At 42.2% G+C, this 144179-nt stretch overlaps 4 protein-coding genes and 3 non-coding genes across 10 annotated transcripts; 5 read left to right on the top strand and 2 right to left on the bottom strand.

The window, feature by feature from the left end:
- The first annotated feature begins 1280 nt into the window (after nucleotides 1–1280).
- Nucleotides 1281–45191, top strand: smad10a (SMAD family member 10a). Of its 4 annotated transcripts, XM_078267304.1 has the most exons (14): nucleotides 1281–1559; nucleotides 5842–6170; nucleotides 17566–17641; nucleotides 25118–25358; nucleotides 28430–28604; nucleotides 28814–28837; nucleotides 30701–30913; nucleotides 31769–32026; nucleotides 35498–35599; nucleotides 36089–36142; nucleotides 36542–36725; nucleotides 38515–38683; nucleotides 38939–39077; nucleotides 39317–45191. In XM_078267304.1, exons 4-14 carry the CDS (start codon nucleotides 25122–25124, stop codon nucleotides 39526–39528), a joined length of 1767 nt encoding a protein of 588 aa, XP_078123430.1. In that variant the 5' UTR covers nucleotides 1281–1559; nucleotides 5842–6170; nucleotides 17566–17641; nucleotides 25118–25121; the 3' UTR covers nucleotides 39529–45191. The 4 variants fall into 4 exon arrangements, with proteins under 4 accessions (XP_078123430.1, XP_078123426.1, XP_078123429.1 ...); XM_078267300.1 differs by lacking the exon at nucleotides 5842–6170 and having other exon boundaries at nucleotides 25115–25358; XM_078267303.1 differs by lacking the exon at nucleotides 5842–6170 and having other exon boundaries at nucleotides 25115–25358; nucleotides 35501–35599.
- Nucleotides 45192–46332: 1141 nt separating this feature from the next.
- pex11b (peroxisomal biogenesis factor 11 beta) lies at nucleotides 46333–59397 on the top strand. Its single transcript, XM_078268557.1, has 4 exons — nucleotides 46333–46603; nucleotides 53900–54015; nucleotides 54091–54292; nucleotides 56274–59397. The coding sequence occupies exons 1-4, from the start codon at nucleotides 46548–46550 to the stop codon at nucleotides 56653–56655; spliced, it is 756 nt and encodes a 251-aa protein (XP_078124683.1). The 5' UTR covers nucleotides 46333–46547; the 3' UTR covers nucleotides 56656–59397.
- An 89-nt stretch (nucleotides 59398–59486) lies between these two features.
- On the bottom strand, nucleotides 59487–69856 carry ilf2 (interleukin enhancer binding factor 2). The gene is made up of 15 exons (XM_078268556.1): nucleotides 69744–69856; nucleotides 69129–69188; nucleotides 68676–68718; nucleotides 67807–67911; nucleotides 67601–67678; nucleotides 67059–67161; nucleotides 66189–66254; nucleotides 65716–65832; nucleotides 64908–64986; nucleotides 64700–64787; nucleotides 64443–64504; nucleotides 64235–64349; nucleotides 63951–64041; nucleotides 63035–63188; nucleotides 59487–59699 (listed from the first exon to the last, which is right to left on the bottom strand). The coding sequence occupies exons 1-14, from the start codon at nucleotides 69746–69748 to the stop codon at nucleotides 63037–63039; spliced, it is 1164 nt and encodes a 387-aa protein (XP_078124682.1). The 5' UTR covers nucleotides 69749–69856; the 3' UTR covers nucleotides 59487–59699; nucleotides 63035–63036.
- A 57765-nt stretch (nucleotides 69857–127621) lies between these two features.
- trnaw-cca (transfer RNA tryptophan (anticodon CCA)) lies at nucleotides 127622–127693 on the top strand. The gene has a single exon. It is a non-coding gene; the product is annotated as a tRNA-Trp (tRNA).
- A 1829-nt stretch (nucleotides 127694–129522) lies between these two features.
- trnaw-cca (transfer RNA tryptophan (anticodon CCA)) lies at nucleotides 129523–129594 on the top strand. The gene has a single exon. It is a non-coding gene; the product is annotated as a tRNA-Trp (tRNA).
- Nucleotides 129595–131405: 1811 nt separating this feature from the next.
- Nucleotides 131406–131477, top strand: trnaw-cca (transfer RNA tryptophan (anticodon CCA)). The gene has a single exon. It is a non-coding gene; the product is annotated as a tRNA-Trp (tRNA).
- Nucleotides 131478–136296: 4819 nt separating this feature from the next.
- LOC144529379 (tumor necrosis factor-like) lies at nucleotides 136297–138755 on the bottom strand. The gene is made up of 4 exons (XM_078268441.1): nucleotides 138412–138755; nucleotides 138246–138273; nucleotides 137955–138011; nucleotides 136297–137349 (listed from the first exon to the last, which is right to left on the bottom strand). The coding sequence occupies exons 1-4, from the start codon at nucleotides 138574–138576 to the stop codon at nucleotides 136874–136876; spliced, it is 726 nt and encodes a 241-aa protein (XP_078124567.1). The 5' UTR covers nucleotides 138577–138755; the 3' UTR covers nucleotides 136297–136873.
- Between the last annotated feature and the right edge of the window lie 5424 nt (nucleotides 138756–144179).

Raw genomic sequence — 144179 nt, forward strand, 5'->3', positions numbered from 1 at the left:
GCTGTTATATTTATTGCACCCCCAACATGAAGGTGTTGGACAGAATTTAAAACCTACTGATGATTTAATTGTTCAGCACCTTAGAATCAATGCTTTCCAGATGGTAGCACTAGAGGAAAGGCCATAGGACCATTCAAATAGAAAGTGAGCATGAGCAATCTGGCCAGTAACGCTTCATTTTATGGTTGCAGACCATACCTATACTTATGAATTTAAGTAATTTTGGGCTTATTTTATGGTAAAACAGATACAATTATTCAACAGTTATTTTAAGTCTGGTCAGTTGTGTTGAGTTTATCACTTGTTAAATGTTCAAAGTTTACTTAAAGTGCTCATATTTTGCTTTTTGGCTTTTTCCTGTCCTTATGTAGCTACTGAGCATGTGCGACTCCCAACTAAGATGGAACAGAAGTGTGATGTCTCACTCTGTAGCTAAAACAGAGAGCTCAACACACAGGGTGAAAAGAGGAGCTGCAGCAATGTGCAGTACAACAAAAATATGTTTTTTATTTTTATTAAACTATGTAATCTTATTCTGATATAACCTCTAAATACAATTATGAACCTGAAAATGAGCATAATATAAAAACTTTAAATGAATGGCTTTATTCAAACCCAAATAAATACTTAATTACCTTTTTTTTAATTCATTTTTGTAAAGTAAATTCTCTGTACATATTGAATTGTAGGCTCTCCCTGTAGACAAGTTCAGATGGCCTGCTGTGAACTGACTAAAAGATTTTAGGTAACTAGCTTAGCATTCATTTGAAGTATATCAAATAATGGAAACATAAAAAAAATTCTTGAACATAAAATAGTAAAATGATGATGAAGTTATGCACTGAACTAATGCATTTCTTTCCTTAACACTTGGATTGAGGATGAGGGGTCACAGCCAAGAAAGGGTTGAGAAACTGTGTACTAGTGGGGAAAACACTGAAGAAGGCATAGTTTTCGCATGTTAACTCTGACCATTGAAGAGTGGAGTGTTGCTCAAATAACAGTTGCAGTCCGCGTGTGTGTGTGTGTGTGTGTGTGTGTGTGTGTGTGTGTGTGTGTTGGGGGGGGTAATCTCAGCGGCGCCACCTTAAAAAAACAGTCTCGCGGACCTGTCAATCTGACGAACCAGACAGACCCTGGCTCGCGGCCCTGCTGTGAGAACTGCTACGTGATTGGCCGAAAGCAGTAGTCCCTGTGAGACCTGTCCGCCTATTGGCTGCAGCATGTCGAGACACTGACGCGCACGACGTCTCCCCTCTATTGTTATTGTGGCGTGCGCGAGGGGAACAGACAGGATGCACGAGGAGACAGTAGGCTGATAAAAGGATAAAACAACCGAGAAACATCAAGCTATCGCTGTACAACGTATGAGAAATAAACACTAGCTCGTTACAATACCGGCATTTATGAAACATTCGCACTGTAAACGCAGAGCAATACATAGGTAATACAAAGGAGTATTAACACAGATAGCAGCTCTAGTCATCACATACAATACGGCTATCCGAGTACAACAGCGATCTTTCTGTCCAACTTCTTCTCTTCACTCTGGCTGATGTGTAAGTACAAACTATTTATCTCCATCTTTGCTTTCTCCTGCTCTCGCCAACCAGGATAACCGAAATGTGAGGGGGAAGTCAGTCACATTAGCTTGCTAAATTGTTGCTTACTGTAACCTGCTTCAAATGCTGTTCTGCTGTCTCAGTCTTTCAATGATAACGTTGCCGCTTATATTGGCCGACATTGTACTGTATAGCCTATTCTGCTTTTTCTATAGCCTACCTTATTTCATTGTATTCGTTAAACTTTAGGGAGTCAGATAAATTAGTCCTATAAATAGAAGTTATGTCTTATATGTATTTATTTATTAAATTAGCTGGGTCTTGAACATGTTGAGATCAAGGGTTAGGGATGTGCGATAAGCATGTTAACCAGTCTGGGATGTCAGTGAACTGCAGTGAATGGCCTGGGCACTGTTCAGGGTGTATTACGCACATAGGCTCGGTTCTTCCGACGGATCACATTGTTGGAAGTTTTCATTTGAATTGTGGGGCCCTCTAGGTAGGCTATCAAATTGGTTTTAGACGTTCGGCCAGTATTATAAACAGTAGCCTATGTTTAGTAAGATACATGGACGGGAGGTGTGTGTGTGTGTGTGTGTGTGTGTGTGTGTGTGTTTGTGAGAGTGTGTGAATGCAGCAACAGTTACCTGTGACTGTCAGCATATAGGCTTCTTATATGATGTATGAGATATAAAGCTTTAATAAATAGCCATGTTGCAGGACACCCTACTTACCATTAATTGAGCTCCCTGTGCAGTATATTTGGTTGTAAATGATAATACAGTATCAGTATTAAAACAACTTACAGAGAGCTGCAATGTTCAAATGAGATGCATGTATGTTACATGTATGTTAGGCTGTAATCTCCAGAGGTTATTAAGTACATGTAGTCACATACTGTACTCTACCGTTTTAAAGCACTCAACTATTTTCATTTTACGCTGCATTATACTTATACTACATTTTACATGTAATATTGCACTTTTTACTTTCATCTTTAGCTAGGCTAAACGTCCCTATTTAAGGTACAATATGTAACATTTCTGCATTAAAATGTTTAAAAACGACCTATGTTATATATTTTGTTGAGTTGTGTTCTTACACTATCCTAAATGTTTCCAACAAGGTTCAAACCCAGAGAAAGCTGTTATTTTATTTTAATGACACGGTCCGTTTTATTTAGTCGCCTGTCAGTGGCGTCATATAACCTTTGACCCCTCTGGTTCCTCTAATTCCCGTCAAAACATACGTTCGAGAGTAATCGTAAATCATACAATGTCACAGAAAGAATAACACTTAGTAACTGTTATACAGCTTGCTTTCTGCTACACAGCATCCTTTTGTCACTGATTACATGCCACTTACAACACAGTAATACAGCAGAGATCTTATTTATTGATACATTTCAATATTGATTGATCCAGCTTAACGTAATGTGCTACGTTGACAAGTAACGTTAGCGTTAGCTCATGCTAATGCTCGGTGGGGAACGTTAACGTTATAAAGTTAAAGCATGTTCAACATGTTATTTTAAGTATAATTGTTTTGATCAAGGTAAAGTTACCGTTAAACAGCACTGGGCTAACCCACGATTAAGTTCGCCAGCTAGCGTTAACGTTAGTTGTATAGATAGAAGACAAATCTAATGCTAACAAGCTATCCCACCCTGTTTTTTCTGCCTCACCCCCCACCACTAAGGGACTAGTTCAGTCGGCTTGCAAGGTTTTTTGTTTCTAAAAAATCTGACATAATTTAGCCACTGTTGTTGCCCGTCGCCCTAACAGTACTCGGCCCTGCTAACGTTACCGTGCTAACGTTACAGTGCTAACGTTAAAGACATGTCACTTCAAGCATGCAGCAGAGCAACATTATGAATGCAATCCAACTACGGCCCCGCTACAGACCGTTGAGAAAGACGGGTTCAGAGCAATGATTAAAACTCTGGATTTAAGATGCGTCTTGCCTCGCTGAAATACGTCTGCCAACCTACAAACATTATTCAAACAGCGAAGGAGGCTGACAGCGGAGCTACGCTCAGTCGCCCACTACAACCACACTACAACCTAACTGACCTGTGGCCAAGCTAGTGTTTATACAACTATTCTGTTTTGAAAGGGAAACCATGTTAAAGTTGTTTGTATGTGTATTCATTCGTTTTGAGTTTATTTTACTACTTTTACTAGAAAAAAAACTAGTTTAGAGTCTCTAACTGTTTGATGGATTCTCCTTCATATAACATTATTATATAATGTTGATGAGCCACGCAAACCCTTTAGTAACCAAAGCTTTTAGTAAACATGATGACATTAAAATATTTTTGTGATATTCTATGTACTCATGACAGTAGAATAATACATTATAAACCTATATCAAAGCCATTATTGTTATTTATTTAAATTTATTTTAAGAAGTTTGATTACATTATATTTTTGATTTGAATGCACAATTGTTTTTTAAATAACACTTCATAACGTTTTGTATTCATAACAATTCAATTCAATTTCAATTCAATTGTATTGATAGTTTCAATAAGGCCCCTTACTGCATTATATTCTATTCTATTTTATATTTTTAACTGTTACCTGCCACCAGAAATTTTCTTTTCCTCGACCTAAATAGTTGTTTATAAATAAAGTATAAAGTTGTTTAAAAGGTTTTCATATAAATTGGTGCCTAAAAATTTATCAGAATGCAGGAAATGAAGTCTTTGATGCCAGGAAAAACCCTGGGTTCCTCACACTTTCTGTTGTGCTCAGGGCCTAAATATTGTGGAAATTACTCTTGAGTACTTCATCTTCAATAGTATGTGTTTATTTTGTGTGCGTTTCTATCCTATGGTGTAGTGGCTTGGTGTGTCAGGGCCTTAACACTTACAAGTAGGTCACGATACCAAAAATCTAGTAGTTGGTACTGATACCACCAAAAGTACACTATACTCGATACCAAAGTCAATACCACGGTGTGTAAAAAAAGAACAATAATACTTAACCATTAATTTCTTCAAAAAAAAAACAATAATAGTGGAAAAAAGTTTTTTTTCCAACTTTCTGTCACTGTTTTGATGGGGCATGGAGGGGTTTAAGTGGAGGGGGGAAGGAGAGCATGATTTACATGTAGTCTTCTGGACCCACAGCCTGCTGCTCTGGAGCCTAGCATCACCACACAGCCAGTGTTTGGTGGTTGGTGCATACATAAACATAAAGACATTAAGCATTAATATGAAATTAACAACATATACAGAGACAAATATATACAAAATAGCTGTTTCACATTAAGAAAAAATAGGCTGAATGGTTAGTACAGAATGTGTAAAAATGTTTAGGGATGTGCAAAAAGTTTGGGATATATAATGTGTGCAATGGGCAGGTATATTGTCCAGGATGTAGGTTAAAGGAGAATTCCGTCCTATAATCTTGATCGCTATAGCTACATGAGTACTTTCGATAGAAAAAACCCGACCTGGATCAGTGCAGGCTACACGGAGAAGCTGCAGCTACGTACTACAAGCGTCCCCCTGAGCTAAAACGGCAGTGGTCGGGGCAAGTTTTAGAGTGCCTATGTGCCTCTTAACAGACACAAAATGCAATTAATATGTCTGTGCCACATGAACAGGGCCCTTACATGACAACAAGATGCGTTTTCAACTCAGACATTGTTTAAATTCACCTACCCTGGTCCTTGTCTTGATCCTGCCGGTAGCTGGCTTGCCCTGCTAGCTGATAGCTGTTAGCCGTTAGCTGCTAGCTGCCGTCCGGTGAGTGTATTCAGACAGGCTTCTGTGATAATCATCCCAATAACAATCCACGGAGCGGCGGTGGTGTGGCTTTGTCCTCCAGTTACTGAAGGCTAGCTTTAGCTTGCACTTGGAGCAGCTGCTTCATCTGCCTGTTGCCCCTCTGTCTGTCTCGTTCTTTCCAACTCTTGTGAGGCTAGTTCTTTGTCTGTGTACTCGGGTTCGAGCATCAAACTCAAAAGGCTCTTCTGTGTGTTGTATATCTGCTATATTCTCCATAGTTACGTTACTCTAAGCTTCTTCCCTTGTGAACAACTCCGCTCTTCACTCTTCACACACTACGCTCCAATCTGCACACTACTGTTTACCTTTTCCTGCTACAACTGAATTCCCAGGAGATGCTACAGCTAAGCTTCAGTAACACTGTTACTGTGCAAGCCACAGACATCGTTTATCCCGTTTCCATAGTCACTGATATGGTCAACCACTACAGTGCTCAATTACCTATTTTTGAGGGGGAAATAATCAAAAAATTTCGCCGCGAAGGCATGATCTGTCCTATGCAGGACATCCACCAGACCACCGGGCGCTCTGGGGATTTTTGTCAGCTGCGGGAGGGGGACGAAGGCTGCTTGCCTGGCTAAGGGAACTAGATACCACACAGATCGACACTGACAAGCCTCCTACTCACCAACACCAGATGGATCACACACAAAATGGATGAGCTACAAATACACACGGAACTGCTGCGTGATGATTTTTTACAAAAGCCTGGCTGAACACACTCATCATGGTCGGCAGATAGCAGCTAGCAGCTAACAGCTAGCAGTTAGCAGCTAACAGGCCAAGCTACCCACCGGCAGGATCAAGACAGGGTAGGTGAATTTAAACAATGTCTGAGTTGAAAACGCATCTTGTTGTCATGTAAGGGCCCTGTTCATGTGGCACAGACATATTAGTTGCATTTTGTGTCTGTTAAGAGGCACAAAGGCACTCTAAAACTTGCCCCGACCACTACCGTTTTAGCTCAGGGGACGCTTGTAGTACGTAGCTGCAGCTTCTCCGTGTAGCCTGCACTGATCCAGGTCAGGTTTTTTCTATCGAAAGTACTCGCTTAGCTATAGCGATCAAGATTAACGTAAAAATTGGCCGGAATTATACAGTATATAATAATATTGACCAATGACGATATGATCTGTATAAAAGAAGTTTCTATCACATTTTGTCCTTACTTAAAATAACATAATCCCATAAATCATTAATTTACCACGTTGTTTTCTCTCAACAAGTTACAGGGCCCCCATAAAAAACAAAAGTGTTAGTTCAGTCAGGACCACTTTGACAAAAAAAATTCATTCATCTGCAGTTTGTATTTGGCGGAATGGCTCTGTTCTGGGGCCTTCCCCGTGCATACGTGGAAAGCATGAGGCACACCTCCCTGCCCTTCCATGTGCATACATAAAAAGCCTTAAGCTGGGAGAGCAGCAGGGTAGGATCCCTATAGGGTACAGAACAGAGCAGCATCAATGACAGAGACACGACATTGATTAAGTCAGACAACATAAATTTAAAAGGAGGAGCTGGAGTGGAGGTGGGTTGCAAGCGCTAGCAGAGATGCAGCAAGGTAGGCTGGAAAAAATAAATAAATAGACTATTTGGAAACAAAAGAGGGAATCAGCTGAGCCATCAGCTGGTGTGCTGGCTTAGGAACTGTCAGCTATGAACTGAGATAATAGTGAAGGTTGACTCCGTGACCTGCCAGAACATACGCTATGCTTCATTTTCATGGTTCTTTTAGAACATGTAGCAAGTGTATAACTTAATGAATGTCCAGTTTAACTCACATCTGTGAAAAAGTTTGGTTCATAAACAAAAACTAAGGATCATAAAACAAAACATCCTGTTTAGGTTTTATGACTAATCAGGGTTTTCCCTAGCCTGACAAGCCAGACCCACATCAAGATGTTGGGTCTGGGAACTCACTATTGGCTGGGCTCAATCTGAGGGGCGGGATAAACGGTTGTCTTTCAAATTCCCTCTGCACTCATAGCCAACCAGAGCAATGCTAGTTGATAGATTCAACTTTTGCCGTATCCGGTCGGCAGTGCCGTTCTTTGTTCTTTTCTCAAAGAAAAGCTTAGAGCTTGGAGTCTTCCAGAAGACCACTGTTCCCAGCAGCAGCCATAAGCCCCGCCCACCGACTCTATACACGATGTGATTGGCCTGATCAGAGTTTGGTTTTTCCAGCTCGCAAGCCAACGGAGAGTGCCTAGACCCCCCCTGGTTGTAAAGTACATTTGCTGCCGCTAGGCTGCGTCTAGATTCCTAGGCTAGGTTTTCCCTGGGTTGGCGAGGAATAAAATAGAGCATCTCTGCCACCGCCATCTTGGGACCAAAAAGACAGACTTTTGTGCTGCTTTTGGATGTTCATGCGAAAGAAATGCCAAAATTAGGCAAAATGGAATATCATTTTACAGAAGAAAAGTGTTTTACAGTATTTTATTACGAACTTTTGTTTTGTTGAACTATTGTTGATTTTAAAGAGCCCCTATTAACATACCATTTCAGCGTCATATTTGTACTCTTGGGATCTACTACAATAGGCTTACATGCTTAGTAGTTCTCATACTACTCATTGCTGCAGTGCCTCAACTTGAACTGCTCTGTCTGAGCTCTTGGCCCGTCTTTCCAAAAAGTCCAGTCCGCTCTGACTGGTCAGCTGGCCCACTCTGTTGTGATTGGTCAACCAAATTCAAAAAAAGCTGCTGGGCGGGCTGTGATTACTCAGGCAGCACCTATGGGCAGCACATAAAAAAACTGGGTTGGCATTCTCAATCAGTGACATCACTAATTGAAGAATTTCAAACATGTTGGCGAGGCGTTTCAAGCAGTTGAGAAAAAGTGCCGTCTGTGGGAGAGAAAGCTCCATTTGGAGTGAAATGTGTTTTTTGTACTTTATACATCTATTACATACACAAGAAACTATACAACACACCAAAAGATGGGACAAATCTAAAAAAGCATAACAGGGGCTCTTTAATATTACAAGAGGTATAACGTTAATCCTTTTAAGCTAACATAAAGTTAAGTAACTGTCCTGATACTAGATTAAGCTAATGCTAGCGTGTGTGGTATTATTGCATGTATTGTAGTACATCACATAATGACACATGTATTCAGATGTAGTCAGTTATATCAATCGGGAGCTTGATGTAATAGGACGTTTTTTAACACATACAAGGAATTTGTTTTGGTGTTGTTGGTGCACGTCACATTCTTTAGATTGAATATTAAACAATATAAGTATAGGTACAAACAATATAAGTATATTTACACAGTATGTATTAAGTTAAAAATAAAGAATAAACTAGAACTGCAAGCAGTTATGACGGGGCCCAAGCCACCCACGCCAGTCGCCTCCGACGCCCCAGGGGAGCGCGCGAAAGCGGAACTCGAAGCCGGGCGGCTGGGAGGCAAACGTCGGTAAATATCGAGAGGTGCGAGCCACGAGCCGCGACGTCTGCGGTACGTCGCCGTTGCAAACGTAGCGGTCAACAGTTCACCTCCATGCATATACAGACTACCTTTAACAATGATATACGGATAGGATTGGAGATGAAAAGTTCAACGGACACGTTACCGCGATCAGCTTCGTGGGAAATTAAGAATCAATGCCACCGACATAACCAATCACACTATAACAGACTCTCCACTTAGCACCAACTACAATGTTTAACTGTAAATGATTGTAGCCTACTGGCAGTCTGGCACACGGGGGTGCTCAGTATTTTCATCGGTGCCTATGAATGGTGTTGATTTTGGATTGAAAAAGTGAGAGAAAAGACTTGCATTCGTCCACTGTGAAGGTTGTAGAAACTTTGTCAGGTGGCTTAAGAAGTTTGTTTATTGTAAAAAACCAAAGGAGCACGCAAAAGTGAACGGTAGGAGGCAAACATCAGTAAATATTGAGAAGTGTGAGCTGCAAGGTCTGTGGTACATTCCCATTGCAAATATGGCATTAACATAGAGTAAAAGAGCCAAAACTCGTCTACGTTGATTATAGTGCCCCCTAATGGCCAAATTTGGTACAGAGCCTCAGAGCGGCATGCCGAACGAACATCACAAGTTTCATGTTGGTTGCATTTACTGTGGCAGAGATATTGCAATTGCAAATTTCCCATTTAAATGCATTGAGTTATTGGCCAAAAAATAAATAAACGTTGCTTATAGCGCCCCCTAAAGGCTGATCTTTGCCAAATGTGGTACAGAGCATCGTAGTGGGATGGTGAACAATGATCTCAAGTTCCTTGCTGATAACATTTAATTTGGCCGAGATATGATATGATACGTGTGTGGTAGCTAGCTAGGAAAATTAGTTTGGTCGTCAAATGCGCATACTTTAACGTAGCAAAATTCCTTGAGTAACTTTTGGTCATGTCCATCTGGAGATGCTACGTACTAGGTTTTGTGCTGATCCGTCGCACGGCCTAGGACGAGTTCGAAAAAGTTGGTTTTGCGCATTGCGCAATATTGCGGAAAGAAATTTAAGCGGAAATGGGCGTGGCCTATATCATGTGATTCAGCTTGATTCAAGGAACACGTGGATGTAAGGATTTTTAATGTGCAATGTTTAATGTGGGCAAAAAAACATTATAGCGCCACCTAGTGGTCCACATGTGTAAATTTTCAGACAGTCGCAGAGTCTTTTGCTGAGAACTGGCGTTGGAGCTTCTCAGAGTACCGTCCTTTAGCCTCCTTCACTGCCTTGCTAAACTTGTACTTCGACTCTTTAAATCTGTCTTTGTCCCCACTCCTGAACGCCTCTTTCGTAGCCAGCCTTAACCTTCTGAGTTTGGCTGTGAACCAGGGTTTGTCATTGTTGAAACTCACCCTGGTGCTTGATGGAACACAGCAGTCCTCACAGAAGCTGATGTATGACGTCACAGCCTCTGTGTACTCATCCAGACTGTTGGTAGCAGTCCTGAACACATCCCAGTCAGTAGAATCCAAACACGACTGGAGATCCTCCACAGCCTCACTGGTCCACTTCCTTGATGTCCTCACTACAGGTTTGCAGAGCTTTAATTTCTGCCTGTAGGCGGGGATCAGGTGGACCATGACGTGGTCAGAGAAACCCAGTGCAGCACGGGGGACGGCGTGATAAGCATCCCTGACTGTGGTGTAACAGTGATCCAGAATGTTCTCCTCTCTGGTTGGGCATTTAATATGCTGTCTGTATTTAGGTAGTACATGAGTGAGGTTCCCTTTATTAAAGTCACCAAGGACAATAACTAGGGAGTCCGGGTTGGTCCGCTCCACACACAGTATCTGGTCGGCGAGCATGCGCTGTGTGTCCTGCACGTTGGCCTGCGGCGGGATGTAAACACCGACCAGAATGAATGAGTGGAACTCACGGGGTGAATAAAAAGGCTTACAGTTTATGATGAAAGATTCCAGGTCAGGAGAACAATGCTGCTGGGTCACTGTCACGTCGTTGCACCAGCCGCTGTTGATGTAGAAACAGATTCCTCCACCTTTAGTTTTGCCGGATAGGTCCGTGTCTCTTTCCAATCTGAAAAGCTGGAAGCCTGCCAGCTGCAGCGCAGAGTCCGGTATTAATCCACAGAGCCACGTCTCCGTGAAGCACAAAACAGCAGATGAAGAAAAGTCCCGGTTTCTCACCAACAGCAGTTGTAATTCCTCTAGTTTGTTGGGCAGTGAACGCACGATAGAGAGGAATATTCCCGGGAACGGTGTGCGTAATCCTCGCTGGCGGAGATGCACAAGCGCACCGGCCCGTTTCCCTCTCCTCTGGCGCCTTGCTGCGTGAGCAAAGGTGAGCCCACCTTTGACCAGAATGTCCAAAATGTCCAGTGAAGGGAGAAGAAAAGTGGGAAATAAGTCCGATGGTGTTGTTCCCCTGAAGTTCACGAGCTCTTCACTGGTGAATGAGATACGGGTACCATCGCAAGAAACAAAGTTAAAACACAAAACAAAACGGAGCGCACCAACACACCGTGTCACCATTCTGCGGCGCCATCTTGCGCTAGTGGTAGTTAGTTAACAGTTGACTCAAGCTTTTTATCGTATGAATAATGGGACATGGTGTCAGAAGTGCTGTTATACTAAACCGAAAACGGAAGAAGGTCTACTGGGAAGGAAAGAGGAAAGGAGAGATCGGGGAGCAAGACAAGTGAAAGTGGAGGTGAGCAGAGTGGGAACGGAGCTAGCATAATGGCTAAACCACCCAGTGCTTCGTTTAGCATCCAGCCATCAGAGCCCTTTGATGTTTCCAAACCAAAAGAGTGGACAAAGTGGACACGCATATTTGAGAGATTCTGTCAAGCAAGCAATTTAGCAGCAAGCTCCAAAGACAATTAGGTGAATACCTTGATATATTTTATGGGAGGTGAAGCTCACGATGTGTTGAGAAGCTTGAAGCTAAGTGATGCAGACCTGCACCTGTACTCAAAAGTGTGGGATGGCTTTCAGTTGTTGTTCGAAGTGAGAAAAAACGTTTATGAATGTGCACGATGCGCAAGCAAGCAGCAAATCAGACTGTAGATTAGGGTTGGGCGATGTCCCCTAAATTGGCAGTTGACGATGTTTTACTGTTTTACTGTAAAACATTTATTTTACTATATCTCTTTACATAAATATTTTTTTTACTACTATATTAACATAGAAACGGTCAGACATACATCTAAATGCCCTCTGTAAATAGACAGTATTACATGGCTATGCTGCCGCCTGCTGGGCAGTAAATTACAACTTGACCCACTTTCACTTAACTACGGCGGCGTAAAGTCTACACTCAATCAGTTCTCCGTGATCTGCGACGACACACGACGTACAGTGGAACGTTTACCTTTAACAGAGCAACAGTAATAACCAATATTAGCTCACACATAAAATAGCACCCTCGTTAATTAGCCTACTGTTGCTAACGTACATTCATAAATCATGCATAACCATACCATAACATATACCCACAGGACATCAGACTTACTTATTGATGCACGCACACAGTAGTGTTCCACGTTAACGCTTTTTCTCTCTCGCTCGAGACCGCTGTGTCCAAGCCGATGCTCCAAGCATGCTGATACGTTACTAGTCCAGGCAGAGCGAGCTAATGTTGACAGGGAGAGAGAGTAAGACTGTATCACTACAGCCAATCCAGTCTGCTCAAAGCAATGGTCTTTTTCACAAATAGGTTGCACGTAAGGGCGAAAAAGTAGCTTCCACATAAGGGCCCTTATCTTGCACCCTGCGCAGCACAGCACAAAGCCCCACACAAGTGTCTTTGCTAGTTTAAGAGCGATGCAGTTGTCAATTTCCCGTCCAGCCCCCACGACTAGGATTAGTGTGTGTCTGACAGGGTGGGGGGCGTGGCATCACGATGGTGGCTCTCCATCGTGATGCAGCCCAAAACGCTCTCAGTGCTACAAATGTGGAGGCACTACACACCCCAGGAGTGTCCTGCTAACAAGTGCCGTTCCTGTGGAACAATAGGTCACTACCAGCGTGTGTGCCTTGCAGGTAAGGCTGTCCATAGTGTTGAAGAAAAGGAAGAAAAAGAGAGAGAAGGCTTCTTTCTCGGCTCTGTGCCATCTGATACTGATCCATGGACGGTTGATAATGGACAGGATTATCACATTCAAACTTGACTCTGGAGCTGATGTCACTGTTGTTTTACAGATTGTTTTTAGTGACGCACAACAGCCTGTTGTCCAGAAAGCAGAGAAACCTCTGTATGGTCCAGGACGGAATCCACTGGATGTGACAGGGTTCACTAAACTGCAGCTAAGGAGAGGAGCCAAGCAGACTATGGAGAAAGTCTATGTGGTCAAAAACCAGCCATTGCCTTTGGCTTAATGATCCGTGTGGACAGCATAGAGATGGAGACCATCAAGGCATGCTACCTTAAACCTTGCAGCGGTCTGGGTGCGATACAGCAACCGTATGTAATCAAGCTTGTTGTACCTGCTGCGATGCGGAACAACGTGCTAGCAAAACAACACGAAAGGACACCAGGGTGCGGAGAAGTGCAGAAGCTCGTCAGTCTGTGTGGTGGCCTGGACTCAGTCAGCAAGTGAATGAAATGGTACTCAACTGCAGAGCATGCACACAAGAGCAGAGAAATCACAAATAGCCACAGAACGGCCAGAAAGACCATGGCAAAAGTTGGGAGCGAACTTGTTTCTCCTGGAGCGCAAAACTTACCTGCTTGTCATCGATTATTTCTCCAGGTACATTGAGATTGCAGTTATCTCACACCAGGTCCGCTAATGTTATTGTTCATCTGACATGGCATTCCTGAGATTCTGATGTCAGATAACAGGGCACAGTTTTCTGGACAAGTCTTTGCTTCCTTTGTAGCCTCGTATGGGTTCAGACATGTGACCAGTAGCCCGAAGTTTCTGCAGAGTAATGGTGAGGCAGAGCGGGCAGTCCAAACTGTTAAAAACCTTCTGAAAAAAGCAGCTGACCCCTACCTGGCTCTACTTGCCTATAGAGCCACATCTCTCCAGAGTGGATACAGCTGGCGTCATCGTGTCAAAGCTCTCAGTGCCCTGTCGCCTGGAGAACGAGAAAGGTAACTGACACAAAGACTTCAGGAAGTGTGCTTTAGAAGCACTCAACTCCAAGGTCCAACACTAGATCTACCTCAGGGGGTGGTGAGAAACAACCGCCATCACCTGATACCTCTACATACACGTACATGCAACAGTGGTCCTCCAACACAGCAAATGTCAGAGCCATCTCCTGAGCAGGTTCCCTTGACACCTGCTGTGACACCTCGACTTTCACCTGCAGAGACTCCTACACTCAGAACTATTGCCGTTTTTCCATTACATGGTACCTGCTTGACTCGACTCACACACCAGCGCACACGTATAAACATCAGGCCACTTGAGCTTGTTTTCCAGTTCTGTGGAGGCTCCACGCAGAGCTTTAGCCGTAGCCTATGTAGTGACCTGATGTTTATACTTGTGCGCTTGTGCGTGCGTCGAGCCGGCCATGTGTGTGTGTACCTAGGCTACGGCGAAAGCTCTGCCTGGAGCCGCCGCAGAACTGTAAAACAAGCGGCGCCGCAGTAAACTGCCGTGACCTAACGCGACACACACACAGAACGTGGAAGGAGTGTTGTTGCCACAGCCAGAAGACACATTTAGTTTCAAATGAAGCTGGAGGCAGCAAAAGAAAACAGGTTCAGGACACCCCCGTCTGATGCTTTCACGTCACCTTTTGGTATCGCCTCAGCTCGCTTGGAACCTCGACTGAGGTGGTACTAAAAAAAGTACCTGTTAGCACGTACCAGGTACTTTTCTTCGTAATGGAAAACCAAAAAAGGCGAGTAGAGTCGAGCAGGTACCATGTAATGGAAAAGCACCATAGATGTGGTAGAGCCATAGTTCCACCTGTGAACTGAAAAAAGCAAAAAATAAAGAGTGTTAAATTAAGTTGTTGTTAATGGGAATCAGTTTTGAGCACTTAGGAGTAATACAGAATTTCACAGTATTTTGTTTTAAGTATTACTCTAGTGCCTGAGATTACACTGTATGGACTCACAAGATTTAAATAGGGACAGACCTTTCAACAAAAGAGGCAGAATAATCCTCCAAGGTCTGACAAGACAAAGGCAGTCTACCATTTGTTCTCTAAAAAGGGGAGATGTGGTATTATTGCATGTAATATTGTAGTACATCACATAATGACACATGTTCAGATGTAGTCAGTATCAGTAAGATGGTGAAAATGTTATTCAAGTGGCAGCTCTGTTTCTGAACTGCAGTTCCTTGAGTGGCCACCTTAGGCAAGTCTTCCCCATGTTAAAAAATCCCAACTTTACAGCAGAAATGTGGAGCCTGGGCTGTCTACAGAGACCACGTTTTTTTACAGTGTGTTCAGGGGACAGGCAGCTAGCAGATAGTGAGATGTTTTTTACAGTGTGTTCAGGGGACAGGCAGCTAGCAGATAGTGAGATGTTTTTTACAGTGTGTTCAGGGGACAGGCAGCTAGCAGATAGTGAGATGTTTTTTACAGTGTGTTCAGGGGACAGGGCGATTTTTCACATAAGCAATGAAATTGGTGGTGTTGAAGGATTTGACACGGCATCCTCGTCTCATTATTTCGACCTTGTGAGTATTGCATACTGCAATTCGTGTGTCTTTTTTTTCCACAATGGAAAACGCCCAGACCGTGGACATTGCTTCGTCTTCAGCATATAAATCCTGTGCCTTGTCAATGTGTCTCAAACTCTGTGTGACCAAAAACACACACACACACACACACACACACACACACACACACACACACACACACACACACCAGCGTCGCCCTGACACACAACGGCAGCTAGACGGAAATATTCATCAGTGTTTGAAATCGGGCCAGTTTTGCTCATCGGACCGAAGCCAATGCATAAAAAAATGACTAACATCTGCTAGATTCTATGTATATGATTGCCAATAAATTGTGGATCCCTAATTCTTAGTGTCTCCTCTTCCATTTGATTTAGCTCCTCAACTGTGTCCTTGGTTTCATCAAAGTGAAATTATTTGCTCTCGTCCTCAGTCCATGGGATTATACGCCATTGTACTATGTGAAGCTTTTTGACTTTCTCAGAAGTCAGTACAACTGCAGTAAAATAATAAACAAACTGGTCATGGATGAGTCTGCACGGTGATTAGATCAGGAGTCTATTTCACAAAAGCAGAATATATAAATCCAGGATAACCGAAAAAGCGAGACTTGACCTAGTCTAATCTGTGCATCCTGGCTGTGTGCATTTCACGATGGCCAAGCCAGGCTGAGGAGGAGCGACTAGGTCAAGCCAGGATTAAGTATTTTGGATTGAAGCACATTTACAGCTTTCTTTAACAGACCACGAGGTGGATCACATATTTACTGATGCTGAAATGAAGAAGACACGTTGTGCATATTTAACACAGAGTGAGCAGCAGCTCCTTATGGAAGTATGATGAAGTGAAACACTTTATTTGTAAAAGCCGCTGAAAGAATACAGTGAGAGAAACTGGGAAGAGTAACATACATAATCCTTGATTGTTAAAGAATATATAAAAAAGAAATCAACTAAAATAATTAACGACGTATTGGTCTCTGACCAGTCTACCATTGCTGCCAATTTTAGAAACACACGTGTATATAGAACTTAACATATTGCCCTTATCACTGACTTCATCAGCTATTTCTAATCATTTTAACATCTGCCATAACATATTCATCAAACTTCGAACAGCAATATGAACAGCAGTCTTCATAAACGCAATATAATAGTAACAATGACTGTCCATGAATAATTGTAAAAATAATGGTCACAATGTTAAAATAATAACAGTACTTAACTGAACAGCAATATGTATCTGGACAGAAAAGCACCAGGATTAACCAAGCCTGGCTGCTAGCCTGGTCTGGACCAGGCTAGCTGCACAGAATAAATCTCCATGGTAACTTAGGTGCCACTGAGAGTCGAGGCTAAATGAAGCCAGGATAACTGGAAAAATACTGGCTTAATCTGCTAGCTAGGTTTTTTAAAAAAGCCCTCTGATGTACATAACCATGCAGTTAATGACTGGTTAAGGGCCATAGCAAGTACCATTACTTTTGATGACTTAGGTAGTTTGAGATAATACAAATGTACATTTAAAGGGACAACCCACCAATTTTACACATAATGTTGGGGAGTACAACAAAAAAATATTGCATATAACATAACAGTGTATATATACATATATATATATATATATATATATATATATATATATATATATTTAATAAATAACGAAACGCAATATGTGGCGGCCGTTGTTGATTGTGTGGCGCACCGCCACAAATTAGTCTATGTCCGGGAAACACTGGATATAGTACCAGTCAAAAGTTTGGACACACTTTCCCATTTACTTATGAGAAAGTGTGTCCAAACGTTTGACTGGTACTATATATAACCAAATATATTTATCACTTTGCAATATGGGAAATTGTAATAGTCAGTGTTTTTGGTGCTTTACCTGTATCAGGGACTAAAAGTCTGCTGCTTAATCTTTTTTCAATGTGTCGATCACAAAATAGAGACATATTATTATTATTATTATTATTATTATTATTATTATTATTATTATTACTGTGATATTACAACTTTGACTTTAGTAAAGGACCTAATACTTCTTTTACCACTGATAAGCTCTAATAACTGTTTTCACACTGAACTTCCTCCACTAATTCCTGGTCTCCCCGCTCTACTAACAGGGACTGATTCAGAGCTGGGACATCATGATGCCAGTGAACTTTCTGGTCATTCATTGGCTGACCAACTTAATACCAGGTAAGCAAGACAGCAAACATGTATGACAGCAATACCTGGGAGCTATTTTACAAAAGTATAATTCATGAATCCAGGACAACCGATAAAGCTAGGCTTGACCTAGTGTAGTCAGTGCATCCTAGCAATCTGCGTTTCACGACGGCCAAGCCAGGAGGAAGTAATTTGGATAGATGCGTGTTCGTGGATTTCTTCAACAGACTGCGATGTCAATCACAGATTTACTGATGCTAAAATGGAAAATATGCATTGTGCATTCTTTACACAGAGTGAGCAGCAGCTCCTTATGGAAGTATGCGTGGCAGACATTCGCTGGCCAACTGAATGCGTTAGTAGCCTAAACATATACATGTACTGACCACTGCTCTGAACTGAAACCGTCATATTTATACCATTCAAGGAGTTAGGATAATTATTTGCACAAATTAACATTATTTTGCCTTAAAGGTGAGCAGAAGATAATGTTACTCAGGAAATGTACCATGAAGATCCACTAATGTACAATGCTATAATACAATGCCCAAATAATTCTCTCTCTCTCTCTCTCTCTGTCTCTGTTTCTCTCTCTTTTTCTCTCTCTCTCTCTCTCTCTCTCTCTGTGTCTCTCTCTCTCTCTCTTTTTCTCTCTCTCTCTCTCTCTTTCTCTCCCTCTCTCTCTCTCTCTCTCTGTCTCTCTTTCTCTCTCTCTCTCTCTCTCTCTCTCTCTCTCTCTCTCTCCGTGTCTCTCTCTCTCTCTGTCTCTCTCTCTCTCTCTCTCTCTCTCTCTCTCTCTCTCTCTCTCTCTCTCTCTCTCTCTCTCTCTCTCTCTCTCTCTCTCTCTCTCTCTCTCTCTGTGTCTCTCTCTTTTTCTCTCTCTCTCTCTCTCTCTCTCTCTCTCTCTCTCTCTCTCTCTCTCTCTCTCTCTCTCTCTCTCTCTCTCTCTCTCTCTCTCTCTCTCTCTCTCTCTCTCTCTCTGTGTCTCTCTCTCTTTCTCTCTCTCTCGCTCTCTCCCTCTCTCTCTCTCTCTCTCTCTCTCTCTCTCTCTCTCCCTCTCTCTCTCTCTCTCTCTCTCTCTCTCTCTCTCTCCCTCTGTCTCTCTCGCTCTCTCTCTCTCTCTCTCATGGGCTAAAATATTATAAATTTCATAAGTAACATATCAACTTCCACTGCTCGTTTTTAAGGCAAAGTGTACAACAGTTAGTTGGTGTAAATGACTACTTACTCCTCAAATGGTTTCAGTTTCGCTGTTTTGTAACAGGGGCCGTGTTTCCTTCTTTACATATAGTCTATGCTTTGCTTCCTCGTATATTCAATTCAATTTTATTTTTAGTATCAAATCATAACAAGAGTTAGCTCAAGACACTTTACAGATAGAGTAGGTGTAAAGGTCCAGGGTTTGAATCCGAAATGTGATGATTTCCTGCATGTCTTCCCCCTCTCTCTCCCCTTTCTCACCTAGCCGTCCTGTCAAAATAAAGGCGGAAAAGCCCAGAAAATAATCTTTAAAAAAATATTAACTATAACAGCATAACTATGAGCTGGTCCAAGTCAAACCTGGGCCAGTTCTATAAGGGTTGGTAGATGAATCGGACATATTTCTACGTATATGTGGACATAGAAAAGAAATACGCTGAAAAAACTGGACTCTGAAATCTAGAAACTATAAAGTAGGGATGTAACGATACACTCAACTCACGAATCGATACGATTCACGATTTTCAGTTCACGATACGATTTTGTCACGATTTCTTTTAACAGAATTAAATGACTGAAAAATATTCCTTTATTTATATAAACTGTGAGAAACAGCAGATGTGTCCTCTTATCAAAAGTGCAACTGAAATAATATTTGATATAGTTGTCTCAGATCACTGGAGAAAACACAAACTAAGAATGTGCTAAGAATGCCAAATAAAATGCACATCATGGTAGAGTAATATACATGATTTTGTTATTGTTAAAGAATAAAAAAAGAAGTAAGTGAATTAAAATAATGAAAGATGTATTGGTCTGTGACCAGTCTCCCGCTGTTAGAACCACTATAGAAACACACGTGTATAGGCCTTGATTTATTGCCCTTCCATTTCTAACTTTATCAGCCTTTTCTAATCATATCAGCTGTAATAATATATTCATCAAACTTCATCAAACTTCTAACAACAATATGAACCGCAGTTTTCATAAACGCAATATAATACAGGTGCTGGTCATATAATTAGAATATCATGAAAAAGTTGATTTATTTCAGTAATTCCATTCAAAAAGTGAAACTTGTATAATGTATACATTCATTCCACACAGACTGATATTTTTTTTTTCAATTTCTTTTAATTTTGATGATTATAACTGACAACTAATGAAAACCCCAAATTATAGTATCTCAGAAAATTAGAATATTGTGACAAGGTTCAATATTGAAGACACCTGGTGCCACTCTAATCAGCTGATTAACTCAAAACACCTGCAAAGGCCTTTAAATGGTCCCTCAGTCTAGTTCTGTAGGCTACATAATCATGGGGAAGACTGCTGACTGGACAGCTGTCCAAAAGACGACCATTGACACCTTGGACAAGGAGGGCGAGACACAAAAGGTCATTGCTAAAGAGGCTGGCTGTTCACAGAGCTCTGTGTCCAAGCACATTAATAGAGAGGTGAAGGGAAGGAAAAGATGTGGTAGAAAAAAGTGTACAAGCAATAGGAATAACCGCACCCTGGAGAGGATTGTGAAACAAAACCCATTCAAAAATGTGGGGAGATTCACAAAGAGTGGACTGCAGCTGGAGTCAGAGCTTCAAGAACCACCACGCACAGACGGATGCAAGACCTGGGTTTCAGCTGTGGCATTCCTTGTGTCAAGACACTCCTGAACAAGACACAGCGTCAGAAGCATCTCGCCTGGGCTAAAGACAAGAAGGACTGGACTGCTGCTGAGTGGTCCAAAGTTATGTTCTCTGATGAAAGTACATTTTGCATTTCCTTTGGAAATCAAGGTCCCAGAGTCTGGAGGAAGAGAGGAGAGGCACAGAATCCACGTTGCTTGAAGTCCAGTGTAAAGTTTCCACAGTCAGTGATGGTTTGGGGTGCCATGTCATCTGCTGGTGTTGGTCCACTGTGTTTTCTGAGGTCCAGGGTCAACGCAGCCGTCTACCAGGAAGTTTTAGAGCACTTCATGCTTCCTGCTGCTGACCAACTTTATGGAGATGCAGATTTCATTTTCCAACAGGACTTGGCACCTGCACACAGTGCCAAAGCTACCACTACCTGGTTTAAGGACCATGGTATCCCCGTTAATTGGCCAGCAAACTCGCCTGACCTTAACCCCATAGAAAATCTATGGGGTAATGTGAAGAGGATGATGCGACGCTCCAGACCCAACAAAGCAGAAGAGCTGAAGGCCACTATCAGAGCAACCTGGGCCACGCTGCATTGCTGCAGTCATTCAGGCAAAAGGAGCCCCAACTAAGTATTGAGTGCTGTACATGCTCATACTTTTCATGTTCATACTTTTCAGTTGGCCAACATTTCTAAAAATCCTTTTTTGTATTGGTCTTAAGTAATATTCTAATTTTCTGAGATACTGGATTTGGGGTTTTCATTAGTTGTCAGTTATAATCATCAAAATTAAAAGAAATAAACACTTGAAATATATCAGTCTGTGTGGAATGAATGTGTACATTGTACAAGTTTCACTTTTTGAATGGAATTACTGAAATAAATCAACTTTTTTATGATATTCTAATTATATGACCAGCACCTGTAGTAACAATGACTGTCCTATGAATAATTATTAAAAGAATGGTCACAATGTTAAAATAATAACAGTACTTAACTGAACAGCAATATGTTCATGTTGTTTTTAATGCAGGCTAATAATATGGTAAAAAGCCACTGCTGAGTGAAGAGAAAAGGCTCCAGAATGAATAAATCCTGGCTGTTTAAATGAGGCAATACGCTTACCGCTACATCATATCTCATTACATCTAATCACATCACAACGTATTGTCTTAAACAGATAAATAGATAACTGATTAATATAATTATCACATTTAGAGTTAGCTAACAATAAAATACAACCTGAATAGTTCTAATGAAGTTGTTTTCTGTAATATGGTGGCAGAGTGTTACATAGTGTGTGGCTGAATGTATAAATTGTGGTTTCATCAGTTCATCACGTTATCTCTGCTGCTGTAACCTGGTCTAGGAAGGTCATTCTGAGTATAGATATTGTTAATATGTTTTTTTTTTAAAGCTGATAAGGTATTGTGCTAAAGAGATAAAAGACAACATCAATAAAGGATAATATTCTAATTTGGTGATGAATTTGGTTTAATTTTGCCTATATTCAATGTATCTGGATTTGTTTCCTTGTTTTGGAGGGCTGATGGAGTTCTTGGTTTTTTGAGTTGGGAGGTTTCTTTCATGATTCTCAGAGCTTCTTTCTATTGGAAGATGCTGTTGCTTATAAAGGCTGTGTGATGATAGGATTCTGGATCAGTTGGAACTGGATCGCTCTTTTAATCATGTGGAGAGGCAGACGGAAATTCCCCCAGTTTTGCTCTACTTGTGTGGTTTAGGCTGTTTCTGTGAACCTTGAGGATGTCCTTGCAGAAATGTAGGTGACATTTTTCAGTGGGGGTTGTGTCCCAAGATGTCTGCCACTGGTTCATTAGAGGGCACCACACATCCATACATGAGGATGGGTTGAATAGTGTTACTGAGTAATTTTAGCCATTTTATTTGAGAGATTTCCTCATGCTATAGCAGGCCCTGCGTGCCGTATCTGTGAGAGAATGTATTGCTTTGCCAAACCTCCCAGATTCACTGAGGATTATGTCCAAGTAGTTGTATTCCATTGTATGTTAAAGTGTTTGGATTTCTGTGATCTGGCTTTTTTGTGCAATATCAGAATCTTTTTTCAGTTTTGTGGAGGTTGATGTCTAGTTCCAGGTTTTGACAGAAGATTTCTAGCAGTGAGAGATTCTGCTGTGGCTAGTGGTTTTCTAGTTACTACTAGCAGTTACTAGCCACGCAGCATTTTCAGTAGCCACATTATTGTGGGAAATTACGTGTTATTTAGAGTTGACTGTAGTGTGCTACAATTTACTTGAACTAGATGTACCACCTTTTTAAATGTAAATGACAAATGTAAACACACACAACATTTCAACTGGATTTAAAACTTTTTGCTCTAAGTTGTTTTGTCCACACCAGGGGTATCATAGAGAAAACAGTGCGTAGGATCCATACTAAAAGTGTATGTGTGCACAAAATCCAAAAATGAAAAAAAATATCTAATTTATAAAACCATGCTCACACACCCCTTTATAAATCATAGTCCACCTGAAAATGTGCGCATGTGGATCAGCCTCATATCCCGCCCTTTACACACGCCTACATTCAACCATAAATGGTCAATGCAAAGCACCTCATGAATATTCATGCAAGCTGCTTGTTGGTGAGGTGGAGGTCAGAAAGGACATAATGTTTAGGGGCCACAGCAGTGAGTTCAACATGTTGCTGCTGTGGTTAGTGCAGTGACAGACAGGACAGTAGCCTTACATAGATCTGAAGGTGGAGGCATACAATTAATAATAATTGCATCCCACTGTAATAGCATGTCTGCTTCTGGTGTGGAAAAGGGCACTCCTGAACTGTCACCACTAGAAACCTGAATGCCTATAATCAGGGAAACAAGTGTGTGTGTGTGTGTGGCAGCCACCGCAGTGCCTCCATGTTCTCTGGGCGCCTGACATCACAGCCTCACTGCAGCGATTTACACACAAAAACTATATAACAACTAAAACCGTACTTTGCGATGTATGCACAGTATTAGAAGATATTATTCAAAAGTACTGCAATTATTTAATGTTATTTGACGTTGATGACGCTGATGAAATATTGTAGGCCAGGGTGCATCTCATCTGATCAATCCAATACCCATAGGGCTATCAAAATTGGCCATAACTGACATTTGAATATTCTTTATTGTCTTTTAAAAGATCTACATATCTACACGTTACAAAATAAACTAATAGCATAATGTCATATACCGTAAAACTTAGGGGCCAGCCACACGGAGACGGTTTTTGATGCAAACGCACGTTTAGTATCATTTGGGCCGCCCGTCCAAACGAATTCTGTAAATGTATTGCCTGAAAACGCACTTTTTTTAAACCTGGTCTCAGGGTGAAAAAATTCGAAAATTCCCTTTTGGCTTCGTTTGGACGGCGAATATGAATACGTCCGTATTGATGATGTCATCGCGACACCCCTCGACCTCTTACCCGCACTAGTGCACGGCCACACACGACTGCTAAGCGAGCATATCCCATCTCCATGGTCAAACCAGCTCTGTCTGCTTATCAACTCCTTGAATGGATTATAGTAACTTTTAGCATGGCTTATTATAGAAAGGCTACCGCAAGAAAAACTTGTAGATTATCAAAAAGACATTGGTTCATTGATGTTTGTTTGACTGCCAATGTTAGCTAGCAGAGCGTACGTTAGCACGCTAACGTTAGCTCGGTGCTAGCACGCTGCAATCATGTCCGATGGCAGACAAAATTGCAAAATAAAAAGCAATCCAACAGCACATTATACAATGTAAACAAAGACTTGTGTTCTTGCGGAGGCCTTTATAAAATGAGCAGTGGTGAAAGTTATTATAGTCCATGGATGTATTAAGAGAACGTTATAGTCTAGTCATGTTATGATGGGAAGTGGAAGTAACTATGCTCTTCTTCTCCGTTTTTTCCCCCTCCACTCCGCCAAATTTGTAAAGTTGAGTCAACCTAAATTTCTGTCATACAGTAATGTAGTCAGTTTTGATTTGCTAACAGTATTTGTATATATAAGGCTAGATAACTGGATTCATTCCTTCCTTCCTTCCTTCCTTACTTTCCACTCTACTGTAGTCAGTCACCTCACCTGTGTTGCAAATGCCTGGGACACCCGGTGATCCTGATCCACAAATGCATATAGTGGAAATTTTCTTTTATATATTTTCCATCACCAGCAAATTAGATATAGATTTAGAGAAGGCTGTTTAGAATCTATCCCTGATACCAGAGTCTCTATCAAGGGCCAGTACGAGTTGGCCAGAGCAGATAATATGTGTTCATTAAAGGTGCAATACGTAATACTGACAGCTAGTGTTTAAAATAGTTACTGCAGTACAAATTCTAGCCAGACACGACTCCACGTTAGATGTACTAACCCTACAGCTGTAGCGCGCTGGGTTTATGTGTTTACAGGTATATCTGGCTGTCAAACTGGGCAGTTGATACCAACACACAGGCCAAACCTCAAACAGACATTATGGACATTTCAAAAGGAGAAAATACTGGCATTAGCATTGTTGTCAGAAAAGATAGTATTTCAACTTAGCATGTTTCCTTAATATCTGATGACATATTGGGGTCATTTTTTTTATTACAGGAAATATATTACATATTGGACCTTTAAGCATAACAAGCCTCTTCTTGTGTCTTGTGGCAGCAGCATCATGTCAGTGAACCCTCCGAGCAGCAATGACGCCTGCCTCAGCATTGTCCACAGCTTAATGTGCCACCGGCAGGGCGGAGAGAATGAGGGCTTTGCCAAGCGGGCCATCGAGAGCCTGGTGAAAAAGCTGAAGGAGAAGAAGGACGAGCTGGACTCGCTCATCACTGCCATCACCACCAATGGTGTCCATCCCAGCAAGTGTGTCACCATCCAGAGGACGCTGGACGGACGGCTGCAGGTCAGTGCACCTCCGACATGCAGGTGTCTAACCTTGTAAGCTGGTGCAGAGATCATTCATCCTTCAGCTTAACATGACAAATATCTAAAAAGATGATCAAAGAGTTCAGGAGAGTACAGGGGTCATCAACTACATTTTTCCAAGGGCCAGAATTTTTGTATTATAAATGTATTTATACCTAATACACCTATTCTTGTTTGATATTTTCACTTTCTTACTGAATTAATGCTATATTTTTTTACATGTATTAGTGTAAGCAAACTCCTAAAAAACATGGAAAATCCATAATGATAACTAGATAGGCTACTTAACTAGAAAAAGATCTCAGACTAGGAGGCAGGTCACTGAGGAGTGATGGTTAAAGTCTGTGATTAATAGGGCTGGTACGGTTCACAAAACCCACGGTTAGGTCTGTATCACGGTTTTAGGGTCACGGTTTTCGGTTCTGTACGGTTCTTGTTATTTTTTCTTTTAATCTTTAACACTCCAGAAATATACTTCAGCATATGATATATAGCTAAAATTAGCATATTGAATGCATGTTGCACAATACATGCACACAGTGGCAGTTCTATCTATTGTTTGATTTCTGCTGTCATCATAGGTAACATGAAATCCAAAATGTTTCCACACACCAGACTATATACGACGCTGGAGCATCTTCCAACTCCAGGCAGCCTTTCTCATCTCTCCCACCTGACATGACGTGACGTGACCTGCAGCACTCCACACTCCCGAGGAGCGGTCGGCTCGGCGCCTCTCAAAATATGACGAAAATCTTTTAACCTGACCTTTGTCGATCAAAAAAACAGACAGATTCAGCAACTGTATGGCCTATTTCTCGCTTAAAATGTTGTCAGAAACACGTTTCGGTGAACTATTTTCGTAAAATACGAGATCATATTCAGAACGAAACCACGTGACGCATTCGTCCAATCAGCTGCCACGTGTTGCGTTCGTCACGCTCATCCCCCTCGTCGTTTCCAGTAAGTGTTTTAACATAGGTGTATAAAGTGGGCACTACGGCAGGAAGAGGTTAGTGACATTAACAGTGGACTGACGAACCGTGAGACGCACACACGCTCCAAACCGAGCGGTTCGGATGTTTTTTCATGAACCGTACCCCCCCTAGTGATTACTGAAACGTTGTTGTAGTATGCAGTGTCCTGATTGGTGGAAAATGCTTGCAGAAAGACAAGCCTGTTGTCAGGTAAAAATGTCACAGTCAAAATAATACAACCAGCATCATCATCAAGAATGAAGAACGCAAACATAACGATCGCGTCATTCACGTGCATATTAAGTAGCCACATGCATCTGTTTTGGTCTTATAACGCGCCCATAGATTTACCGCTCCAGCGGAGAGGATGGTGTGTTTAGCCAGCAGTTAAGTTCATAAGAATTTGTCCAAATTTCAAGATTCCCGGCAAACTAAGGAACAGTTAGACTACAAGCAGACAGCTTTTGTTTTAGCTTGTTTGTAAAAATTTGCTATTTACAGAGTAGAGCTGTGTTTCAGTAAAACAGCGCAGTGGACAAGAGTGGACTGCCCAGACAGAGCAGATTGAAATATTGCTTCCTACATATTTATGCCTGTCTACACAGGTGAGTGGGTATTATTAAGTAGCCTATTGACTTTTTACTCACAAAGGTTTTATTGTAGCCTACTTACAGTAACGAGCCTAGCGTTAGTTCATCTGTGCCAGCGGCCGAGAGGTAATCCTCTCTGTATCGTTCCCAGTAACGTACTGCGTTATGTGTACGCACACCTCTGGGCTCAGCTGTGTGTGTGGAGTGCGGGCATCGCTTACAGAATCCTGTGAGAAGCATGTGAATAGAGATGCAAATACAGGGGGCTGGGTTTGTGCTCTACCTGTGTAAAGTTACCTGCTGTAAGTGCTGAATACCAGAACGCATTTTTTTCTCTTCACATTTTCTGAATTCATGATTATTCTGAGCCCCGGACTGAAAGCAGTTTATGATGGCTGTTGTAGAATGTGTGCTAAGTAAGGGATAATGTAGAGCGAGTCAGTCATTTTTGCAACTGACAACCCCTTCGCGTCAAGGGTCCTGCATCACCCTGTCAGGATTTTAATTTGCAATAGTGATGAGCTCGTTCTACATCATGCTGCTTATTACACGGCTACTTACTATATTCATTTGATTATAACACATGGAAATAAATAGAGAAAATCAAAGTCCCTTGAGTGCTGCTTCCTATGATTGTCTCCCTCAGGACACAGTATCAATCTGAATCTCCTCTCCACGCCTGCCACGTTGGCTAAATCAGATCAACCAAATGTGACATGTCAGCATTTACCCTATCAGCTCACTACTCCAAAAGACCTGGCGTAACACTAATGCTATCAATATAATGTGATCAATCACTCCAAAAAAATGTGACTCACCATCTAAACACCGCCGCTAGGTTTCTGTCTGCGTCTTCCCAGTCCATAAAGCCGTGTCCCCACGTAGTGGAAAAATCAAGTTACACCACTGGTTCCTAATGCCCATGAACAATTTGTTTATCTGACCCGAAATGTAGATCAGCTCCAAAATGTAATGGGTTTTCCTTGGTTCACGCTACACCCTTCCACCAAGTTTCATGTCAGGCCAGTAGTTTTTCCTTAATCCTGCTGACAGACAGACAAACAAACCAACAACTAGTAATAAAAACATGACCTGCTAAAGTAGAAAATCCAGTGGCCATTTTCAGTATATATTTATTCCTGGCAGTTCTAGCGTAGAGGCTTAGTGTGGCAGTCGGTGTAAATGTTGTAATTAAATATTGCTTTGGCCCTGGAAAAACATGCTGCCCTTCAGACAGCAGGCAGACAATAGATATCTGTAATATCACATAAAAAGATACATTCCACTGCTGGATAAGAGGTTAAAAAAACAACGTTTGGATTTTGCCCACTAAGGTTGGCGTAGGGAACACTGTGTGACCGAATCCCAATATAACATATAGAGTACTGAGGACACGATAGAGCTAGGATGTAGCAGCTTTAAAAAGAATAAGATTCAGTGAGCATGACAGAGGGTATAATGATGCTGTGCTCTCTCCCCAGGTGGCAGGAAGGAAAGGTTTTCCTCACGTCATTTATGCACGGCTGTGGCGCTGGCCTGACCTCCACAAAAATGAACTCAAGCATGTCAAGTTCTGCCAATACGCCTTTGACCTGAAGTACGACAATGTATGTGTCAACCCATACCATTATGAGAGGGTGGTGTCACCCGGCATCGGTAGGTCAGCCTTATTCTTCACACCTTTCACAGTCTCTTTGTAAAACGTGTCTCAGTTTATCACTGACGAATAATTGTAAGCATAGTTCAACAAACTTTATAAATCTCACTCTCTCACTGTTGTAGTGAGTTTCTGACTGATGCTTTATTTTCTGTATGATGTAGTTAGTCAAGTTTTCCTCTCATGTTCTCTTTGTCTTCTCTGACAGTTGGTCTCAGTCTTCAAAATACAGGTGAGTTCCATTCTCCAGCACTACATCATGATTTAAAAGATATTGAAAATTAGCATTTAATTACATCGTTACATAAACATAAATTCCTTATGTTGGAATAAGCATGTGAGTCAAGGCTGCCATAACATAAAGAGAGTAGCACAAGGTTAAATAGTATTAGCCTTTAGGAAAATAACATGTACAATTAAGTTAATACATTTTTTTCTCACAATAACCTCCAATACTTTGTGTGTACTGAGAAGTTGGGAGTTGAAAACAAGACAAGATACTGAGACAACTTTGAGAGCAGAGCGGCCTGTGAGAGCGTGTAGGCCCTCCAGCGCTCCCCAACAAGATGCTCTCTTGTGTCTGGTGGCTGCTCTGTGCTCTTTTTCATTCTTTGCCTCTCCCCATGTTTTTGTTTCTCACTCACAGCTGACTGTACAACTCTCGGTTGTTGAATTGGTGCGCAAGGACTTAATGTGCGAGTGGCTATTAATATCTCCGCGTGTGAAATAATATAATTTACTCATGAGCATGTTTTATCGTGCTAACAACATATCACATCAATCTGATGCTATTTTAGTGTCAAAATGTTTGTGATATATGTGGCTTGTGAAAAATGGGTCCAGTATTTACTTTGGTAAATATGGGGAGAAAGTATTAGTCATAATCTGTGTTTACGTTCATTTCTTCCATTAGAATCAATCCACTCAGGACCTGCCACTAGTCTTCCAAAGAGGCCTGGCAGTGGTGATGGGTATTATGGATGCGTTACTGGTTATCAATACCGATACTTATAGATACTCTTAGCGATACTACATACATATATATATATATATATAAATATATGGAGTTAAATATGCCATCATCTACCTGCTGCAGCGTGGTCACTCATATCTGGACAGAGCAGGAAGCACTGTGAGGATCGTGTTTTTATGCCTCTGTCGTGGACGGTTGTCTGTATGGACGTCTACGTATATCTCAGGACCCCCTGGAGGAACTGTCTTCACATTTAGATGAACTGATTAGATTTTGGAGGATAAAGGTCACTGTGACTTCATAAAACGCTGTGTGGCCATAACTCAAGAATTCCTACGCTAATTATGACAGGATATAATAATGAAGTGGTGGCATTTTATACCCAAAAGGTCAAAGGTCAACTTCACTGTGACATCATAATGTTCTATAAAGAAATACAATATAAGTTTTAATTCAAATAGTTTTGACATTCATTGTGCTAACCATCAGAAATACATGCATGTGGTACTCTCTGAGAATGAGTCTATCTGTCCATCAGTAAACCCACTGAGCATGTTGAGAAACCACACTCTTTAGAGACAACCAGTTCAAGGCTTTCACACAACATCGAATGTATGTCTGTACACCATAACATGTTCTTTTGAAAGACATTTTTTAAACTGAATTATTAATATTGTCAGTGATTTACAGACAAAATGATTTGGGATAAAATCACCTCACATGTAAATATATATATAGATATTATAGGGGTTATTTCTTATATATTTTTGCTATAATTGTGTGTATTCATGTGTACTTTTTTGAACCATGAACTGAGTTTGTGCAAAAAAAGGACAGTTTAAAAGGTGCTAAAAATGAATGCACACAAAATCAGCAGTTCAGAACCAAAATGACCTGAGACCCTTAAGGGCTCGTATTTATGACTTGAATATCAATAACCAGTAATGCTTTTCCATTAGGTTGTTTGAATGTTTATTGCCTGAGCACCAATGATAGTTTATGAATGTCCACCAATGATATTCCGAGGCTGTTTGTATTCAAATCTTCAGATTTATAAGCTCTATGTCCCACACTAAAATCACTGCAGTACAGCATAGTTATTGTTCCTCTTGCCTCTTGCAGCAGCACCAGGCGGCCTGATCAAAGAGGAATACATTCATGACTGTATACAGATGGAACTCCCACCTGGCATGCCTCTGTCTGACCACCAAGCGGCCCTGAAGCTTCCTCCTCCAGACCACTATGGCCAGCCCTTGCCTCCCCCACAGCTGTCCTCTGAGCCCCATGGACCCCCACCTGTCACCAGATACACTAACCTGCCTGTCTCACCCAAAGGTCAGCTCCTAATTATCTCTATTGTCGTTCCGACCTGGTTTTAACATCCTTCCTGAGTGATCTGATCACAAGTGGACAGCTCTAGGTACAGGTGAAAACACTCTCAGGACGCATTCAGCACAAGATCAGATCTCAAAAAACACATTTGGAGGTGGTTTGAGCCACATGTGTCCACATTCTAATAACATCCTGATGATTCCTAGCAAACATGAAAGGTAAAATAAAGCAGTTATAATATAAACTTAACTTCAAACCACAGAGATTCAGGTAGGAGCTACAAATACACTAAGACCTGAACACAGAGACTTTAAGAACGTCTTTTTTCTCCTGCACAGGTCCCGCTGCCCGTCAGTAGACCTCCTTACGTCAGCACCCTTTTATATAGCCTACAGTCTACAGTCTAGATGGACTGTGGCCTGCGCTTTGTTGATTTTTCACTTCATTTATGTGAGAGGAACAACTAAGATTTATAAACACACACAACCAGCCTATGCAGACAGAAATGATGTACGTGTTTATCTGGATATAGAGCGGGTAAGTGAGATCCGATCACATTTGGAGACACATTCTACTGACAGGTGAAAACACACGTACCTAGGGCTGTCCACTTGTGATCGGATCACTCAAGACAGATGTTAAAACCAGGTCGGAACAGGGCCCAACTCATAATCAGACTTGCTTATTATGGTTGAGTTATGTACATTATTTTGGGTAGGTGGCAGATAAATAATATGTATGAGCTGGGAGGAGCTGAACACTGCTGACAGCTGCAGCTACTTTGTTTGAATGTAGGCTCTCAAACACAGGTGAGAGAGTTGATGTCAGGCCTGATGTGTTCCTCTGTTCTCCTTACAGTGTCTGGCTCCAGCTCTATGCTACCCCTGCAGGGCGGTCACAGTGACGGCCGTCTCCAAACTGCATCTCCACAAGCTCAAATTATGACCCCAGCACCACGGCCTCCGACCCCAACCCAACCCCCTCCTCAGCAACAGGCTGCCCAGCAATCCTCACAACCCCCCCACCCACAACAACCCTCCCTACCTCCTTCTCACTCGCATGGACAGAACGGATACAGCAGCAATAAACACTCTCAGAGCCAGGCTGCCTTCCACAGTGAGTTCACACAAACACACATACATTCAATTTGATTTTATTAATAGTGTCAAATCATAACAGAAGTTATCTCAGGACACTTTACAGATAGAGTAGGTCTAGACCACACTCACATCATTCACAGAAACACAACAATTCCCCCCTAGGGTAAGCATTTGGTGCGACAGTGGTGTGGAAAAACAGTCTTGGGTAGGGGTGGGGGTGGGACACACACACACACACACACACACACACACACACAGATACAAATATACAGAAATATGATTTATAATAATTATAGCAGTGGGCATGATGAAAAGTGTCAATTATAGTAAAAATAAAGATAATAGAACTATGACTAGTAATGATAATAGTAGTAGCAGTGCAGGGCATCAAGCAGGGCATCGAGCAGGACCACAGCAACAGCTGTAAACTTGATCCAGGTGCCTCCACAATCCAAGGAAATCTGTGAGGCGAAAAAAGCACAAGGACTCCGGGGAGTAAGCTAAGTTAGTAACACGCATTAATGGGACATGAATGCACACAGAGGTAGAGAGAGAGAAGGAGAGAGGAGCTCCCTGTGTCATAGGAAGTCCGCCAGCAGTCTAAACCTATAGCAGCATAACTAAGAGCTGGTCATATCTTTAGATAATGAGCTTTGGAGGTGTCTGGGGCTAAGTACAATAACTTCAAGTTTTAAGTTTTTTCTGAGTTAAGCATCAGGAAATTGTAGGTCATCCAGGAGTTTATGTCCTCAATGCATGCTTGAAGTTTAACTAAGTGATTGGTTTCATCTGACTTGATCAATAGATATAATTTGGTATCATCTGCTTAACAGTACAAGTTAATAAAGTGTTTCCTAATAATATTGCCTAGAGGCAGCATATACAAGGTAAATAGAATAGGTCTAAGCACCAAGCCCTGTGGAACACCATGGCTTTAGCGTGCATGGAGGATTAATCGTTAACATGAACAAACTGAGATTGATCCTATAAAAAGGACTTAATACAAGCTTAGTGCAGTTCCTTTAATGCCCACTAAATGTTTCAGTCTCTGTAATAGACTAAAGTGTGATTTATGCTTCTGCGTTAAATCTACGCCGTGGCTACGTACGTAGGTATGTGAAGATACCGACCCTACACCGAACCTTACATCATAGCCTGTTGTCACCTCTCAAAAAATTTAACTACACGTCGTTGCGATGTACGTCACTCAGCCATGGAATGGTAGCGTTGCATTTCCCCCCCGACTCATCTCCTGGTTCTCCTTCTCCATAAACAAGATGACATCAAGGAGAGGGTTAACTTCTCCTGCTCCAGATTTCCCACCGTGGTCAGAAAGAACCGGGGAGACACTTTGGTTCTCTCACTAGGATTCTAGATTTGGTACTCACTCCAATGCTATTCGCCGTCACTCTCTCTCTCTCTCGCTCTACCACACTCTCCCCCCACACACACACGTGCCGGCCATGCTATTCTCTTAGAGAGATCCACGCACATACCAACGCACAAGTAAAAACTTCAGGCCACATACATATGTTACGGCGAAAGCTCTGTGTGAAGCCACCGCACAACCATAAATCGGATCTAGTAAGACAAGTACGGAGACAAGTCCTTTGTCTGAAGCAGTTAGAAGGTAATTTGTAATTTTCACCAGTGTCGTCTCTGTGCTATGATGCTCTCTAAATCTTGACTGAAAGTCCTCAAATAAACTATTATGTACTGTAGAAAGTCACATAACTGATTAACGACTACCTTCTCAAGGATCTTGGAGAGAAAGGGAAGGTTAGATGTAGGTCTATAGTTGGCTAAGACCTCGGGATCGAGGGTGGGTTTTTTCAGAAGAGGTTTTATCACAGCTACTTTAAATGACTGTGGTACATAACCTGTTAATATAGACATATTGATGATATCTAGTAATGAAGTGTTAAGCAATGGTAAAGCTTATTTAAGTAGCCTTGTTGGGATTAGGTCTAAGAGACAGGTAGATGGCTTAGCTGAAGAGACCTTTAGCATTAATTGGTGAAGGTCGATAGAAGAAAAGCTGCCTATGTATGTCTGAATATGTAAGGTCTTACAGCTGTTTCTAGCGTTTCTGCGTTTAAAGATAAACTGGAACCGTTTGAGGGCAAGATGTGATGAATTTTATCTCTAATAGTTAGAATTTTATTATTAAAGAAGCTCTAGAAGGGGTGCCTGGGTAGCTTACCTGGTTGAGCATATGCCCCATGTACAGAGGCTCAGTCCTTGCCTCTGCAGCCGCAGGTTCAATTCTAACCTGCATCCCTTTGCTGCATGTCATTCCAGCTCTCTCTTCCCTTTCATGTCTTCAGCTGTTCTATTACATAAAGGCCTTCAATGCCAAAAAAGAAGAGGAAGAAGCGTTAGAGGAATAGATGGCTCAGTAGAGCCTGGCTACAGTGCTGAAAAGAAACCTGGGGTTGTTCTTCTTTTCCTCTATTAGTGATGAGTAACAGGATGCTTTGACAATTCTGAGGCCCTTCCTATAAGCTCTCAGATTTTGTTTCGTTTTCCAGGGGATGGAAAACTTCAGCAATTGCCAAGTAATGGATAATAATTCATAATGAAAATGATAGATATTAACACAAATAAATATTTTATTTTTAAATACAAATATGTAACTGTTCTTGATTAGGTACTGCGTGTTAACTTAAAACATGCATACTAAGTTTTTACACTTAAAATAATACTGTGAAATAATGTCAACAAAAACTAAAAATGAAGATGATTCTTCATGAAAGCAGCATTAATTACAGAGCTGTAGCATTGGATTGTACAGGTATTGTAGTGTATTTTTTCTTTTTCTTGTACTTTCTCATGCACAGGAAAAATGAAGTTAGCAACATCAACCTATTCAGTAACTGAATACTGTAAATGTGCCAAGTTGTAGGAGAGACATAAACAAGGTGATTTGGAGTCCAGAGGATATTCCTTTTCTTCCACCAGCAACGTGCAAGAGCTCACAGGTTCATTAGTTTTAACTGGAAGCATCTGCAGATTATAGCCAGTGTTAGAGTATGCGTAAAGCTAAATCAGTGATTTCTGTCTAAACACATTATACATGTTAGAAAATACTTAAAATTATGAGAAAAGCATGTAAACTGTGTAGTACTGAATTGTGGAGTTAGACCATTTCCGTCACCATTTTTGGGTCAAGTAGGTAAGCTGTGCTAAAGACTGTGTGTGTTACTTTTTTATGTGCCAGCGAAGAGTCTGTCGATGTGCAGCAGTCAATGGCAGCGGCTTGGTTTTCAGCTCAGTGTCTTCAGCAGACAGAGCATTTTGAAATCATTCAGATCTGGCTGGGTGGTTAATAACACATTAAGCAGATGTAGTAGGGTTTCTTTCCATGTAGTTAGAGAGAATGATCAACAATATACTGAGGAATTAAGGAACATTAAGTTGTTGCGCTGCACGCTGATGGACACTGCACATGGTCACACTGGTCATTCTTTACTTCCCTGTAATTCAGCAGTTTGGACAGGCAGCAGCACAGCCTCCTACACTCCCATTGGACCCCAGCAGAATGGCCGTGGTCACCAACAACCTCCCCTCCATCATCCAAACCACCACTGTAAGATATGCTTCAAACCAAAATGATGTTCACTTTTATTCTGTAACATTCCCAGAATCACACTGCTCCTAGTTAAGTGTTTTTTGTATTGTAAATGTGATGTTATTCTGATGTTATCTTTTGTGCTGTCGGGTTGAAGGTGTGTAGGAAGCGTCCACGTTTTGCTAAACAATACACTTAATACCTTTAATTGAATTCAAACAACTTCAATACAAACTGCATCTTGGCTGGTTGGCTGAGGCATGCAAACGCAAGGCAGTAATTATAGTTTGATATTACCACGAGGAGTCGCCAAAGTATGAATTTTTCATAATTTATTTCAAAGCTACACTATCAAGTGGCATCAAGATACTAATGCAAATATAGTGCCTGTATAAATCTGAAAGCCTATGGTATGCCTTAAAAACATGCAAGTTGGCTCTCCCACCACCCACAAATGTCCACATCAGGTTCAGCTTCAGGCTAATGTACTTATACCTCTGCTTTCAGGGTCTCAGCATCATGGCTCAACTTCTTTCCCTCCTTCTGTGTCCAACCATCCAGGTAAGAGAGTATTACACACCACAATGGATGTACTGTGAACATGTTGCCCCTGATTTCATACAGTATTTTTAAACTGGCATACAACTATTGCTTACTACTGTTATTAGAAGTATTGCTGCACTGGGCTCAGTAAGTAGGAACTCTTGTGTATCATATATGTTATCACTGTTTACATCGTGGTTTGTCTACATTGACAGTTAATATAGAAAGACTGTACAAATGGGAAAGGTAGAGCTTGTGCACTGTAGGTTTTAGGTTTATGATGAATGTGTATTTAAGAATGACCTATTAGACATGTATCCACAGTATCTGGGGTGATGAATACACTGCACGTGTTTGGGGTGGAATGCGTCACATTCACAGTTTTGTCACACACTGTTTGCTCTGTTTTCATTGCAGGACCAGAGTTTTGGTGCTCTATCTCTTACTTTGAAATGGACGTTCAGGTGGGTGAGATGTTCAAGGTGCCCTCCAGCTGCCCTGTAGTAACCGTGGATGGCTATGTTGACCCGTCAGGTGGCGATCGCTTTTGCCTGGGCCAGCTGAGTAACGTCCACCGCACAGATGCAAGTGAGAGAGCCAGGTGTGTCTCTTAAATAGATTTAAAATAGCCGTTTCGTCGAAAGCTTGAAAGCTTTAGAAAAGTCATGGAATTTGGTTATGTTTAATGAAATGAATTGTAACTGTAATCTTTTGTGTGGTACCCTTCCATGTAATGTAACATAACGGCAAACTATTTCTGCAGCTGTTGAGGTAACATAGCTCTAATTTGTGTCGATGTGTGACAATGTTTTGTTGTCAGGACGCTTTACAGATAGAGTACGTCTAGACCACTCTATAACTTACAGAGACCCAAACAATTCTCCCCAAGAGCATGCATTTGTTATGTTTCTTAATTTCTTCCCCACGTACTGCCTCTCCCTCCATGTACAGTATGCCAGCTAGCTAAAATTATGTTTGAATAGAGTTTGAATCAGATTATGTTTGAATAATGCCTAGTAAGCGTTCATTTAATATTTAATGGCTCTCCTAATGACCAATTCTATATCGGTCATTAGAGAGCTGTAAAATAGTATGTAGTATGCCGCATTGTTTTTTCAGATTTGAATCCTGAAATGAGTTTATAATCAAATGCGTTAAGAATACACTGATACAACAATCTGTTCCGTTTCCCTTTAATGCTTGAAAGCCAGTGCCAGACTGATATTAGTGCTTGTAAAGCAATTTAAAAAAAATAAAGGCAAGGCAAGGCAGCTTTATTTGTAGAGCACATTTCAGCAACAGGGCAATTCAAAGTGCTTTACATGAAAACAGATTCAAAAAAGAAAATTAAAAACAGATAAAATATGAGAATAAAAGTTACAGTGCAGTATAAGAAAGTAAACATTGAAGAGCAGTTAAAACAGTTAAACATATAAAAGCAGATAAAATACGAGATTACTTTTACTCTCTTACATTCCACTATTGGTCATTCGTCATCATCAGCGTAAAGGCAGACTGGATGTAGGTGGAGAGAGAGGGGTATGACATGTCACATGTGCTGTAGCCATTGGGCTAACGAGGCGCTCTGGCATTGTCTGTTTGAAAAGAAATGAGATGTGGTGGAAGATGACTGCTGTCCTGACACTGTGGGACCACAACAGAAAAGATCTCTGAGATGAGCACATGGTTTTTCAAATGTAGGGTGACACATGAAAGCATCCAGTCCATCCAGTCAAATGAATCTTATGTAATGTACCTTTGCACAATGTATTGCATAAAGGACAATGTATTGACTGTGCCTGTAGTTTGAAGTATTTGAAGTGAATATGAACATGGCCAACTATTAGAGAGAGTAAAAACTGTATTTTTCATGGACATTTTGTCCTTGAAAATGTGTAGTAACCCTGAGAGAGCTGCAATCCCAGTTAATGGCTCCTTTTTGAATGCTAATAAAGTTATTTTTCCTTCTGTAAAATAGATCGTAGAAGAAAATACTACTACTACTACTTTTTCCGCTTTGGAGTAAAGTCACTATGCACTATGCAATACATTGTGCAAAGGTACATTACATAAGATTAATTTGACTGGATGGACTGGATGCTTTCATGTGTCACCCCACATTTGAAAATTTGCAGAGTCATCTTCCACCACATCTCATTTCTTTTCAAACAGACAATGCCAGAGCGCCTTGTTAGCCCAATGGCTACAGCACATGTGACTGCAACCTTTGTTGCATGTCATACCCCTCTCTCTCCACCTACATCCAGTCTGCCTTTACGCTGTCATCTGTCAAATAAAGGGCGGAAATGCTACATATCCTTTTATTTTTACAATAAATGATAGGAAGTTCCACGTCTGTTTGTCCTGATGTTTTTTTCCTGTGTGTCCAGGTTGCACATAGGTAAGGGTGTGCAGCTGGAGTGTCGTGGCGAGGGCGATGTGTGGATGCGTTGTATGAGCGACCACGCTGTGTTTGTACAGAGCTACTACCTCGACAGGGAGGCAGGCCGAGCACCAGGTGATGCTGTGCACAAGATCTATCCTGGAGCCTACATCAAGGTCAGCTCACACGCAAGAAGTCACATTTTGTGACATGCACACACACACATATTCTCTATTTTGTTAGGGTTAGGGTTAACTATTTTGTTCACACACCAGTGAGCAGCAATGAAATAGGTGGCATGACAACTAATTTAAAACGAGCCATTGTTAGCTGCAAATAGGGAACTGAATAAACTTTTGTAAAGTGTTATTAAAGAATGAATGGTGCCATGCTTCTTCAGATGTAATCTAAGCTGCTTGCATATCACTCAGGTGTTTGACCTGCGGCAGTGCCACAGACAGATGCAGCAGCAGGCAGCGACCGCTCAGGCTGCAGCTGCTGCACAGGCAGCTGCTGTGGCAGGAAATATTCCAGGTCCAGGCAGCGTCGGAGGCATTGCACCTGCAGTTAGTAAGTGTTGTTGACACTTTCACGTTCATTTGACATTAACAATACACGGTAGATTTGATGCAAATGCAAAATATAGACTAGACTATTTGATGAATCTGAGTCTGAATCTGTTGCACTTAATTCCAGGTTTTTTTCTGTTCTCTCTGACTTCATTGTGAATGTCACTGGGATGGAGCAGTGCCCTGATAGTGAGCACCATCAGATATCATTTCTGATTTCCCTCTCTTGTTCACTGACAGGTCTGTCTGCAGCGGCTGGGATTGGTGTGGATGACCTGAGGCGTCTGTGCATCCTGCGGCTCAGCTTCGTGAAGGGCTGGGGGCCCGACTACCCCCGGCAGAGCATCAAACACACCCCCTGCTGGGTGGAGGTCCACTTGCACCGCGCTCTGCAGCTTCTGGATGAGGTGCTGCACACTATGCCATTGGCAGACCCAGGGCCTGCTAACTAAGGACCAAGACCATGTTCAAATTCCAATCTGGATTCTATGAATGTGTGCACACAGACAGACATGTTGCCAAATATGCTATATAATTAATACACAAAGCAAGTCAATGAAAAATACACAGGAAACAACACATTATGCTTGTAACAATCAATGCACACATCACTCATGTTGTCTCACAGACAAACACACACATGCACACACACACACACACACACACACACACACACACACACTGCAACCAAAATGTCTGTAGCCAAACAGACATCAAAGTGCTGATGTTTTTTCTAATGCTTTAATCTAAAGTCCAAGACAAGGGAGTTGGAGCTCTGAAGGTAAATATTCTGATCAACTTGTCTCTGACCGAAAGACATTTGTATGCACTACAGAAATCCAGGGATGTGTTTCAGAAATCCAGTTCCCCTATATGCAATGTGGATTTCTAATTGTAGGAGCACATTCATTCACACACACAGACATGTAAAAAGTTATACAGGAGTGAAAAATCCTCCAGAAAAACAACTGCAACTGGAAAATGCTGTTAGTAAATACAAACAGCATTACAGTTCTCTTTATGTCTTATCAAAAACAGAACTGATGTAGAAGTGTGAATTAAGGAAAGCAGTGTTATGTCATCTCTGTGCTTGTACTGTGCTCTTCACTGTACGTTGATTGAAACTCAAACTGTTAGCATTGATATCTGGTTAGCCCTCCTATTACGCTCAGCTCAAGTTATTTTATTTTTGTACCAAAAGACTAAAAAGCCAAAAATATTGAGCTTTAAAGTAGTGTTGTTGTTATTTGTAATGAAACAGTGCTACCCTGTATGTAACCAAATGGTTGGTGTTAATCACCAAAGCCAAAATACCTCATAACTACAGTGCAAAGTCACAATTTAGTTTTCTGTCTAAAGCGCACACACTTTGTTCATCACTGACAGGCTGAAGTCAATCAATGAAGCCCTCTGAAATCATCCTGACTACAACTCTCCCTAAGCTTTGTATTTATTTAGGTTTATAATGCACTGTGCTGTGATGTGCAGTAGCAGTACTAGATCATTTAACTGATATGTGTTACTGTGGAACATTAGTTTTACTCTACAGTTTTACAGCAGAAAGAAGCTTATTGTAACGTGTTATGCTTAATGGAAAACAACCATCAGCAGCTCCAGAGACAGAAACCTGAGTGCCTTTCTGTTCTCTAGTCTGAATGCTGAGGATGGCCCAATCTCGATGTTTACTCTCAGACTCACAGACTTTGAAGTGCGTTCCTGCTAAATCTGTGAGGGCTTGGGGCTGTCCCGCTGTCAAATCGTCAAGTGCACGATGGCTTTCTTGCAGACATTTTGAACCCTTTATGCACCTTTTCCGTAAGTCCGCATCTCTGCAGACTTCGCCTAAAGGGGAATTACCCCCAATTGATAGCGTTGTGATGTTAAAAAAAGTTACCGTGGAAGCCCAAAAGTATTAAAAAACGTAAACAAGGAAAACAAGGTTTTCGAATATTAGTTATATATAAGTTATTTACACATTAACGGAAATATTTTTCAGGAAATGAGTCGGGGGAAATGCAACGTTACCAAACCATGGCTGAAGGACATGCGTCCAGGGTCCGGCGTAGGGTCCGGTGTAGGGTCCGGCGTCGGGTCCGGCGTAGGGTTCGGGGTAGGGTCCGGCGTCGGGTCCGGCGTAGGGTTCGGGGTAGGGTCCGGCGTAGGGTCCGGCGTAGGGTTTGGGGTAGGGTCCGGCGTACGGTCCGGCGTAGGGTTTGGGGTAGGGTCCGGCGTAGGGTCCGGCGTAGGGTTTGGGGTAGGGTCCGGCGTCGGGTTCGGCGTAGTGTTTGGGGTAGGGTCCGGCGTAGGGTCCGGCGTAGGGTCCGGCGTAGGGTCGGTGTCCCCACGTACCTACTACTTAGACACGGCGTGGATTTAACACAGAAGCATAGATCATGCTTTAGGGTGGATATTGGGATTGGGCCCCTCTCTTACAGTGTGTTCACTCCTGTACCTGTCAGTTTATTTAAACTCTGGGTTGTCATCTCCAGTACCTCCACAGCTCCTATTCAGACGATCAGGCTGTTATAAGGCTAAATGAACCTTGTTTATTCATATCCAACTTATTTGCTTCTTTGGAAGCAGTTTGAGGATTGATTTGTTAAAGTTGTATTTGATAACAGTACGCTCCTATTTTGAAATAAAGGCAAAATAAGTAGAAAGTTGAAACCATGATTAGCATTTATATGATTGGCTGAGTGCTGATCATGTGATGACAGTTACAGGTACTGTAGGTGTTTTAGGAACCCTCCCAGCATGCACTGGGGATATCAGGTCTCATTTTATTTTTACGAGTGTTGTTTCCTCTGTTAAACATGAGCATGAAAGACATACACATTGAAAGAGATGAGAGCTGCCGTAAGCATCCCTCCAGCCCATACCGGCCATGTAATGATGCTTTTGTAGAGTGATGTAGGGCTTGTTCTGTGTAAAAATGCAGTGCAAGCTAATATGAGGCTTCAGCAGTCTGAGTTTGTCAAATCAAAAGTGGAACTCTTCCACAGTTGGTCTTTGGGTTTCCAAAGACAGTGTTTGTAGGACGTAATGCTGTGCCAAAGGGATACGTTCTTGTAGTTAAAGGTAGGTTTGTAGCCAATTTTTTGTAGCATTAAAACCTACATGGATTTATCTTAGTCAGACTGTAAAAAACACATATTATCTTCAGCTGCACTTGAATGTGACTTTACACAGAAGAATGTCTGTGTAAAGGACAGAAGAGGAGTGATTACAGCGACCCATTACTCCTTCAACATACAGAACATATGGCATACATGCGTATTTTATAAAGATAGACTTGAAAAAATGAGAACCTATCCTTTAAAGCCAAACCCCAGCACAGACTGCACATCTCAGACACATGTATCAGTAAAGTGTATGTGTACAAGCCTTTAGTTGGCCAGTGATTCACACTGAAGGAGGATACACACCAGAGTTCAAGTAAACTGCTTTAAACACGCTTGTTGTGAACTGGGTCTTAGATAGCATGTAGGCTGAGTGTACTGTGTAGAAAAGAGATCTGCTGTCCTGTGGCATACACCAGACTTTACCCAATAAAAGGGTACATTGTAATCAATGTCAAAAGGTACAATCTTTGGATGAATCTGATCATCTGATCATCTGATGATGATCTGTGCTGTACAGGGAATATTGTTTGTTGATATAGATCCAAATGTGAATAAATGTACCAACCAGTTTAAGTGTGGGAGGTGTGAGGAAACATGTCATCTGATTCAGCTGCTTTACAAAGATCAGCCATATGCATATTTGTGATTTGTGCCTTTTGTTATCAACCATAGATGCACCAACACTGGATTGTAAGACAGACACACGTTTGTCTTTCTACACATGAAGAATTGTGTTGCACATTGTGATTTGGTTTTCAGCTGATGGTATTCTGTGGTTCCCTCAGGTATCTGTGTAGTTCATTGAAGATATCACAATGTGTCAAACTGCTTTATGGTGATAGAAAAACTATTAACAAAGCACTCATCATACCTGAGTAGTATTATTTATTGCCTTAGTGTTTTGTGAGTGTAAAATATGAATGAGTACGCTTTGCACTATTTTAATCTTAGCATGGACAACACAAATAGATGTTATATTTATCTGTTCTCTTCTGCCCATATTCAGAGAGGTACACCTTTTCAAGTAGGCTTTTTCAGATAATGGCAAACTCATCATCATCTCACCATCATCAGAGGATTATCCCCATCTCTCCACAATCACACCACATCACCTCCATGATGTGTCCAGAAATGCTTTGCATTTAGCACCTGTCTGTGTGTGCATCTCTATTGATGTAAAAATGTCTAGACAACTAAAGCCAAGCTTCAACTTCATTCTATCACTGCTGCTTTTGAACTTCAGTTTGAAGTGATAAAGTTGGTAACATCCAGTGTGTTAGTAGGACAGCTTGACAGTTGTTTTAATCTTCCTGCTGTCTGAGGGCCTTCTCACATTTGGGCCACCTTTACAGATTTAGTTGGTAACACTTCATTTAATCGGTCTGTGTTTTCCTAATCATTTCCAAAGAAGTTTCCTAGAAAGTACCGTGTTTTGGTACTAATTAAAGGGAAAATAGTCACATGTTTGCATGTTTATCTAAACTGCTATGCACTGACTAACAAAATGACTTGATTAAACCAGCTATTAACTGGAATTAATAATCAAAATTGTACCAACTGAAAGTTTTCCCGGTTTTTCCCCATGATTACAACCAAATGACAGTTCTCTCCAGGAAACGCCTGAGAAATGACGTCTGCGTGAATAAAGCATCCAGGTTTTACCAGACCTGAGGCTGCTTTCCTTAAGAGTTAGAACTTGGATACAAAGAAAGAATTTTCAAGTCCACCTCAAATCTGTGGTCTGAAGTTTATTCTATCGAGTCATCACAAAATGTAAAAGCCAACTGCTCCCTACAGTGGTTGATGAATATGATTGATTGTCACATTGTGGTTTGATAGTATGAATACAGTAGAATATGTATCAGTATAAAAACGCATTGTAATAAAAACACTTGGAAATTTAAAAAAAATACTTGACTGATCAATAATTTAGGTCTGGGGGTGCCGATGTTTGGCCTGCAGACACATTGTTCTCAGACAGGTGCTGCTGCATTATGACAGATCATCTTTTGGCATGGACCAAAGCATATGCATAGTGTCTTCTGTGTGAGCATAGGAGACACTTGTCATTAGTTAAGTGTCTTTCGTGTTTACAGCAATAGCAGCCTTCATGTATGTGATGTGAGTGGTGTACAAATCATTACAGACACTGCCTGGTCCAGACAGAAACGTTACTCAAGGTCCACTGACTAGCTTAAAGCTAGCTTAGTCTTTCAGCCACATCTCATGGTCTCATCAGTTTATGACATAAATATTAATAATTAGAAATAAGAGTGAGCAAACTCTATCTGCTGATGAAGACTGTGAGAGGTGGTCGAAAGCTTGGAAAGAAATCTAGTAAATTGACCTTCTGTGGAGTTGAGATTATTATTGTCATACTACCTCCCATTGAACTTCCTTGGCCAAGTTCTAAAAGACCAATATGATTTTCTGATTGTAGCCACTGCTTTTTCACCCTTGAACCGAATCAAAGTAATAATGATTATGACAATACCACATCTAGTTTCATCATAATGGCATTCATTTGAATGGAGTTAAAGCTGCATGCAGCGGGCCCGGGTTCAACTCCGACCTCGGCCCTTTGCTGCATGTCATCCCCCCTCCCCTTTCATGTCTTCAGCTGTCCTGTCAAATAAAGGCCTTAAAATTCCCAAAAAATTATCTTAAAAAATATATATCTCACAATATACATTTGCAGACATTTCTGGATCAAATCTGATTTCATCCCATACCAAAACCACTGATGGTCCATTATCATGAATTTTTTTAATGTTCAGTGTCCAATTGGTGACACAAACTGAAAAAGTAATGTATACATCATTCTATTCATAAATCATCAAACTAAATATTTATTCTGACACTTAAACAATATATGTACTAAATAATTGAATTTGGCTACGTTAGAATATTGTTCTTTTGATTTTATTATTATTTTATTGTAAAAATGTGCTGCTCTTGTAATGTTGACTGTATATTAAAATAAGATAAACAAATGGTCTTGTCATATTAATACAAACTTTGTTGATGAAGTATTGCTAAATGAACCCTGTCAAACAGCCTTGACATGCATACCATTTCTTTTTGTCCCCTGGGTTTGGCCATGTGTCATTTAGCATTTACATATCAGTGATTCAAGATTCAAAATCCTTTATTAATCCCACAACAGTAACATTATACAGTATATCAGTTCAATCAATTTTATTTATAGTCTCAAATCATAACCAGAGTTATCTCAGGACACTTTACAGATAGAGTAGGTCTAGACCACACTCTATAATTTATAAAGACCCAACAATTCCCCCAAGAGCATTTGGTGCGACAGTGGCGAGGAACAACTCCCTTTTACCAGGCAGAAACCTCAGGCAGACCCAGACCCAGACCCTTGACTGATCATATATAATATTCACATAGTTTGGGTGGTATTGTAGTACAACTCTGGCTGCATTGTGTTTTCCCACCTCTGAAAAAAACCTCACACTTATCACTTATTACCTATTAACCTAGGAATATTGAACTATACAAGTAGATACAGAACATAAGTATAAAGAACAGGTATGTTGCTGTTAATGCTGTCGTTTGCTGCTGGTCGATCTTATGGCAGCCTATTGCTTTAAAACACTTTCTATAAGTCATCATCAATAAAAGCTTGTCCCATAAACTGAAGTTGACAAGTTGATGAGCGTGTAATGGTCGAGTTCCAGTGGACAGTAACAGATCATATGAAGACAGGAGTCAGCACTCCACAGTCACCAAGCTACATCTGCTCTCCTCCAGACACTCCACACGTCTGGACTGGTGTATGACATCATCATGACATCACATGGGACGGCTGTATGGTACACTTCTGTAAACCGCAGTTGCACCTCTTGGTGGTCTACTCTAGACCTACTCTATATGTGCAGTGTCCTGAGATAAGGGACGGTTATGATTTGACACTATAAATACAATTGGATTGAAACAGTAAGGGCCATAAACAAGAGACCGAATGAACCTCCATGGAATGAACACACAGCTGGTCCGGTCCGGGTCATTCCGGGTCAGTCCGGGTTAGTCCGGGAGGTGGCGGTAATGCACCTAAAAGCTGTCTCACATGTTCAACTGCCAGTAAATACCAAGAAGAAGAAGAAGTTGAACGGATTCGGAAGCGAGTCATATCTGCGACTTGTAAACAGTTGATCCTTCTGGGCTGTCTCTATATCTTATACATCATGAGCTGTCCTCACAGGAGGACGCAGTACACATAGCTGCTAGCTAGCTAGCAGCGCAACAGGTGTTGGCATAAACAGGTAGCAGGTGGAAAGCTAACTGGTTCAACAGCAGCTGTTCCAGGCCCAGATCAAGCAGCCAGTATGGACTCTTGGGTTCGGTTTAACGCCCAGAGCCAAGCCAAGGAGAGAGTCATTAGGTAATGTTACGATTTTTATCAACAATGGGGATAACGTTTAAGTTAGCTACACATGTTAAAGCACTCGAAGTTCGCTAGCTAGTTAGCTAACGTTACTTATCTCCTAGCCACTTGGCTAGCTAGTTTGTTATCGTGAAGTTCCTTTACAGAGATAACGTTAGGTTGACACTTCCATCTGAGGTATTCTGACTCGGTTTATTTTTTTGATTTGAAAGATGAATGCTGTGTTTTAGTCAACAGTAGCTAACAGTGTGGTCTGACATTCAGCTAGGGGACTGAGTGTGACGTTAGAGAGAAAACATGCATGCTCTATATGTTAAAATATGAGTGCATTTGATCATATTTCCCCCTTACTTTAACTTTGGTACCACTAAAACCCTCGGAGGGGACAGTTACCGTGGAAACCTAGCTATCCCTCCAGACTAGCCTGGTCCATGAAGCGAGATTCCCAGTTCTCATCGATCTGGTCTTGATCCTCCAGCTTTAGGGCTGCCTGACATGAGGGAAGTATCTAATAGCGATTATTTTGACTGATATTGCAATATGATTCACGATATTGAAGGGAATGATCATGTTTGTGTCATTATTCTCATTTTCATTGACTAATATTAAATCTTAAAAAAATTAAAGTGATTATAGTGTGATCGGTATAATGGTTTGACACATATTTTGCCTTTAACAAATATTGCACTAGTCCATATTGTGATTTTAATAAAACTGCGATTAATTGTGCAGCCCTAGTCGTAACCCGGACATGGATCACAGGTCACAGGTTTTTAAAGCGGTGGGGAACTCTCCTCACCCTGGAAAGCAGCCTCTCATTAAAATAAATCATTAAAAACTCATACATCAATACAATGCATCATTTAAAAAGCAACGTTTTTATTCATTTCATTCATTTGAAAAGCAACTTTTACAACTTTTTTATGGTAAAAGGGGGAGTGGAATGTTTTTGTTTCTAAAACAAAGAAAATAATCAGGTGGATGATTGAAGACGTACTCGCAGAAGAGAGGATCAGTGCATCACTTCTAAAGTGTGTAAATACCACTCAGTCATATATAGTATAGGGGACGGGGGGGGGGGGCTCTCTGTTTTAACAATGGGAATAGAGGCTGACATGTAACCACAGTGTTCTGTCCGGAGATGCAGCAGTAGCTTGGAGTAATGTTAAGCTGTTTTGGTCTCTATAGCTAAGTTTACCACAATTAATAAAGGGCGTTCCCCTTTGAGTGACAGGTGGTGGCTGCCTGCCGTTACAGGAGGAGAGCAGATAGAGCTCAACAGTCAGCGCCCACTTTTTGAACAGCTCTGGTTCTGGAAGTGATTTTCCCCATTCAGTATCTCCTTTGACATTTCATTAAATGCTTATATAACGAGTTTTAGGCTGGAACCAAGCCAACCAGCTACGAGATGAATGGTGACCATAACACATTTGATTCAGCGCAAAAGAACAACATGAAAACTGAAAAAGGTAACAAGACTGTAAAGAAACTATCAGAGATTTCTATGGTAGAAGCTCGCTCTAGCTGTTCGGGTACGGTAAACATTTCCATGGTAACTGCAAGTTCCACCAATCAGAGACGTCGCTGTTACGCTTAGGATTGTAGTGTAGTATTTCTCCATAAGATCGTGAATGAAACATGATTTTATTAAAACCAGGTTGATTTCATACAGACTTCTGTCTTCTACAGGAGCAGAAACTATAGTTTAACAACTCGGAGCTCGGGGTCAGTCTACCTCGGATGGTTTAGACTTTATGGATGATAATCTAAATCCTTATGGAGAAAATCTATGGGATTTTTTATTTTTATTTAAAGACACGGGTGAAAGATTCGAGTGAGTCATGACTCAAACAGGTTTATTACCAAGTCGGAGATTTCATTGTGGGGTTAGCTCTAGCCAGGTTAGCCATTGTTAGCAATACCAGTTGATAACAACGCATTACGCCGTTTTGTGTGCATACAAACAGCTTAACAACATGACCACAGATAGAAGTTGGACAGGACTATGTGTACGACTGATTTAGTGAGACGCAAATAAGACAGAAGTGATAATAAACTGTATGTTACTACAGATTTCACTACTGTTGATGCACGGGGCAGCCGTGTTGGATTTTTAGTACAGGGTACTGTGAGGTTGTCCGACCTCCTAACAAGGAAATTCGAGTTCAAGGGGTGTGTTTCCCACTTTGACCTCTGAAATTCAGACTTCTGAGTACAAATGGGACGTACTAATAGACTGTAGGCTTCATTCAGCCCGCCTCCACCTCTTTGCCCATATTTTGATTAGCTGACGTCAGGCACTACCAAGATGGCTACCGGGAGCTGCCCACTTTGAACTTCTTTTTGTTTCTTCAGAAACCTATGGGTGACACAAGGAGACTATGTCCATATTTCATAGTCTATGGTTGGAACTGGGAAAATGGGCTAGGCCTCAAGTTGTTTTCAGGATATTCTGTTTCACATTGGAGGTTCAAATCAGTCTCTTTCCAGAGTAATGTATGCGGAGCGAGTGGGTTAGCAAGGTATGTTGAGCCCATAGAAATAGAATGAAAGTAGAACAGACAGTGAACTGTTTGCCGTGGCCATTGAACAGTTCAAGAGAAAATGGTGATTGGTTTTATGTTATTGTGTAAGGCTTAGATTTTTAGTACGTGGGCCGTTTATAACTGATGTTCTCAACTACAATTCCGAGTTGTTTGAACTCCAGAAATCTGTTTAGAGTTATCTTAATGAATAATGCAACAAGGACGAAGCGTGTAAACTGCTGATAGTTTATTCAGAATGGAACGGATCGTAAATGGATCCGAATGAAGAAATGTAACGACCCGTCGCTCTCTCAGCTGAATAGTGAGGGGACCAGATCAAGACAGCAACGTAATCAAAGACCTGGAACCATATAGGAGACTTTCTGGTCTCCATCACCTCATTAATACTGTCCTTCATCACGGTCTCCATCACCTCATTAATACTGTCCTTCATCACGGTCTCCATCACCTCATTAATACTGTCCTTCATCACGGTCTCCATCACCTGATTAATACTGTCCTTCATCATGGTCTCCATCACCTGATTAATACTGTCCTTCATCACGGTCTCCATCACCTAATTAATACTGTCCTTCATCACGGTCTCCATCACCTAATTAATACTGTCCTTCATCACGGTCTCATCACCTAATTAATACTGTCCTTCACCATGGTCTCCATCACCTAATTAATACTGTCCTTCACCATGGTCTGCATGCTGACGCACTGGCCGACAACGCGCCGGATATAGGAGAGATCTATCTGCTGCTAAAGGACTCGTGAGATATCTGAAACTATCTGGCCTGGTTGTGCAATTATGTAAGACAGTGGTACAGACGGGGGAGACACGATTTAGCACAGTTTACCCCACTCCCACTCAAGTCAGGTCAGGACATCCACCCAGAGCTACGGGAGAAGCTGGAGAGGCATAGCTTTCTCCCAGCCAATTAGGGTAATAAAGGGCCCAGCCTGGCCAGGTCCCTGGGATAGTGGCGGGAAATATCGGCTCAAGTTTGGGCTCAGGCAGGCTCTATTATTGTGACAACACACGTAAGTGTGTCACTCCATTTGGGCCTACTGTCCACACTAAGCCAGCGTGTTAATTTGATAATTTCTCATAGACTTACATGGTAAAAGACACGTCTGTAAGTCAGTGGATACATTTTTTTGAGCGCCACAAGCAATAACTGTACATAAAGATGGAAGAAGCGTCTCCACTTCCTTCCATTGCACAAAAGTAAAGCCAAAATATCCCGAATACAGGCGCTGCCATCTTGTAATTTTGGAGCGTAGTGATTGGGTGGTGGAGACACGGTATCGAAGTCCCACCCATACATCCGACAGGTGTGATTTGCTCGTGACGAGTCAATCATGACGTATCACGCTGTTTTCATAGCATGAAATAACTAATAAAAACCAAACTTATTAGAGAAATGAACACTTTCACAAACATCAGCATAATAAGAACTACCTAAAATTATAGAAACCATCTTTGGAAATAAATTATTTGACTTGTACTTATTTTTTTGTTTGGTCTATGTCCCATTGGCTTACATGGAGGGGGCGGGATTTATTACCTATACTGCAGCCAGCCACCAGGCGGCAATCCAGATGTTTTGGCTCCACTTATACAGTCTTTGCATCAACCCCTGGTCCAACCCCACCAAATGCCTCCTTTCACTATCAGAATTTGATCCATTCGGTCCGATAACATTTGAAAGAGCAAACTCTAGAAGAGCTGCACAGCATGATTAAATACTTGTATCATCATGTAAGTTAGTGGAGTGCTAAACAGAAAGTCTCTAGTGCTCCTGCTTGTGCCCTGGCAAGTAGGGCTAACTAATCTACTAATGACCCAGTAATTGTTGGTTAAATCACTGAAGCTAAAAAAAGTATTGCGGATGTGTAAAGAAGTGTGTTAACTGGTGTCCAGATTTCTTCAGCTAGAAGAAAAGTAAGGAAAGGATTTCTTATTCAGGACAAGGAGGAACACACACCATTAAGTGGTTATTAATGGTGACTGTATTGAAAGTACAGTTGGCCACATGGGTGGCGGTGAAGGTCAGGGGCCTCGACGGACCAGACCCAGGCGGCAGAGGCTGGCTCTGGGGACGTGGAATGTCACCTCTCTGTGGGGGAAGGAGCCGGAACTTGTGCGGGAGGTGGAGCGCTACCAGTTGGATCTGGTGGGGCTTACCTCAACGCACAGTCTCGGTTCTGGAACCATACTCCTGGATAGGGGTTGGACTCTTTTCTTCTCCGGAGTTGCCCAGGGTGTGAGGCGCCGGGCGGGTGTGGGGATACTCACAAGCCCCCGGCTGAGCGCCGCTACGTTGGAGTTTACCCCGGTGGACGAGAGGGTCGCCTCCCTACGCCTGCGGGTTGTGGGGGGGGGAAACTCTGACTGTTGTTTGTGCATATGCACCAAACAAGGGTTCGGAGTATTAGGCCTTCTTGGAGACCTTGAATGGAGTCCTGTATGGGGCTCCAGGGGGGGACTCCATAGTTCTGCTGGCGGACTTCAACGTGCACGTGGGCAATGATGGAGACACATGGAGAGGCGTGATTGGGAGGAACGGCCTCCCTGATCTAAACCAGAGTGGTTGTTTGCTGTTGGACTTCTGTGTTAGTCATGGATTGTCTATAACGAACACCATGTTCGAAAATAGGGATGCTCATAAGTGTACCTGGTACCAGAGCACCCTAGGCCAAAGGTCAATGATCGATTTTATAATCGTTTCATCTGATCTGAGGCCGTATGTTTTGGACACTCGGGTGAAGAGAGGGGCGGAGCTGTCAACCGATCACCATCTGGTGGGGAGTTGGGTCAGGGGGTGGGGGAACACTCTGACAGACCTGGTAAGCCCAAACGGGTAGTGCGGGTAAATTGGGAACGTCTGGAAGAGGCCCCTGTCTGACAGACTTTCAACTCACACCTCCGGCGGAGCTTTTCGTGCATCCCTGTGGAGGCTGGGGGCATTGAACCTGAGTGGACAATGTTCAAAGTTTCCATTGCTGAAGCTGCGGCGGGGAGCTATGGTCTTAGGTGCCTCAAGGGGCGGTAACCCTCGAACACCGGTGGTCAGGGAAGCCGTCCGACTGAGTCTTTCCGGGATATGTTATCCTGGAGGACTCCGGAGGCAGTTGCAAGGTACCGAAGGGCTGCAGCCTCTGCCGTGAAAGAGGCAAAGCAGCGGGTGTGGGAGAAGACATGGAGAAGGACTTTTCAGTCGGCACCAAGGTGCTTCTGGAAAACCGTTTGCCACCTCAGGAGGGGGAAGCGGGGAACCATCCAAGCTGTGTACAGTAAGGATGGGACGCTGTTGACCTCAACTGAGGAGGTAATAGGGCGGTGGAAGGAGCACTTTGAGGAACTCCTAAAGCCAGCTAATACGCCCTCTATGGTAGAGGCAAAGCTGGAGGATGATGGCGGCTTGTCGTCAATTTCCCTGGTGGAAGTCGCTAAGGTAGTTAAACAACTCCACAGTGGCAAAGCCCCAGGGATTGATGAGATCCGTCCAGAAATGCTTAAAGCTCTGGGTGTGGAGGGGTTGTCTTGGTTGACTTGGTTGACACGCCTCTTCAACATTGCGTGGAAGTCTGTGACGGTGCCTAAGGAGTGGCAGACCGGGGTGGTGGTTCCCCTGTTCAAAAAGGGGGATCAGAGGGTGTGTGCCAATTACAGGGGTATTACACTTCTCAGCCTCCCCGGTAAAGTCTACTCCAAGGTGCTGGAAAGGAGGGTTCGGCCGATAGTCGAACCTCGGGTTGAAGAGGAACAATGCGGATTCTCTCCTGGTCGTGGAACAACGGACCAGATCTTCACTCTCGAGGGAGCCTGGGAGTTTGCCCAACCGGTCTACATGTGCTTTGTGGATCTGAAGAAGGCGTATGACCGGGTCCCCCAGGAGATATTGTGGGAGGTGCTGCGGGAGTACGGGGTGAGGGGGTCCCTTCTCAGGGCCATCCAATCTCTGTACGACCAAAGCGAGAGCTGTGTCAGGGTTCTCGGCAGTAAGTCGGACTCGTTTCAGGTGAGGGTTGGCCTTCGCCAGGTCTGCGCTTTGTCACCAATCCTGTTTGTAGTATTTATGGACAGGATATCAAGGCGTAGTCGGGGTGGGGAGGGGTTGCAGTTTGGAGTGAACATGTACTGGTTCTCTTCTATCGTTCCTTTGTGGAACCACCCAGAGAGAGGTGATGATGATGATGTTGTGGAGCACTGTGCTGTTCCATGTCTGTTCTGATAATTGTCTGACAGGTGATGAAAGGATAACTAACTGTAATGAAGACACTAGCTGTGTACGAAATCGTTCCCTATCACGGAAATAGTGCACTATATAGTGTAGTTCACCATTTTGTAGTGGCGTTTGAATCTCAGCTGTGGATTTCATTCACTATATAGACTATAAAATACCCACAATACACGGCTAATTTGAGTGTACATACGATGTACCCTACATTTTACTCCCGTATATCACAATGCAATGCAACCCTGTTTTTTTTCCCAAAGAGAAGAAGCAGAAGACTGGTTTGGTCATCCCCTAGTCATTACCTATATAGTTCCCTATTTAATAAACACTATATAGGGAATAGTGAGTGAGTGAGTGAGGGAACGGTTTTGAGCACAGCTATTTTTCTAAATGACCCCAAACCTAACCATGTATCTGCAGTAAGCTGATATGAACTGATATATTGGCCTGGCTGATTTACCGGTCTACTTTTTTACAATAAGTCTGCTTTATTTGTTTGTGTTGTCCACTCACAGGGCGGCTCAATATGCCTGCACTCTGCTGGGCTACACGCTGCAGAAGGGTGGGGCAGCGGCCGAACTGCGTAAAACCGTCAGTCAACTGGAAGCACACATGAGCCTATCGAGAAAGTGTGAGTGAAGCAGCAAGTTATTTTCTAAGCACCAGAGGTGAAGGGTTGTGGCTCATGTGTGTTTGTGTACCACAGTGCTGCGCCTGGGAAACTCTGTGGAGGCGCTGGAGGCTGCCAAGAGGGCCATCCATCTTTCTGACAGCGTGCTGAGGCTCTGCCTGACAATCGGCCACCTCAACAGAGCCATGTACTTTGCCTGTGACAACGTCCTGTGGGCTGGAAAAACTGGCCTCGTCTCCAAACTGGACCAGCACAAGTGGAGTCAGAGATCTTTCAGGTGAGTCACCTTCTTTTTTGTGTACATTTCAACGACAAATTTATATTTATAGCACTTTTTTATTTCAAAAAAACCTACATCAAATAATAATCAGTAAAAACGTAACTGAGGCTATGTGACACTTTTTAAATAGAACTACACAATAGCCTGCGTTTGATATGTTGTCTTCATAAGACACTACATGGAAAAGATTTAATAAAGTGATCTGAGCTGTAGAAATCTGATCTGGGATTAAGAGACCACATGATTTTGTTGCAGTTTAAAATAGACTCTTAAATGTTTGATTTGCCTGCCAACATTTAGATGAGTTTGAATTAGTTGCTCTTAGCATCAGCAACGTAACGGCAGCTGGTTCTGCTGGTCCAATAAGCTCTGACGGGGTTAATAAAGAGCGTCAAATGACCCACACACTGCCTGGACAATTCTGCATATTGATTATTGCAGAATTGTGCATATATTCACTAGTTAGACTCTAAGCTCTGCACAGGCCTATCTATGTAAAGCTCCAAAACATCTGTCTATTTTGATCTAACCAGGATAGGTCCCATCTTGATCAAAAATCTCTTTTAAAGGGACTCCTGGGCTGCGGTCGAATTGTCTTTTTTGCTTAGGAAGGTTTCTAACTGAGTGAAATGAACCTGTTTCACACCAATGACCAGGGTCGGACCAGCATGTTTAACCCTTCTTTTGTCAGTTCAAACCCAGCAAGTCAACACAAGTTGATCCGACCTGGGTCACAACCCGGGAGTGAAGCATACCAGTTAGCTCACTGCTGGAAATGGTGGTGGCTTAAACGTCGTATTCAGTGAACCGTTAGTCCATAGTCCTGTACTTGTCTGAATGTTCAGTTGTGACCAAGTCAGCAGCGGCTGAGCTTGTTGCAGTTTACTGGTAGGCTCTCAGTTACAACTTTGTTTTTCTCCGCACATCAAAGAGGATGCTTGGCATCTCATTGTCAGTGCGTAAGGATTGGCAGCCTTGATTTTCCTACAGTCATATTCATTAGGGTTGGGCATCGTTTGGATTTTAACGATTCTGATTCTTCCTTTCCATTCCGGTTCTTATCGATTCTTGATTCCGAGTCTTTGAGGGGTGGAGTTGAAACGGGTCACATGTTTATTTCACAAATAAGAGGACCGTTTTGTTTTGAGTCAATGGTGGTTTGCAGTTTTACAGCTTTTTCAATGTCAAATGAAGCCACACTAGAGCGCTGCTTACTGAGCTCCATGGCTGCAACACAAGCGCCTGGTCGCTACGGAAACCAAAACTTGCGCATATTAAATTGGGAAGCGATGATCGGATTTGAAACCAAATCCTCTAAACGATTCCAATAAAAAAACGATTCTACTGGAATCGTAATTTTTGAAACGATTCCAAGTAGGAATCAGTTCTCGATGCCCAACCCTAATATGTCGATAAATATGAGTGGACAGGAGAGTGAGCATGAGCAACCATTCTTAATGTATGGTGGTCTATATTCTTTTTTTATTTCAATTCCAACCTTGGTAGTGAAGTCATATTTTTCACCAGTACAGCCTGCATGAAACCTAGTAAGAAACACACAGGGCAAAGTCCTGTCCTTCAGAACATGGTAGTTTGACCAAAGCAGGCCTATGTCAATAACGTTCGTTGTTGCATAGTTACAAGGGGCACAAAGAAAAATGATTAGAACAAGACATACGATGTAATTCTTTTGACTTTCGACCGCAGCCTGGGCCAAGATAGGCAGCAGCACAAGATACAAACGAGTAATTGGAAACAGACACAAAACAGAAGATAACAGCCATAATACAATATATAACATCCCAACTAACAGTCCAGTTCAAGCCATGCATCCAAAATATCAGTTATCAGTTTAATAAGCATGACACCCTGACGATTCTCTCTCCAGCTTTTTCAAAAATAGATTTAAAGCAGTATTTTCTCATTTGTAAATGATGATTGTACTGTGCTAATAATACTGTTGGGTTGAAATCTGCAGGTACTACCTCTTTGCTCTGATCCTCAACCTGACTCGAGATGTCTATGAGCTGCGCCTCCTCATTGAGTGTGAAGCACGTTACAGAGCTGCCAGATCGCCACCCTCACCCAGCCCCACCCTGCCCACTGACCACTTGTTGTCCCCCTCCACACCTGATATGTTGGCTTGGCTCCGCAGACAGCTCCACCTGCTGGTGACGGTGCTGTACAGCAACCCGCCACTGCTGCTGGACCTGTTGAAGAACAGCTGTGATATCTTCATCCCACTGGACCGGCTGGGGATTTACCCTACAGGGCAAGGCTTTGTCGGGGCCTGTGGCCTGGCCTCCTCTGTCCTCTCCATCCTCACCATGGTCCACCCCTGGCTCAAGCTTAAGCCATGAACCCAGCTACACAGTGGAGGGGTCCATCTGAGGAGCTACGAGGAGGACTCAGATGAGAATCTAACGGAGCTAACAAACCCTCATCATTCTGTAAATGCAGCAGGTGCTAGTGACTGGTATCACATTTTGGAATAGTGGCAGGGCAACAACATCCTTCAAATATCCTCAAACAGGTTGCATCCATGAGGAGTGTATTCCACTCTGCATTACATACGGCTTACACAGCTCACAGCTTATTACTGACCTGCATGTTTGAACTGATCAGTTACGATGTTATGCTTTAGATGAAAGTTGTGACCCAGCAGTGTAGCAGTGCTGCACAGACCCCCCCCACTTACAAAGCTAACCCTTATCCATCAAGTCATTCTACATATCTGTCCTGAGTCATCATCTCCCAGTACTCTGTACTGAGATCTCACACATACCTATCTGTAAACTCACCTAGTGGTGGGGAGGCTTCTTAGTGGCCTACTTGATTTACCCCTACATAGATGGGTCATGTTACCTACCCTTGGTGTTGGCCTCAGTTAATTTAGTCAACAAATAAACACAGACAGAAACGAAAGCCAAGAATTCTTTAGTGATGAGGTGATGATGAGGGTTATCATTGTTCATCACAGTTTTAACAAAAACGGTTACTGACTATCAGAAGCACGCAACTTTGATGTGACCGTGTCTCTACTCTCTCTTGTGTCTGCCCTCTGACAGGCTCATGTTAGATAAGACCCACCATCTTCATGTTTGACAACCAATCAAAATGACAACCTGAAGTTTGTTTTGTTAAATTGCCTGACATCGTTTACACCCAGTGAGTTAGTTTTTTGAGCCACTAAGTGACTGAACTGTCAGAGTCCTGTGAGATGGAGGTGCAGAACATAAATGAACTAAATCTTGTGAGGAGAAAAGCATTGCCATAACTGATCTGATGTTACAGGTTGGAAGGTTCAGGTGTGTTGCACTTGTGACACAATCCAGCTGTGACATGTAGTGTTGAATACCTGAAGTCTGATTGTTGCAGACAGAATGCGCGTTTGTTGTGCCTATACCTGTCACAGTCTGGTATGTCATACTGATCACCATCAATTTGTTGTCCTCCTTACATTACAGCTCACTCCCCCAGTCATAGCAGTTAACTATCTTTGGGCCACTGGTATCAAAGCGTTCTCTGAAAAAGTGCAACACAAGATGGAAGTGCAGGCAAGATTAATAGCCTAAGTGGATACTTTTAAAGGTCCCATGGCATGAAAATGTCACTTTATGAGGTTTTTTAACATTAATATGAGCTCCCCCAGCCTGCCTATGGTCCCCCAGTGGCTAGAAATGGTGATAGGTGTAAACCGAGCCCTGGGTATCCTGCTCTGCCTTTGAGAAAATGAAAGCTCAGATGGGCCGATCTGGAATCTTCCCTTTATGATGTCATAAGGGGAAAGGTTACCTCCCATGAGAGAGAGATATCATGGCTTGAAAACAAGCGAAGCATGGCAGATGGTCAAGGCCACACCCCACCCTCCACCTTGCCCCCCCCTCTCTCAATAGCATTTAAAGCTACAGACACAGAAATGGCACATCCTAAGGAAAGCTCATTGTGGGACTGGCTCTATAAAAGAGACTTCAGATACAGTATTAGGGGACCACTAAGGTCTATATAAAAGAGACTTCAGATACAGTATTAGGGGACCACTAAGGTCTATATAAAAGAGACTTCAGATACAGTATTAGAGGGACCACTATGGCCTATATAAAAGAGACTTCAGATACAGTATTAGGGGACCACTAAGGTCTATATAAAAGAGACTTCAGATACAGTATTAGGGGACCACTAAGGTCTATATAAAAGAGACTTCAGATACAGTATTAGAGGACCACTATGGCCTATATAAAAGCATCCAAAGAGCAGCATGTCATAAGACCTTTAAAGACGCAGTGTGCTGGGAGGTGATTTAGGATACAACATAATTACAATGTGAATCTTGTTTGACTTGTTCATAAAATGGTCAAACTTTTATTGAATGTGCATGCTCATAAAGTTCCAAATAATTATATCTAAGGTAGGGAGACTCAAGGGACCAACATGCAAGGTGTTGGTGACATAACTGATGGAGGCAGCAGCATGCTGCCTTTTGGTCATGTTGTAAAATAGCTTTTTAAATTGTGTACCTTCAAAAGAGAGGCAGCCAACACTTATAGCCGTGACTTCCATCAACTGTTGACACTACACAGCTGAAGCATTTGATTCTAAAGCCAAAACACAATGCTTTGAGAACAAATTTAATTGTCATGTTATACCACATTGTGTTGCATGTTGTAGCAGGCCCAAGAGAAGATTCAATAGGGAGAATAAAGAATCCTGTCGTTGATCTGGACTACACGTCACCCATTCTCTTTTGTCCCCATGTGGTGTACAGAACTACATTGGTGTTCGCTCTGTCAGTTTGTCCATTTGTCAAGTGAGTGCCAGTGTGAAAAGAGAACACCTTCAGTTTAACATAAATAGGAAAAAACTGAAATGTCTCCTGTACTCAGATGAACAAATGCATATTTTCTGACCTAGAATCTAAAATATCACTGCTTGTGTTACATTCTAATTATGATTCTTCTTTTTTTTTTTAAATAACATTCTGTCACCCATATCACTTTTCGGCAGTAAGCATCTACAGTATGTTGTCATTTGGGAACCTCGACCCAAATATGTCAGAGATACCATCAGGCAAATTTTACACCCATATAAATTGTGTGCTGAAATCCATGACTTTGGTGATTATTACTGTAATTGTGGCTGGGCTGTTTGATCCTTGCTCCTCCTTTCATTTTGGCACAAATAAGACTCAAGCTAAATAAAAAAAGTTTTTAATTCAGGGTGTTACAACAAGGAAGTAAAAACCAAACGGGGAAAGTAAAAACAATAAAAACTGACAAATGAGGGACTGGTAGCTTTCAGGTGGAACATTTTTCCTGCTGGTGTTTCTGTCCAGGTTACATCAGAAGTATACACCATGACCCAGAGGAAAGGAGCTCCTCAATAGGCTTGTTGGTAAGCACATTGACTGTAGAAAGAGCAGAGCAAGCGTGTTAGTGAACCTATGATTGTCACGTTACTCAAACTATTGTACTGTGGAGGCTAATTTCATATCTCATTTGAAAATGCATCGATTTTATTTTTTTCTGAATTGACTTGTGGCTGATTAAACTGTCTCAGAAGCCGGACATTTTCCACCCGTGGTCTATACCATCCCAACTTGGGAAAGTCCATTCATCAAAGTTAGGTAATAGCTACATTTCTATCCTAACATAAGCTAGGATTTTTTCCCCTTAATGCAGATAGGAAATCTGTTTCTGTAAAACCAAAAACCCTAAATGTCAACCTAAACCGAGAAGATAGGATTTCAGACTTTTCTGTAATACGGCCCCAGGATTTAATTGCTGTGTCTTACAGCCATTTCGCCAACTGTCCTGAACACACATACAGTAGGTCTGTATGGCCACCACTCAGCCCAGACCATGACACAAGCTCCACCGTACCCATTCACTGCTACAATGTTGCAGTCAGTACACCGCTCTCCCTGGCATATCCAAACCTCACCACATTTATACTGCTCTCCATCTCCACCATCAAAATTATAACTCCCGTCTTTTTAAATAACAAATGCAGTGACTTTTTTTTTTATGGGTAGGGCATTTTAATAGTGATATAGTTCTAATAGTTAGATGTTTTCTTATTTAAGTACATATTTAACCTGAGGCCTTCCAAGGATGCTCTCATTCAAGAGGTGAAGAAGATAGAGGTAAAGACGTCTGCCAGTGAAGTGTCAGAGCTGTCAATGGCCCCTACCCCTGAACTCGGCCTTCATTTTGATAGATGAACTACACACCTGTAAAGATTCGTGACTGCCTCTTTCATGGTTGTGAAGCTGTCGCGGTAAGAAAATCTGTCCACAGACAGAAACCAGACATTCTAGCTTGGAGTGCTGTGTCACGTGGACCTAAGTTTGAGCTACTGCCTTCAAGATTACAGCAGCAAGTAGGGGTTTCATTTAAGTGGCGTAGTCTATATCAACAATGTTTCATTCTGGGATTGTTCAGGTGCCGTCCCCTTCCTCTGTCTTTGTGTTGGATTTGTGAGGACTATGGTTAACTGCTCCTCAGATCTCTGCAGGGTAAATCCAGACAGCTAGCTAGACTATCTGTCCAATCGGAGTTTTCTGTTGCACGACTAAAACTACTTTTGAACGTCCACATGTTCCACCAAAACAAGTTCCTTCCTGAGACTTTAGCAGAGGCACCGTGGCTCCGTCTGGAGCTTAGCACCGCCCAAGATGATTGTGATTGGTTTAAAGAAATGCCAATAAACCAGAACACGTTTTTCTCCCATCCCAGAATGCTGTGTGGATTAGTCAGACCCTCCTCTGCAGCACTGTGGAGGAGGGTCTGGCAACGCGAGTATAAGTGGCTTAAATAATTAATTTAATTCCCTGGTACCTTTTACATATACAAATGTATATTTAAAGATAGGTAACGTTTCTTTTATAATGGAACATGAATGCGTTTACATTGAACAAATATTAACTGTATCTTATCGAATCAACATAAAATAAAATAGCACTGAATTGTTCCATATTAAAATGCAGACCTGCCAACATGTACGTATTTTTCGTACTCGGCACGCATTTTGACCCTTAAGTACGCTTTGCTCTCTAGGTACGCATTTTGTTGCATCTTTCATTTCGCCGGTTTCAGTTTCTATGCAATCTACATCTATGACATTGATTCTGCCGCTGAGCCACAGCGTGTAAGTGGAGTGAAAAGCTTTCGGCCAATCAGAGCGCTGTATTTTAACCCTCTGCTTTGCGCGTTTAATTCAATTCAGTGCCTCAAGCAAGCCAGGCTGGCCGGGTAACTGTGGGCGTGCATGCCACGGCTGAACCGCCTCAAAAGGTTCGGAAACCACAGCGATTTCTTGACAGCTGTCGGTAGAGATGGCCCTGCCTCCACACGTCCAGGCTACCTCATCACGCAACAGACATCTATCAGTCACGAAGGGACAACAGGTAACGAACACAGTCCCACACGCAAATACTGAGTCGGGTATGGCTGCAGCCTGCAGACCTCCCGTCTCATGCCTCCCATGCTCACTAACTTATCTGTGACTTCATTTAGAAAATAATTCACGATTCCGTAGGCTATTCTGAACATCTGAATTTACCATTGGACATGCCCAGACATGAGACGGGAGGTCTCCAGGCTGCAGCCATACACTCTTGCAAATACTCCCCCCACCCACCCCCCGAAACATAATGATATTAAAAATAAAAGGATGATAAGAAAAACATGTTCATAGTGTCAATAGGCTAGCCTGTCACACCTGCCATCCTTCCCATTAGTTGGGGGCAGTTAGAAAAGTGGTGGAATGGCTAGAAAAGTAGAAGGTTTTAGACAGGCCAGGTGCTGATTACCCTAAGATAAAGGGAACAGTTAGGCTATTTTTAGCCTAATTGAATTTATGAACATAACTAATGACCTTGACATCATAACTGGGAGTCCAGCTGGGACGAGCTCAGTTAGTGATACATAGCATACACTAGGGCTATTTGCTAGGCCAATGTGATGGCAACTGACATAATGCAATGTCACCCATGTCAACCTTTGAAAAGCCTATCTGAAAATATCTGACCCATGTTATATATTAGCCTATAATCGTGTCTCTGCCAGGCTTCAATCTTGTGTTGTTTTAGTAGTTGCTTTAGGCCTATTTAAAGTTGCTTTATAAGTAAATCATAACTTAGACTACTTCAGTAATCAGAAGAAGGCTCTGTGTTAACCTGGTCTGACTCATCTTTAACACAGAAGTACGTAGGCCTATTTATTAGCGTTCTCTGCCTCCTATTGGCTAGACTAACAAATATATGGGGTTGTACTCAAAATGTCTTCAAGGTTGGCAGGTCTGAAAATATATTGTCTGTGAGCCATATCATAGCCCATGTATGTAGATACATATCAGATGCACACCCCAATGGACCTTTTTCACAGCAGACATGTTGACTTGCCATAGTAGGAAAAGCCCAGCTGAGACTGATCACCTTAACGATGGCTCAGTTCCATCAAGTGTCCCAGTGAGATATTTCAGTGAGTCAGCATGAACAACACCAGGTCCTCTCCTAAGGGGAACGCAGCCATCAGTAATGGTTAGAATACACCTGTGCTGTTCCTACTATGACATGTCAACATGTCTGCTGGGAAAAAGGTCTATTGGATTGACTTTAACGTACTTGAACACTGTTTGCAACTATAATTAATAAAAAAAAAAATATATATATACACATATACATACACACACAGTCATAAGTGATTTCTTTATATAGGATTATTTTTGGGCTTTTCTTGCCTTTACTCCTGGGTCTCCATGCTCTCATCCTCTCCATCTCCTCCCTCCTCCAAAGCTTCATCTTCCTCCTCCTTCCTCTCTGGAGGTTTCTCATAGGCCTTCTCTGACGGAGTGACAATCACACCGTCCCATGTAGACATCTCTGTTGCCAGGTCTGCAACAACAGACATACAACAGTCTGGTTAGTATTATTTATTCATTTTAGTATGCATGCAGGCATAATTTGTAGAATGAGAGCCTTCTTTATAAAACATGCAACTGGAAGTCCAATGTAAAAACAGAAATACACGGATTAAAAGGCCTGAGGCTGCTGCTTATCACCTTATTCATCTATTTTAAAACTCTTGTGTTTTTTAACCCGTTATCAAGAGATCATCATTTTGGACAAAATATTACTGGAAGCACAATTGTTTGTCATGAGAGAAATCATTTCTCAACCAATGTGGACAAAAACAGTGATAGTGTGGTGTGCATGTAATGAAAAATTAGTATTTGAAAATCACATTTCTGAAGACCTGGCTGATTTTTAGTACTCTCCACAGAAATTTTGAAAATGACACCAATGTAATAATGTTACAATAGTCAAGATGCATACACATCATATTTATAAAGCCTTGTCTCCACTTGGTCTGAAGTTTGCGGAGGGTGCATGCATTCTCACTCAACATTTTTATATAGCACTTCATGTGTGGTTTTTGTTTAGACCTGTGGCTGTTCTTTAATGATTTATTCTCACTTCCTAACTTTGTGCTATTTGGGTTAGGTTATTAATGCAAGAACCTTTACTGGTTTCCAGCATGTTGCTTTATTTCTAAATGCTGAAAATGTTTATATATAAGCTATCATGACATTGCAGAGATGAGTTTGAAAACTGAAAAGCAGCCTATACTCATAATTAGGAATTAGGTTCTCTTACAGCTGGCATCTCCCTCGAGGCCAAGGACCTTCCTGTACCCTCCATGAGAGAGCACCCTCACCAGTGTCTGAGCTGTGAAACACACCATGTCCTGCACAAACACACACAAATTGAACATTAGCACACTGTCATTGGGTTCATGCAACACTTTACAACACATTAATAAATAGAAGAATTTTAGACATGAACGCTCTTACACAACTAATGTAATCCATGATGAAACAGCAGCGACGTATCACTTTAAATAAAGAAGCATGATCTAGCTCTGTGGGTGGCCAACCTACCTGCTGTTCCAGAGTCATGACTGTGTGCACTCTGAAGTTTCCACTCTCACAGGGGTCAGTGATGCCAACAGAGCCAGGAAGAAAGAGACCAGCAGCCAGCATTTGCAGGCAGCGCCTTCAAAACACAGGAGTCCAACACAAATCTTAAAACAATGCCCCATCTATAGAGACTGCATCCAAATGAAAACTGAGTTGAGTAGAAACCAACCTATAGGCTACATTCAGGGACAGGGGCTGCCTGGACGGGTTGTTCATCACCGCAGAGTGGCCCTGGAACACAACAGACACCAACCTCACCATTATGACAGCATCACAGCTGATGACACCTACCCACTACATCTGCCAAGTATGCAATTCAAGCCATAAGCCGTACATGCAATCACACTTTTTTTTTAATGTAATCTGACCGTGTTGGGTCAAACGTCAGGACTCGGGGAGTGTGAAGCAGCAGACTTGTGGTCTTACCAGCAGGTCCAGGATCCAAGGAGTGAGGGGTTCAAAACCAGGGAAGCGCAGCCGCAGGTCCTTCAGCAGGCGAATCAGCACCTTGACCCTGAAGATTATGAACATCACATGAGGCAATAAATTCATGCGAGCCTATTGTGTGGTCATGTCCATGTATTATTATACATAGAGCAGCGAGCCTAATGGTAATGAAAGAAGACTTCCTCACGTTGACTGAGAGGCGTTCTCCTCAAACCAGCGCGCGTGGCGGATGGCAGCGAGGGCGCTCTGCAGCACCTTGATGTCCACTGAAGAAAACAAAATTAACCATCAGGATTTAAACCAGGGACCTTGTGGTCTTCAGTGACAACCTTAAGCTGTAGACTACAGGAGCTGTGTGCTAGCTGTTTCCACAGGCTACCTGATCATTATAATGAAGAACTGAATTATATGAGTATTAACACAGCAGCTCCTTTACTAAAAAACAATGTATAGAACACAAAATGAATACAAAAGTAATCCCTCTCAATTACTTATGACCCACTAGAAGTGTGTGGTGGCGTTTGTATCGGCAGAGACCCTGTGAGAAAGGGTTTTATTCCTCTGATTCATGGTGTGTTCTTGCCCAGGCGGTCCATTTGACCACCGCCACTCTCTAGCTCTCACTCTAGTGGAGCCAGGGCCTCTTTGACGCTGTTTGTTGCCTCTGTGTGGCAACAAACAGCCAGCTAATTCTACTTAGCATACCCTTAAGTATAAGTTTAAAATGTACCCATATTCCCCCATTTGTATAGAACTTAATGGTCCAAGATTGAAGTGGGCATACAAAAACAACCAGAGACAATTTCATTCTTAAAATATTTGTGGGTATCTTTATGCCTTTATCACACACTGCAGAGAGATGACGAGAACTAAAGTCTCTGACTATACTAAAGATGTGGAAACATTGCGACTTATGGTGGGCGTGCTAACCCCTGAGCTACGGGGTGACACACTGAGTGCAAGTGTGTGTTGTGAACATGTGTGTAAGATCCTACAGTGCAGCTCAGGGTCCAGCTTGCGCAGGTTGGGAGGGACAGTGGTGATGAGGATCTTGACCGTAGCATCAGCTGAACTGATCTCAAAGCCTGTCTCATTGGTCAGCATGGACAGCACTGGAACCAGCAGATACACATAGTCAGTTGCCCAGCAGGTACATACAGTATTACATGAATCAGTGAATCACTAAAGCTTGAGAAATACTAAAAGTGCATGCTTTTAATTTTCCCAGGACTCCCCGCAACAAAACAAGGTCTCAGAATCAAGTATATTGTTTGTATCCTAAATTAAACAAAATAATGTCGCTCGTAATTGCTGCATCAATAAAACCCCTTCTTTACTGCTTACAGTCCAGCGAAACCTCATTAAACATCTGCTAGATAAACGGGCCTCAGTAGATCTGACCTCTTGTATTCCCTTGTGAAAATGAAAGCGTACACTTATTTATCCCGACAGTCTCTCTGTGCGTTACCTTCAGCAGGATCCTGTGTGCGAAGGGTCTCCACTACTTTGTTCCCGAGAGCAGCAACTGCCTCCACTGTAAAAGAAAACCTCATCTTCAAACATTACACAAATTAAATTACAAAGGGCTCTCAATAAAGCTCTTGTTACATTACTGACTGATGCACAGGGGTCTTTAATGTAAGAAGCAGGCCAGTCACACTGACCCACTCAAGACTGTTTCTTTGGCAATGGGGGTATTGTATTAAACTAATACTGTTTTGCTACCAATCAAAATGAGTCTGTTGCACACGAGTATTGAAAACTGTCAAGATACCCAAAGCTGGAGTCAAATGCCGGTCAGATTTATAGACTTGTTTAATCAGAGAGGTACACTTTTAACTTTTAGGCTAAGTTAGTTATACATTGGCTGCTTGTGTTTAAACAGTTAAGATCTTCTACTTTTTCAAAGGAAGGCACAGCCCCGATATGACATGCCATTAAACAGTAGTCAATCGTGAAATGGTCCTACCAAAAAACAGACCCACTGCACAGAAAACTTGACTTCACGATTCAGTGACGCAGCGGAGAGCCCGAGGATCTCAGTTTGTTTGGCTGATAAAACTGATGCATCCACATCATATAGACGCATGCACACTAGTGGAGCTTTCTGAATCTGAGGCTCTGAACAGAATAAGATGATGTTACTTTAAAAGCCCCATCACAGCCATCACTAGCAGTTCACTGACTGCAAACACCTTAATGGGAGATTCCCCGGAGTTACATCCAAAACAGGTACAGGTACATTACCAGCAGCTTGCTTTTAGACAGTGTTGTACTTTGGATTATTACATTGATTGCCTGTTAAATGTGTAAACAGATGCCACTACTGATCACCCACGTGTAGGGAGGATCTTGAGGATTACAACCAGGTCAGCCACATTGTGTCCCGTCGTCATGGTTCCCTTCTTGTAAGAGCCCACCTGACGCACCTCTTCAATTTGCTATGAAGAAGAGAGTACAACATTAACATGTACTAGCATTATTAACTAGCTTATCATATTTCCACATTCCACATCTATTTACTCATATTTGAAAACTTCTCAGAGTTGGCCAAATAGAAATTAAACAAACAAACAGTCTAGTCAGCAAATATTTACACTGAACTACGGTGGGTTTTTATACACAACATGTCACATTCAATGTGTTTATTTCAAAGAAATGCTGTATAGTTTTCTAAATATTTAAAACATTCCTGATAGCCTGCGATGTTCGGGCAGAACACTTCAATTAATATCATTTTTTTTCATTTGTCACATTTATCATGCAATTGCAATATGTAGTGACGTGGTACACTGCAGACACTGAACTGGACTACAATAATATGCTCATTACGGAGTCATTAAGAAGGTTAGATTGTACAGTAAAATAAAAATGACTCACCACTTCAAAGTTGCCTGGTGCAACGATCAGGTTGTCAATGACATTGTTGATCTTTGTGACCAGGGACAAGATGGAGGACTATATGCAGGAAAACACCAAAAACAGTGTTCATGTCAGTGAACGTAAGCAACATACTGCATTACCAAAACAGAAATTGGTGAGACGGATTGTTATCTAGTTAACGTAGGTAATGTAGGTGGACTGACCTGCTCTGCAGGGGTGGGGCTCAGGTCCTGGTTCCTTTTCAGCAGACACTCACTGAAAGCCGTCTCATCAGGTGCAGGCTTTACTCTGGGAAAGGCCATCTCACACTGGTGAAAAAACAACAGCCTACTTCAGTACGTATACTATGACACTACTGGGACATTCCATCAGAAATCAATCACTTTCTGATCTCATCTCTTTTGATTTGAATGAAAGTTTGACTACATCGGGGCTGCACAATATGTCGCTTTTTTAAATCGTCATCACGATATCAAATGGCGCAATAAACATCGCAAAAGGCTGGGACATATCGCGAAAGACACTCCGATTTTTTCTGTTAATTATTTTTGTGTTATATGAGAGTGGTAGAGCAGAGTTTGTTAAATTAGCAACCTTACCAAAAATGACAACGATGTAGCAGAAACCACTGCCATTCATTATGCTAGCGTAGTTCCCCGGGATTTGGGCTCTTATTTTACAACGCGTCTGCCAACATTCGCTAAGGTCCTAAGGGGTATGGCTGTTGAATGCAATTGTGTTTAGATATGCCAAATTGTAATTATATATGTGCTTATTGGTCAGACTGTTGAGCTAAAGCTATACTAGCAGCAGCTGTCACTTTTTGCCATAGCACAGTGGCACTTTTCATTTTGATAAAAGAAAAAATATCCAGCCATATTCCTTCCATTGTATTGTATTTAAAATAGTGCCAAGCACATCTAAAAGCAATGCTTGCTGCAGTCAGAGGAGAAACGGACTAAAACGTCCAAACCAGAGACAGCAGTGAAATCCTGCTCTCCAGCCTGTTGTTAAGTTGTCTAACTATAACCCCCCGCCCCCCCCAACCCCACACACGTTTTTTTTTACTCACCACGTAAAAATCAAATGGGATGTGTGGGACAAATGGACGGTACCTAAACAGGAATATAGAAAAGATCAACAGTTTGTTTGTCGTGATGACTTCAAGGAGTGGTCCTAGAGAGAATCTGATGTAAGAACAGGGGTATCTGGTATGGCTGGGTGGATATTTCACAGACAGTAGTGGTGGGTGATATATGGAAAAGGTTAAGGATCAAAAGTTCATATTATCACAACAACATATCAATGTCATTAGGGGTGTCACATGATTGCAACAGTGCTAAATAAGAGTTCTTCAACAGAGCTCAACAGTGACCGCCCACTTTTAAACGGCTCCAGAAGTTAGTTTTCCATTAATTTACTCCATTGACGTTTCAGAACGTGCCCCGGTTGTTTCAATCATTCTCATGTCTTTACGATGTTAATGAATACAAGCAAATAGCTTGTATACTGTGGCTGAACTCACCCCTGGACCAGTCCTCCACGGGATCCGAAGCGGCCTCCCCGGCCCCGGCCGCGGTCTCCTCTGGACACAAACACAGCGACATGAGGCAACCGCTCTCATAACGTTACATTACAGCAAGGTTAATGACGACTCGCTTTAGGCACTATGTATTGCCATTGCGTTGAATGCCCTAACGTAACGTTACTCCCCCGCTAGCATAACGCTACCATCCACATCAGCGTATTCATTCATTCGTTTAGCTAACGTTAGCTATTTGGCTAAGTAATGTTAGCTTGCTATCTAACGTCAGCCCACTATGAAATGTAGTTGTTAAATGAACGTTTCTCAGTTCAGGATACCATTAACACGCTTCAGTGCGACGACACATAATAAATAACGCTAACGTGAATGAATCCGTTACCTTTAAGTACCTCTCTAACATATTAGCTAGAAGCTAACGTGAGCGTTCAAACAATGCACGCCGCTAGCTTCTTGCTAAGATAACATAATTCGTATTGCCAGGTACGCCGATCTAACTCTAACGTCAGGAGCTACGCGACTACAGTCAACACTTTGGTTGTATACACATGTAAAACTCAATGAAAATAAATGTTACATGTATTCAAATATAATTACCTCATTGCGTACGACGTTTTGATAATTTATTGCGAAAATCCTTGGAGAAGTATGGGTCTCTCTGCGGCGGCTGTTGCTGCTGGCTGGCTTGCCTGTTTTCTTCTGTTCTTCTTCTCTCAGAAAACTGACGAATAGCAAACAACTTTAGGGCGCACACCGCCACCTACTGTACTAGAGGGCGTAGAGCATAGACATAGTTCTATATATCTATGGCGTCGACTGTCTATGGTAGACATTGGATTATGTTGTAAATAGCTTTCTAAGCAGCAGAAACACAAAAATAAAAAAACTCAAAACCTTTCCTAAGAAATTAAATCTCTACCAGGTTCATCTATTATTTTATAATTTCCCCTCTGTCAATAGCCTACTTGTACAGAGCCCGTTAAAAATGTGCCTGTTTGGAATGGCCGATTGCTTGGCCTGTGCTAATGCTGTTTGTAGAATTGTCACTACCTGATGTGAGTCGAGTGCAGATGTGAGTTGCGCATGCGTCACTTTGCGACAATGAAGATTTCACGCAGATCTGTTTTGCTGTTAGCCACAGAATAATGAGATAGGTACATACATTACATAGCAGTAATTTATTATTTAGCGTAAGTCATCACATTTTCACAGCATGATCCCTGATGTCAGTTCTAGATTAGAGGCTGAAGTAGCCTCCAAGAACCTGCTAACAGAGACTTCTGTAATTTCAATACAATAAAAATGGACCTACATAACGAAGTTGGTTCACTGCTGGCTACACGTTAGCAATCAAACACAACAAAGGCTGTCACTTGAATGGCGTTTTGAGCTAACATTAGCAATCAAACAATCACAGATAGCTAAACGTTTGCCGGATCCCTTGGTGTTATGCCGTAAACCGTTTAAATCTGAGCATGCGCAATTCACATCTGCACTGGACTCACATCGGGTAGTGACATCATTCTTCAAAACCAAATTGTAGGGCCTACCCCGAAATGACTTACAGAATGACCCCAAACTACTTAATATGCAACTCTGACTTACAGTGGGGGAGAACCGGGACAAGTTTTTAATTAAACGTCATTTACAAAGACATCGTAAAACACTGAAAGCTAATATTTTGTCACTAGCAACCTACATCTGTCCTCTATCAAATACAGTTGCATTTTCAGCTCTGAACGAAACCTTTGGGAGTTATTTAAGCAGAAGTCGGACGTGCGTTTTGTTTCATTCGTCCCTCCTGGCCTGGATGAATGAAACAGGCATGGGGGACGAAAGAAACTTACAGTTTCAGCTATGTACACTTCCCACAACTTCAATATTTGGCAACATATCACGAATGGTACTTCTGATAGGTAGCCTGACAAGTAGGGTTGGGCATCATTTGGATTTTAACGATTCTGATTCCAATTCCGATTCTTCCTTTCGATTCCGGTTCTTATCGATTCTTGATTCCGAGTCTTTGAGGGGTGGAGTTGAAACGGGTCACATGTTTATTTCACAAATAAGAGGACCGTTTTGTTTTGAGTCAATGGTGGTTTGCAGTTTTACAGCTTTTTCAATGTCAAATGAAGCCACACTAGAGCGCTGCTTACTGAGCTCCATGGCTGCAACACAAGCGCCTGGTCGCTACGGAAACCAAAACTTGCGCATATTAAATTGGGAAGCGATGATTGGATTTGAAACCAAATCTTCTAAACGATTCCAATAAAAAAACGATTCTACTGGAATCGTAATTTTTGAAACGATTCCAAGTAGGAATCAGTTCTCGATGCCCAATCAAGGGGGTAAGCTTCTCCTCGGACCGCGAACCTCCTATGGCGCCATTTTGATGCTAACAAGCCATCACCTCCCGTTAGCATCCCATTGACTGCCATTCATTTTGTCACTTTGACAGAGAATAACTTTACACCTGAAGCGTTTAAAGACTCTATTTGTCCGTTGTTTATTTCTAAAGAAACACGACAATGTATAAAAGGCTCCATTACCTTGTAGCTCACGTTATGGCTCCGTAGCAGACGTTTTTATAACAATAGGCTAACGATTGGGTCATAACCACGAGACTTACTGTCTCATAGTAGAGGAATTACCGTATAGTACAGGAGAAGCGTGCAGTCAGTTTCAGCTCACATTAGCTGTTTAAGTTTAATTACTAATGTTAACTATCATTTTAGTGATCAATAATTAGCCTGTGTCTATGTTATCTCCTTACATATACCTACGCTCTCCGTCTCTGCTAGATTGGGAATGATTGAGATTTCTCTTGGCACAGCGACCAGAAGACTTCCAACTTTCAGACTGGTTGCTCACGTCACATCTACGTCTTCAAGCTCAGTTGGAGGCTGCTCAGTAACGCTCAGACATCACCGGAAAAGTGCTTTTAATGGCCTTCACTGGTCTCCGTCCAGAGTAACGGGATCTGGTGGTACATTCTTATATACTGTCTATGTGCACAACCCTACTGACAAGCCAGACCCACATCAAGATGTTGGGTTTGGGAACTCACCATTGGCTGGGCTCAATCTGAGGGGCGGGATAAACGGTTGTCTTTCAAATTCCCTCTGCACTCATAGCCAACCAGAGCAATGCTAGTTGATAGATTCAACTTTTGCCATATCCGGTCGGCAAATCTCCGAACACATCTTTCTTTTTTAAGAATGACTTCAGTGCCGTTCTTTGTTCTTTTCTCAAAGAAAAGCCTAACTCCACGTCTTCCAGAGTCGACCACTGTTCGCCAGCAGCAGCAGCCATCTTCTTTGTTTTCAAGTAGCAGGGAATTAATGCGGAACTGTCGCAACTCTTATGTTAAGCCCGCCCACCGACTCTATACACGATGTGATTGGCCTGACTAGTGTTTGGTTTTTCCTGCTCACAAGGCTATCAGATAGGTGTTATTTCAGATAGATTGCTGCAGGGCTATACGTCTTGGTGAATGTCTGTTAACAACTCATTGCCGTCATTGTGAAGGTTATGGAAATAGCATGGCACTATGCCATTTATATAGCTAGAATAATACATATTTCCAACTATATAATGTTTCTATAGTACAAAATGTTATTTCACTCTGTTCTTATGTGGATAAGGCCACCGCACATCCAAATAAGTGCCCTTCATGACCCACAGGCCGTCAGTCTCCATAGGTTAACATGGCAAAACTCGACCCCCTACCTGATAGCCCCAAATATATTTACATCTTTCTAAAACCACTTTTCCATGTCTCACCTGCATAAAATATAGTAGCAACACAGATATGTGTGCAATTACTTACATATACATGGGGTTTACTGCCTGGTCGCCGTAGACATTTAGCATTATAAGCTGTTTAGCATCCATTGCAAACAAACATGCAATGTGAAAGTCCGGGATTGGAGCGAGCACTAAATGGTCTACTGAATAAGCATGACGTCAAACCTTTAGATGAAAAACACTCTTTAATAATCAAAAAAATAAACCGCTAATGAAGTTTACTTTTGACTATCAAAAATAATTTATCGCCTGTAACTCCGTGATAAAAGGACGTAACAGGAAGGTATTTGGCTGAGCAACGGAGGTTAATATGTTCTATGTTTTGTCCAAATGATGTCTGTCTGTGGTCATTGCACTCGGAGAAAACTGGAATGTTTCATTCGTCCCACGTTTCAATCGTCCCGGTTTGCCCCTACTTCTACATCAGAGGAAGACATTGTACTACTAGGCTATATTTGAACGGGCCAGATGCAGAACGTAATCACAAAATATCACAATGAAAACCAGGGCCCCGTTTCAGGAAGGAGGTTTAACAAACTCTGAGTCTAACCCTGATCTCTGAGTTGATTTACCCTGAGATAGAAACTCTTAGTTTTCGGTTCCAGAACAGCTGATTTGAGTTCAATCAACTCAGAGTAGGTTCACGCTCGTGCACCACCACTATAAAAAGGCAGCATGAATGGAGCCATGATTCTACGATTCACCACAGTAACAACCACAAACAAACTATAAATACTCATGCGCGCATACAGCGAGTTTGAACATATGTTTATATGTATTTCGTTAAAAAACAAACACAGCAGCTGCTGCAAAAGAGAGAGAAATTGCGTGGGAGAAAATTGCTACTCGAGTAAATACGTAAGTTCCAATATAGTGTATTAATATCATATTTAATCATAAGTATAATATTACTGGTGAAATGGTATTGAACCTATAATCTATTTCATTTAGGTGCAATCCTGCGGGCGAAAAAGTCCTAGGCCTACTAATCCCATTCTGAGGCTGCAGCACCATCATTAACAGAATTATAATTATAATAATGATGTAAACCCTTTCAATTTAAAGGGTTTACATCATCCATCCATCCATCCATCCATCTTCATCCGCTTATCCGGGGTCGGGTCGCGGAGGTAGCAGCTCCAGCAGGGGACCCCAAACTTCCCTTTCCCGGGCCACATTAACCAGCTCCGACTGGGGGATCCCAAGGCGTTCCCAGGCCAGGTTAGAGATATAATCCCTCCACCTAGTCCTGGGTCTCCCCCGAGGCCTCCTCCCAGCTGGACGTGCCTGGAACACCTCCCTAGGGAGGCGCCCAGGGGGCATCCTTACCAACTCCAAACTCAACTGGCTCCTTTCGACGCAAAGGAGCAGCGGCTCTACTCCGAGCTCCTCACGGATAACTGAGCTTCTCACCCTATCTCTAAGGGAGACCCCAGCTACCCTCCTGAGGAAACCCATTTCGGCCGCTTGTACCCTGGATCTTGTTCTTTCGGTCATGACCCAGCCTTCATGACCATAGGTGAGGGTAGGAACAAAAACTGACCGGTAGATTGAGAGCTTTGCCTTCTGGCTCAGCTTTCTTTTCGTCACAACGGTGCGATAAATTGAATGTAATACCGCACCTGCTGTGCCGATTCTCCGACCAATCTCCCGCTCCACTGTCCCCTCACTCGCAAACAAGACCCCAAGGTACTTGAACTCCTTCATTTGGGGTAAGGACTCATTCCCTACCTGGAGAAGGCACTCCATCAGTTTCCTGCTGAGAACCATGGCCTCAGATTTAGAGGTGCTGATCCTCATCCCAGCCGCTTCACACTCGGCTGCGAACCGATCCAGTGAGTGCTGAAGGTCACATGGCCGATGATGCCATCAGGACCACATCATCTGCAAAAAGCAGCGACGAGATCCCCAGCCCACCGAACTGCAACCCCTCTCCACCCCGACTACGCCTCGATATCCTGTCCATAAATACTACAAACAGGATTGGTGACAAAGCGCAGCCCTGGCGGAGACCAACTCTCACCTGAAACGAGTCCGACTTACTGCCGAGAACCCGGACACAGCTCTCGCTTTGGTCGTACAGAGATTGGATGGCCCTGAGAAGGGACCCCCTCACCCTGTACTCCCGCAGCACCTCCCACAGTATCTCCCGGGGCACCCGGTCATACGCCTTCTCCAGATCCACAAAACACATGTAGACTGGTTGGGCATACTCCCAGGCTCCCTCCAGGATCCTTGCGAGAGTAAAGAGCTGGTCCGTTGTTCCACGACCAGGACGGAATCCGCATTGTTCCTCTTCAACCTGAGATTCGACTATCGACCGAACCCTCCTTTCTAGCACCTTGGAGTAGACTTTACCGGGGAGGCTGAGAAGTGTGATACCCCTGTAATTGGCACACACCCTCTGGTCCCCCTTTTTAAAAAGGGGAACCACCACCCCGGTCTGCCACTCCTTAGGCACCGTCCAGACCACCGGTGTCCACCACGGTGTTCGTGGGTTACCGCCCCTTGAGGCACCTAAGACCCTAAGACCACAGCTCCTCACCGCAGCTTCAGCAATGGAAACTTTGAACATTGTCCACTCGGGTACAATGCCCCCAGCCTCCACAGGGATGCACGAAAAGCTCCGCCGGAGGTGTGAGTTGAAAGTCTGTCGGACAGGGGCCTCCTCCAGACGTTCCCAATTTACCCGCACTACCCGTTTGGGCTCACCAGGTCTGTCCAGAGTCTTCCCCCACCCCCTGACCCAACTCACCACCAGATGGTGATCGGTTGACAGCTTCGCCCCTCTCTTCACCCGAGTGTCCAAAACATACGGCCTCAGATCAGATGAAACGATTATAAAATCGATCATTGACCTTTGGCCTAGGGTGCTCTGGTACCAAGTACACTTATGAGCATCCCTATGTTCGAACATGGTGTTCGTTATAGACAATCCATGACTAGCACAGAAGTCCAACAACAAACAACCACTCTGTTTTAGATCAGGGAGGCCATTCCTTCCAATCACGCCTCTCCATGTGTCTCCATCATTACCCACGTGCGCGTTGAAGTCCCCCAGCAGAACTATGGAGTCCCCGACTGGAGCCCCATGCAGGACTCCACTCAAGGTCTCCAAGAAGGCAGAATACTCCGAACTCTTGTTCGGTGCATATGCACAAACAACAGTCAGAGTTTTCCCCCCCACAACCCGCAGGCGTAGGGAGGCGACCCTCTCGTCCACCGGGTTAAACTCCAACATAGCGGCGCTCAGCCGGGGGCTTGTGAGTATCCCCACACCCGCCCGGCGCCTCACACCCTGGGCAACTCCGGAGAAGAAAAGAGTCCAACCCCTATCCAGGAGTATGGTTCCAGAACCAAGACTGTGCGTAGAGGTAAGCCCCACCAGATCTAACCGGTAGCGCTCCACCTCCCGCACAAGTTCTGGCTCCTTCCCCCACAGAGAGGTGACATTCCACGTCCCCAGAGCCAGCCTCTGCTGCCCGGGTCTGGTCCGTCGAAGCCCCTGACCTTCACTGCCACCCATGTGGCAGCGCACCCGACCCCAGCGGTTCCTCCCACAGGTGGTGGGCCCATAGGATGGAGAGATGTCCGGTTTACATCATTCACCTGCAATATCGTGGAACTCCTTTTTAATGGCTCTTACTGGTTTCTGTCCATACCGCTAAAAACCATACCACTCAAATAGGTAGCAGAGATGTTCACAAGTCATTTTTTGGAAGTCCAAGTCAAGTCTCAAGTCTTTGAGGGGCAAGTTCAAGTCAAGTCTCAAGTCTTTGAGGGGCAAGTTCAAGTCAAGTCTCAAGTCTTTGGGCATGAGTCCAAGTCAAGTCTCAAGTCTCTGGCCATCTGATCTGTCCCTAACACTGTATTGTTAAATCTTATGAATTGAAAGCATGTCCTTTAGCTCCCTCCCATGTACTGTATGTACAGCATCAACATCAGCTGTAGGAGAACTTTATGGGGTCTACTGCAATGCAATCTGAAGAAACACAAATTAAGAACTCTGTTTCAATTTCATAACTGTATTTTTCAACATTTTGGTATCTGCACCAAAAGAATACATGTTTGTCTGTGTTACTAACTGGCTGTAAAGCCCAACCTGATCATGCATTACATTTTTCAGTGTCTAAAGTTTGAGGGAAACATCTGTATTGAAAGTTAATACACCAACCATGGTGCAAACATGTGAGAACTGATATTTTGCATATTGCTATTTAACAACAACCAGGTGAAGTCTGTCACATCATATGGATAAAAGATAAAGATACTATTTGCCTGTTCCCAGCATTAGCACAACACTTTGGATGGTTAGCTTGTTACCTGTGACGATATATGCTAAATGTAACGTCTCTTTCACATTATCCAGTGACTGACCTATCTGGGTGCGTTTTGAGATGCCTGATGAAGTTCGACGTTGTTGATCCGGCATCATGTATCTCGGTGCCACACACCTAGCATGTAGCTGTTCTCTTACTGCCACTGTTTACCAAGTTATTGAAAGCAAAACTAATGACAAAAGGCACAACTCCAGGAGGACTTGGTGTCGCCATCCTCAATGTATTTTTTGATATGTGAGTGTGCGCACATAAGGCATAGCGCATGCGTTACGTTTCACATTATGGCAAAGGGCAGGGGACATGCAGCTCGTCATACGTTTCCCCAACGTATATGCGCCAATAAAAGAATATAGAAATACATGAATACATTTAGATTTAACAGGTTGTTGACGAGTCTCGAAGCTCGAGTCAGAGTCAAGTCTGAAGTCACAGTTTGTGCGACTTAAGTACAACTCGAGTCTGACTCTCAGACTCAAGTCCCCATCTCTAGGTAGTTATCTGGAAATGAAAATACATCTATAGTCTGGGCCTCAATATCATCTCCAGACGTATGTTTAAGTCCCTGAGAAGTAATCCAGTTTCTTCATCAACTGGATCCTCGACACAAGGATGTTCGGAACAAAAACGTTTTATAGTCTGCCTAACACGGTTAATAAACCAACCCTGTTTATGTATTCATACCGATAACAAACTGGTCTAAAATGTGCCCGATACAGACTGAATGAATGAATGAGGAAATGAAAGAGAGCTGTGTCAGAGGGAGGAGACTGAGAGAAGAAAACCTGCTCCCTACCCGGTTAGGTTCACAGACTCAGTTACCATAGTAACTGACTCTGAGGTGAAGTTACCTCTCTTTCTGAAACAGAAAACCCAGTTTCCCTCATCTCAGGGTTAAAGGTGCTCTAAGCGATATCACGCGTTTTTTAGGCTACAACATTTTTTGTAACATACAGCAAACATCTCCTCACTATCTGCTAGCTGCCTGTCCCCTGAACACACTGTAAAAAACATCTCACTATCTGCTAGCTGTCTGTCCTCTGAACACATTATAAAAAACATCTCCTCACTATCTGCTGGCTGCCTGTCCCCTGAACACATTGTAAAAAAACATCTCACTATCTGCTAGCTGCCTGTCCCCTGAACACACTGTAAAAAAAACATCTCCTCACTATCTGCTAGCTGCCTGTCCCCTGAACACACTGTAAAAAAACATCTCCTCACTATCTGCTGGCTGCCTGTCCCCTGAACACACTGTAAAAAACATCTCCTCACTATCCGCTAGCTGCCTGTCCCCTGAACACACTGTAAAAAACATCTCCTCACTATCCGTTAGCTGTCTGTCCCCTGAACACACTGTAAAAAAACATCTCCTCACTATCCGCTAGCTGCCTGTCCCCTGAACACACTGTAAAAAACATCTCCTCACTATCTGCTGGCTTCCTGGCCCCTGAACACACTGTAAAAAACATCTCCTCACTATCCGCTGGCTGCCTGTCCCCTGAACACATTATAAAAAACATCTCCTCACTATCCGCTGGCTGTCTGTCCCCTGAACACACTGTAAAAAAACATCTCCTCACTATCTGCTAGCTGCCTGTCCCCTGAACACACTGTAAAAAACATCTCCTCACTATCTGCTAGATGCCTGTCCCCTGAACACACTGTAAAAAAACATCTCCTCACTATCTGCTAGATGCCTGTCCCCTGAACACACTGTAAAAAAACATCTCCTCACTATCTGCTAGCTGCCTGTCCCCTGAACACACTGTAAAAAACATCTCCTCACTATCCGCTAGCTTCCTGTCCCCTGAACACACTGTAAAAAACATCTCCTCACTATCCGCTAGCTGCCTGTCCCCTGAACACACTGTAAAAAACATCTCCTCACTATCTGCTAGGTGCCTGTCCCCTGAACACACTGTAAAAAACATCTCACTATCTGCTAGCTGCCTGTCCCCTGAACACACTGTAAAAGAACATCTCCTCACTATCTGCTAGCTGCCTGTCCCCTGAACACACTGTAAAAAACATCTCCTCACTATCTGCTAGCTGCCTGTCCCCTGAACACACTGTAAAAAACATCTCCTCACTATCTGCTAGCTGCCTGTCCCCTGAACACACTGTAAAAAACATCTCCTCTGCTGTCTGTTATGTGGGCAGTTGTTCTCTCCCCATTCTGTGTCCCTTTCCTCCCTTGTTTTGTCTCCACTTTGACGGTGGTGTCTGTATGTGTGTGTGTGTGTGTGTGTGTGTGTGTCCCCACTGTGTTTGTGGTGTCTGCCGGTGTGTATGGCAGACTCGCCTGAAAGTAGGTCAAGGGGCGTGGCTGAAAGATCTACCTCTCCGTACAGCTGCGGGTGCTTCCACTGATTCTTACCTGCGCAGCTGCATCTAATTCCACTATCAACCTGGTAGTATTTATTCCTGGGCATGGCTCTCCATCGGTGCCAGATTGTTGCACCTACCAGTGTGGTAACTAGGCTCCCAAGTTGCAGTTGGCTAACTCGTTTGTTTTGTCTCCTTGTTATTATCTCTTGCTCCTGCTAATGTGCTTTATTTTTGCTCCGCTCAGACACACACCACTCAACCTGCTGCCGTGGCGTTCCGTGTCTCCAGCTCTTTCACCTCCAGTTTTCCACCACCTTGTTTGGATTCCTGCAAAAGAAACGTCCAGATATTCCACTGCCTGCCCGCCTCAGTCCCTCTCCAGTCCGGAGCCGACCTACTTAGTATATTCATTTTTTTTTTAACTTACTAGTTACTTGATGAACTGAACTTTCATTAAAATCACTTGTTCATCTACACTCTGAGTCCGTGGTTGTTTTCTCTGTGTGCTAGGTTTGAACCATAGCCTAACAGAACGATCTGGCCATGGACCCAACAGAGAAACAACTCGAGGCGAATGAGGAAAGTTTCCAGCGAGCTATCCAGGCTCAAGGAACTTTGCTGGGACAACATGACCAATTGATTCGGACATTATTGGAAAACAACCACCAACTGCTTAATCAGGTGACTCAGCTAACCGCTCAAGTTTCAAAGTTGTCTGTCGTCAGTTCTCCATCTCTCTCTGATCCCCAGTTTGTCGCACCCCAATTGGTTACCTCAGACATGGCGCAGGCTTCGCTACATCGAGAACCCCCTGTCACGTCGCCAGAGCCGTTCTATGGAGAGTTGGACATGTGCCTGGGGTTTTTGCTACAGTGTGAGTTGATTTTTTGGCAGAGACCACTACCGTGTTTTTCTACTGACTCATCAAAGGTACATTATGTTCTGGGGTTGCTGAGCGGGAGAGCTCTGGTGTGGGCTGAGGCTGTGTGCTCAAACCAAACTTTGACTGGACTAACTTTTGCTGATTTTTATGCCAAATTGAAGACTGTTTTTGACCATGTGGGAAATTCTTCTAAAAGATTATTTAATCTGAAGCAGGGCTCTAACAGTGTGGCGGAGTACTCAATTGAGTTTTGGATGTTGGCAGCGGATTCCAAGTGGAACGAAGAGGCACTTCAAGGGGCATTCCTAAACGGTTTGAATGAATCAATTAAGGAGGAACTGGCTACCTGTGACGAGCCAGCTGACTTACCTTCTCTCGTTTCCCTGTCTATTAAGCTTGACAACAGGTTGCGGGAAAAGCATCGAGAGGCGGTCGGCCACACCTCGGAGGACGAGTTTCCCAGCCTTCAACCTCCCAAGCCTCACCTCCCCCGGACTCGGCTGCCTCCTGTTCCAGGCCCCATCCCCAGGACGGGGGAAGAACCAATGCAAGTGGGTCGAACTCGGCTACCTCCTACAGTGCGGCAACAACGCCTCTAGGCGGGTGAGTGCCTATATTGTGGGGACGCCACACACATTCTGGCAACATGCCCTAAGAGACCAAAAGACAAGGTTCGCTTGTAAAGGTGGGTCGACTTGCGAGCCCTGAATTGGATCCTGAACCCACCATTCCCCGATTACAAGTTCCAGTTACTTTACGTTTCCAGAATCAGTTCCTGCCCCTCTCAGCTCTCATAGCTTCAGGTGCAGAGGACAACTTCATTAGTCACCAGTTGGTTACACAAGCTGAAATCCCCGTTGAGCCACTACCAACCCCCATTCATGTCACAGCCCTTGATGGGCGCCTCCTTGCGGAGATGACTCATCAAACCACTCCTATTTCCTTAGTGATTTCTGGCAACCACTGTGAAAGCATTCAGTTAAGAGTCATGTCCGACTTAGCTACCCCCATAATCCTTGGCTACCCCTGGCTGGCTTTTCACAACCCACAAATTGACTGGACTCATCACACCATTCTCAGTTGGAGCACTCACTGCCATTCGGATTGTCTTAGGTCAGCTGTTCCACCCACTAAAATTAACCCAACTCATCCCATTGCTCCTCCCGATCTGTCATCTGTCCCCAAGGTATACCATGACCTAGCTGAGGTCTTCAGTAAGGACAAGGTGCTGTCTCTACCACCTCATAGACCCTATGATTGCCCCATAGAATTGCTTCCTGGTGCTCCCTTGCCCTCTAGCCGCTTATACAATCTGTCCCAACCTGAAAGAGGCTATGGAGCAGTATATTGGGGATTTTCTGGCATAATCTGTCCCTCGTCGTCTCCTTTGGGTGCTGGATTCTTCGTAGAAAAGAGACAAGTCTTTACGCCCCTGTTTAACAACATCACCGTTAAAAACCAGTATCCCCTTCCACTCATCAATTCAGCCTTTGAAGCCCTGCATGGCGCCACAGTATTCTCCAAGCTCGACCTCAGGAACGCCTATCACCTCGTCAGAATCTGAAAGGGAGATGAGTGGAAAACCGCATTCAACGCTCCACTGGGACATTTGAGTACTTAGTCATGTCTTTTGGGCTCTCTAACGCCCCTGCCGTTTTCCAAGCCGTGGTGAACGATGTTCTTAGGGATTTTTTTTGAACCGTTTTGTCTTTGTTTACCTTGATGATATTCTTGTTTTATTCCAAGTCCCCCGAGGAGCATGAGTCACACGTTCATCAAGTCCTTCAACGACTCTTGGAGAATAAGCTGTATGTCAAAGCAGAAAAGTGAGTTCCACAAACGGTCAACATCATTCCTTGGTTTTATCATTGAGAGCGGGCAGGTGAAGGCGGACCCCGAGAAGATCTGGGCGGTTACGGAGTGGCCCACTCCCACCAACCGTAAGCAACTTCAACGGTTTTTGGGCTTTGCAAATTTTTACCGTAGGTTCATTAAGAGTTTTAGCAAAGTGGTGGCACCTTTAACTAGACTCACGTCCCCTAAAGTCCCTTTCTTATGGTCCCCTGAAGCAGAACAGGCGGTTGGAGTGTTGAAGGAACTGTTTTCTACCTTCCCCCGTGTTGCTGCATCCCAATACCTCACTGCAGTTTATTGTGGAGGTGGATGCGTCAGACTCAAGTGTGGGAGCAGTCCTCTCCCAGCGCTCCCCCACTGACCAAAAGCTTCACCCTTGTGCTTTTTTTTTCCAAGAAGTTGTCTCCCACAAAGAAACTACAACATTGGAAACCGGGAGCTACTTGCCCTAGAAGAATGGCGCCGCTGGATGGACCACAATAAGCCGTTTGTGGTCTGGACTGACCACAAAAACTTGGCATACATCCAAGCCACAAAGAGACTCAACTCTCGCCAAGCCAGATGGGCCCTATTCTTTAGTAGGTTTAACTTTATTTTAACATACAGACCGGGGTCAAGAAATGTTAAACCTGATGCTCTGTCCTGCCAGTTTGCTGACCCCTCTGAGACCGGAGAGCCTGAGGCAGTCCTACCTTCATGCGTTGTGGCGGCTGTACAGTGGGAAATCAAGTCCCTAGTGAAGGCTGCACTCGCCACAGACCCTGGACCGGGTAATGGACCTCCCAACCTACTTTTTGTTCCTGAGACGGTCCGGTCTAAGGTGTTACAGTGGAGCCACACCTCCCCGCTTTGCGCGTCACCCTGGGATGAGACGCACGTTGACGTTGCTAAAGAGACATTTTTGGTGGCCATCAGTGGAGGCAGATGTCTGGGCTTTTGTGGCGGCCTGTTCAACCTGTGCTCGGGGTAAAGCCTCCCATCAGTCCCTTTCTGGGCTGTTGCTACCCCTCCCAGTTCCCAGCTGTCCCTGGTCCTACATAGCTCTGGATTTTATCACCGGCCTACCCAAGTCTGAAGGTAATGATACTATACTTACCATCGTGGACAGATTCTCTAAATCTGTCCACTATATAGCATTACCAAAATTACCGTCTGCCAGTGAGACAGCGGACCTCTTAGTCCAACGTGTATTCCGTACCCATGGAATACCTATGGACAGCGTGTCTGATAGAGGCCCACTGTTTACTTCTCGAGTGTGGAAAGTTTTTGTACGGCATTGGGTGCTTCTGTAAGTCTGTCCTCAGGGTTTCATTCCCAGACCAACGGGCAGACGGAGCCAACCAAGACCTCGAAGCGACCCGTCGTTGTGTGGCAGCTCAGCATCTAACCTCCTGGGCCAAACATCTGCCTTGGATAGAGTATGCCCACAACTCCCTGACCACCTCTGCCACCGGCCTTTCACCTTTCGAGGCAGCCTTGGTTATCAACCCCCTTTGTTTCAAGCTCAGGAGAGGGAATTGGCTGTTCCATTGGTTCAGGAGAACCTTCGCCGCTGCCAAGTGTGGCACGACGCTCGGGAAGCCTTGCTTCGGACCGCCGAGAGGAACAAAAGGACAGCGGATCGGTGCAGGAGGTGTGGCTGTCGTCGAAGAACATCCCTCTTCGGACCGAGTCACACAAGATGTCGCCTCAGTATTTGGGTCCGTTTGTGGTTGTGGCCATTATTAACCCCTCTGCAGTTTGTTTGAAGTTGCCATGAAGGTTCACCCAACTTTTCACGTTTCTCAACTTAAACCAGTGTCCTCCAGCCCTTTGTGTCCGCCGGCGGATCCCCCTTCTCCTGTTCGGCTTATTGACGACCATCCGGCCTACACGGTCCGTAGCCTCCTGGACTCTCGGAGGCAGGGTAGGGGCCTCCAATACCTAGTCAACTGGGAAGGTTATGGACCAGAGGAGAGGACTTGGATTCCTAAACGTTTCGTTTTGGATCCACAGCTGATTACGGATTTCCATCTTGACCACACGGACAAGCCTGGTGGGTCACCAGGAGGCAACCGTTGGGGGTGGGGGGGGTACTGTTATGTGGGCAGCTGTTCTCTCCCCATTCTGTGTCCCTTTCCTCCCTTGTTTTGTCCCCACTTTGTTGGTGTGTGTGTGTGTGTCCCCACTGTTTGTGTTTTCAGGCGAGTCTGCCATACACACACTGGCATCTGGCAGTGTGTGTCAGACTCGCCTGAAAGTAGGTCAAGGGGCGTGGCTGAAAGATCTCTCTCCGTACAGCTGCAGGCACTTCCACTGATTCTTACCTGCGCAGCTGCATCTAATTCCACTATCAACCTGGCAGTATTTATTCCTGGGCATGGCTCTCCATCAGCGCCAAATCGTTGCACCTACAGTGCGGTAACTAGGCTCCCAAGTTGCAGTTGGCTAACTCGTTTGTTTTGTCTCCTTGTTATTATCTCTTGCTCCTGCTAATGTGCTTTATTTTTGCTCCGCTCAGACCCACACCACTCAACCTGCTGCCGTGGCGTTCCGTGTCTCCAGCTCTTTCACCTCCAGTTTTCCACCACCTCGTTTGTATTCCTGCAAAAGAAATGTCCGGATATTCCACTGCCTGCCTGCCTCAGTCCCTCTCCAGTCCGGAGCCGACCTACTTAGTATATATATATTTTTTTACTTACTAGTTACATTAAAATCACTTGTTTATCTACACTCTGAGTCCGTGGTTGTTTTCTGTGTGCTGGGTTTGAACCATAGCCTAACCCTGTCCCCTGAACACACTGTAAAAAAAAATGCGGTCTCTGTAGACAGCCCAGGCTCCACAAACGCCAACAAAAACAAACTGCGCCAACCTTCACCACCAAACATAACAGTCTTCCAGCGTTCCAGCCAATAACCGACAAGATGGATTTTTGGGGGGGGGGTTAGTGCATGGAAGGGAGGGAGAGGGGACGGGATGACGAGGGAGGGGCGGGCTAGCTTCGTTTTGTTTGAAACTACTTTGAACGTCAACAAGAAGTAACGTCACCCAACATCGCTTAGAGCACATTTTAACAAACTCAGAGTTTTCACTAAATGTGCTTTCTGAAACAGACCCAGAGGTGTTCATTTCCATACAGGTTTAGTGGCTTGACGGTTAACGTTGAAGTAGCCTATGGATTTGATTCACGGGGGTATTTTTATGGTGGCTGAGATGGTTCAACACAAACATAAAAGCTACAACACGAGAGTGTGTTGTCAAACGGATGAGCGGGTCCGTTTCAGAAAGCAGGTTTAGTGAAAACTCTGAGTTAGTTAACCCTGAGATGAGGGAAACGGAGGTTAATCAAACCTGAGAGAGAGAGGGGCAACTCCAGCCTCAGAGTCAGTTACTATGGTAACTGAGTCTGTGAACCTAACCTGGTTGGGAGCAGGTTTTCTTCGATCTCCTCCCTCTGACACAGCTCTTTCATTTCCTCATTCATTCAGTCTGTATCGGGCGCATTTTAGACCAGTTTATCGGCATGAATACATAAACAGGGTTGGTTTATTAACCGTGTTAGGCAGACTATAAAATGTTTTTGTTCCGAACGTGGCAATTCCTTGTGTCGACGATCCCGTTGATGAAGCTGCATTACTTTACAGGGACTTAAACATACGTCTGGAGATGATATTGAGGCCCAGACTGTAGATGTACTTTAATACATTACCTATTTGAGCGGTATGGTTTTTCTTCCCATTAGTTATGTAGCCTACATAACCTTATCCGTCCTCATATCGTCACCCATTGTGGACATGCTCTTACATCCCAGCACATTCTTTGTCGCATTACATTTTTACATTACAGTTTTCTTTACAACATTGGTGATGCGAAGCATTTTAGTAAAGCCACTGTAGCAAAGCATGGGTGGCAGTGAAGGTCAGGGGCCTCGACGGACCAGACCCGGGCAGCAGAGGCTGGCTCTGGGGACGTGGAATGTCACCTCTCTGTGGGGGAAGGAGCCGGAACTTGTGCGGGAGGTGGAGCGCTACCGGTTAGATCTGGTGGGGCTTACCTCTACGCACAGTCTTGGTTCTGGAACCATACTCCTGGATAGGGGTTGGACTCTTTTCTTCTCCGGAGTTGCCCAGGGTGTGAGGCGCCGGGCGGGTGTGGGGATACTCACAAGCCCCCGGCTGAGCGCCGCTACGTTGGAGTTTAACCCGGTGGACGAGAGGGTCGCCTCCCTACGCCTGCGGGTTGTGGGGGGGAAAACTCTGACTGTTGTTTGTGCATATGCACCAAACAAGAGTTCAGAGTATTCGGCCTTCTTGGAGACCTTGAGTGGAGTCCTGCATGGGGCTCCAGTCGGGGACTCCATAGTTCTGCTGGGGGGGACTTCAACGCGCACGTGGGTAATGATGGAGACACATGGAGGCGTGATTGGGAGGAACGGCCTCCCTGATCTAAACCAGAGTGGTTGTTTGTTGTTGGACTTCTGTGCTAGTCATGGATTGTCTATAACGAACACCATGTTCGAACATAGGGATGCTCATAAGTGTACTTGGTACCCAGAGCACCCTAGGCCAAAGGTCAATGATCGATTTCATAATCGTTTCATCTGATCTGAGGCCGTATGTTTTGGACACTCGGGTGAAGAGAGGGGCGGAGCTGTCAACCGATCACCATCTGGTGGTGAGTTGGGTCAGGGGGGTGGGGGAAGACTCTGGACAGACCTGGTAAGCCCAAACGGGTAGTGCGGGTAAATTGGGAACGTCTGGAGGAGGCCCCTGTCCGACAGACTTTCAACTCACACCTCCCGGGCGGAGCTTTTCGTGCATCCCTGTGGAGGCTGGGGGCATTGAACCTGAGTGGACAATGTTCAAAGTTTCCATTGCTGAAGCTGCGGTGAGGAGCTGTGGTCTTAGGGTCTTAGGTGCCTCAGGGGCGGTAACCCACGAACACCGTGGTGGACACCGGTGGTCAGGGAAGCCGTCCGACTGAAGAAGGAGTCTTTCCGGGATATGTTATCCCAGACGACTCCGGAGGCAGTTGCAAGGTACCCGAAGGGCCCGAAGGGCTGCAGCCTCTGCCGTGAAAGAGGCAAAGCAGCGTGTGTGGGAGAAGTTCGGAGAAGACATGGAGAAGGACTTTCGGTCGGCACCAAGGTACTTCTGGAAAACCGTTCGCCACCTCAGGAGGGGGAGCGGGGAACCATCCAAGCTGTGTACAGTAAGGATGGGACGCTGTTGACCTCAACTGAGGAGGTAATAGAGGCGGTGGAAGGAGCACTTTGAGGAACTCCTAAATCCGACTAATACGCCCTCTATGGTAGAGGCAGAGCTGGAGGATGAGGGGGGGATTGGCATCAATTTCCCTGGTGGAGGTTGCTGAGGTAGTTAAACAACTCCACAGTGGCAAAGCCCCAGGAATTGATGAGATCCGTCCAGAAATGCTTAAAGCTCTGGGTGTGGAGGGGTTGTCTTGGTTGACACGCCTCTTCAACATTGCGTGGAAGTCTGGGACGGTGCCTAAGGAGTGGCAGACCGGGGTGGTGGTTCCCCCCTTTTTTAAAAAGGGGGGACCAGAGGGTGTGTGCCAATTACAGGGGTATCACACTTCTCAGCCTCCCGGTAAAGTCTACTCCAAGGTGCTGGAAAGGAGGGTTCGGTCGATAGTCGAATCTCAGGTTGAAGAGGAACAATGCGGATTCCGTCCTGGTCGTGGAACAACGGACCAGATCTTTACTCTCGCAAGGATCCTGGAGGGAGCCTGGGAGTATGCCCAACCAGTCTACATGTGTTTTGTGGATCTGGAGAAGGCGTATGACCGGGTGCCCCGGGAGATACTGTGGGAGGTGCTGCGGGAGTACAGGGTGAGGGGTCCCTTCTCAGGGCCATCCAATCTCTGTACGACCAAAGCGAGAGCTGTGTCCGGGTTCTCGGCAGTAAGTCGGACTCGTTTCAGGTGAGAGTTGGCCTCCGCCAGGGCTGCGCTTTGTCACCAATCCTGTTTGTAGTATTTATGGACAGGATATCGAGGCGTGAGTCGGGGTGGAGAGGGGTTGCAGTTCGGTGGGCTGGGGATCTCATCGCTGCTTTTTGCAGATGATGTGGTCCTGATGGCATCATCGGCCTGTGACCTTCAGCACTCACTGGATCGGTTCGCAGCCGAGTGTGAAGCGGCTGGGATGAGGATCAGCACCTCTAAATCGGAGGCCATGGTTCTCAGCAGGAAACCGATGGAGTGCCTTCTCCAGGTAGGGAATGAGTCCTTACCCCAAGTGAAGGAGTTCAAGTACCTTGGGGGTCTTGTTCGCGAGTGAGGGGACAATGGAGCGGGAGATTGGTCGGAGAATCGGCACAGCAGGTGCGGTATTACATTCAATTTATCGCACCGTTGTGACGAAAAGAGAGCTGAGCCAGAAGGCAAAGCTCTCAATCTACCGGTCAGTTTTTGTTCCTACCCTCACCTATGGTCATGAAGGCTGGGTCATGACCGAAAGAACAAGATCCAGGGTACAAGCGGCCGAAATGGGTTTCCTCAGGAGGGTAGCTGGCGTCTCCCTTAGAGATAGGGTGAGAAGCTCAGTTATCCGTGAGGAGCTCGGAGTAGAGCCGCTGCTCCTTTGCGTCGAAAGGAGCCAGTTGAGGTGGTTCGGGCATCTGGTAAGGATGCCCCCTGGGCGCCTCCCTAGGGAGGTGTTCCAGGCACGTCCAGCTGGGAGGAGGCCTCGGGGGAGACCCAGGACTAGGTGGAGGGATTATATCTCTAACCTGGCCTGGGAACGCCTCGGGATCCCCCAGTCGGAGCTGGTTAATGTGGCCCGGGAAAGGGAAGTTTGGGGTCCCCTGCTGGAGCTGCTACCCCCGCGACCCGACCCCGGATAAGCGGATGAAGATGGATTGTAGCAAAGCGCCGTCAGAAGAGTGTGACTCGATTGCTCTGAAACGTGTTTTAAACGTTTTTGTAGTGTTCCCTGGACACAAACCAGTAAGAGCCATTAGAAAGGAGTTCCACAATATTGCAGTTGAAAGATGTAAACCCTTTTAAATTAAAGATTATGAATTATAATTCTGTTAATGATGGTGCTGCAGCCTCAGAATAGGACCAGTATTTTTTCGCCCGCAAGATTGCACCTAAATGAAATATATGATAATTAATGATATTAATACACTATATTGGAACTTACATATTTACTTGAGCAGCAATTTTCTCCCACGCAATTTCTCTCTCTTTTGCAGCAGCCGCCTGTGTAGCTTCTTTAACAAAATACTGTATATGTTCAAACTCGCTGTATGTGCGCATGAGTATTTCCGCCGACCCGTTTGTTTGTGGTTGTTACCATGGTGAATCGTAGTATCATGGCTCCATTCATGCTGCCTTTTTATAGTGGTGGTGCACATGCTTAACTCTGTGTGTGTTGACATCATGTTGATGTCAACACACACTCAGACATGTCACCAGTTATACTTTGAGACTCCAAAAGTTTACCTCAGGGGTCCTATCATTTGTTACGCCACGGCAAAAAGAAGAAAAATAACCAAATGAGAGTAGAGTTGAATGTTAAAATAAAGCAGTTGGAACAGCACGGCCCACAGCAGCTTTATTGTCATGATTGATCGAAGCCCACAGGGCCCCAGACTTAAGTGCACCTGAATTTAGTTGTAATTCTTTTTGCTATGACAATTAAGTCTCTATCTATCTATCGATCGATCTATCGATCGATCTATCTATCTATCACACAGTGTCTTTATTACAACAAACTCTCATGTGTAGTAATAGCAGCAGAGTACCAGTAGCAACAGAGCTATATACAGGTACAGTTACCTACCAATAACAACTGTGTGTGTAACTCAAGTCAACCTGAGGACAATGAAGCATTCTCCCAAGGACTGGTGTTGCAAATTAGCCAATTGGCTAGAAACCTTTTATGCAACACATCTACACATATTGTTATGGCTTTGACTATGATACTTATGTATGTAATAATGTGCGCTGCATTGTCCCTGACAAATAAACTAATAAAAAAAAAAAAAAAGGCTTTTAGTTTGACAATCAACCCCGACAATGGCGTATACAACAGGCTCCTACAACTTCTTTCTCAGGTAAAATTAAGATTAGATAACAATTGTAATAAAAAGTTCACACAGAACACAGATATCTACACAAACTAATCAAAGCTCTATTTTCTAGCCAAAGTAAACTCTAAGGGTGTGGCAGATTTGCCTTTGCGTCTGAATCATAGAATCAGTCATGTTAAGAGACATCATTCATCTGTGGACCAGCCTCTAATCCCTGCCCATTCTTATCCTGAATGAATAAAACCCTTGACATAAAGGACGAAAATACCATTTTTGTAATCAAGTAAGAACATCTCACAGCTCACCAGAGGATAGTGGATATTGGACTAAAGTTTTCTGGCTTGTATTCACTATGGTACAACTGAGATGGCTGTGGACCCATGCCCTGTGTTTAGTGATCATGGCTACTTCAGGTAAGAAATACTCATGCATTAATAACTACTTGAAAGAATAAAATGAATGTTTTCTGCTGATTATTTGAAACTGGTGTTTTTGCATATTTTAGCCCATTTACTTACATTTACTTACAGTAATTATGGTATGGTTCTCTAAAATGTGAATCTTCGGTGATTCATTGATCATGCTCAAGATACTACAGGTTTTAAATGCCAAAATCCTAGTGGCAAAATTAACATGCAGGTATGAATTAACTCTCTCAATGGCCGATCAAAGGCCATAACTCCGGGTTGACTCTATGTAAAACTGCTTGATACTGTGTGATTTATTTCCACATTTTTGAGGGTGCAAAGCTGTGGCCATATCCAGGGCTTTGAAGTGACAAATCAGATTGGAAACATCAATGTGTGAGTGATATTCTGGTACATGTTTCTCACTCAATTTAACAAATAATATGTCACATTTAAACCTGTAGGGCTTCTGGCTCTTCAGTCTCTTCATCTGCATGACATTCTCAGTGAAGAGACATCCAACCCTACAGCCTTTTCCTTGCCAATGGAGATTACCAACAGAGTCTTCACTGCTGCACTGCTCAACCCAACATCTGAAGAATATCAGACAATGTATAAAGAAGTCTGCGACCTGGTAAGATTAATAACAATAGATGATGATGATAAATTCACTTTAGTACCACCAGGGCAAGTACTGCAATCTGAAACACGTTGTCATTCCATAATGGAAAATGTGCACACAGTGGTATTTTATAGTCTGATTCAAGTATTTTTAGTCTCTAGTCTATTATACTTAGTCTATATCCTTGACGTTCCACTTCCGGGATTGCTCCGTTCCACTGTTCATTCATTTAGGCCGGGTATCCGTTGCCTAAGTCTTCCTTTGTGTTGGCATTTTAAACTTCAGTGGATTTGTGAGGACTATGGTTACCTGCTCCTCAGATCTCTGCAGGGTAAATCCAGACAGCTAGCTAGACTATCTTCCAATCTGAGTTTTCTGTTACACAACTAAAACTACTTTTGAACGTACACATGTTCCACCAAAACAAGTTCCTTCCTTAGGCTATTTTGCAGCGGCACCGTGGCTTTTCTCCGGTACTGATCACCACCCAAGATGATTGTGATTGGTTTAAAGAAAGGACAATAAACCAGAGCACGTTTTTCTCCCATCCCTGAATGCTTGAAAGTTTTAAGCTTACTCTTAAATGTGGAGATGTTGTCTGTCTCCTGAACTAAAACTGAAGGCTATGGCTCCCATTCTACTTTTAGAGACTTTGGGAACCACAAGTAACTCTGCATTCTGGGAGCACAGTGTTCTAGTGGGGTAATAGGGCACTATGAGCTCTTTAAGATATGATGGTTCCTGACTATTAAGAGCATTCAGGAGAAGGATTTTAAATTAAATTCTGGATTTTATAGGAAGCCAATGAAGAGAAGCTAATACTGGAGAAATATGATCTATTTTTCTAGTTCTTGTCAGTACACATGCTCCAGTTGTTGCAGCAACATCCGTACAGATTAATCACATAGAAAACACAAGATGGCGCCATTGCCTTGATGATGTCAGATTAAATTCTAAATATTCTCAAGTTTCATTCAATATATTCAGATTGTCATCCCATATATTCAGACTTTCATTCCATGTATAGATACTGTTGCTATCAACACATTGGCAAAGACCACTTTGTGATTTGAGTTTTACATAGTCTGGATGCAATCCAGCTGCAGTTTGTACAGAAGGTATATGTGCTCAAAATTATATAAATGTCCATGCTGTCAGTTGTCACTACACTGTACTATCGTGTCTGTATTATGAAGTTAAGGTATAAGGTGTTGATCTGTATTTGTTTTTTGTTTCTTCTCTTGCAGTTAAAAAACGTCTATGACTGCCCTGACCATAATACATGTCCAACAAATACCTTCTATGGAGGTGTTCGGGCAATAACGTTCAGGTATCATCAATATCACTGACCTCTTAATCAGGGAGGACTACATTTGGATGTATACGCTATGCCAGATAATAGTGGCAGGCAGCACAGACTCCACTTCCTAGCCAAACCATAAGTGTAATAGCAGAAGGTTGTAAATGTTGCTGCACTATTCCAGTATTCTAGCATCAATACTTAGTATTTCATTATTTTAGAAGAACTACTACTTATGCATATACAATGGCAGTAGGTGTAGTTATTTGCAAAAAGAGTTGAAATAATTATCTGATCAGAATATTATATCACAAATGCTGAATATAGTTTTGTATAACTTCTTCTTTACTGCTCTATAATAAAACTTTCTTTCACAGCTCTGGATCAGTGATTGCAAATGCAACTGTAGTCTTCAATACCGGCTCTATCAATCCAACCATTATCTTTGCATACTTTCATCTAAATGCTAACATGGTCGAACCCAAAACTCTCCAACTTAATCTGGACTATACAACCCGTAAGATCCAATTTTGTTCATATCATGTTCCTCTTTAGTGATGTACATGCTGGGTGTTAAAGTGGTGTTCTACATATGGAATCAGTCCTTCTTGTTTTTCTTCAGGTGACAAAATCAAATTCATTCCAGTGCCTGCGACTACTACAACAACCACAACTACTACCACCACCACCACAAACCCTACTACTACAACTACTACCACCACAAACCCTACTACAACAACCACAACTACTACCACCACCACCACCACCACAAACCCTACTACTACAACTACTACCACCACCACCACCACCACAAACCCTACTACTACAACAACTACTACCACCACCACAAACCCTACTACTACAACTACTACCACCACCACCACCACAAACCCTACTACTACAACTACTACCACCACCACAAACCCTACTACTGACTACTACCACCACCACAAACCCTACTACTACAGCAGCTACTGCCACACATCTACAGCTACTGCCACCACCACCACGAAACCCTGCTACAGCAGCCACAAGTACTACCACCACCACAAACCCTACTACTACAACTACTACCACCACCACCACAAACCCTACTACTACAACAACTACTACCACAACATCTACAACTACTACCACAACACCTACAACTACTACCACAACACCTACAACTACTACACCTACAACAACCACACCTACAACTACTATACCTACAACTACAACACCCACAACACCTACACCTACTACACCTACAACAACCACACCTACAACTACTACACCTACAACTACAACACCTACACCTACAACTACGACAACAACGCCAACAACAACACCTACTACCACTGCACCCACAACTCCAACACTCACATCTGCTCATACTAAAATCCAAGATCCTACAACATCTTCAAGCAAAACAAACACCTCTTCTGACGATAACGTATTGGTTTCAACCACCAAGACAAATCATGGAAACCATAGTGACATTTACACAACAGATGGAAGAGAAAATCCCACACAAGACCCAGCAGAGAACAACATTACAACTGTGAATCCACATGAAAAACCCACAGATTCTCACACTGTTTCAACTGGAAAGCCCAATGATCCCCTGACATCAGGTGGCAGCAGCAGCAGCAGCGATGGGAGCAGGGAATGGGTACCTGGATGGGCTATTGCCCTCTTAGTATTAGGTTCTGTCATCTTGTTGCTACTCATAATTATCTTCATCATGATGGTGAGTTATCAAGCAGGTGAAACACAATATACTTCTTCATTTCACAGTTTTTGTTGCTAGGCTCTAGATGACAGGTTACAGTAACTGGTTTACATAGACAATCTTATACTCATAAAATCTGGCTACAGGCACCACCAGCTGACAGTCCTTTCAGAAGACTAGTTAAGTTTAGGGAAAAGATCGTGGTAAAACACTCCTGGGGAACAAACGAACGTTTCCTGGGTGAAAGTATTCTGTTTTCACCGCAAAGTGAACTCCGCTCTCCGGTTTGAAAGCGCTGTGATTTATGTTGACACCATGTTTTGCTATTTCATTTTAAGATTATTTTCCATTCCAGATATTGAAGTTCATAAATGTGTTTTAGCATGGCTGGCCGAGTGGCACTATATCAATGGCATTGAAGGGAATTTAATTCTTGCATGTTTTGTTTTGTTGCAAAAACAAAATAAAAATATATATATATATATATACACACACACACACACACACAGTCAGGTCCATAAATATTGGGACATCGACACAATTCTAATCTTTTTGCCTCTATACACCACCACAATGGAGTTGAAATGAAACAAACAAGATGTGCTTTAACTGCAGACTTTCAGCTTTAATTTGAGGGTATTTACATCCAAATCAGGTGAACGGTGTAGGAATTACAACAGTTTGTATATGTGCCTCCCACTTTTTAAGGGACCAAAAGTAATGGGACAGATTAACAATCATAAATCAAACTTTCACTTTTTAATACTTGGTTGCAAATCCTTTGCATTCAATTCCAGCCTGAAGTCTGGAAGGCATAGACATCACCAGACGCTGGGTTTCATCCCTGGTGATGCTCTGCCAGGCCTCTGCAACTGTCTTCAGTTCCTGCTTGTTCTTGGGGCATTTTCCCTTCAGTTTTGTCTTCAGCAAGTGAAATGCATGCTCAATCGGATTCAGGTCAGGTGATTGACTTGGCCATTGCATAACATTCCACTTCTTTCCCTTAAAAAACTCTTTGGTTGCTTTCGCCGTATGCTTCGGGTCATTGTCCATCTGCACTGTGAAGCGCCGTCCAATGAGTTCTGAAGCATTTGGCTGAATATGAGCAGATAATATTGCCCGAAACACTTCAGAATTCATCCTGCTGCTTTTGTCAGCAGTCACATCATCAATAAATACAAGAGAACCAGTTCCATTGGCAGCCATACATGCCCACGCCATGACACTCCCACCACCATACTTCACTGATGAGGTGGTATGCTTTGGATCATGAGCAGTTCCTTTCCTTCTCCATACTCTTCTCTTCCCATCACTCTGGTACAAGTTGATCTTTGTCTCATCTGTCCATAGGATGTTGTTCCAGAAATGTGAAGGCTTTTTTTAGATGTTGTTTGGCAAACTCTAATCTGGCCTTCCTGTTTTTGAGGCTCACCAATGGTTTACATCTTGTAGTGAACCCTCTGTATTCACTCTGGTGAAGTCTTCTCTTGATTGTTGACTTTGACACACACACACCTACCTCCTGGAGAGTGTTCTTGATCTGGCCAACTGTTGTGAAGGGTGTTTTCTTCACCAGGGAAAGTATTCTTCGGTCATCCACCACAGTTGTTTTCCGTGGTCTTCCGGGTCTTTTGGTGTTGCTGAGCTCACCGGTGCGTTCTTTCTTTTTAAGAATGTTCCAAACAGTTGATTTGGCCACACCTAATGTTTTTGCTATCTCTCTGATGGGTTTGTTTAGATTTTTCAGCCTAATGATGGCTTGAATCACTGATAGTGACAGCTCTTTGGATCTCATATTGAGAGTTGACAGCAACAGATTCCAAATGTAAATAGCACACTTGAAATGAACTCTGGACCTTTTATCTGCTCCTTGTAAATGGGATAATGAGGGAATAACACACACCTGGCCATGGAACAGCTGAGCAGCCAATTGTCCCATTACTTTTGGTCCCTTAAAAAGTGGGAGGCACATATACAAACTGTTGTAATTCCTACACCGTTCACCTGATTTGGATGTAAATACCCTCAAATTAAAGCTGAAAGTCTGCAGTTAAAGCACATCTTGTTCGTTTCATTTCAACTCCATTGTGGTGGTGTATAGAGCCAAAAAGATTAGAATTGTGTCGATGTCCCAATATTTATGGACCTGACTGTATATATATATATTTATATAACATATGTATATATACATAGTATTTTGAATCCTGGTGCAGTGCCATAATTATAGCTGCACTAGCCAATATTTTTATGTTAATGTAGCAATGGAACAAGTGATTATGTTGAATGTGAAAAGTTGTTCAGAGCCCACAGAGCTTTTTGGACTCTTTCGGCTCATTGTTTTGGTTTTACAGCAAACTTTACTGGTTTTGTTCAGTCCCACAGTTCTCATCAGTGTTGTTTCCAGTAGCGGCAGGCAGCTGTTTTCAGTGAAAAAGCTCTAAACTGAAGTAGGGAGTGATAGACGATGTTTTTAGATAGATGTTTTTATGTGCATATAATGGAATAAATGGGCAGCCACGTTTGGATCACTCTGTTTACAAGTGTTTACAGTATACATCATTTAAAGTGCATGTTCCATTACATGACAGAATACATTATAGCCAGGCTGTCCAATTCTGATGGCTGCTCCAAATATGACAGAAATGCAGCTGTCTTTTGCCTTTGTGGCCCTTATACCCCAAATTCCAATGAGTGCTGGTTTCATTTTGGTCTGTGTGAGAATTAGTGCAGGATTTTAGGATGGTATAGGATCACTCTTTTGACCTTAGACACCTTTTATAGACCATGTCATTTGGAATTTGGGACATAGCTTCCTGATATTGAAGTTCACTCTACTTTCTACTCTTTGAACTCTGTTTTGATGCTCTGTTATTTCAGTTGGTTCGATGGTGTTGTAAGAAAACAGAAAGTGATCAAATGGACACTACTGAGGCTCCATATTACACTGAACAGAAACAACCACCCCAGGACCCTCTGCCTGTGTACTCACCTCAGCCTCCAGCGACACAGAAACTGGGGTCGGCACCTGTCATTGTTGTAAGTGCTGCACAGTGTTATTTATTATTTGTATTACTCTGTAAATTAAATGACACAGTTACATGCATTTAAACACATTTGGTCCTCTCATGTGTTTTAACAGGGGGGCACACCTAAGAAGAACAGGACTGGGTTCTATAATGTAAATCCCTGAGAGTCACTGGATAAATGGGAGCCATCAAGCAACAGGTAGCCCACTTCATTCATCCAAGTATGTTGATAGGTGCTCAGCCAGGTGATGGGGATACACCTTTTTGATTCTAATGACGCTGTGATCTGTCCACAAGTACTTTAAAGATAACCTCAAACGGAAGAGTTCATGTGTAAAAACAGATGAAAGTCATTCTAAAAATTACAAAACAACACTAGTTTGATATTCTGTTGACTGCACAATACAAAAATATGATTTATGAAAAAAGTAATATATACTGTATATTTATATTGTGATGTGTTTAGAATTATGGGACTTTTGATTAATGTTACCATGTGAATCCTAATCCTGTGCTCCGAGGCTCTATAGTTAGTTCTGCTATGCTAGGTTTGGTAGACTGTTTGAGCTATCAACATGCTTTTATACTGAATAAGGTAGCTTTGATTTAAAAAAAAAAAAAAGGTTTTGCCTGTCGAAGTCCTTTGATGCTTTGATTAAATAAAATATAGATGAAAATAAAACATTCATTTTTAGACTTGTATTGAATTACATGAAAACCAAATATCTTGAAAATGGTGGGTTTTACATTGCCAGATTTGAGTTAAATGCATGTTTATGAAAATGCACTATCTCCATATTTCATGATTTGTTTTAAAAACTGTTTTTGAAAAGTTGAAACATTCTCTTTTATGGGTTTAGGAAATTCTCCTACCCAATGCATTATCTTCATAATATGCATTGTCACCAAGAGCAACACAAGAATAGTTCCTGAGGAGTTGACATGTTGGTGATACAGGCGTTTTTATTTACAGCAACATACTAATAAATAAATACATACATACATACAGTTGAATTCGGACAGCATGCTTTGAAACTGATAGTTATCTAATGCTGTGTTGAAATGCAGAGGGAGTAAATTTACTCTGACCTCTCCCTATCTCTCAACAATAGGTCTTAATCACAGTTTACTTATCATTACTTTTGTTTGACACGTACACCAAGTGCTGTCTGACAAGACAAGGCGGATGGGCTTTGTGTTTTTCTATGAATGTACGAGTTTATTAAACAAAGGCATGCCTTCTATGAATGAAAATGTATTAACAATGGGTTCAGAGCACATAGTTTAACAAACAATACAAATCTGCAAGATTTCTGATAAGCTTATAGGTTTCTGTTCACAATGTCAACAGAAACCTACCATTTATTCATTGCGCGTTTACTTGTGCCATTAATGTAACCAAATATAGCCAATTTGTCAAAATAAATTATGAATTAAACACAGCATCTTTTCTTTGGTTTGACCATGTTAATAATGCCAGTTCCCAAACTTTTACTCATGCTCTCATTTGAAAGGTAAAAAAAAATCATAGTCTCCCATTCATTGCATTTTTCTCAACCTGTAATTGGAATGTCAAAACTGGTACCAAATAGAGCCAAGTTACATGGTATTAAAATAACATTATGAAGAAGTAATTCACATGCTCGATGCCCAAACTGCCAGAGCTTTTACACTCAAAAAGAATTAAAATGATCCTGCTATTTTGACAGCGAACTCAAGAGCAAGATAGGTGATGTTTTGGATTTATGACCAGCTTTACATATCTCCTTTTCTCTGTGATTATGGACCTACTCCAGCTCTGAAAATGTATCAGTGTTATTACTCCTACTGAATCTGATTTGTGTTTGTCCCTCCATGCAGACTGCAGTGAGCAGAGGCAGAGTAAAGAAACATGAACTCCATCAACAGTGAAAAACATCATGGATTAACAATTATTTAGTTATTTATGGTTTTTTATTTATTGTTTTATTTTTGCCATATTTCAGTTTTTTACAGGATGTTGACACATATACGTATAATATAAATATTGTAAATACTAAGATAGATAATGTCAACATTGTTTTTTTGCATAGCAATTTTTCTCTACAAGCCAATGATGAATAACTGATCTGGTGTTTTCTTTAATGAATTTCCCTGCACAATTTTAGGAACATTAATTCACACAATAAATGAACACAGGAAATAAATATGAATGCCTGAATTGTTACTATATCTGCCAGCATTTCAAATGTTTGATGAATGTTACAGTTTTTATCAATTGTTAAACACAATTTTTGAAAATTGCTCCATTTTCTGAAAACATTAAACACAAAACCTCATCTTCAGCACTATTTACAAAACCTCGGACTCCTGAATGAAACTTTCACCTCCAAACAGTTTGACCTGTGTTCAAAATCAAACGCTGCTCTCAAATCATAACCAAAGTGATCAAAATGATATACACTATCAAGCAGTCAGTAAACAATACACCAACAAATAAAAACACATTGTTCTCAGGGACAAGTACATTTTTACAGTTTTTTACGATCGCTATGACACTTTTTGTTTGTTTTTTGTTGTTTCCTAAACTCTTAACACAGCACAACATCTGTCTGTGTAGACTATACATTTAACACATTTCTTCTTGCTTTGACACTAAATACATACAGTTAACACACATTTAAAATGCTTGAGCTTCTTTTACACACAAGCTCCACCAAGACCAAACAATGGATCTTTACTGACCAATATGCAAATGCTTTCACTCTGTAAGTCAGAACAGATATCATGTTCTAAACCTAACTTATAGGCTGACGTCACAGTGAACAGCTGATCATATTGTCAACTGAAACACAAATATATCCCCTGGATTTTATACAGAAACAGCTGATTGAAGTTATGCAAATAGATCAATCACAGCTGATTCCCTGGTAGGAAACACACGCAGGTGTTGAGGTTCTTTCAATCACATGATCATATGGAAGGACAGTAAAAGAGGACCTATTAGAACAATATACTGTAGATGAACACAGAAAATAAGAAAAATGCCTTCACAAGGGAGAGGAATAGGAGAACCAGGACAATTCTTTCTCTGTCTCCTTTTTTTCATAAACTGCACATTCTGTAAAGCTACTCTGAGATGTAAGTCATTTTTTTTGTATTGAATCTCTGCAGCAAAAGAAACAAAATGGTGGCCGGGTTGGGTCATTGGGTAGAGCCAAGGGGGTAAGTTTCTCCCAAGGGGGTAAGCTTCGCTTCAGAGCTCCAACCTCCTATGGCACCATTTTGATGCTACCAAGCCATCACCTCCCGTTAGCGTCCCATTGACTCCCATTCATCTTGACGTCACTTTGACAGAGAATACCTTTACATCTGAAGCGTTTAAAGACTCTATTTGTCCGTTGTTTATTTCTAAAGAAACACGACAATGTATAAAAGGCTCCATTACCTTGTAGCTCACGTTATGGCTCCGTAGCAGACGTTTTTATAACAATAGGCTAACGGTTGGGTCATAACCACGAGACTTCCTGTCTCATAGTAGAGGAGTTACCGTATAGTACAGGAGAAGCTCTCAGGCAGTTTGGACTTCCATCAGCTGTTTAAGTGTAATTACTAATGTTAACTATCATTTTAGTGATCAATAATTAGCCTGTGTCTATGTTATCTCCTTACATATACCTACGCTCTCCGTCTCTGCTACATTGGGAATGATTGAGATTTCTCTTGGCACAGCTACCAGAAGACTTCCAACTTTCAGACAGGTTGCTCACGTCACATCTACGTCTTCAAGCTCAGTTGGAGGCTGCTCAGTAACGCTCAGCCATCACCAGAGAAGTGACTTCACTGGTCTCCGTCCAGAGACACGGGATCTGGTGGTCCAGTTTATATACTGTCTATGGGTAGAGCAGGCGCACATATACTTGGAGGTTTATGCCTCGACGCAGAGGTCCAGGGTTTGAATCCGACCTGTGATGACTTCCTGCATGTCTTCCCCCTCTCTCTCTTCCCTTTCTCAACTAGCTGTCCTGTCAAATAAAGCCCAAAATAATCTTTACAGTAAAAAAAAGAACAAATATATATATATGTATCTATATATATATATATATATATAGATACATATATATATTTTTTTTTCTTTCTTTTTTTTACTGTAAAGATTATTTTATTTTTATATTTATATATATATATATATATATATATATAGATATATATATATGAATGCATTTACTAAACCCAACAAAACAAAAATGTAGAGAGGCTTCAAGAGAAACTGCAATGCAAAACACAATCTATGATCACTACAATATACTATTGTCTATTATTACTGTATAAGGGCAGACCTGACACATAAAATAATGCAGTTTCTGTAGTTCCATCTGATGTTAGTGTTTTGTATGACATTGTGCTATGATGGACTAAATGTTCCTGTTGGGAGAGAACATGTGTTTTACAAGAAATATTTGATTTTGAGACATGTTTGCATTGTTTTGGTAGACACAATGTATTGTGTTAGTGAATTATTGTATTTCGAAAATCAGTGTTTGAGTTTAGTTTACAATGTGTGATTTTGAGCATGAAATTAACAGTTTTGCCAATTGTGTGTTGTAGGTGTGTTAGTGCGTTAAGAGTTTAGGAAAGTTGTTAAAAGTATTGAAAAAATTGTTATAGCGATTGTGAAAAACTGTAAGAAAAATGCATCTGAATCAGAGGCATTATTACATTAGATTATTCATCATTTAGCTGTATAACCATATCCGTTTCTATCAATAATGTAAATGAAAAAGTTGAAATTAACAACAGAAAAAAACATGAATAATCCTGTCTAAAAATATGTTAAGGCTTATTTTACCAGTTCAAGGTATGTGCTGCAATAATCATGCTTTGTAGTTGCCATCTTTTTACAGCAGATGCCTTGAATCTGTTGATAGTTTGTCATAATTGCATGTCTCAATCTGTCTATTTCTTTCCCTAAAACTCACCAGAAGTCATGATTTAAGGGTTAAAAAAAAAAAAATCTTATGGGGGCATGCCCCCGGACCACCCTAGCTTAATTGTTATCAACTGCTTATTAGGAGCTGAGCCCCCCCCAAAGGTCAGATCCTAGAACCGACCGGAAATTGTCACAGGTCAGATTTGAACCCTGGACCTCTGCGTTTAGGCATAAACCTCTCAGTATATGTGCACCTGCTCTACCCACTGAGCCAACCCTGCCACTTTCAGCCCAATTCTAAACAATCTGGAGGGAGTCCAATAGAAGCGATGCATAATGTTGAACTTCATGAGGCACACCCTGACATTGCGTGACATAGTTTTAATATTCCTACAGATTCTGTCCCACTCCTCATCCCCATGTCTTTTTGAGGGCTGTCCAGGCTCCACCCCCAGGTTCTGCATAAGCATAGAATAATACCCAGAAGCCTCATGACCATTTCCATATTTCAATACTTTATCTAAACATTCTGGTGCCTTTGGGGCAGAAGAACTGGATCACAAAACCCCCACTAACAGATGGTGAAGTTGCAAATATCTAAAAAATGTAGACCTAGGGATTCCAAATTGCTGTACCACACCCTCAAAGGATTTCAATATGCCACCGAGATACAGATCCCCCAGAGTGACAATTCCCTTTTCCAACCAATCCCTCCAAAAAAGGGAAGTTCTACCAATACCTAACTTTGGATTTCGCCAAACACTTGATGAAGTATTTAGATATGGATCCAGTTCAAACAGCCGGGCCACTTCGATCCAAACGACATTTAAGTGAGAGATAATCAGATTTTTGCCTCACCATACAGTTTGACAGGCTTTGTAAGGGCAATAATGGGGCAAGAACTGTTAGGGTTGTGTGTTTCTGATGTCATGTTTCCCAAACTTTCTCTATCAATCGGTCTTTGTAATTTATTAAAATGTAGCCGTCAGACAACTGCCCACCAAGAGCCTGGGTCTTTCCGAGGTTTCTCCCTCAAAGGATGTTTTCCTCACCACTCCATGTTTCTGCCTAAAAGGACGTTTTTCCTCACCACTGTTGCACTAAATGCTTGCTTTTGGGGGAATTATTGGAATAGTTGGGTATTTGTAAATTATATTGTGGTCTAGACCTACTCTATCTGTAAAGTGTCTTGAGATAACTCTTGTTATGATTTGATACTATAAATAAAATTGAATTGAAATTGAATTTTTACCATTCCATATAATGTCTTTGTTATCCTGTCAAACCATTTATATGAGATTGGATAAGGTCATTCAGCTTGGGAACACAAACCATTTTCATAACATTAACCTTCCCTGCTATTGAGAGTCATCTCTCTATTAATATCACGAGAGCTTTTATTAAATAATGGATCCAAATTAACTTTAACTACGGGAGGGAATAAGATACCCAGATATCGCTACCTTGCTTTGGCCACTGAAATGCACCTGATTGGAAGGCTGTTATGGGGCAATGAGCTGTTAAAGGTAACGCTTCTGACTTGGACCATTTTACCCTATTACCTGAAAATTTCGAGAAAGAGTCCCGACTAGACAGGGTATTGATCTGCTAGGTTTGGACACAAAAAGTAATATATCGTCTGCATAAACCATACGTCTGTGCACTATACCTCCTGCCATAACACCTGGGAAGTTAGTCTCCCCCCTTATGGCTGCTGCCAAAGGCTCTATGGCTAAACAAAACAACAAAGGAGAAAGAGGTGAGCCCTGTCTTGTTCACCTTCCAAGAGCAAAATATTCAGAAATCAACCTGAGCCTCTGGGTGTTTATACAGCACCTTAATCCACTTTATAAAAATGCTGCCAAACTCATACATTTCCAAAACTTTTAACATATAGCCCCATTCAACCATATCAAACGCCTTTTGGCATTGAGGGAAATAGCAGCTATTAGGGATTGTCTATCAACTACAGATCATACAATATTAATGAGACGCGTCATATTATCTGACGAGCTACGCCCGCTAAAAAAACCCCACCTGATCAGGATGAATCAGAGAAGTAATAACCTTATTTAATCTGTTTGACAACATTTCTGAAATAATCTTAACGTCTAACTGCATTAGGGAAATTGGGTGGTAATTACAGTTTCCTGGGTCCTTAGATTTTTTAGGAACCAAAGTTATCAAAGCCTGCCTAATGTTGATGGCAGTGTGCCCTTCTCCAGTGCCTCTCTATATACCTGTAACAGAAGTGGAGCCAGTTCAGTTGCAAAACTCTTCAAAACTTCTGCTGTGATATGGAGTTATTTTTGTTTCTTTATAACCCAAGAAAAAAAAGGTTTAAAAGCATATTTCTTACTGCAATCAAAATGCAAGTTTGTCTTTTTTTCATCACAAAATGTTTTCTTTTTGAATCAAAAAGTTTTGCTTTTAAACCAAAAGGTTTTTCCTGCAAGTGAAAAAGGTTTGTTTGCATGTCAAAAAGTTAGAGTCAAAAATAGCTTAGATTAGAGTTTCTATTGGTGGGTTTGACTGGGCATGGCCATAACCACATTCAAGCACTGCAGCCAATAGAAATTTACATGGCTGCAGCTCTGGTAGGCATCTAGTATCCTCACCTAAAGCTCCACTTGACCTCCCCGGCCGTGTTTGTGCTTTTCGGAGAATGTTTTATGAAGATATCTGACGCATGATGTGGCTTGCTGCATGTTTAATTGTGCTAACAGACGTCAGCGATCCACCCCGTCAGAAGTCTACGCTCCAGTTATTTCGGCGAGTGAAATATTATTTTATGTTATGTTATACGTTAGCATTATTAGCATGTTAACTAGCTTATTAGCTTTGGATCAAGACGCCCAGCGATTGGGAGCCAAGTTAGCCACAGTTAGTAACGTTAAACCGACATGCACCGAAGTTAAAATGTAACTTAATAGACAAGTGCTAAAATGTAGCGTGATAATACTTTAGAAGAAAAGGTGTTTGTGTGAGGTTGGGAAATAAAGGTTCACCACGTTTAGTTATCTGGGAACGTGCTGGCCGTGGAGCTCCTCCGGCTTTACTAGTAGTTACGCTGTGATACCCATAGATGATCTTTGACTTGATATGGGCAATGTAACGTTAATGTCACGCTAGACTTGGCGAGCTGTGTAAAGTTACAGTGTGTAACTTGAAAATAATAACGTTAACCTAGATGTTGCAATATGTTGTTGGTTGGGCTGGAGTTGGTTATTGATGTTATAAGATGCACTTAAACTCTGCACGTTTGCAGCCCTCTCCTTGGGAATGTCTTGTCTGGAACATCTGGTGTTTTTCAATGTGATCCACTCATTGCAAATGAAACACATCGCCAAGTATTTTTCAGTCCAGGCAGGGTTAAACCGACAGTTTTCATGATCAGTTATTCATTCATTTACCTGTTTGTATTGTTTCCAGACAGCTGGACCAGTTTCTCAACATGAGAAGACAGGTCTCCTAACAAGACTTCTCATCTGTGCAGTGAACACTTTAGAAGTCATTACTTCATTCTTCATAATTCAACTCTGATTTCAATTATTACGATTTTGCCAAATTATGACACTAGGTTGTTATTCATAGGTTCTATTATAATAACTATCTTACTGTTACACTTCTTTTAATTTGTAACCTGTGAAATTGATGTTTTCATGAAAGCAAGATTTGAATTTTATTTGTTAAACTGCTGCTTGTGTATTGGTAATTGTTTGTTATATAAAAGGATCAGAATAAATGTACTTTACCAGTTAAAGCACATTCTTTAAAGCTGTCATTTATCAGTTGCCTGTTAATCGTAAATATAGTGATCTATACGCAGATGTGTTACTGGCTATTATAGCTTCTCAGGCTCTGGTGCTGAGTCAAATCTTCATGTAGAAAGTTCAACAGAAACAGACTGAAACGTGAGAGTATTTTCACTTTCTACTTAACCTAGACTTCTATTCCTTGTCGAAAAAGGAGCGTTAATGTTATATATGAATTGTGTGATTTGCTTGTCCTTTGAATGTGAAATCTAACATTTCAGTCAGTAAAGCCAAAAGCAGTGCAAATATATTAGATTAAGTATAAAATTATACAACAGTGAATATTCCCACATCAGCTCCATAAACAGCAGATTTATAGTGGTAATAGCTACGCCCAACATAGGCTCTGAGAGGCTGTAGAGGGAAAAGAGGATGAAGAAAAGGTGGTAACCGTGTGTATGCTACAGATGTTATTTAACTAAAATCCATAATTAACATACATAAACACATTTTAAGGTATGAACAAATGTAGCCATAACACTGTTGATATATTTCCTGGCCTTGTCTTTCTTTGCTGGATTGGAACCAGCCTTTCACCGGCACCTTTAGGTCAGTAAAAAAGCTGGAGCTGGTGCAGGATCTCCATCACAGGGATCAGCTTGATGCTCCTGACCGACCTCAATCCCACTGATCATGTTTCACTGTTGAAGACCAGACTGAGGAGAAAAAGGCCCAAGATGGAAACCGGACAGAGTATCATAGCAGGGAAGATACCAAGAATCTGTGGGTGAAAGATGTTTTGCAGTCGCAAATTAAATGAGATTACTTTATTTGAGTTTAATTTGTCATTATTTTCAGTTTGCTACATTTGAAGGACTACTACATATACTGTATGTTTATGTAAATATCCTCAAAAGTGGGGGTCTTCCTCACAGTCTTTATTTCACTTTGTGTCACAGTTCTAATACTTTCTGACTGTTTGCTTTAATAAGTAGTCCTCTGAGATGAGACATTTGAATTTTGTGTGATGCACACACACACACACACACACACACACACACACACACACACACACACACACACACACACACACACACACACACACACACACACACACACACACACACACACACACACACACACACGTTCTTCTCATTAGTCATCATAGTGTATTAAACCTGGTTATTCTTTCAGTGTTTACCAAATCCTTTGACAAAAAAAGTTGTAGGTGGAGTGAAAAGGTGCATCCTGCTTTGAAGAATGTAAATATTTGATGGTGATGCATTTCACAGGGTTGTACAGGGATCTGTGACGTTACAACACATACCTGCTAGGAAACTCACTGTCTAATTGCACCTATTGTTAATGACATTGTGGCAGTACTGGGCAGGTTACACTAGTAACAACTTTGCACGCAACTCTTTTAATAGTACAGTTGCTTATTAGTGCATAAATCACAATGATAAAATACTGAGTTATGCATGATTAACTCCACTCATTCTTCTATGTTTGAGAAGCAGCATTTACTTACAGTTGTTAGTAGGAAGATTAATGGCTGCTTTTGTCAGCAGAACAGTAGGCAACACAAAGGCACTGTGAAAAGACAACAAACACAATGCAGGGTGTAACCAAATACAATACAAATGTGGCCACGTGTAGGTATCAAAACCACACACACACACACACACACACACACACACACACACACACACACACACACACACACACACACCTTCTGTCTTTAGCAACATCTGTATATGAAAATAAAATGCACCCAGGCTTACTTTACACTACACTTCCAGCAAACTTCACAGAACAATGAGAGCAGAATATTCTCTGGTCTAGCTCAGCTAAAAACACCAAATCTGTCAGCACGGTAGCATGTTGTTCATTATCGCGTGTGTAAGTAAATAGTACCGACATCGTAATCTTCACTTCACCTGTTCAACTGACTTTAGCAGTTACAGTAAGACAACAGACACTTGACTGCCCTGCTGTTATTACAGACATGAACTAACCACATACACTTGCATGTTCCTTGACAAATGGCTGTGCGCTGCTGCATAATGAATATATGGTAAACAAAAACGAAAATGGATATTTAGCCTTTTTTTTGGCATTAAAAAAAGGATTTTTTGTTTTGGCCTGGCGGGGGAAAGACTAGTCTTGCTTTGCTAGACCTTCTGACTAGTCCACACAGCATTCCTGGATGGGAGAAAAACGTGCTCTGGTTTATTGGCATTTCTTTAAACCAATCAAAATCGTCTTGCCACTTGCGGAGCCACGGTGCCGCTGCAAAATAGCCTCGGGAAGGAACTTGTTTTGGTGGAACGTGTACATTCTTGCAACAGAAAACTCCGATTGGACAGATAGTCTAGCTAGCTGTCTGGATTTACCCTGCAGAGATCTGAGGACCAGTTAACCAGAGTCCTCACAAATCCACCGGAGTTTAAAATGCCATCACAAAGGAGGTCCAAGGCAACGGATATCCGGCCTAAATAAGATTTGAGGTTTACAGTTATTCCCAATTGTTTACACACCAAAATTGGAACTTGAAACACAATCACCGAAACCTGAAACTCATGTACCAAATCCCTAAACCAAGTCTGCAAATATGCACTAGATAAGTGTGGATATTCTGTGGATATTATCAGATATTTGCATGCCACATGGCCAGAATAGTGCCTGCTTGTCAGAATCTTGTTACCAACATGCAGCTCAGCACAACAGTGCAACCAATATGCAACCAAAACACAAATACAAATACATTTACTTTTGTTCCAGAACACTGACAACAAGATTCCAACATAACAAAAAGAAGAAAAGGGCACTTCTTTATTGCATGGATTGTGTTACTTTGCAATATACAGTATGTCACAGAAATTAATCAGAGGTATCTTGGTTTGCAGCCAACATGCGTGTGTGTGTGTGTGTGTGTGTGTGTGTGTGTGTGTGTGTGTGTGTGTGTGTGAGAGAGACCGAGAAAGAAAGAGAATGTGTGTGACGGTAAGTATGAATTTAGCAGTAATGCTGTAGCTTTACTATAAACTTAGCAGTGCAGTGTGTAGCTGCATGCACCATCTGATGTCAACTCTCAGACATTTACACCAGGAGGTGCAGGACGAGGACTAAAAGGATCCATCACCACAACAACAAACTCTTCTCTCTGCTGTGGTCAGGGAGGCGCTACAACATCCTGAAACAGGATCAAGAGGAGTTTCTTCTCTCAGGCCAATCCAGTCCTGAACATGTGACTTACACTTAATTGTTTCTAATTAAAAATACATTATGTAAATAAATTAATGACATAATAGGACAGGCACTGAACATTTCTCCCTTTTTCTGTATTCTTGGTATATACCTTCCTCCAGATATTCCTTCTAATCAGCTAAAACTTCTTAGAATCCTGCTCTTTTGTGCTAGAAGATGTATTTTATTGAAGTGGGTGTCAGAGGAACCCCCTAGCGTTGCCCAATGGATATGCAGTGTATTGGCGTTTATGCCCCCCAGATGCCCTTAGCTTCTATCTGAGAGAGGAACCGTTTCAGTTTTATAAAGTCTGGGGTCCATTTACAACTTACTTGGAGTCTGGTTGTCTGCGTACAATAACAGTAGGGCTGTATGGGTATAGATCTTTATTGTCTAACTGTATGTCTATGTATGTGCATTCCTGCTTTGTATTGTATGATGGATTGTTGTACCTTCATTTGAACCTGTAAATCTGACAATGTTTGATAAAAAAAATAAAAAAAAATACTAAAATACATGGATATACAATGGATACAATGGATACTATACAACATATATGTTGTATAGTATCCATTGTATTGTTTTATGTTTTGATTTCTGGAGGTACAACATCATTTCACTACATGTTGTATTGTGTATGATTGTGTAGATGATTTGATTTTGGTCCAAAAGCCGTGCAGCCCTGTTCCAGAAGTAAGTGATCGAGCAGTCCATCAGACAGGTCTTATTACTGTATTAAGTTCCATCTGCAGCTGTAATTCCTAACGACAGTTTGTTCAAATAATCGCTTACTCTTCATTGAATTTTGTTCTAACAAACATTTAAAAATGTATTCTTTTTTTAAAATTTTGGATAAATCCTTCGCAAAAATTAAAAATACAATTTTAACAGCCTGATTACATTAAAAAAAGAAAAGAATTGTTTCTAAAGCAACAGAACCCTTAATGTGTTAGTGTATTGTAAGGCCAAGTGGATGACCTGCCCTAAGCCAACCAGCGTCATATGAGGAAAGCATCACACAAATGCTTTATCTGTGTACAATTTATCAAGTGCTCTATTAAAGATTCATCATTACTCAGTCCGATGTAACCCAGATAAAGGCCATAAAAAGGGAGTGGTGGCACCATTCACAACCATGCTTTCAAATCCACACTACTGTACACTCATTTTGTACTGGCATGCTACACACTATTTGTGGATCTATCATACAACAGTTATGAATAATATAACTGATCATGAGGCTGTATGTGTATACTTTGTATTGTACATGACACCTACATGAAGAAAATGGTCAAGAGAGGAAAACATTTTTTTTTGGTATTGTTAATTTGCTCAGAATTTCATTATTATTATGACTGTAATATATATATATTAGGGCTGTCAAATGATAAAAAATTTTAATCGCGATTAATCGCTGAAGTTCTATAGTTAATCGCGATTAATCGCATATTTTATCACATGATTAAAATTCTATTATTTTGCATTTCAGAACAGTTTTTAAGTACATATTAACAATCAAAAGCCATTTTTTACCAGCGTATCTTGATTGGGAATCAAATGAATGCAAAGAAAGTGACTTTATGAACTTGATTTTAAGATTTGTAATTATTTATTTACTGTAAACAAAAGAAAAATGTGTGAATCTGTCATTATTGCACAATTCCTCCAAGTACCTAACTAAAAAACTAAAAATCCCTATCCTTACTAGAGTCAATCTAGTGTTTAGTAACTCCTAAATAATGTAGATTCCTCACTGACGTCCAGTGATCACCGGTTAATGAGACAGTGTTTGCAGCACTTTGCAGCTTTTCCAGTGTGGCTGCTTTCTCCGTGTCGTACAGGCTGTGTGAGGCTGCTGTCTCCCTCGACGGCCATGAGACGGGTCAGAACATGCCAACCGTAGTACGTCTTTAAGACCCGAGTCCTCTACGATGCTGACAGGTCTGCAGTTAGTTGCCACCCGTTTCGCAAGAGCTGTAGTCATTTATGGGATTTGGTTTCATCCACAGGTCGGCAAGTAACACTCTCCAAAATACTGCTTTGCCTGAGTGGGTAGCATGCTAGTGGGTAGCACCACGTTAACTGTACTACTATGCTTAGCTCGTAGGTGGTAGCTCAAGCTTGATGTGCTTCAGTGATATTTTATTTCGGCTTTACACAACGTGCATATGGTTTAGACTTGTCTACGAGCCGTCCGGGAGTTTTGGAAAATAAAAAGCTCCATTCAGGATCTCATTGCTGCTGTCTTTCTCCATCATGCCTGCAGCCTGCAGCAGCAGGATGTGTTAGGAGGAAGTGGCAGCTTGATGATAAGTAACGGTGCTGCAAAGAGTCAAAATAGTAGCCTGGTAGGCACCACGCCAAGCCCAGTGAAGTGTAAAATAAATGAATAAATGGCGGCATGCGATTAAAAAAAAATTAATCGCATCGCGTCGGCCCTTAATCGCATCGCGATTAACGCTGACAGCCCTAATATATATATATATATATATATATATATATATATATATATATATATATACTGTAATGACAGAAGATGTGTTTATTTTTGTTTTCTCAAGATAAAAACACCACTTTAGAGTTGTTCTTTAAAATACACTCAGTTATTTGGTTACAGTGTTCAGAAGTGCCTCACGACACAGAGCGTTCCACCGGACCTTACGTGGATAACAAAATTACCAAGATGACAATGTTGACGATTTGACATGAGTTTGGATTATTTGGTTCTTCAAAGCTGCCTTATTTCATATCTGGAACTGTTGTCATAGCAACAAGTCATTAAGATCAAAACCTGCAAAAGTACAGCTTATCGACAATTGGACATAGTCTGGATCAACGGAGTACGCGTTCAGGTTAATTACTCGATGTCCATCAACGATCAAAATCAGTTCGCATTGGGATACAACAACAATCTTCGAGCTAGCAGGCTACACGCTCAAAATGGCAAGTTTTGAAACGGCGATACACTGCTAAGAGCAAGTTTAACCATGTATCCAGCTAATTTATATAGCTCACCTTACTGTGTTGTGTGAACAGTTAACTTGAGATTGAACATGCCCTTAGATTCATCCACGATGAATAAAATGAATAAATTATACCTCAAACTGCTTCCAAAGAACCAAATTAGCTGGATGAGAAAACAACAAGATTACAGGATAGGATATCAGGATTACAGCACAGTAGTCTGAATGAGAAGAACAGGGCCCTGGGGTGTAATTCAGCAAGCAGGTTAAGTGCAAACTTTGAGTTTGTACACCCTAAAATGAGGGAAACGGAAAGGGAGGTAACCGTGCATATAAATTTAAAAAATATAATGTAGGCTACAGCCTGATATACTGTCCGATTCCAACACTTTATCATCCATTACGGAAATGTAATTCTGGTATACAAATGCATAAATATCTCTATGTACATTGGATTAAAATGAAGGCTCTGCCCTTTACTGTATTCACCTGTTGCCATGGTGCTCCATTGATTATGGCTTTTTCGTTCACCACGCACATGTTTTACTCAAACTGAACATACAGAGTTGATTGAACTGACTGATCAGCTGTAATGGAACTGAAAACTTGGAGTTTCCCCATCTCATTGTTCATTAACTCAGAGTTCAGGGCTAGGCCTATGGGGTTGTTGCTTTCAGGAATAGACCTGTCTTCAAACAGCAGCAGAGTATATGTTTCCATCCTGTCATACTATTGTTCCTGCTGACACCTACTTCTCTCAACAGTGAGCTACAAATCAAACAGGATTTCTCTTCTAAGGGCCTCTTTATTCATCATGGATAACCCAGTTATTCAGATTACAATGTTGACGATTTGGCATGAGTCTGGATTTTTTGGTTCTCTAAAATTGGTTTAAAATCCAACTGGTATTGTTGTTGCAACAAGTCCTAAAGCCCAAACCCGCAAAAGTGCAGCATATTGACAGTTAACTGGATCATGAGCCAGACGGTTTACTGCAAACCAAATACAATCATTTTCAAATAGAAATTCCTAGATTCATAATGAAATAATGTTAATATATATGATAATTTAAGATGAGAACATGCAGGTTATTGTAAACTAACCATGATCTGTAACTACATTTTTTAAGGAAAAATATATTTATACATGATGAAATAAAATATCATTTAAATAAATATAATAAATAAAATTAAAATATATAAACGTTTGTTTGTGAATTTAAGGTGCTTTTTAAAATATTTTTGTATGGTGTAGTTTTCATAATTTCATAATTATTATCACTTAAAAGCCTTTTGCATGTCCAAGGGGGAGAACCTTCCACATCATGCACCAAGTAGTCTAAATACATTTACTGGTAATATCTAAGTGTTTAAGAATAAAGAAAGTGTGGAGCACAATGCAACATGACACCCAAAAAAATTAAGGAACACTTATAAAATGGAACTAAATGAAGAATGGGTGAGAACCAGAGGGGCTTAAATTGCATTTTTTAACCAATCCAGAGTTATTAATGTAAAACCAAAAGACCTACCACTGAACACACTGAACTATTTGGGACCAAAAGGGCTTAAATGCATCTACATCCTTTTGAAAATGGCTGACACAACAGAGAATGCAGGGAACCAAATAAAATGATTTCTGCATCCAGGGGACATCTCTTTTCATTGTGAAGGAGCAGCTTTCCACTCTGCGCTCCACACAAAGATGTTTTTATTCTCTCAGTCTCACCAAACTCTCATTAACATAGGTGAGCAATGAAATGCATATCAATCATTGTGATGGCACCAGGGTTATCGTGGCTTGGTCTTGGAGACTAGAAACATATAAGAGATAGATAGATGGAATCCATTGTCTCGAAAGCAGACATGTTTTTACACAGTCTGCATTATGCCACAAACAGGGTGACTGGACTGGTTTGATAAAGTGGCTAATAACCAGGGCGGGAAGTTTTATCAGCATTATGGGAAATGTAAGACACATTGGGCCTCATTTATCAACCTAATGTAGAAACCAGCGCAGATATGAGCGCAGAAATCATCTTACGACACGTTTGTATCACACCAATCAGAGCGTAGAATGGTCGTACATTGATAAATGCAGCGGCTGGAAACGATTGTAATTTAAATATCACGCCCCAATATATTCTGTGTTTTGAGGCCTCGCCCCTACAATTTACGACATGGCGAGACGTAATCCGGCTGAGAAGCGGCTCTTTTCAGAGGTGGAGACTGAAACCCTGATATCTCAGGTTCATTTGCACTAACATGTGTACTGTAGCCTGAAACTGTTATTAAAGGCTGTAGAAAGAATGTGGAATGGAAAGAGATCACTGGTGCAGTCAACAGTGTTGCCATAGTAAATTGGAGTCCAGCTGAAGTTTATTTAATTTATACATCCTTGACATATGTATGCTATAGTCCTAATCGTAATATATAGGCTTATATTGCAATCTCTTGTGCCTACATGTAGGTGTACCTATTGAAGGATAAATTAAGGATCTGAAACCTCAGGCACTTAGGCCCCAGATTCTGATTCCAATTGCCTTACACTCTAAACTATCCCTCTTAAGTGTTCTTTTGATGATCACTTAACCAGTGGGCTGAAATAAATCACTGAGACAATAGAATACAATTAACACTTCTTTAGTAACAGTATTTTAAAATATACAAATACACATGCTGGCCCACCACCGAGACCTCCCCATGTCTCCAAAGTAATGAGCGAATATTCAAAAGTCACAAGTCTATTTATCCTCCATGGGCTGTCCCCCCAGTCAGGCTGGACATCTGTTTGACTCCAGCTAGAGATAAGACATACCACTCATGTCTCATTCTTCCTCTTCCCTTCTCCGTGACCTCTTGACCGAGGCCTAAACACAGCACATTCCTACAGGCTATCTCACCTCATTAAATTGCACCCAAACCTTTCCAACAGCACATTAACTCACACACAGATAGGCACATGAGACACTTATACTATATCTTGGATAATATGTCTAAAATAATAGAAATATCTCAACACTATATTTAAATAAACACACAGTAGCGGAGTTTATGCAGTGTCTTTTATTTTACTCATGTTTTTTTCATGAGTCAGAGCCAGGCAACAGCTGTGAGGGAGAGCGCGTGTCCTCCGCCCCCCAGTGCTGGACCACCACCCCGACCCTGTCTCCTGACAGCAGAGGGGCTGGAAAAACAAGCCGAAATAACTCTGTCAATGGCAGAAATAAATCTTTCACTTGTGGCCATTAACGACACTTTAAAAGAGAAACAAAAACCTGAAGAATGAATAAAAATGTTGCGCATCGTCATGTTTCCTGTATTGAATATCATTGCCAAACATAACACTATACCTTTTAAAAGCGAGGAATAATATCCTGTCTCATCGTATAGCCCCACTATAGGATGTACTATATATGTGCTTGACACTTCTCTCTGGGCATCGGGTCATCTGGCTCCATCACTACATTTATAGCACTCTGTTTTCCTGCAAGATGTTGTACAGAATCCCAAAACCCCTAAAACTATGTTGCAGACTTTCTGCAAAAAAAAGTCTGCTGACGCCCTTAATCAATCCGATGGAGCGCTCCACCGTGGCCAGTGTGCGTACGTGTGCACTGTTGTACTGGTGCTTAGGTCTTCTAAAAGAGCCAGATCTGCCATTGCTGATAAGTGATCAACTGATGACTTCTACTTCTCCTGTTAAACTAATTATATGCTGCACCGCAAGTCCACACTGACTCCAAAACTTGCGTACACGAGTTTAAACTTGACGTGAGATTTGATCGTAGCCTCCATTCGCGTCCATATTGATAAATGCCGAGCTTTGCGTGGAAATGACCCGACACCGGTTTTGTGCTCGTTTTCTGTCGTACGTTTGTTTCGTAAATGAGGGCCATTGTCTTTGGAGCTTGACTCATACTAGGGACTAAAAGACAAAAAATGTTGCCCTCTGCTGCCTCTTTTGACTCCTCCAACTTTATGGAAGTCCTAAATGACTGAAGTAGGCTACTCCTATTAATCAAAATAACTGGTCTAAATGCATGCTCTTAGGGGAATTGTTGGGTCTCTGTAAGTGTGGTCTAGACCTACTCTATCTGGACCTGAGAGCTTATGGCACTATAAATCAACTTGAATTTAAATTAAATTACCTTATTTGAACCAAGGATGGACAATATCTGCTGTAATTTAACATTCATCAAGGAATTCTGGAACTACCTTTTTTTTTTTTTTTTTAAACATATCTTTATTGAATTTCCAAGGGGCACATACAACATAAAGTAAGACAGCCACGGAGTAAAGAATACAGCCTTCCTTTTAGCCCACCCCACTTAAAAAACGACTAAGACGACAACAAAAACACAGAAGGTTTACACAGTTGAGGCATACTCAATGTAATCAGTCAAAATGGGTTACTTGAGCCATTGTGTTTTATCTGGAAATGTACTTTGAGATCTCAGACCATGCTAAACCATACAGGCCACTCCAAAGAGTCCGTGCACCATCCTCCCCAATATAGTCCAAGAAGGGGTCCCAGATTTCGAAAAAGCGAAAAGGCATGTCTCTGAGCCAGAAGCTAATAGCTTCTAATGGGAGAAGTTTGAACACACTCCGAGTCCATTGTGAAATCGTGGGAACAGAGTCCGAGATCCACAGAAGAATGCATTTCCTTGCGTTAAAGAGAAGCACCTGCAGCAGCTTTAGTTTGGAGGAGCCGAGATCCAATGCTTTAGGATTTAATCCCAGAATACAGCTGTCGGGAGTAAGTTAGTTTTTTCTTGAATATAACAATTTCCTTACATATTTTGACCCAGAAGTAATTAATAAAAGGGCAAATATACAGTGGAAATATGTACCTTCAGAAATCTTACATTTATTACAAAATTTCTAGAGCAATGGGTTAAGCTTATTGCATTTCACTGGTGTGATTTGGAGCCTGTGTATGACCCTAAATTGCATCTCCCTGACTTTGTTGGTAAATAAGCAACCTGCGGGGCTTGACCAAACCCCATCCCACACATCGTCCAAGATAGTCTCCCCAAAATCCACTTCCCAGAGAGATCTGACATAAACCGTACAGTCACTGGTTGAAATTGACAAGGCCTTGTAAAATCTGCTAATAAGTTTCCTGGAGTCAGGCTTCTGAACAGCCTTCTCCATAACTGAGATGGAAACCCCATTAGGATACAACTTAGTATTAGAAAGAATGAAACTGCCTATTTGCAAATACCTAAAAAAGTTATTCTGTGGAAGATTGTACTTCTCTCTGAGCTGATCAAAAGACAACACAGTGCCCTCTGTCAGCCAGTCACCCACAGTCTTTATACCCCTACTAAACCACATTGAGAAGGCTGACCAGACCAGGAGGAAAATCTAGTTTCAAATAAACATCTTGGTTTTCTAACTTTCTTATCATCCTCCAGACTTTTAAAGTATATTGTAAAATAAAATTGCCCTTTAAATTAAGGCAAGCCCACCCCTTAAATGCATATAATATATGACGCAAAGGAATATGGGCCACTGGGGCAGCCTCTAAACTATGCCAGGTGGATTCAGCACCCTTGTCAAACCAGTGCCAAATATTGGCGCAAAGAGATGCTAACTGATAGCGTCTAAAATCCGGTACTGTCAAGCCCCCTTCCTCGAGGGGGCGCTGTAGTGTAGTTAGTTTCAACCTGGCTTGCTTGTTCTTCCAAAAAAAGGAAGTCAAAGAGCTGTTTATAACAGAAAGTGATTTTCTTGTCAACAGAGCTGGGATCATTTGGAAAGGATACAGTAACCGGGGAGTATAGTCATTCTGATAAGATTCACCCTACCTAAGCGAGACAGTGGCAAAGATGTCCATCGGGCCAGGTCTTCCTTAATCTTATGAATTGCAGGTACAAAATTGGCTTTGAAGAGGCCTGAGAGTAAGGGAGTAATGTGTATGCCCAGGTAGACAAAACCAGATGGGAACCAGCGGAGAGGGGCAGAGCATTGCGGAGACCAAGATACATGAGTGAGGGGCATAACTTCAGATTTAGAGTAATTCATTTTGTAACCTGAAAATCGACCAAAGAAATTAATTATGTCAACAACCCGTGTGATAGAAGATTCAGGACTGCTTAGATAGAGGAGGACATCATCACAGTAGAGTGAGATTTTATGACACGTGGGGCCCATCAATGCCTGTCACCAAAGGATCAGATCTAATGGCCTCTGCTAGGGGCTCCATCACAAGGGCGAATAAAAGCAGCGAGACCGGACAACCCTGAATAGTGCCCCGTCTTACTGAGAACGGGGAAGACCTCAGGCCTCTTGTAATAACAGAGGTGCGAGGGGCAGCATATAGAAGAAATATCCACTTAATAACGTTGTCATCAAGGTTACATTTTGAAAGAACACCCAGCAGGTAGGGCCACTCAAACCTGTCAAAGGCCTTCCCTGCGTCAAGGGAGATGATGAGAGATTTGGCCTCTGGCGTTGAACCATACTGTATGAGGTTAAATAGTCTCCTTACATTATTGCGCGAGTTACGACCCAATATAAACCCAGTTTGGTCCACTGAAATTAAATCTGGAAGGACACCCTCAAGCCTCTTAGCCAGAATTTTAGCCAATAATTTCTGTTCTACGTCCAGCAGGGCAATTAGTCTGTAGGAGGCTCATTCATCTGCAGGTTTGCCTCTCTTTAAAATTAGGGAAATGTTTGCATCCATCATAGTGTCAGGGAGAGCCCCACAATCAAAGGAATGGGATAGCATATTAAGAAGAGGATCAACCAACAGATCTCCAAAAGCTTTATAAAATTCAGGGGTCAGCCCATCAGGTCCTGGGGCCTTGTTATTTTGTAAGTCACTGATAGCCTCTATCACTTCTTCACGGGGAACAGGCCTATTCAGCCTCTCTTTCTGAGTCTCAGAGGCTTGATGGAGTTTGACAGATGAAAAGAAATTATGCATCAACTGCCCAGAACTGTGATCTGATTCAGAATTGTATAAGTGTTCATAGAAATCAAGAAATAAGTTGTTTATATCTTTGTTGCTATGGACTCTTGTACACACATTTAAATAGGAGACGGCTTCCCGAAAGAATGTCCCTTTAATCATTACATATCTGTCTGATGTGTCAGCCCTAACTTCCACCCCTGTCAGAAGCAGAGATTTGTGAACTAGGAGGGCTACACTTACTTGTGAAAGACGAATAGTAGATTTGGCCCACCCACTCTCTTTTTAACTTTAGGGGCCCTATTTTAACGATCTGAAACGCAAGTATCAAACATGAAACGCAAGTAGCTTTGTGGGCGGATCTCGGGCGTTGTTGCTATTATACCGGTGGGATAAATGACTCTTGCGCCCGACGCAAATCTAAAATGGGTTGGTCTGAAGTAGCTAGGTGTGGTTTGGGCGTAATGTGCAATAAACCAATCAGAGCATCATCTCACATACCCTTTAAGAGCAGGCACGCTTGTTCTATGGCGGATTGCCACAATTGTTTCCACAGCTGGCATCCCCAGGACATTGCACCAGTGCCACAAGCGCTACAACGGGGGAACAAGACGGGGGAAGTCCAAGCTTGCTGGCAACAAACGGACATGCAGTACAACTGGAGGTGGATCTGCCTCTACTCAGGACCTGACGCCAGCAGAGGACATTGCTGCATCCACTGAAAGCACTGAAGGATTTGGAGGCTTGGAAATCGGCACCCAACCCGATACAGCTGTCCAACCCCAAGGTACACTTACAGATCTAGTTCACATACATAGGGATTTGTCATTTAAACTTTTTAATAATTATTGACATGAAATAAATGTAACACAGCCATACAATAAATCAAAACAATGTAACGCAGCTTTGCAGGAAGAAGACCCTGGCCACAGGAGCAGTGCGCACGGGCCAGCTGAGGAGAGAGCAGCGCAACCACCAAGGTGCAGAGGAACCAGACCAACTACACGCTGTGGCAGCATCATCAGACCAGAGGACCACTGTTCCTGCAGCTCCAGCAAACCGGGTTTGACATGCTGGAGTGGGAGCTGTCCGGGATGTGGCAAAGCATAAATGCCCGTCGTGACCGGGTGGCAATGTTGCTGCGGCCTCTCGGGCGCATCTCCTCAAGTCTGGAGAGGATTGCTGAAGCCATGGAGCGTGGGCCTCCAAATGCACCACCTCCTCCTGTTGTGCCCCTTCCTCCTCCCTCCACTCCATCTCCATCCACCCGCTCCACTAGGTGCACATCACGCATTGCCACTCCCGGACCCTCGTGTGTCCAATCCCGCCATGGCGGGCGTGAGAGGAGGGAAAAATAATTTGTTCTTCTGTTTAAATCTTTTCAACTTTTCATTTTCCGTTTGTATTTTTTTTGTTCAGTTACAGTTTGCTAGTGATTTATTTTTGACAAAATGTAAATAAAGAAATGTCACAAATACATACTTTCCAATGTTTTGGGCTCACTCTCAATGAATCACAAGGTTATGAATGCGTGGTGATATTTTTGCAATGTAGTCTAACATTATACCGAGATTACTTTGCTTCCCTCACTATAGATGATGGAGCTCTTCTGTCAGATACGCTCTCCTCTCCCATGCAGCTGCTGCTGGGGCATTTGGGTTAAGTGGCATCAGCACATGAAGTTCAACATCACGGCTCCTTAAGTCCTCTAATATTTCCTCATTTATGTCATCAACACATCCATGATTCATGGAAATGTTGTGTAAAACACAACAATCCACAAAGAAGCTGTGACTTTTTGAAGACTGTACTGTACAGTGCCTCCTGACCTATCCAAACACCTGAAGTGCATTTTCAGTATGCCGAATGTTGGTTCAATTACACCGCGTGTTTGTGTGTATTTTCGATTAAATAGCATTTCACTCTCTGTTGCTGGCATAATAAATGGTGTCATCAGCCATGTATTTAACGGATAGCCGTTGTCCCCTAACAGCCACCCATCAAAGGGGTGGATTCCCCTCGAAGATTTTGCTTGTGATTTTGTTTGCCAGTATAAATGAGTCGTGGCTTGAGCCAGGGTAATTCGCAAAGACATGGATGATTTTACAAGTAGCATCTTGTGTTGATCTTGAATGTTGATCAAATGGGTTCCCTTGCGGTTGATGTATATCAGTGCGTTTTCTGATGGGGCACATAGCTGCACATGGGTGAAGTCTACAGCACCAAGCACACCAGGGAACCCATACTTCACCCAAAACGCCTGCTTCGCTCTTTCCTGGCTGTCAGGTGTGAGGGGGGAATTGGATGTATTCCCTAGCATGTCAGACTAGACCTGATGTAACTGCATGTATAGCCAAACTTATGGCAGATTGGGAAATGCCTCCAATGGAGCTCAGGAGGTGCTGGAACGACCCAGATGCATAGAAATGCAGTGCCGCTGTAACTTTCACTGCAACGGGGAAGGCATATGGACAGGGTGCATCAGTCCCCAGCTTATCTGCCAGGAGATGGCAGACATCTGTCACAGCCTGACGGGTCAGGCGTAGCTTACGCCTACATTCTTCCTCACTGAGGGAGAGATAGGTCTGTCTGGGCCGGTAGACCCTCTCCCTCCTGCGTCTAATTCTCTGTCCCAAGACGTACTCCATCTCACTGTGCAATAGAAAAATTATGAGCAAGCGCAACTTAATTAGTAAGTTGAAGAGTAAGGTTTTTAATAAACTTACATGATGGTAAAGGTGATTTCTGTCATGATCTGTCAAACGTGTGGCAAGGCTTGGACCCAAATGCAATTTAGAAGTAATTTATTAAAATAAAAACAGTCTTACACAAAATGTCCTCCAGAAGGTAGCCAGGCAGGAAACAAACAAAACACAGAATCCAACATAAAGAAACAGCACGCAACAAAATACAATGATCCAACAAGAGACAAAGACAGAACAGGAACTAAATACACCAGGTAACGAGGACTAACACTCGACAGGTGACACAACAGGTGAAACAAATCAGGGTTGGGCAGAACAATCAAAAATGCGGGAAACAAACAAAGACAGGAAGAAAGCTAGACAAGACAAGGGAGACAAGACAGACTACAAAATAAAAACAGGAAACAGAACATAACAGAAAAACAAGACTACCACAATAAGACGGAACAATACCAAAACCTTGACAATTTCGCAGTCTTCAGAATTTTGTTTCCTGGTTCTTGACAGACAACCCACTTTGTCAGGTGTCCTTATAAACCTATGTGTCTTGCCACTATTGATCAAAAAGGTTAGTTTGATCCGTCATCAATTAGCCTGAATAATTTGGGTAAATGTGTATGCTAGATTTATGCCTATCTTTTTCACATCTTCATGGACACCACAATGATTTCCCTGGTGTGGTAATATTTTTCCTTGTAATTATGTATGTTTTGCAAAAATAGGAACTGCTGCGTCCGTGTAGATGAGAGAAGCAAAGTGTATGCGCGTTGTGCACACTCTACATTATGGCCAAGCATGCGCCCTTAAAATAGCATCTGAATAACGCACCACTGACTTTAGACAAGGTTTTTCCTAGTCAGTGGTGGAATTGTTTTCTGAAACTGCAAAATAGCACCAGGGAACGTTTGCGTCTGAACACACCTCCTCTTTTCGCTGAACTGCCCTTGGGAGCGCAAGTTCATTCCCTAATTTTTACAAAGTCAATTGCGCTGGGTGCAAAATAGGGCCCCATATGTTCATTGTCATCTAGATGGGTCTCTTGTAGCAATGCAATCTGTACTTTCTCTTTTTTTAAGTAATTAAGAATCTTTTTACGTTTAATGGGGCCCTGAATCCCATGGACATTCCAAGAGCACAATTTAATTTCTGTAGAATAATGTTCTTACTATTTGCAGATAAATATAATAATAATGTAAAAGGTTTCCATAAGAGACCAAGTGTGTTTTGGTGTTGGAGTTGTGTGCTATCATAGTGGTGGTGATAAGTTCTCCGGGCGAGACACATCTGCATTCCCCGAACAAAGGAAACTCTGACGCACAGATGGTTTAGCTTAAGCGGTAAATATAAGATAGTTAGGGTCACAGTGGCCTCGAGCAAAGTACATTGAGTAATAATAACAAGTGGAACAAAGGCAGAATGTACCGCTTTGTGTGAGAGCAAATGAGGATGAGACACATCACAGTGGCCCTCACCCTGGTGTGTGTTGTGTGAAGATAACACTCCCTGTGCTGGAGAAGAAGAAGGGGCCCAAAAAAGAAAGCACAAGAGATGAGGGGAAGAATAGATCAAGGCTCACAAGTTCTGACAGTCTAGAGATACGTGGGCCGGCTCTGGGTTTTTGTCTGTTGCTAGGGAAACTTAGTCTCTGCATGCTTTGTGATCCCACAGATCTGTGTATTGAAACTCCGATGCTTGACTGATTAAACATGTATAACATGTACAATGTAGTTGACTTTATCTTATCGTCTTATTTGGCTCTTGCTTAGGATCAATGTAATACCAATTTAACGAATGTGCAGGGATATATAGGTGTTTTATTGGAGTCAGACACATAACCCTAACACAACCATGATCCCAAATTGTATGCACAATAGATTTGCTTAGATATCTGTGCAGTATAAGACTCTGTGTACAAGACCTTCTGATAAACATATTAACATAACTAAAAAACAATGTGGAGAAAAGGAATAGAAAAAAAGAAAAACAAACCACCTAGGCCCTCCTTCTGAAAACGCTTCCCTGAACTAAGTGTCTACACCCTACATTATGCATTCTAACTGTGCATCAAACCAGTGCTCCACAAGTAACCATACATAGTTATAAACGTCTATAAAACACGTTATAAAAACACATTTAAGCAGGACAAAGCATAAATAATATTCTGACTCACCACCTTGAGAAGCCATGTATAACTGAGGAGCCTACATAATAAGTACCACCAATTGTGCAAGTTCTCCCACTTAAAAAGATGAGAGAGGCCTGTAATTTTCATCATAGGTACATTTCAACTACGAGAGACAAAATGAGGAATAAAAAATCCAGAAAATCACATTGTAGGATTTTTAATGAATTTATTTGCAAATTCCTCGGGAAAATAAGTATTTGGTCACCTACAAACAAGCAAGATTTCTGGCTCTCACAGACCTGTAGCTTCTTCTTTAAGAGGCTCCTCTGTCCTCCACTTGTTACCTGTATTAATGGTACCTGTTTGAACTTGTTATCAGTATAAAAGACACCTGTCCACAACCTCAAACAGTCACACTCCAAACTCCACTATGGCCAAGACCAAAGAGCTGTCAAAGGACACCAGAAACAAAATTGTAGACCTGCACCAGGCTGGGAAGATTGAATCTGCAATAGTTAAGCAGCTTGGTGTGAAGAAATCAACTGTGGGAGCAATTATGAGAAAATGGAAGACATACAAGACCACTAATAATCTCCCTCGATCCAGGGCTCCACGCAAGATCTCACCCCGTGGGGTCAAAATGATCACAAGAACGATGAGCAAAAATCCCAGAACCACACGGGGGGACCTAGTGAATGACCTGCAGAGAGCTGGGACCAAAGTAACAAAGGCTACCATCAGTAACACACTATGCCGCCAGGGACTCAAATCCTGCAATGCCAGACGTGTCCCCCTGCTTAAGCCAGTACATGTCCAGGCCCGTCTGGAGTTTGCTAGAGAGCATTTGGATGATCCAGAAGAGGACTGGGAGAATGTCATATGGTCAGATAAAACCAAAATAGAACTTTTTGGTAAAAACTCAACTCGTTGTGTTTGGAGGAGAAAGAATGCTGAGTTGCATCGAAAGAACACCATACCTACTGTGAAGCATGGAGGTGGAAACATCATGCTTTGGGGCTGTTTTTCTGCAAAGGGACCAGGACGACAGATCCGTGTAAAGGAAAGAATGAATGGGGCCATGTATCGTGAGAGTTTGAGTGAAAACCTCCTTCCATCAGCAAGGGCACTGAAGATGAAACGTGGCTGGGTCTTTCAGCATGACAATGATCCCAAACACACCGCCCGGCCAACGAAGGAGTGGCTTCGTAAGAAGCATTTCAAGGTCCTGGAGTGGCCTAGCCAGTCTCCAGAGCTCAACCCCATAGAAAATCTTTGGAGGGAGTTGAAAGTCCGTGTTGCCCAGCGACAGCCCCAAACATAACTGCTCTAGAGGAGATCTGCATGGAGGAATGGGCCAAAATACCAGCAACAGTGTGTGAAAACCTTGTGAAGACTTACAGAAAACGTTTGACCTCTGTCATTGCCAACAAAGGGTATATAACAAAGTATTGAGATGAACTTTTGTTATTGACCAAATACTTATTTTCCACCATAATTTGCAAATAAATTCATTAAAAATCCTACAATGTGATTTTCTGGATTTATTTTTCTCATTTAGTCTCTCATAGTTGAAGTGTACCTATGATGAAAATTACAGGCCTCTCTCATCTTTTTAAGTGGGAGAACTTGCACAATTGGTGGCGGACTAAATACGTTTTTGCCCCACTGTATCTGAGAAAGAAAAGAAAGAAGAGGAAACAGTCCTCCACCATGCAGATTGGTCAGCCTGTGTGCAGCTATGAAGAGACCGACATCAAGAGGCCGGTGAGAAGTTATCCATTAGCGTCATTCGCCCGATCAACCCGGAGAGTCGGGACTACTGTACTTGCTGCCGTTGAATGAGATTTGGAGCCTAGCGAGTAACAGCAGGCCGTATCTGATGTCTGCAGCCCGGAGCTTCTGCTTGATGTTGGTAAAAGATGCTTTCTGTTTCGCGACCTCGGCAGTAAAATCAGGGAAGATATGCACCGTGTGTCTGCGGAAGGTGAGCTAACCCTTCTCCCTGGCCAGCTGGAGGATGCGCTGCTTCACTCTGAAATGCTGCACCTTTACAATCATGGGTTTCAGAGGAACATTTCGACCCAAGGCTGGACGGAAAGCCAGGCAATGTGCCCGATCTAACATCTCTGGCCCATCAGGGATTTCCATACCCAGTATCTCGGCAAAGAAGTCCGTCATAAATGCTGTGAACTGTGGCCCCTCCATGCAAGGCCGGATTAGTACCCCCAGGGGCCCCTGGGCCCTGAAGCTTTCCACAACAACTTCGCTAAAGTTAATGTTAGCTACCGTTAGCTGTGGCTGAGTGTAGCTGTTAGAGGGCAGTGATTCTTCCAAGCTAACGTTGGCTAGTTCCTCGACATCCTCCTCTTCATCATTCCCAGCTCTTTTAAAAGAGCTATATATTCGCGGGACATTTTTTGTAGCAGCCGCTTCTTTCTCTTCCTTTTCCTTCTTTTTTTTTTTTTCACTTGGCAGCCCCACTGGGCTTTTGGTTGCTGTCCATTTTCTGCGAACACTAACTTTCCGCTAATTTTTCCCACACTTTCACTCGCTGATACAACCCAATCTGACCAGGGATCTGTTACAAATTAATTCCACTCTTTCAATCTCAACACATTCTTAGAAAACTGATCTTGAATCACTATGTCCACCCACCTTCATCATTAGCCAATCTACACAGTGCATGCGGCCTGCTCCCAATAATTACCTGTCCAGTCATCCAACTAACAAATAAAAGAGACAATCACGAGACTTCATTTTTTGAAAACAACTTTTATTTTATTCTGATTGGATAATTATCAAGATCGAGGCCAAGCCTTGTGTAGACTTGTTTTATGTAGCCGAGAAAAAAAACTCCCATCACGGAGGGCCCCTGTATGCACAAGGGCCCCTGGGCACATGTCTAGATTGCCCATATGCTAGATCCGAGCCAGCCTCCATGTTTTCAGGAACATGTAGATTCTGCCGTCTGCTCCTCAATTCAAGGTCCTGCGATTTAGCCATTAGCAACTTGGTGCAATTCACCAGCTTTTCACATTTGGCCTGAAGCGCAGTAATCCTAACGTCGCAGTCTGGCAGGGAAGTTTCAACTTCAGCAAGACGTGTCCCAAAAGAGTCTATAGCAGACTGCAGGGTGCACAGTGAACCGTGGGTTTCAGCCCTGAAACTTTCAATAAGTTTTACCAACTGCGAGAGTGACAGCCTCCTTCATCGTCGTCGCCGTCATGTGCGGGAGAAGGCTGGTTAGCTTTCTCGTTAGCATGTCGGTTTTAACCTCGAGCTGGGCGTCCTTGACGAGTAGAACCCTTCCCGGACATATCGGCAGATGTCTTAAATAGTCCGAACCGATAATAGGAGAAAGACAACGAGCTAAACAGACGTTTAAAACAAAATTAATGGATAAATATGTAAGAGCGGGCAACGGCGCATCTACTCTCTACCCATGCTCGACAGCACTCCAATGTTTTTAACGTCTCCCCCCCAGTGTTGGACTTGTCACCAGTTTGGTAACCTGGTTTTCAGACTCTGTGGCGCAATGGTAGCGCGTCTGACTCCAGATCAGAAGGTTGCGTGTTCAAATCACGTCAGGGTCAATGTTTCTGTTTCTCTAGCTCCATTGGACAAGGGTCAGACAGGATAGGGTGGTATCTTGATCACATACTGGAGATTTAATCACCAGGAACTGCAAAATGGGCTCTGAATTACAGGACAATGAAATGACTGGAGTAACAATTAAACTGACAATCCTTACTAGCAGCTTAAAAGCAGTTTTATCTCAAGAACTCAAAAGTGGCCATTCAACTGGAAACTAGAATTATAAAGGTTTTCAATTTGTGAAATTATGATTCACTTTCATTAGCATTGTGAGAGTGGGCATGGCCTTGGCGAAGGTCTGTGCTCTCCGAGTGTCCTTCTAGTATTGTTTAATTTAATCCATTTCCCAGCACCAGTGTTTAGTTTGTTAATTGATGAGTGGTGATGTAAAACAGACTCTGTAGCTCAAAGGTAGAGCGTCTGACTCCACATCAGAAGGCTAACTTTTTTATTTTTATTCTTATGTATGTGTGATTTATGTGTGTAAGTATGTGTTTGTTGTGTTATGGTTGTCTAAGCTACTGGATGCCTAAAATTTCCTTCGGGATGAAAAAAGTATCTATCTATCTATCTATCTATCTATCTATCTATCTATCTATCTATCTATCTATCTATCTATCTATCTATCTATCTATCTATCTACATGCTAACACCAAGGAAACCTGTAATCTTGTCTGCCGATAATGTTAGTTTCTCCCCAATTTCAGATCACGTTCCTGCTGGAACATATCTGGTTGTTTAGTTTTTGGTTTAAAGTGCCCATATTATGCTCATTTTCAGGTTCATAATTGTATTTTGAGGTTGTACCAGAACAGGTTTACATGGTTTAATGTTCAAAAAACACCATATTTTTGTTGTACTGCACATTGCTGCAGCTACTCTTTTCACCCTGTGTGTTGAGCTCTCTGTTTTAGCTACAGAGTGAGACATCACACTTCTATCCCATCTCTGCTGGGAGTCGCACATGCACAGTAGCTAGGTAAGGACTACTAGCTAGCTAGCGGTGTTAGTAGCAGCGCTAGCAGCAGCGCCAGCAAATGAGGGACATGTAAGTAGTTATATACAATTTCTTTTGTAGATTAGGGTGAACTTGTGTGTGTTGTAGCAGTGTTTTGCCATTGAGAATGAGGTGGCTAACCGCTAGCGGTGCTAGCAGCTAGTCCCTCGGCTGCAGGTATTCCATGCAAAGTTGTAAGTGCACCCTCGTTTAGAAGAAGTCTCCCGGCTAATCCTGCCTTGTCCTGACCGAAGTTGTAGAAACAGCTAGCTGATGTGGTATCAGCTAAAGTGGTTAGCACACACCAAATGTTTCGGCCAATAACGTAGATAGCCCTGCCGATTTTGAACAGCTCACCAAGAGACTGAAGGCAGGATACATTCAGAAACCTGTATCTCACTCAAAACAGCATGGATGGGTTTTTTTTCCAAGTTTGTATGCGTGTGGAAGCACCAGAGACACAAACTAACACCCCAAATCCCAGAAAAAGTGATTTTTTCATAATATGGGCACTTTAAAAGCTTCAGATGCCAATGATGCGTAGACCCGGAAACACTGACCAATGAGAGCAGACTGGGCTTTTTCAGAAGGATTTTAAAGAGACAGCTCTACAACAGAGAGTACAGGTGCTGCAACCATGGGCCGTATATGAAAAATAAAGTGTTTTTTGAACATTAAAGCATGTCAAATGTTCTAGTAGAAACACAAAGCACAAGTATGAACCTGAGAATGGGCGTAATAACTCACCTTTAAATCAACTACTCCAATGGTTTTAATCAATGTCTCCCCCCCAGTGTTGGACTTGTCACCAGTTTGGTAACCTGGTTTTCAGACTCTGTGGCGCAACGGTAGCGCGTCTGACTCCAGATCAGAAGGTTGCGTGTTCAAATCACGTCAGGGTCAATGTTTTTGTTTCTCTAGCTCCATTGGACAAGGGTCAGACAGGATAGGGTGGTATCTTGATCACATACTGGAGATTTAATCACACCAGGAACTGCAAAATGGGCTTTGAAATACTAGTAATGAAATGACTGGACTAACAATTAAACTGACAATCCTTACTAGCAGCTTAAAAACAGTTTTAACTCAAAAGTGGCCATTCAACTGGAAACTAGAATTATAAAGGTTTTCAATTTGTGAAATTATGATTCACTTTCATTAGCATTGTGAGAGTGGGCATGGCCTTGGCGAAGGTCTGTGCTCTCCGAGTGTCCTTCTAGTATTGTTTAATTTAATCCATTTCCCAGCACCAGTGTTTAGTTTGTTAATTGATGAGTGGTGATGTAAAACAGACTCTGTAGCTCAAAGGTAGAGCGTCTGACTCCACATCAGAAGGCTAACTTTTTTATTTTTATTCTTATGTATGTGTGATATATGTGTGTAAGTATGTGTTTGTTGTGTTATGGTTGTCTAAGCTACTGGATGCCTAAAATTTCCTTCGGGATGAAAAAAGTATCTATCCATCTATCTATCTATCTATCTATCTATCTATCTATCTATCTATCTATCTATCTATCTATCTATCTACATGCTAACACCAAGGAAACCTGTAATCTTGTCTGCCGATAATGTTAGTTTCTCCCCAATTTCAGATCACGTTCCTGCTGGAACATATCTGGTTGTTTAGTTTTTGGTTTAAAGTGCCCATATTATGCTCATTTTCAGGTTCATAATTGTATTTTGAGGTTGTACCAGAACAGGTTTACATGGTTTAATGTTCAAAAAACACCATATTTTTGTTGTACTGCACATTGCTGCAGCTACTCTTTTCACCCTGTGTGTTGAGCTCTCTGTTTTAGCTACAGAGTGAGACATCACACTTCTATCCCATCTCTGCTGGGAGTCGCACATGCACAGTAGCTAGGTAAGGACTACTAGCTAGCTAGCGGTGCTAGTAGCAGCGCTAGCAGCAGCGCCAGCAAATGAGGGACATGTAAGTAGTTATATACAATTTCTTTTGTAGATTAGGGTGAACTTGTGTGTGTTGTAGCAGTGTTTTGCCATTGAGAATGAGGTGGCTAACCGCTAGCGGTGCTAGCAGCTAGTCCCTCGGCTGCAGGTATTCCATGCAAAGTTGTAAGTGCACCCTCGTTTAGAAGAAGTCTCCCGGCTAATCCTGCCTTGTACTGACCGAAGTTGTAGAAACAGCTAGCTGATGTGGTATCAGCTAAAGTGGTTAGCACACACCAAATGTTTCGGCCAATAACGTAGATAGCCCTGCCGATTTTGAACAGCTCACCAAGAGACTGAAGGCAGGATACATTCAGAAACCTGTATCTCACTCAAAACAGCATGGATGTGGTTTTTTTTCCAAGTTTGTATGCGTGTGGAAGCACCAGAGACACAAACTAACACCCCAAATCCCAGAAAAAGTGATTTTTTCATAATATGGGCACTTTAAAAGCTTCAGATGCCAATGATGCGTAGACCCGGAAACACTGACCAATGAGAGCAGACTGGGCTTTTTCAGAAGGATTTTAAAGAGACAGCTCTACAACAGAGAGTACAGGTGCTGCAACCATGGGCCGTATATGAAAAATAAAGTGTTTTTTGAACATTAAAGCATGTCAAATGTTCTAGTAGAAACACAAAGCACAAGTATGAACCTGAGAATGGGCGTAATAACTCACCTTTAAATCAACTACTCCAATGGTTTTAATCAATGTCTCCCCCCCAGTGTTGGACTTGTCACCAGTTTGGTAACCTGGTTTTCAGACTCTGTGGCGCAACGGTAGCGCGTCTGACTCCAGATCAGAAGGTTGCGTGTTCAAATCACGTCAGGGTCAATGTTTCTGTTTCTCTACCTCCATTGGACAAGGGTCAGACAGGATAGGGTGGTATCTTGATCACATACTGGAGATTTAATCACACCAGGAACTGCAAAATGGGCTCTGAATTACTAGTAATAAAATGACTGGACTAGCAATTAAACTGACAATCCTTACTAGCAGCTTAAAAACAGTTTTATCTCAAGAACTCAAAAGTGGCCATTCAACTGGAAACTAGAATTATAAAGGTTTTCAATTTGTGAAATTATGATTCACTTTCATTAGCATTGTGAGAGTGGGCATGGCCTTGGCGAAGGTCTGTGCTCTCCGAGTGTCCTTCTAGTATTGTTTAATTTAATCCATTTCCCAGCACCAGTGTTTAGTTTGTTAATTGATGAGTGGTGATGTAAAACAGACTCTGTAGCTCAAAGGTAGAGCGTCTGACTCCACATCAGAAGGCTAACTTTTTTATTTTTATTCTTATGTATGTGTGATATATGTGTGTAAGTATGTGTTTGTTGTGTTATGGTTGTCTAAGCTACTGGATGCCTAAAATTTCCTTCGGGATGAAAAAAGTATCTATCCATCTATCTATCTATCTATCTATCTATCTATCTATCTATCTATCTACATGCTAACACCAAGGAAACCTGTAATCTTGTCTGCCGATAATGTTAGTTTCTCCCCAATTTCAGATCACGTTCCTGCTGGAACATATCTGGTTGTTTAGTTTTTGGTTTAAAGTGCCCATATTATGCTCATTTTCAGGTTCATAATTGTATTTTGAGGTTGTACCAGAACAGGTTTACATGGTTTAATGTTCAAAAAACACCATATTTTTGTTGTACTGCACATTGCTGCAGCTACTCTTTTCACCCTGTGTGTTGAGATCTCTGTTTTAGCTACAGAGTGAGACATCACACTTCTATCCCATCTCTGCTGGGAGTCGCACATGCACAGTAGCTAGGTAAGGACTACTAGCTAGCTAGCGGTGCTAGTAGCAGCGCTAGCAGCAGCGCCAGCAAATGAGGGACATGTAAGTAGTTATATACAATTTCTTTTGTAGATTAGGGTGAACTTGTGTGTGTTGTAGCAGTGTTTTGCCATTGAGAATGAGGTGGATAACCGCTAGCGGTGCTAGCAGCTAGTCCCTCGGCTGCAGGTATTCCATGCAAAGTTGTAAGTGCACCCTCGTTTAGAAGAAGTCTCCTGGCTAATCCTGCCTTGTACTGACCGAAGTTGTAGAAACAGCTAGCTGATGTGGTATCAGCTAAAGTGGTTAGCACACACCAAATGTTTCGGCCAATAACGTAGATAGCCCTGCCGATTTTGAACAGCTCACCAAGAGACTGAAGGCAGGATACATTCAGAAACCTGTATCTCACTCAAAACAGCATGGATGGGTTTTTTTTCCAAGTTTGTATGCGTGTGGAAGCACCAGAGACACAAACTAACACCCCAAATCCCAGAAAAAGTGATTTTTTCATAATATGGGCACTTTAAAAGCTTCAGATGCCAATGATGCGTAGACCCGGAAACACTGACCAATGAGAGCAGACTGGGCTTTTTCAGAAGGATTTTAAAGAGACAGCTCTACAACAGAGAGTACAGGTGCTGCAACCATGGGCCGTATATGAAAAATAAAATAATAACAATCTCCCCTTCTTATACAAACAGAAATGCACATATACAGATTATGAAGTCTTTAATAAACAAAGGATTTGAATATGAAGTAAGTTGAAAAACTGAAGTGATTATAAAAGAGAAACTGAAAGAATTTATTATGAAACAAAAAAATTGAAAGCCCCATATAATCCCACCTTGAAATAGATACTTTCCACTGCTGGTGTGTGGTGCTGCTCTTTAGGCTGCAGGAGGCGGAAGCAGGGGGTTTACCAGATTACCAGGGAGTTCCCCTTCTCCCTTCCACTCAGTGAAGCTGTTGAGGAACTTCACTGGAAACTTTTTTACTTTAACTGATGATGAGGTGACAGCAGTGCTCTTTTGTTTTTTTTCCTTAAATTAGTAGTAGAGCTGATGTGGAATGAGTAAGAGGTACAAATGAATACTGTGAGAATCAAGATGTCCTTTTCCTCAATCAGTCATCCTACGTATTTAAACGGCTTTTTACCCTAAGGATGCTCCCGTGTGTCTTACATTATCTTTCAGCTCATATGAAAGGCAGAAATTTGGGCAACCAATTTCCTACCAATTACCAAAGTGCGATAAGCAATCCACTGCCGCTAACCCTTCAGTGATGTTATTTTGCACTTAGTTCAAGAAAGTCTTAGACCACACAACAACAGGAAATGAAGAAACTTAAATCCTGTTAAATCTTTAGAATTGTTTGAATTCTTAATGTCTTTCAGTGGCTTTAAACACATAAAAGGTGACACTATAAAGTGTGTAGCTTTCTCGGTTGCATGGACGGTAGGCTAGTTGTAGTCAGGTAGGATTCATGCATTTTGGTGACAAACAGAGTGTATTTGGCCACGCTGAATTTTGGCAAAAATGTTCAAAACATATCGAGCATAGGGATGGACAGCCACAGAGCATGTCGATAATGCTAGATGGGAGGTTTAAGAGTTTTTTTGGAAATTGTGAGACATTTTGTTGGCTATTGTAAATGTTGACTACAGGGCAACTTTTCTGAGTTACCAAGTTACTCAAAACATCAGTTTCATCACGTGAATTTTATATATTTCAGCGGAGCATTCCATGCAGGAATTCCACCTTGGCTTCATCTTAAGCATTGACAATGATACACCACAGTTGCCCAAATTAAATATTAATACTAAAAGTCTAAACTTTTCCTCGACGGCAGCAAACCAAGGCTCCTTCCAGAGACTTTACCAATGTTATTGTTCATCCCTTTGGTATCCTTTGGTATACAGCAACATAAGTCAAGCTAGGTTTACGGTAGCCACGGTGTTCCCGGCGCGAGGTGCGCGAGCTATAAAAAGACATCACAACAGCTGTCGTTTCCAGCGCGAAGGCTCCGCAAGTTGTCGTGGCTCGTGGTCGTGCACCTCTGAATACTCAATGTTCAACATGGTCAGCTAGAAGACTGGTCGAGTAGGTTCGCCTCTACAAACATCTGACTGATTCTTCATGCACAGACCACTGGGAGTCAAACAGCCCTAAATATGTGGTCAGAGAGAGACACCACACTGGGAAAAGAAGAACCATTTTGTGTGTGTGTGTGAGTGTGGAAAAACATTAGATCACTTTGTCAAAGCTAAAAATAGGCATTTATAGAAATAGTGTTTTTAACAATGTTTGAGGCAGACAATTTCGATTTGGAGATAAACGACAGTCAGGTTAATATTTAGAGTAAATAAATGTAATGTTTGGCAGTACGTCGATGTTTTAATGTTGCTAGGCAGCCTGCTTTCCTTTACTTCGCTTTCTTCTTCTTTTCTACTACTTCTTGCTTATTCAGCTTTTTAGGGCCCGAGCGCCAACAGCGAATCGCCTTTTTGAGGGGCTTAACATACTCAAAAACTCACCAAACTTTGCATAGGCATCAGGCCTGGTGAAAAATTTGATATTTTAAGGGTTTCGTAGATAGGCGTGACAAAATGGCTTGCTAGCGCCCCCTACAAAACTTAATAATTGAGCCCCTGCTGTACGTTTCATGTAGACTTAGGAAATCTGGTACACACGTATCATGTAAAGACGTACAAAAAAGCTTATTGGCGCAATGCCGTAAACCCAACAGGAAGTCAGCCATTTTGAATAGATTGTACAAAATGTGTGCGTTTTTGGCCATTTCCACATGTCGTACTTTAACAATCTCCTCCTAGAGATTTCATCTATCGACTTCAAATTTGGTCTGTACCATCTCAACACATTAAAGATGAAAAGTTATTAAAAGCTTGAGTTTTCGTCATAGGGCCTAGCTGTGGCGGGGCGGCCATTTTGTGCGTTTCGCCATCAAAACAGGAATGGGTGTAACTTGAGTGTACATTGTAGGAGTACACCTTTATATATGGGCGCGCGCTCTACAAGGTCAGCTACCCAGGAGCCCACTTATTCACTTTTGTTCGCACGCCCCCTGATGTCTGGAGAATATTGCATCGAACAAAGCGTTGACCATAAACCTATCTGTGCATGCTTGTAGCGATCGCGCCATCTACGTATGCTCACACAACAATGTATACAATGCCAGTATATCCAAAGCTTTAGACTGGTAAATATAAGTGTGTTGTATTATGTGTGTAATAATATTATGTGTGTTAATCACTTTACAAAATGTAGTGGTATTTTACCAGAGAGCTTCAGTTTCTTAAGAAGAGAAAAGGTCCTAAAGAAATAATGAAGGTGCTGTTTGGAAGGGAAAACAAAAGTTCAAAAAAGAAGAAAAGTTCAAGGCACTCTTCTAGCGAACAGTTAAACGTTTTTTAGACAGCTATTTAATGTTGAAGTTACTAGTAGGCTCCATGTTAAAATAAGGCTGAGTAACAACCCACACTTAGCTACACAATGGGTAAAAGAAAAGCCCTAAAGAAGGCTGTTTGTGAGCCCCCACTACCAATAGCACTCAGATATCGTTATCTCAAAACATCTGCAAATATTACTGAGTGGCATGATACCACTGAGGTTAGTTTGAGTAAGCATGTTACAGCCTCTTCCACAGTACACAGTAAGAGTGTGGTTGTTTTGCGTTGTGGTTGACAGTTCATTGTGCTGCAACTTCCTGCCCACCAGTTGATGCTTTCATCTAACCATTGCCAGTTGCTGCGTATAGCTAACTTTTGTTTGTTTTGTTTAACCTTTCTTAGTTCCACATTCTAGTTCTAATACAATGAATACATCCCTCGCACACTTATTTTTCTCTTTGAATACATTTTTTATTCCAACATTCTTACAGCACCACAGGCACCATGGCATTATTTGAAAATGTCGATACAAATTACACTGACAAACAGCTGATCAATTTCTATTTCAATAAATAATCAAATAAATTATGTATAAAATCCAGCACAAACAGTTGTGAATGAGAACACACAATAATAAATAAATAGATACAAAAATAAAATAAATATGATATTGTTAAGTTGAATAAATACATCTTCAGAATACACTTCTGTCAGCCTGTAGTGACACAATAAATACTCAGTAGTTATAGTAGGTCTACATTTGTACAAATGGCAGCTTGAGCATTGCAGTACAGCAAAAGGTAGAAGTACATAGTACATAACATTATTGACCCATAGAGGTATCTATGGTAAACATTACTTTACAGTGAGCTCCTCAAGCTCTACAGATGACATAGATTGGTTTACTTGCAAACTTGAAATGTCTTGCTAAAAGTTTGCATGGGAAGTCTACTGTATACTCAATGTCCCATTGACTGTAAACCTTCTACGTGTACATTCATATCTTCACTTGTTGCCCTCAGTCACCTGTTCTCACAAGGCAAACACACCAAAGAAAGTCTTCCCTTGGTCATCCTCCAGACCCTGCAGCATCTTCTCTTCCATCACCGTCTTGAGTCTGTCCCCTCTCATCAGGTTGAACACAGCTCCCATATACACGGCCGAGAACCAGCTCCCCTCCTCGTCCGGGTCGCTGCTGGCTTTCATTTGGCAGGCAGTACGGACAGAGTGCAGGATGGTCTGGTAGGACTTGGTGGCGTCCCTCCCCCCATATGAGCTGGACCAGCGCTTCACAGTGTGGCTCAGGTGGATCATGGGCTTTGAGGTGGTGTCATCAGCATCGCTGCTGATGCAGTTGACCCGGAAAGACGCTTGGCTGTAAACAAAGTAGAGGCCAGTTTGAGGAATCACAATTTCGTTGTCGTTGAGTTCTAGCCCTCCTTGAAAGTGGGACTGGTCCACCCCATTCTTCCATTCCACTGAGGTTTTCCTTTCAGGGTTGTATTCTCCTGTTGAAGAGTATGCAGAGATGGGGATGGAGACAATTAGAATTGAAAATGAAGACATGAAACATTTAGAAACAGGTTTAAAACATGGACAGAAAGGATTCCAAGGAATGTTATTAACCATCATAATGCAATGTAAATTAAACAGTAACTGAAACCATTTCTCATTTTGCTGGTGAGCCCTACCACATCCATGGCACCCACCTAAGGGACTAGAATTGCTTTAATGGGCCCTTAAAAATGGCTTAATCCCTAGAAGTTGTTCCCGAACCCCATGAACATGCTCAAGAAGCCATGGAATGTCCTTAAGAACCCAAGGAACCTCCTCAGGAAGCCCTTAAACATCTTTAGGAAGTCCTTGAGATTCCTGAGGAAGCCAAAGATCCCCTCAATTAAAAAGCCTAGAACTTCGTTAAGGAACACTAACTCTAACCGTAATGCCTCAAAAACCGTTGGTTGAACAACTACTGGACTAAGAAAACCCAAAGTTAAGATTCTACACAGAGTGCCAGTCCAAAGTAATTAAAAATATATCTGTTATTCATTTTCTGACATTGTGCTTATTAGCCCCAGGTATTCTTTGATACTGAATTAATTGCTTTTTTTACCTTCTAAATGAATGGCTGCTCTGACATTTGAAATTTGCCTCAATGTGTGGCGAAGATCTGAAAAAAAGAGAAGACAGAGGTTCATAAAGTGGGGATTAACACAACAGCTTTACTTTTGACTTTTAGAATAATTGTTTAAACAAGGGTAACAAGGGTAAAACTGCTAAAGAAAACTGCCTGGACAGTGTGACAAGATCAGCTTATTATCAGTTATAAGATGTGAAAAAGCCATCAGTATCAATTAAAAGTACTAATATTGATCTTTTGAGAAAATTAAGAGAAAGTTCTCACCAACATTTTCTTCATCTTGTCCTGGGCCCTGTTTTAAGAAGAGAAGCATAGAAGAATGGTTAGAATGGCTGGGTTCAGGTGAGTTGGGCCACTCGCTGTTAGAGACATCTGACCCATTAATAATGCAGAGACTAATCTTCTACTAATCTTAGACTTGCGTTCCCACCTCAGCAAGCCTGTTGAAGACGAGGACAGCAGCAGCAGCGGCAAGGCAGAGAGTGAACAGCAGCAGGGCTGTGGTTAGCTTTGAGCTGGGTTTGACTCGCAGTGTCTGTGTCCTGGCTTCTGTGTCGAAAGCTGCGTCCAGTACTACCTTGCATTCTTCTTCCATTGTTTTGAATGAGTTCCTTCTTTTACTTCAAGTGCAGCTGAGCTCTTCTGCTGTCTCTCTGGTTGGTTGACTGACACTCAGCGAGTGGCCTTTTTAAAAAGAGTAACCTCCTGGGAAACTCCAGTGATGTCACTCATTGTGAGTGGAGATTTGATGAGGAAGAGAGACCCAAAGCTGGGGAGGATTTTACACACCACACACTCCTACACACATGGCATCTATATGACTGTGTTATCCCATTAGCATATACACACCCGTAGAAACCCCTTTTACATCTCAGTGCACACACACTCCCACAAGTCTACAGATACTCACACACAGATGAGGATACACAGACAATACACTCCAATTCTGCCATACCGAAATGCACCTACAAAAACTCACCTAGTCTCCCATTTAAAACTAAAAATGCACATTTTAGTCAATCTTACCACATTAAATAGTTTTTACATATGTCGAGGTGTACCGGTCATCTCTATGTGGGTCAAATATATGAAAATGGTGTGAAAGTGTGGGTTTACAAGCCACATACACGTCATTCAGTTATTCACCAAGGCACTATGCAATAGATTAAAGGAATGAACTGCAACTGATGTGTCATTGTTAATATCTATAGTAGGCCTATATTGTGTCACTTCTCTTTTGTTAAAAATAGACAAATGGTGATGCAGGGCCAGTAATTCCGCTTAAAGAGTTATAAAAATCCTGTATGTGCCAAAATAGTACATACAAGTGATGATGCAGTCCAAAAAAGTTTCTGATAGATATTTAGATTGGAATTCAAGAACTATATGTGATAGCTAACCAAAAAACTGTGTAATTGCATAGCATTAAAGGATCATTTTTCTTTTTTTTTACCTGGACTCTATTTCCCCATGCATTGGTGTAAGTGATTAATGTGAACAAGAGTCTTTGAAATTGGTCCAGGATAATCAGGACTTTTAGCGTGTATAGAGCCAGCATATCTCCACATGTAAATGGGTGAATTAAGGGTTTATTTCAACCAAACCAGAGTGGTGATTGTTGGAACAGTGGAAAGATGAACCAAGACAGCTTTTGATTATATATATCTTTCAGATGGAGTTTGCCCAGTTATGGAATTGTAGATATTCAAAATGTCAATTTTTTTCTGAACACTTACTTATCCATAATGGCTTGAAATGTAATTCCTTTTGGGCATGTTATGCCTTTATTACAGAGATGTCAGCAGAGAGATGACAGCAAACAAGGGTAGAAAGAGGCGGGGAATAACGACAAGCATCACTGGCTGGACTTGAGATTACTGCTAATGGGATATGTCTTAAACCCCACAGTCACTAGGGCAATCATCAAAGATGAAAAATCATATGTATTCAGTCATATTCACTGACTGGGATCAAGGTCTTTGTGGAAAATAAAAATACAGCATAACGAGAAAAAGGGAAACTGATAAAACATGTTTTATGAGTTCATGATGAATATATTTATTAAATAATACCTAAATACTTTTCATAGTGATTGAGGTTAACATGGTGTGAAATAGAGTTAGTCAGAGATTGACTCAGATCAATGAACATCAATACTAGCTTGGATTATTGCCATATATCTCATGTTGAGGGTAAAGAAGATCAAAAGTTAAAGTTGTTATGGGCAGCTCTCTCTCCGCCCTGTTTTGGGTGTTTTTGTTCTGTTTGTCTGTGTGTCCAAGACTGTATTCAAACCTGAAAATTAGGAGGCAATTGTGTCATGGCAGTGATGCACTCCAATAGAATATACATAGCCATATATACAGCCTACTGTAGCAATTTAAACAGGAAGAATAAACAGAAAAAAGTGAAGGTGTTACTCGACATTATTTCAGGAAGATGATTAAACTTGATCTTCCAGTGAAGGAGACTTCAGTAGAAGGGAAGTATGCATGACAACAACAAAACAGGAAGGATATGCGAAAGAAATATTTCCCCCGCCTTATGTGGTCTACAGCTCACTTTTATTACATTTACTTAAGTTTTTGCATCTCATTTTGCATTACAATTTTTTTTTAAGAGAAAAAAAACTCCCCTCGTGTCAGGACATCACCCTGCTCTTGACATGTTTTCTGTTTCTATATCTGCCACAAAAAGCAAACTCCCTTCATCTAAATACAACATGATAGCTTCCTCATTACATGATGAGAGCGTTATATAGACAAAAAAAAACTCTCTGCTGGTAGGAACAATATGTAAAGATACTGGGCTACACAATGCATATCTGGTTGCTCACACAATTACAACTTGATCACATCAGTTATATTGTAGAGTCAAATTTACATTATCAGGCAGCTTCAGTTTTAAACCAAGAACTCTTTTGTGGATAGTGAACGTATTAAAAATAATTCCAGGCACCACCTACTGGAAGGACACCTTGACGTTGGCTGAGGTGTATGTTTTTTATGTTGTTTGTGAGGCCCTTAACTAAGACCAGTCCTCCAAACCATACGACGAAATCGGTCGTTTATTCCTACCCTCTAGAGGAGCGTTTCATAAATTAGCGCCCCTAGCAGTGGCAGGAAATATGATCTTATCTAAACCAGAGAATGTAGCGGACGCGGTTTTAAACACGTCGTTAACGTTTTGAAACAGTCGCAGTTTAGTTAGGTTTAGGCACAAAAACTACTTAGTTAAGTTTAGGCACCAAAAGTACAGTTACACAGAACCTGAAGTAGCTAAAACTCCCTGTTTCCTTTTCTTTTCAAACAGGACATGAACCCCAGTCTCCTGAGTGAAAGTCTTGTGTTTGTTTGACCCATCCACCCCCCAACCTGCCTCCTTGGCGCTCTTACACTTCTTCACCTTACTTCCTGTTTTGCTGCTGTCATAACTTCTATGACCACTAGAAGGCGCCGCCACTATAGACCTAAATATAGGTCATAGTTACTGCTGTGTGAACAAACGACTTATGTGGGCTTTTTTCAGGAGAGAACTGCTGCTTCCGGATTTTGGATTTTTCAACCGACCATTAATGGCAACTCGTTCACCGAAACGTGTTTCTGAAAACATTTGAAGAGAGAAATAGGCCGTGCAGGTACTGAGTCTTCATTTCAGATCAACAAAGGTCAGTTTAAAAGATTTTCATCAGATTTTGAGAGGCTTAGTCACACTCATCCCGCTTGCCATTTCCTGGTGAGTCCCGACTGCCCTGTCTCTGACTGAGCATGTCAGGTCGGCCCAAATGAAGGCCGACAGCTCCTCCAACGGACGACGGCATGAACACAGAACAGACTCGAGTCACCGACCTCGCCAGACAGTCCAACGGCCAATTATCGGCCCGGTGTGTAACTGCCATAAGACAATCAAGTTTTTTAAATCATGAATCTTGCTTATAATATCCCATCCGTGTCTGGGAGGGGCCTTGGGTTCCTACTTTCAGACAGCATTTCCTTGAAAGCATGTGTGTTGCACTCAGTTGTACCGAAAAAGTGACAGTAGTTCTAGTAGAAAAAAAGACCTTGACAGAAATTTCAGATCCTAGCTACTGTATCACCTGTCGATTTCGAAAAATGAAAGAAGCCAGGTTTTGACGTCAGAATGGTGTCCTGCTTGGTGAAGCTGAAGTGGAACAAGTACATGTTCCTACTTTCTCTTTACCTCAGTCTAATACAATTCATGGTTTTGTTGATTTACATTCATATATGCTGGCCTGTGCACTGCTGTCAGTCTACAGAATGTATTTTAGGGGAAATGAGCAGTGCATCACTCATACAACAGTGCCAACCATAAAAAAAAGGTGATAATGTGGAGGAAGATGATTTTGTCATGATAAGGGAAGGTATTAAAGAGCAGAAGGGGAGAAACCCAATGTTTTCCCTTCTTGACTTGATTCTGTCTTTAACCCCTGAAAAGTGAGAATAATTTTACCAAAGAATGTTGGTGACTAAAATTCCTTTTGTTAATTATAGTTTTGGGCATCTAGTCAGATTTGATAGAGCCAATACAACATATTTCTACAATACATGGCCAGTGAAGTGTATGTGTGAACATGACAGCTATGTGATAGTTCAACATGAATGTGATGGCATGGGCAGTGACATTTTGTGACTCTAAATTGGTTCATAGTAGATCCAAGATGACTGCAGCACAGAGACAGGCAAGCATACACCTTCTGGGACATGTTTTGGAGTGATTATACAAAATATCATTGGTCATGATGAATAATAAATTAGCTGAAGCAATGCAGGCATGTATAATTCTGAATCACTGTATCTTTCTTCTTTTAGTGTACCAAGGGTGCAAAACAACAAGCGTAAAGCTGGCACTGATTTTGTTAGACCTCACTTAAAAATCATTTAAATTCATTTTTATTGTTTGCACTTGTCAATGGTATTAAATACTCCTTATTAGATTATTTCTCGGATTAATCCCTTGTACCAGTGGTTTTCAGTTTCTTGTTATATCATCCCTTTTTATATATTCAGAGCCTACATTATAAATAAATATTAGAGTGTAGGTAATTTCACATGTTAATTGCATGCTAATAAAATGTATTTTACTTAAATTACATATGTTTTTGCAGAATAATATCAGAGAGTAAAATGGAAGGAATCGGGCAGATGCAGGGAATATCCTCATCTCTGACGGGCTATTCCTGCTCCGACCATACATGTGATTATTCAGATGATCACTGCTCTTGTATCTATCTATCTAGCTGTAATGCTAAAGTCGTCTGATTCAAACAGAAACTGTGACCCTCTTCCATTAAGGAAATTAAAACACAAAATTTTAGTCACATGGGACACCTGTTAGCACATGCATTTGAGATAATGTGACGTGGTGGTTTTGGAAAAAAACAAAAACACCAGAGTTATGCAACAGTGGCTGGCTAATGAGGCAATGCAGGATTCCCATTTAACATTCTACCTGTCTGGTCGAGACTGGAGGAGGCTCAGGAGGGAGAACGAGAGGTCTGGTGGAGGTGGATGAAACCTGGTAGAAAGAAACTCTACGTGGAACCTGTGGTTTCCTGTCTCCTTTTCTAGGGTGAACTACTGAGCTGCTGCGTATGCAGAATGTTTGTTCCACATTCATGGAGGAGGGGTTTATGACATAACAGTTTGACACATATTTTAAAGGTCCCTGCTAACATATTTGGACTGAAGCTTTAAATATATTGTGTATTAATTTGGTTATTTCTAAGGAAAAAACATAGGACAAAATAATCTGTAGTTAAAGTAGAAACGTTTCTGGAAAATTAAGACTGTCATGGGACACTATACTTTCCCATAAACCCAAGGATTATTCCACTATTACTACTTCTGTTTATACCACTGCTGCTTTCATTAATGCTACTGCTGATAGTCCTTGAACATAGACTTGTATTTGCATTTGATCAAGGAGTTGCATAGAGACCTTGAGAAGTAGTGCAAAATTTTGCTTGACTTTTCAATAAGTGCTCTGACATTTAGGGTTTCCCATTACATTACAATGCCGTAAGGTGAGATATTCAGCTCAAGAGATACAGATGTAAGGTTCAAAAGCCTGCCTACGTTAACACACCGCTAAATATAACATTTTACACATATTTGTGCACATTTCAGCCTCAGATTCTGAGATCACAAACTCATACTGCAAGTTACCAACACTGAGCAT

Source organism: Sander vitreus, chromosome 14 (genome assembly GCF_031162955.1).
Source record: "Sander vitreus isolate 19-12246 chromosome 14, sanVit1, whole genome shotgun sequence".
Classification (NCBI taxonomy): domain Eukaryota; kingdom Metazoa; phylum Chordata; class Actinopteri; order Perciformes; family Percidae; genus Sander; species Sander vitreus.

Bases quoted from the DNA above. Each gene is read 5' to 3' on its own strand.
- smad10a (XM_078267300.1), top strand. The intron at 25,359-28,429 runs GTCAGTGCACCT...CTCTCTCCCCAG, and splicing joins CGCTGGACGGACGGCTGCAG to GTGGCAGGAAGGAAAGGTTT. The intron at 39,078-39,316 runs GTAAGTGTTGTT...GTTCACTGACAG, and splicing joins AGGCATTGCACCTGCAGTTA to GTCTGTCTGCAGCGGCTGGG.
- pex11b (XM_078268557.1), top strand. From the start codon at position 46,548: ATGGACTCTTGGGTTCGGTTTAACGCCCAGAGCCAAGCCAAGGAGAGA. The intron at 54,016-54,090 runs GTGAGTGAAGCA...TGTGTACCACAG, and splicing joins CATGAGCCTATCGAGAAAGT to TGCTGCGCCTGGGAAACTCT. The intron at 54,293-56,273 runs GTGAGTCACCTT...TGAAATCTGCAG, and splicing joins TGGAGTCAGAGATCTTTCAG to GTACTACCTCTTTGCTCTGA.
- ilf2 (XM_078268556.1), bottom strand. The intron at 66,255-67,058 runs GTGGGTGATCAG...TTTCTTTTACAG, and splicing joins CCTCAAGATCCTCCCTACAC to TGGAGGCAGTTGCTGCTCTC. The intron at 64,505-64,699 runs GTAAGACCACAA...GTTGTGTTCCAG, and splicing joins CTTGGATCCTGGACCTGCTG to GGCCACTCTGCGGTGATGAA.
- LOC144529379 (XM_078268441.1), bottom strand. From the start codon at position 138,576: ATGGAAGAAGAATGCAAGGTAGTACTGGACGCAGCTTTCGACACAGAA. The intron at 138,012-138,245 runs GTGAGAACTTTC...TCTTTTTTTCAG, and splicing joins ACAAGATGAAGAAAATGTTG to ATCTTCGCCACACATTGAGG. The intron at 137,350-137,954 runs GTAAAAAAAGCA...ACTCTTCAACAG, and splicing joins AGCAGCCATTCATTTAGAAG to GAGAATACAACCCTGAAAGG.